Here is a 136435-nt window from a genome sequence, read left to right on the forward strand (position 1 = left end):
CCAATAATCTACTGCACCACAGAGACTCTCACTGGGTAATAAGGGAGAATCTTCCCGACAGCCCCAGATGCTCCCCAAGTGCTTGGGGAATTAAGAAATGATTCATTTTAAGAAAGTTTTGGAAGCTGAATTGAAAGGTGAAATGAGAGCAGGGCCTTTGAAATGGCCTACTAACAGTCAGCACCTAGAGATCAGACTGAGGAGGTAGACCGGTCACCTCATTGAAACATGATGCCCACAAAGGTGAGATGCACAATATATATCTGGTTCAGTTACTCTATTTATTTATTTATAAGTTTGCGTAAAGGTAAAGGGACCCCTGACCATTAGTGACAGACTCTGGGGTTGCGGCGCTCATCTCGCTTTATTGGCTGAGGGAGCCGGCGTACAGCTTCCGGGTCATGTGACCAGCATGACTAAGCCACTTCTGGTGAACCAGAGCAGTGCACGGAAACGCCGTTTACCTTCCCACCAGAGTGGTACCTATTTATCTACTTGCACTTGATGTGCTTTTGAACTGGTAGGTTGGCAGGAGCAGGGACCGAGCAACGGGAGCTCACCCCGTCGCAGGGATTCGAACCGCCGACTTTCTGATTGGCAAGTCCTGGGCTCTGTGGTTTAACCCACAGCTACCTACATCTCATATATAAGTTTGCATAGGCACCTATAAATTAACACATCTCTTTTGTCCTTTGCAGGGATGTAATATACTTCCTCTTTTTGTTGTTGGTTTTTTTTTTGGTGATGCAGAAGTGGCCAGCCTCCTCCAGTCCAATCTTGGCACAAGGCATTCAGCACTTGGCAAAGGATGCTCAAGGGCGAGAGAGAAGGCGGATAGGCAGGAGTCCTTCCACAGAACAGCATTTTCTAGCCACTGTTGTCAGTGCAGCCTGCTGCGAGACTGTGTTCTGTACCCTGCACTGTTCCACTCTCCCCAGTACTCACTGCCTAGGGCTAAATGATAGCCTAACTTTCAATAATGAACAACCTAGGTTAGGTAACTGGCTGAAAAAACAACAGCGCTGAACCTACTGGAAGCGTTAGTCCGTGCAGGCACCATTGGGGAATTTCCCCACCACGGCAGCATGCAGCACTGCACATCAAACATGAGAATTTCGCCAAAGGCTATTCTGGAATATTTATTATTAGGGAAATCAGATACAAGACTAGAGACAGAGATAGAAATGTCAGGCTTTTTTACACAAGCAAGGACAGAGAAACCTTGTCGGGAGGTGTTGTTTTTTAAGAAAAGATTTATAATTTGTGAGAGTTTGGCCATTAATAAAGAATTCTGAGAATTTCCCCATATACTCATGAGCATAAATTTAATCGTTTTAATTATGCTTATTAATGTTTAAGGCTACTTAAACTGTAAAAGAACTATAAACAGATAGTGGTGAAATGTCTGCTTCCAGACAGTATAATCCAGGACTTGTTTACTTTTAAATGTATGACTCATCTCCACTTAAAAAAACAGCCAATGGTTGCTGCATGAGAGCCACACAGTCTCATATGGGCCAATCTTCCTTTGAGGAATGTTGTGCAGATACAGTGGTACCTCGGGTTAAGAACTTAATTTATTCTGAAGGTCCGTTCTTAACCTGAAACTGTTCTTAACCTGAGGTACCACTTTAGCTAATGAGGCCTCCTGCTGCCGACGCATGATTTCTGTTCTCATCCTGAAATAAAGTTCTTAACCCGAGGTACTATTTCTGGGTTAACGGAGTCTGTAACCTGAAGCGTTGAAGCGTCTGTAACCTGAAGCCGAGGTACCACTGTATAAATTAACAAGTTGACAAAAGTTAAATGATATTTTTTAAAATTAATATTGTTAGTGAAAAAGTTACAAGCCTTTGGCAGTTGTATATCTAAACACTGTGCTTGAATCAGTAGTACTTATTCTGGCCCTCCAGATGTTGTTGGACTCTATTGGCCATGCTGTCAGGGCATGATGGGAACAAGAGTCCAATCACATCTGGAGAACTACAGGTTCCCCGCCCCAGACTTATGTACATGCCATAGGACTGCAGCTAAGGATTACAGTCCAGCAATTATGTCATATGGCGGTCTCGCTACAGTTCCATGAATTGACGCTGTATACAAAGATGAATAGCTTCCTCGTGGTGCCTAGCCAGTATTTCTTACCCTCCAGGATGACTGCGACAAACCAATGTTTGGAAATGTAGGTACCCTAGTTATGCTCACTGGCAAACTGAGATTGGTAGCATTGTGTGTAAGAGAGAGACCCAAGATGCATTATGTGTGTCAGCTGAGTGAGCCAAACCCAAAGCTTTTGTGCAAGACCAGCTGCAGTACTATGTAAGAGATGTGGGTGAGGATACCATTTTGTTGTTTGTGTTGTAGCAGTCACACACACACACACCATTCCACATTCAGAATTCTGTTCATGAACCACCAGTCAGAAGAGCACCTCTTACTGATGTGACACCTCAGGCTGTCACACTAACACCTTTGATGGATAGGCAGAACTTGGAAAGCCTGCAGGCCCATTAACAAACCTGTTTTCTTTAGCTACCTTCTGTAGTAAGGAATCTAATTCCCAAAATCTGATCAGCCTAATTTGCATGTTTGCTCATTAGGTGTCAGGACTGGTTCAACTGCAGGTCAGTACGGAGTCTCAGAGATGAGCATTAATAAAGTTAATTCTTTATTCAAGGAAACAGAATACAAACAGGGAAACCTACAGGCAAGATTGGCTCCCAGTAAAGCAGTTTCCAGAACTGACAATCTGTGCCTCCCACTTCCCTCTGTTCCTACTCTTCCTCAGCTGGATGTTTTCCAGGCAGCCTTAAACTCCATCTGGGAGGAGCTCCCTGTGCTCTTTGTTCTGCTACATGCAAGGCCCTTCGAGCCCCTGGAGACAAGGGAGGAGGGGAGTTTAATACATTAGGATCAGCAGGCTGCTGTGGAGTTGCTGCAGCCTCTGCCCCCTCTTCCTCCTCAGCTGCCTGTCCTGCGTCTGCCCTGCTTTCTGCCTCTGGTTCCTTTCTCTCTCTGAAGCCTGTTGCTTGTTCAACATCCAAGCATTCTGCTCCTACCCGCTTCATCCTCTGACCTTTCAGTGTCCCACCACCACTGCCTTGGCTCTGATCCTCTTCTGAGGCTTCCCTAGTGGGTTCTCCAGCTGGAGCCTACTACCACTCCTCAACATCTAGCCAGTCCCTGACATCATGCAAACCATGCAGTGGGTTGGGAAGGGGTTGCGTAATTTGTTGGGAAGGGGTTATTTCCCATGGTTTGCATAATATGTATGGCATCTTTGGGCAGCTGCTAGGGCCCCAATATTGTGACAGGGCCCATTGTTGATGCCTTACTTGGCCTCATCTTGACTTTTTTTCCCCTGGCCCAACATTCCACAAGCGCAAGGCAGCTGGATCTAGCCACCCTTTTAATTTTGCACGATGCTTCTGGCCTAACGGGGAATTAGCAGGGCTGTTGAAGCCAGCCACCCAAGACTGCTTGGAATGCTTCGCAGGAACATGCTAATTCCTAAGGAAGAGACTGCAGCATGTTTGCTCCTCCCCAGGGTTTGTAGGTTAGGGTGGCGTGGCAGCTAAACTAAAGTTTAGCTTAGTGTATTTATCCCAGTCCAGGAACATGAGTAATCTCCTTGATCGCAATCTGTAAACAAACCTTGGTTACAGATCATGGTTAATGAGAGACCTTCATCGTGATCCCAGGTCTGGACGACACACTAAGCCAAACTTGGTTTACCTGACACACTGCACTGAACTAAAAAGTCAGGGGAGGGATGAAGTAGCTGCAATCTTCACCTAGGGAGCCAGCATGCTTCTGCCAGGGCTAAACCATGGTTTGCAAACATAATGAATAACTGGTCTTTGTTTAGCATCAATAGCAGGTTTCCTCCTGGGACAAAGAGCAGCCACTAGCAGCTCAAGACTGTCAGGAGGGACAAAGGGTTAAAAACCCTTCTCGCCCTCCCCCAATAGGTATATCTCCCTCTTGTGGTTGCCTTCAGCTGATTAACATTCTGTGTCCTTTTAAATGGATTGAGGGGGGTTGTTATTTTGTCCTTGTACTTGTCTTCTATTATGTATCTTGTATTTTTATGCCGTGAACTCCCCTGAGCTCTTTGGTGGTATACAAATTTAATTAATAATAAGAAATCGTACAGAAAAAGCAAGCAGCCAACTGCTGATCAGGCAATTAAAACCATGTCTAGTCTGAGCCTGACATTGCTTTTCTTAATCTCACAACTGTCTAATAACAAAAACAAAAAACCTTACACCCTTCAGTACTATTAACAAATGCTAGTCTGATATTGACGTAGTCTACATAGAGGTGTTACTTTACAGTCTTTTATAGATCAGATCAGAGGCATACCTAGCTGCTTGGGTGCCCGGTGTGGCTCACGTGTCTGGCAGCTGGGGGTGGGGCGAGCTGCCCATGGGGGGGGTATGGCAAGCCAAGGCATGGAGCCTCTCCACAGCCGCCCCCTCAGCTGTAGGGCACCTGAGGCGGTAGGCAGACACAAGCCCCGTGCTGCTTGAAAAAGCAGCGTGGAGCTTGTAGGTAGTCCGCCCACCACCTCCCCCTCAGGAGAGAGACATGGCTCAGGTACGCTGTAGACCCTGTGGTGTGGCACCCAGTGTCCCCCACCTCACCTAGCTGCCAGTGGTGAAGGGAGGTCCGGTGGGTGCGAGAGTTATTTTTTTAAAAAAAAGTGTCGTAAGCCCAATTTTTATTTATTTATTTTAAAAACACATCTTTTTGCCATTTTGTCACCCCCCTCAGTGATAACACCCGGGGCAACCCACACCCACCACACCCCTCTTCCTACACCACTGGATCAGATATAGATCATTTCACTATACTGAGAATCATAATCTTACAGATCACACTCAGACAGGTTCTTAAGGTTTCCCACCTTCAGTTGTTACTTTTATCATCTTTTAATCCGAACGCTTATTCACCAATTCATTCCTTTCACATCAAAGTATGTACTGTTATAATCTTGTGGGTGTTGCCTAAGGTATGAAAGGAAAGCTAGTTGTGGTTGCTGTCATTTCACTGGGTGAACTCACACAGGGGTGTGGAGGGCCTAGGAACCCAGACAGAGCAAAAGCAACAGAGCAGGCTGGCCTCCGTGACCTCAACTGTAGCTCATGATTCCAGCAAAACTGAAGATTTCCATACATGCAAGAGTTTGTCACAGGTGATACCAACACAGAGACAGACCTTATCTGCACCTTATGTAACACACTCCGCTCTGCAATACAGCAGGTGCCAATAACTGTTTGTTTCTGGCATCTATTAGAAAGAGTTCTTTGCCCAGGTGTTTCCCAGTCATTGCTGCCAGGTGTGACTTCCTTTGGGGGTGTAGTGACATTTTGCTGCAGTGATACCTCTTTTACTGGTTTTATGTTTACTGTTGTTTTTTTCCGTAAATCACTTTAGTTTTGAGTTAAACAGAAGTCTCAAAGTAGGCAGATAAATAAAAGTCCAGCAAGCTGCATTTGCTGGCCCAAACCATACTGCATGTGGGAGACTGAATGTTCAACTGCTTCTTTCTCTTCTCTTCTCTTCTCTGCTCTACCATTAGATGGCTCCCTCTTAAGGAAGAGTCAGCTGAATTGAATTCTGTCATTATAATGAGAAAATAGGTTCACAGTGGAAATCAGTTTTATGGCTTATAGTTAGAAAATGGTTCAGTGGACTTATGTGATACACTGGTACCTCTGGTTACGAACGCTTCTTGTTATGAACACTTCAGGTTACAAGCTCCGTTAACCCAGAAGTAGCTGCTTCCGGTTGCGAACTTTGCCCCAAGATGTAAACGGAAATCCTGCACCAGAGGTGCATGCGCAGCGGGAGGCCCCATTAGCAAAAGCGTGCCTCAGGATAGGAACGGTTTCAGCTTAAGAACGGACCTCTGGAACGAATTAAGTTTGTAACCAGAAGTACTACTGTACTTTGCTGTATAGCTGAGGTAAGTATGAGGATCATTCATGCTGAATTTGGGGTAGAACAGGTAAGAAATGACTTATTCTGAACAAGTTGATGGAGTTGAGCTAGGGAGATGTCTAGCATGTGCTGTTAGCCACAACTTGTGTAACATGGCTGTAATTTTTATTTTAAAAGCATTTTTGTGGCCAGTGTTATTCAGGCAGAGCAGGTGTCAGCCTTGAAATTTCTACAATTTAGGTAAGCCAAGACAGTCCACTGAGTGAAAGGAGACAAGAAGAAACCACAGACAAATAATAGTTTAAGGGGTACACAGAGAATATCACCCTGTGAGGTGAACAGCAGCTGGATTTCTGTTTAAACAACATATGAAGGTGCATGAGAATATTCACGATGGGGTGAGGAGAGTCTTACAGCACACTCTTAGCCATATCTACTCAGAAGTTAGTCCTATTGAATTCAATGGGGCATCCTTCCAGTTAATTGCAGCCTTAGAGGGCACCTGTGTTTAATAATAATTTTATTATTTAAAACCCTGCCCATCTGGCTGAGTTTCCCCAGCTACTCTGGGTGGCTTACAATGTATCTAAAAAACATAAAAATCAATCCTTAAAAACTTCCCTAAACAGGGGTGCCTTCAGATGTCTTATTAAAGTCAGATAGTTGTTTAATAATAAGCTAGTTAGTTGCTGAATTTCCTTTTTCTGCTGCAACTTTTAAGGCTAGTCTCACCAATTGACCTGCTTGGCCTTCTCCTCCTGTGCCTTTAATGACCACACAATGTGCAGTGGCTGGGGTGATTATAGGGCATGGGAACCAACATGAGCAGCTGCTCATGTTACCCAATGAACTGGCTGTTATAGGCAGTAAAGCAGCAGCCCACAAAAGTTTGCCAGCCCATTAAGGGCACAGGGGTCTAGTTAGGAAAAAAGCTGGCAACCTTTGTTTCTAACCTTATTTCACTTAATTAGTCACCTAATGGGTGTAAGTTGTTTGTGGATTGCTAAGTGGTATGTAATTTCTTATTGAGGCTATTTCTTCCTGTATTTGCTTATAATAAATATGTAACAAGTTCTACAGCCAGGAGAGTGCCCAGTAGCAAGCTCTTTTTAGACTAAAGTGTTTAAAGAAATATCAGATATTCTTAAGGAACCTATTCAGTTTCCTCCACAAGTAGTACTCCTTTATTTCAGGATGCAAATGGTGGCATTAAATCTAAGGACTTGTTGACTTTTTATTTGGTAGATGCACAAAAATGGAAAACGCTGTCCAATCTTCATGTTTCTTCTTGGTTACATAACACTTGGAACATTGCATTTCTAGAAAAGAACTTGGCATATTAGAGCTATAAATGTAATAGCAAATCTGGACTCCTTCCAAGTACCTTGATGGAATTTTGTTTCCTATGTCAGTGCAGAACAATTACAGCAAATTACAAATGTGCAAATTACACCTGTCGCCTTGTATGCATGGACAAGGCGATACTGTGAAAATCCTGGCATCACCTTCTGTCCTTATTTGATATGTACTGGATCTCCTTTCTTGCTATTTTACATTATGTATTCTACTTCCTTTACTCTTATATTGAGATTTCTGTTATTTTTACTGGATTTTCCAAAAATGTTACTTAAAAAACAACTCCCAGTCACAGCAATTAAAAGACAGTCCTTGCCTATAGGCTTGTAAACTAAAAGATATAATGCATAAGGGGAGGGAAAGACAGTGAGGAAAGAGTGAAAAAAGCAAACAAAGAAACCAATTTTTAAAGTTAATTGTAGTTGGCATCAGCATCTGTCTGTCTCAAGATGCAATGAATTGCGTCTCTGGTGGTGAAGTCAAACCACTGTGCTAGTAGCACTGAAGTGATCTTCCTTTGAGTGCAAGCCTGGGCAGTGTGTGGAGGTCCTGGGCTGCCCAGATGACAAGTTATGGTTAACTTGTTATCTGTGGAATGTAATTTATTAAATTTGTATACTGTCCTTCATCTGTAGCTCTTGGGCAGTTCACAGCATAAAAATACAAGACCATTGACTTAGTGTTGTGTTAATCAGGCCACTGAACCAAAAGCATATATAATGGGGACTGGAATGCTCTCCGCAGACTGAAAATCATTTTTACCTATGCAGAATAGCAGTCATAGGGAGCCCACTGCTCCTGCTGCAGCCCAGTCACCCTCCGCCCACCCCCAGTGCTATTTTTAGGGGAGCGTTCCCATTTAGCACCAATATGGGTTTTCTTCCCACTGTAAACAGTAACTACAGGAGCAGAGGTTACACCCCCCCCCCCAGTTGCTATTTACTTAATTAATGGTGAGGTTGGGTTTTTATTTATGTAAACAATTATATCTAGTTTTAACTTAAGTCCTGATATTTCAGTTCTTGGATTTTGTTACAGCTCAAACACACTTTTAGTCGCTGTGCCTACTCAAAATAAACTGGCAAATAAAGAAATACTTTAAAATAAATAAACTGGCAAAGCAAATTGTTGCAAGAGCCACCAGCAGCGTAACATTTCATCCCATTGTAAGTAAAAAAAAAAAAAAATAGCCTCATCAACCAGGTGACAAATTCTGAAATCCAAGTGGCTGAATACAGGTGAGCACAACGTAGTTTTATTGAAACGTGTTTACAAGGAGTGGACAGAACAGGCCACGTATTTATAAGAATGCAAGGATAAAGAATTTAACCTGCCATGAAACAATATTTAACAGACATTTTAGCAGCTGTACACAAGGAAGCTTTAATGTGGCACAGAGAGGTACCTCCAACCAAAGAATAGATGAACTGTACATGTAAGTAAGGCATCTTTTACATGAAGAAATAAATGCAAGCAGTATTTCAACTGTTTATACACCTCAAAGTAAAAGAAGATCAAGCAAGAACTCTCACTTGTGCTTGGGGTGGGGGAGGGTGAAGCAAGGAGGGCTGTAGAAAAACTGGGTGGTCTTAGAAGGGTATTTCCTCCAAGTCAGAAGAGGTTCCAGCTTTGCCGAGGGATCACTGAGGAAGAACTGTGAAATGCGGCAGTCAGTTCTTGTCTTAGCTCTCTCAGCAGAGGCACAGTAGACTCGCCTTTTGCGTTTAGAATTCTTTCAAAGAATTTACTCCACAAGTCACTGCCAGCAGACCTAAAACCAGATAGGAAAGCAATTTTCATTCAGAATGTCGCACACATGGATGCTTGGGGATGCTTGCTAATATGTCAGTCTCTCAATTTTCACTGAAAAGGGTATTTTGAGTCCATAGTTAAGAGTAGATAAAATTATTAAATTTCTAGCCTACAACTTTTATCACAAATTTTAGAACATACAGTAATACTGTAAACTGTACACTGACTGGATGTGGCAGATTTAAAATTTACTGCAGATCACCTGGGACTAAAAACAAGCTAGTTGCCAGTAACTAATGCAGAGCTACAAACTGAAAAACTTGCAGACTCTTTACTGTTTGCTTCATTATGCCATATTGATTCATTCAGTTTGTTTACCCAAAGGGCAGGCCCAGTTGAAGACAAATAACTCCAAGGAGATATATATTCACTGCAGCTCTTGCCTCTTGCAATGCACCTTTTCCCTGTTAACCAACATTTTTTTTTAAAAAAAAAAGGGTACTGGTTGTACAAGAACCATACTGTAATCATTTTCACTGGCTAAAAAAGGCAACACCACATTTGCATTCACATGCTTCATTAATTCAAGATATGTACTCAGAGTAGTGCAACAGAATTCAGACTTGCTTATAAGATATGTGCATTGTGTCATGGAATTTGAACTTTAAGTCTGGTTACTAATATTCGGCCACGTTTCAAAAGCAATATATACACAGCTCTTTAGAAAGTTAGTTCCTGCTTTAATGCTACAGGTATGCAGAGATCTCCTTTCTAATTTCATAGATAGTATATGCAAATATTGACCATCCCCCTTTAAAATGGAAAATATAGTTGCGCTTAATCCAACAATCTAAACTATTTTGCACAGAGTGCAATTTAGCAAATATTAGATGATATTTGATCACTCAATTTTGTCAGCCTACAGCTTTCTGCTTAAACAGCAGCACTGGAAATCTTTGAGGACATGATAAAGGTAAAGGGACCCCTGACCATTAAGTCCAGTTGTGACCGACTCTGGGGTTGCGGCGCTCATCTCGGTTTATTGGGCGAGGGAGCCGGCGTTTGTCCGCAGACAGCTTCCGGGTCATGTGGCCAGAATGACTAAGCCGCTTCTGGTGAACCAGAGCAGCCCACGGAAACGCCATTTACCTTCCTGCCGGAGCGGTACCTATTTATCTACTTGCACTTTGTGCTTTCAAACTGCTAGGTTGGCAGGAGCAGGGACCAAACAACGGGAGCTCACCCCATCACGGGGATTCGAACCGCCAACCTTCTGATCGGCAAGTCCTAGGCTCTGTGGTTTAAGCCACAGCGCCACCCGCGGCCCTTTGAGGACATGGTAACATTCAGCATAAACCTTTGCACAAGGAATCAAACTCTGCATGTGAGAGTTCTGTGGCACTTCAAGTAGGAATGGGGAACCTATGAACGCTCCAGAAGTGCTGGGCTACAACCCTCATCATCCCTGATCATTGGCCATGCTGGCTGGGTTGATGTCCAACAGCATCTGGAAGGTTACAGCTTCCTCACCCCTGACCTAAAGCATTCCTCCTACCAGCTCTCAAGAAAAACCTCATCCAAGAACCAGGAATGAAACAAGTTGAAACAAAAAGCATAACAACACCAGCAGCTGCAAACCCTATGTAGTGCAAATGTGTTTAGTATCTGCATTTTAGAGAACCAGGCTTGCCTACACAGAGTGTTAAGTCTTAACTGAAACACCTTAGTCAGTTTTGCCTATCTGGAAATCTTCTATCTACGTAATTTAAGATTCAATTTAAGAACAGGAACAAGGAGTTCCTGCATGCATACACAAACACTTTTGGCAAAGGTATCTCTTTTTCTGCAATATTCTGAACCTTCCAATCAACGTAAGAATATACTGCTCCTTGCAAACCCATCACACCCACACCATGAGCCAGCTCCATGAAGAACTGCTGCTGATGTAAAACTCTCTATATTAAGCCCATCTATAAAAGCAGATGGCTATAAAAAGGCAGCTTTGTTCCAACTCTTTAGAACACATAAAGTGCAACAGATTTTTTTCTGCCTTGGAACAGGACTTAAACAGGAATTGCCAGGATGGTTGACAGCAAAAAGGAAAAGCGTCAATTTGCATCAAACAACCATCTATATATCCCCTTGATTCTACTTATGTAGGGGATTAAAAGCAAAATATAATAAAGAGACAGGAGAAGTTGATTGGTAAACATTGCACAGCAGACCACTCTCTTGGGCAGCCTTCACCATTCTGATGCCCTATGGATGTTCTGCACTGCAATGCCCATCAGAGTCAGCCAGCCCAGTCTACAAAAAGTTAACATTCCTCCTTCAGAGAAAAGATTGGTACACTACAGATCTAAAACACATATCATCCCATGTCTGAGATAAGCCAGCAGGTGCCAGGTCAGCCAAGTCAGTTTACTATGGCAATGGCCCAGTACCATCTTTATAAGTAAGGCGAGTCAGTGAGTGCTGTCTTTGAGTCGGAGTCTGTGTTATGTCTTGAATTGCTGGAGCAAGGAAATATTTCCTACTTGCATATAGATGTATCTGCAAAGCCTACGAACTGTATGTATACAACAACGTCCAAAACTGAAGCTTGATCTTCTGTACTGGTTAACAATTTTGGACCTTAAGCTATCTCTATGTGGTGACTAGAACTGGGAGCAACTTCCACCTCAGGGGTATCTCACCTAAGATCTCCAACACATCATCCCTGACCATTGGCCATATTGGCTGAGGCTAAAGGAGTCAGACTCTATCATCTGGAGGGCCACAGGTTCCTCATCCCTGAGTATGGGGCATTGGGAAACAGAGAAGCAATGGTATCACAGCTGATGATGTCTGGCCTCTGACACCTTGGCTTCCAAGCTAAAGATGTTGGCCATTCCTGAACCAGAAGGTAGCAGTGGTGTGGATATAAATTTGCTCCAGAAAATCAAACATTAAACTGGCTTGAAATTCAGTTGCACAGCTACATTGGTACCCCTTCTCCTCCCTCAAGACCTGTTAGCATCCCTCACCACTTTACAATATAAATAGTTGGGGAATAGGGATCTCCTAACAACTCTTAACACCCTTAACCACACTTCCCAGTGTTCTTTGGGGAAGCCATTCCTGCTTAAAGTGGTATATTACTTTAACTATACAATGCAGATGGAGCCTCCAATTTGCTCTGTTCATCAACTGATCAATACATGTAGCCCTAACTCAAACATGCACATACCATTAGCTGGCAGACGTTATCACTTCTACAACTATGAATCAGAACCAGTCAATAGAGGAGATAGAACTAATAGTCTAATACTTACTGAGATAAGTCTCTCATAGTTTTCCAGTGGCCTTTCTCCTGATAAACTTTCATGGGCTCCCCAAACAATATTAGATGTATTGTGTCTGCAATGCCAAGCAAGTCCACCTAAAATCACAACATCATTAATCAGAATTGGTACTGTCCTCACCTGCAGTTTTAACACCCATCATCATTTAAGTTGCACAGTAAAACAATTTGAAAACTACTCCAGAAATACCATTATTGGCTTCTATGATATGTCATCATGGGGTCTTCCAGTAAGTGATGCAAGAATTTTTTTTTAGAAAACAATTCTTTCAAATTACCGTATTTTTCGCTCTATAAGACGCACCAGACCACAAGACGCACCTAGTTTTTGGAGGAGGAAAACAAGAACAAAAATATTCTGAATCTCAGAAGCCAGAACAGCAAGAGGGATTGCTGCGCAGTGAAAGCAGCAATCCCTCTTGCTGTTCTGTCTTCTGGGATAGCTGCGCAGCCTGCATTCGCTCCATAAGACACACACACATTTCCCCTTACTTTTTAGGAGGGAAAAAGTGAGTCTTATAGAGCAAAAAATACGGTAAATATAAAAAAAGCAATAGTGGCAATTAGCTGCACATGGGAATAAAACAACAGGAGAAGTAGGCTGCCACCTTCTTTTAGCCAATAAAAGAAATGAAGACTAAGGTGAAAGGGGTGTTCCCATGTCAGAAAGTCTTGCATGGTTTGTGCAAACAGCTCCACAAATCCAGACTACATGCCACCTACATAAAAGGTCAGCACATCTGATTTTTCATAATGGCCAAGGGCTATCAGCAATATTTTTTCTACAGATACATGTATTCACCTGGTGAGGAAGTGATTTTTCATCAAGGATCTGTTTCCCGTTCTGGGTCTGAGCTATTGGAAAACTTTTTAGTGAATTCACTGCTGGCTGCAGCTGCAGGTCTAAGCTGTGGGAGAAATCCACTATTTTCAGAGCGCTGGTGGTCTCTGCAACAGCATTCGGATTGCAAATTCTGAGGAAAGATGTGTGGACACAAGTTTGTTGAATGTTCCATTGCACTTGCACTTCGCTATGCTGCTAACTCCCTCTAGTGTTTGTCTTAAGAACTGGTACTAAAAGGAGTTTACACTAACAGCAAATTATTCTATTATAGTTCTCAGTGTAGAATTACTGTGGATTAAAAACACGTTTCTGCTCCTTCTCCTTCTGTCGCCTTATTTGTCCCGCAAAATCTTCTCCAGAGGTTTGGGAGAAGGAGTTGAAGGAAGAAGTCCCATTGCATTAGTGCAAGTACACTTAACCAACATTAGCTTTTTCCCTATAAGAACACATCATTACAGACTGTAGAATAATCAGAATCTCTCCCTCTGTTGGCATCAACCAGTATAGGACCATTTCTGCTACAATTCCTACGTTTGAAAGCCAACATCCCCAGGGTACTTGTAGAAGTAAGCGCATAGTATAGCTACATATTTATGATCAAGACCATCAAAGGCTACTGAAAGATTCAGCCAGGTCAACAAGCTGCTTAGAAACCTCAAAGAAAGGTGGGACAAAAATAGAATCCACAAAGCTTTAATTTACTAGCAACAACTTTCTATATTATGATACTGTAATGATACAGTATATGAATAATAATATTAATAAATACTCTGCATATTCTATTTACTCACAGCACTAGTACAAAACAAACATCCGACATTTAAAATTCCAGCCATCTGAACACCTTCTCCTCCCACCCACCCCCATCCAAATGACTTGTATCAATTCAGGATTAACTTTAGAAAGCACAAAGTCCAAGGCGTGGGGTATGGGGTCACTGGAAAGGAGCAGCCAACCTGTCTCCCAAGAATAGTGTCCTTGGATGCAAATTTCCATGGACTATCTCCACTCTGTGTAATTTCTCCACCACTTCTAGAAGATTGTTGACAATCCACATGACTGCTTCTTGGGGCAGGGTATGAATCATATCCTGAGAAGGAAAGAGCAACAGAATCTATTACAGTACTATGCCATCATGGTCCAAGCAGGTACATTTGATCATAGGTGGGAACCTATTGGGCTTGAAGAGGGTGATTTTGTCAAAACGTAGAAAATAGCAAGCGTAAAGTGTATTATAAGGACTCAGAATTGGCTTCCCCTTACTCAACCAAGTGATCACACTGATAAAACAAGTCTCTTGTACTTTTCCGCATTTATATGACCAAGACTATGGATGGATCATTTAAACAGAAACATGTACTTTAAACCATTTAGCACAAGTTATACTGGAAGCGTTTGAGTTCATGCATAAGCATCAGCATTCTACTAGCTGGGGGCAGAGGGGTCTGCATTATTAACTATATGACTCGGGCACCACTCAACACTGTAGCAATGTGCTTTGGTACAATTGGGGTTACAGTCATACTCTAGATCAGGGATAGGCAACCTAAGGCCCTTGGGCAGGATGCGGCCCAATTGCCTTCTCAATCCAGCCCATGGACAGTCCAGGAATCAGCATGTTTTTACATGAGTAGAATGTGTCCTTTTATTTAAAATGCATCTCTGGGTTATTTGTGGGGCATAGGAATTTGTTCATTCCCCCCCTCCAAAAAAAAATATAGTCCGGCCCACCACATGGTCTGAGGGATGGTGGACGGGCCCACGGCTGAAAAAGGTTGCTGACCCCTGCTCTAGATAACAAGCATGGAAAATCTCAGAGTGCCAGAAAACAAGGCCAAGAAGATGCATATATCACCTGCACCTTAGGAATGATTCTCACATGCAAGTCCTGCTTGGCTTTTTCCTGCACTGTATTGCTTGAAGATGCAAACTGTAAACTCAGGGATTTATTTATGTGGCACCATCCAAGTTGCACATCATACTTGATGCAAATAATGAGGTGACTTTCTGCCCAACCACAGCAGACGTACACTTTAAACAAAGGCAAATGGGAGGTGACAGGAAACAGGGAAGGAATTGGAGGCAGGGATAAACAGAAGAGTTAGCTTAGTTATGGTAGGGATATGGGGGACTCCTATAATCACTTGGTGGGGAAAACTAGAGAAGATGGCTTCCAGCTCTGTCTATGCACTGCCTAGTTCATAGTAAACGTTTCTTCACATGGTTGTGTCTATGCTCACATGGCCACATGGAGAAGGATAAGTGGAACCAACATTTTCAGACTCATTTTCAATATGCACCTCAACTCTGCCCATCATACTAGGGTTATCCACACTGACCTGGACAGTGAAATCATTTATCCCCTTGTGCAGAGTCACACAGCCATTGTGGTATAAGAAACAAGAGCAGTTTGCATTAAAGCTCTGATCAAACTCAGTCCCTAGACGCTCTTGGAGTTGCAGCGTGATATAGAAGTCCCATGGCAGAGGTTCTGAATGCACCTAAACAGAAGGAAAATAAAAATACCTATAGTTGAAACTGCACAGTTGACCTAAGTGATTGTTCACACGGAATCCAGATGACTTCTGTGCTGGATGGCAGCCTCTATGCAGCATATTATAATCCACCAAAGCAGTTTGGAAGAGATGTGAATGCAAAGTGGCCCATCCCAACCTAAACATCTTACAGGGAAGTTATAAAGGACCTGAAGAAGTGTGCATGGACACAAAAGCTCATACCAATAACAAGCTTCGTTGGTCTCTAAGGTGCTACTGGAAGGAATTTTTTAATTTTGTTCTGAATTAGAATGTTCCCCTTCATGAAGATGAAAGAATACGGTAAACAAAAAGAGAAATCAAAACATGAGGACTCCTCATTAAAACTTGCAATCTTCATCAAGACTCTCACCCAGCTGAATGAAAAGTAAAGTTATGTTATACTGCTTATTTAAATTGAACTGCTAAAAGCTATTTTCCACACACCCCACTACCAATAATGTCTGGAACAAGCAAGCCTTCAACAGCATGATAGAGCCCATTCAGAATATTAAATATAAGATAATAACTAGTAAAAACAGCACATGGCAGAAATGGTATAGCATTTAAACATTATAAAACCCCAAGAAGTCAAGAAAAAAAGAAAAGGAACCAAACACATTAACCATAGGTGATCAAGGATAAGACCTTCTCCACTATAAAACCTGTGTGGTTGAAGTCCCTTCCCAAGAAAACTTCAACTGGTATGAAGTCTCAGTTATGGACACCAGGTTAATACAGTTTTATTCTCACATGCTATTAGCTGAACTGAACTTAGGATTTTTTTATAACTGCTGCTCTTTGGATAGGCTATGCCCTTACATTTCAAAGTTGGTTTTATGGTGCCTTTCTGCTTTTATGCTGTTGTAAATTTAAGATACTTTATAATATCAACACAGCAACATTTTATTGTGTATTTTTGTTCCTAATTTGGGAGCTACCTTGGAGATTTCAACAAATTGAAATATGGGGTATCTAGCTCTTCAGAACAGAAATAAGAGGGCAAGTCAAGCAAAAATATGAAGGGGTTTGATAAAGGAGTAGTGAAGATACTGTGGAGTTGGGTGAACTATATGGAGGACACTTATATACCTTTATTAAAACTGTATTTGAGTCTTCATCTGCACAGCTGGTTGCTACAGCAGAAAACAGCTTGTCACCTTCACTGATCAGATGCTCCTGAGTGATAGAGTATTTCACACCCCCTGTTGAAACAGCATTTTAAGACTGAAGTAATCATGACCACCACATGTTGAAAACAATCTCTGGAGAGAACATTCTACAATATAGATAATTAAAATTTAAGAAAGCTGACTTCTGTTGCCTTTAATGTTTTCAAACCTGAAGTGTGAATCATGGATAAGATCATACAGCCCTTTCTACAAATTTGCAAATAGCATGTTTTTCAATCACTGCATCACAATGGGCAGGAGTCAACTAATGAGTCCCACCAGCAGAAGCACTGTGCAAGGACAGTGGCTCTCCCCCCCCCCAAAAAAGGCTTTGGGGAGGGGAAAGAACCTACAGAACCGCATGTGGAGGAGATTGGGGGGGGGGGGAGTCATTACATCTGGCAAGTCAAAATACTTTCCCTGACATAAATTGTCTTACCATGACATCAAATTCCTGCCCAGAATTGACAGGTGATGTCATATATTCTTTAATTAATTCGGACAGCTACAGCTCGCTTTGCTTATCTACTATGTATTTTGGAAAATGGCCCAAGTGTTCTCTATGCCTTTGGATACCTCTTAAGATATTGTAACCAAACTTTGCATTTTGGTTCAAAGAGCAGGCTTTTGTCTGCTTGGATACAATTAGACAATTTTGCTTCAAGCTGCAGGCTTCACCTTTCAAAACTGTACTAGTTTTGGTATTTCTTAGAATTTCTGAGCAATGCCAAGTACAAGGCTGCTAGTGTTTCATAACAAAATACTAGTTCAAGCAAATAAGTAATCCATTCAAGATACCACAAGCTATGCTTAAGAAATACCGTATTTTTCGCTCCATAAGACACACTTTTTTCCTCCTAAAAAGTAAGGAAAAATGTCTGTGCGTCTTATGGAGCAAGTGTGTGGTCAATCACTGGCTCCCTTTCTGGCCCCGCCCACTTGCCCAGGCCTCCATTGTTGAATGTTCTGCAGATGGAGGCTGTTTGTTTCCCCAGCGACATGTGACTGGCTGATTAGATTATCTGTCTGGAAACTGTAGAAACGGCTCCCTTTTCTTTCCTAAAGAAGCTACAGAACTGTGAGTTGAACCCCATAAAAACAGGATTTTTTCCCTTTGCAAAGTAAGCTCAACAACTTTGAGCTGATCCTCAAAAATAGGGGATTTTCCCCTTTGCAAAAGAAGCTGCACAACCGTGAGCTGATCCCCCCAAAAATGGGGCTTTCCCCCTTTCCTCCTCTAAAAACTAAGTGTGTCTTATGGAGCGAAAAATAAAGTATTCATAATACTACAAAGTTTACTGACAACTATTCTTCCACACAGCAGCATTATGAGACCAAGCAAGGTGAACTAGGTAGGGAAATAAAGCATACTGGTTTGAGAGCTTGTGTGTGCGCATTTTTTATATTTCAGATAAAAAGAAATCAGAAACATCATATGCAAACTAGGCTACAGGTTTTAGGCTGCTCAAAAGAATTCTAGCATAACAAAAAATCTAATTATCTTTACCAATACAAATTTCTTTTCCTAGCTCCATCCAAGGCATAGGCTGAGCCTCCAATTTAAAGTCAGGAGACTTTGTCAACAAGTCTGGAAGGGGTTGCAACAGTTGTTTGCGCTGCTCGGCATTCCACAGCCTGTCAGGAGAGTAACCTAAAACAGGCAAACAAGCAAAACTATCAGTTACAAGTTACAACTGCATGGGCATCTCTCCCCATTGAAGATATTAATATTTCTTTTATTTCCTAATACATTCTCAAAATTCAATCATTCAAGCAATTTAAACATTTTTGTTCTAGAATCAGTTCTGCTTTTTCTGCCTTAACGCTTAAGATCACTTCTCTTTCAACCTCTGCTTACACTACTACCTTTGCTGATTTTTCACTGTCATTTGATAAAAATACTTATTGTGCCATCGGTCATTTATAAAGGTAAAGGTAAAAAGGTAAAGGACCCCTGACGGTTAAGTCCAGCCAAAGGTGACTATGGGTGCGCTGCTCATCTCACTTTTCAAGCCAAGGGAGCCGGCATTTGTCCACAGACAGCTTTCCAGGTCATGTGGCCAGCATGACTAAACCACTTCTGCCGCAACAGAACACCGTGATGGAAGCCAGATAGCACGGAAACACCATTTACCTTCCTACCACAATGGTACCTATTTATCTACTTGCACTGGTATGCTTTTGAACTGCTAGGATGGCAGAAAGCTGGGTCAGAGCAACGGGAGCTCACCCCACTGGGTGGATTTGAACTGCCAACCTTCTGATCGACAACCCCAAGAGGCTCAGTGGCTTAGACCACAGCACCGCCCACTCCCTATGGTCATTTATAAAGAACCTGGAGGAAGAAAGCAAGTCATTAGCAGCATACTCACTAGAGCCATTTTCAACATCACTGACAAGTTCATCAGTTGAGGTATGACCCAACTCCAGCTTCTCTGGGATTTGTTGAAATTTAATGGTGGATATATGTGTAGGGGAACATGTAGACACTGAAGATGCTGAAGAAATGGTATCTTCCTGACTTGCCTCCATAATTGGGCTATACATAATTGGGGAAAGATATTAAGATTTGCATCTGACAGATTTATTCATACTCCCTTGACAATTCATAATGCAACAGTTCAAGATCCTATCCCTTTAATGAAAAGAAGTTTCAAAAGCATCATATAAAGCAGAGATGTCCAACAGGTCGATCGGGATTGACTGGTTGATCCCCAGGAGGTTGCAATCAATCGCGGGCTCATTTTCCTTTGCTTTTGCCTAAGAGCACCTGGCCCCGGCCCCTCTCCCCTGCCTGGATTTTCTCCTGATATCTGTTAACGAAAGATGGAGTTTTTGCAAAGCTTTCAACAGTGCTGTTTTGGTAAGCAACTAATCCCGTTCCCCCTTAAAAGTCTCCCCCCCCCCAAACGGAACCCCAACTAAATGGGCATAAAAAAAAGGTCAACAACTTTTACTGGAACCCCCCAAAAACGGGGGTAGATTAGAAATGCACTAGTTCAATTTTTGAAGAAAATATTAACAGGTGCTTCAATATTCATACCAAATAGTCCTACTTGGACCCTGTTCGGAAGCTATTTCACCCCAGGATTCTACCCAGGATTATTTTGGGAGTGAGCCTCAAGATTGTGCACTCATCACCCATGCTCCTTACCACATTTTTGATACAAACCTGGAGGTGAAATAGCATCAAAGCAGAGTGAGTTTTCAGTATCATGAATCCATTAAAGCTTTCAAAATTCTCACAGGACCCACAGAAAATGAAGTTGTTTTTGGAAAAGAATCAGAGAAAAAGTCATTACAGGCAAAAAAAATTAGATGTGTAATGAGAGCGAAATAGTAACCAATATCTTAGCATATAGGAAGAATGTCTCCATGCTGCAGCTTGCATGGTTGCCAGTAGGCAAAGAAGGCCACTGAAAAATTTAAGCCACCATGGAACACTGAATCATGCAGTTCCTAGTATATGAAGGCAAGGCAGACATGTGTCCCACCCTAGATAAAACCACATGAAGCCCACTGAATCCTCTTCAGGTACCTCAGCTTCTTCGTAGAGAGGGCCTCAGCGTATTGATTTTCACTAAGAATTGTCTGCTGGCTCAGAGATATAGGCTTAGATTCAGGATGTTCTTCCTTTGGTTTGTCTTCAAGCTTGTCATCAAGCTGATTTCTCTGTTCTGTTGTCCCATGGAAAGGGGTTGATGCCAGGTGGGCAGCTCTAACAAAGTCACAGGTGTCTTCAGGATTAGGGCAAAGGGTTTTGTTCTTATATGAGCTTGTGAGAATTGCATCTTCATTCAACGGTTCAATTCCATTGAGTTCAGCCTAGAGAGAAACACATAATAGCCACCACCAAAAGGTATTTTTTGTTTTCAGAAATTTTGTCCAAAAAAAAAAATCTACCTGCTGAACAGCATGCAGATACATCTATGGTAAGAATTTACTTCTACACCACTTTGCTCATTACCCAGGTAAGAGACCACCTTCTAAATGAAACATGAAACCAGGGAAATTAATTCAAGTCCAGCATCCAGGAGGGACCCAAATTTATAGCAGCTATGCAATAGGGCACACCTCAACTTAACATGGTTATTCTAGCTGAATCACCAGTTACGAAAGTCTGCCACAAGGGGCATCAGTACAAGGGTTTTATAGGCAACACACAAACAGCTAAACATTTGAACATTCTTAAAACAAACATCCTTAGGATGGAGTCTGAATTAGGTCACCCGTATGTCTTAAGTCAGGGAGTATCAATTTTGGATTTCTCAGGAGACATGCTCTTCTCAGATACTAGTCCTGAAAGCCAGAAGGAATTATGCTAGACTGTGGGTAGGCAAACTAAGACCCGGGAGCCAGATTTGGCCCAATCGCCTTCTAAATCCAGCTCGCGGACGGTCCAGGAATCAGTGTGTTTTTACATGAGTAGAATGTGTGCTTTTATTTAATTTGTGGGGCATAGGAATTTGTTCATCCCCCCCCTCAAAAAAATATAGTCTGGCCCCCCATAAGGTTTGAGGAACAGTGGACCGGCCTCCTGCTGAAAAGGTTTGCTGACCCCTGCACTAGACAAACCAGCCCCTTCACAAAGTCAACAGCAGCAGCTTCAAGAAATAAGAGCTTTACCTTGGGAATGCCTAGGCTACTGAAATCAGAACATTATTATTAAAGTGTGGAAACAGAATTAGCTTTAAAACTGTTGAAATTTATCTCTCACACTTATACTCTCATAGGGTTGCTGGAGGTTTAGTGGTCTGACCCAGCTCAGAGTTGTCCCACCCCACCCCCCGCAAGTCTACACTGGTGTGAAACTGATTTAACACAACAGATCCTTCACACATGATGGGTGACATATATTTAAAGGTAACCAGTGCATACATTATGTACACTTTGGTCAATGTGTGAAGTGGTCCTTAGTGACAAGATGCCACAAGTGTTCATGTGTATGCCTTCATTTAAGAAGTAACAGGATATTCTACATAGATCTCAATGACTCTAAGCTATGAAAAACTTACAAATTTTTCAGGGGATATATTTTCCTTGGCAGTTATACTTTCTGAAGGTTTGCGAACAGCAAGAACTCGTCTCGAACGTACCACTGGAGGGCCAGTAGAAAGACTAAAGGAAAAAACAAATATATGAACAGGTTGACTTCGAATGCCAATTCATTCCATTCAAGAATTTCACCACTTGCATTCATTTTCTTCTGGGTTACAGGATTACAAACATACTGTATAAATACAGCTCTACACGTACATTTTAAAAAAATTATAGGTGGTATAACCCGTATTTTAATAAACTGGTTTTTGTTTATTTGTTTGTGTCCCCCCCCCCCCCAATTAGGTTTTATTGTAATTTCATTGGTGTTAGTCACCCTGAGCCTGGCTCTGCCCGGGGTATAAATAAAATATTATTATTATTAAAGCATAAAGAAAGATCAATGAATTTTCTTGATCATGAAATTGATCCCAACATAGAATGCTTTTAAAACAAATTGAGATCACTCTGTCTCCTGCTGAGAAATTAGTTACACACAGTTACCTGGTACTCGCATTTTCTGATGCAGATTCCTCAACAAATATAGAAAATGTCAAAGGATTCACTGCAGAAGGAATCTCAAAATCTGTGGAGAGGAGAGCCAATAGACTTTAAAAGCTGTTTGGAATTATTTGAGAATATACTTTTTACTGAACACATTGCAAAGGAGCAGTGCAATCAGCCAATTCCAGTAGCCCATCTTCACATCAGCTGACCATCTAGCTCACCAGCAAGTTCCACTATAACAGTGAGGATGAAAACCTATAGCAGGAAGCACATGGTATCCACTAAAGAAGTTCTCAAAGCAACACGTGTGTGAAAGAATGCAACTGTTTCAGCCATTTTACATTCTGTTTGTTGTAAAAGGTTTAGAGCTTTCTGTGCAGGAAGACAATAAGTTCTTCCTATGACACGACACACAAAAGGAAAATGGCAAGTCTAGCAATTAAAAGGGGGAGAATAAGCAAAGGTAATTAGGGGGAAATGAACACACATAGAATCTACTGTCCTGATTAGTGAAAAGGTTGCAAGACAGAGTAACATGATGAACTCAGACTAGATGTTCTCTTGGCCTAACTTAGGTCACATGCTTACAGTTTTGTGGCTCTCACAGTGGCTAGGAATAGATTTTTTAAACAATTTAGATAAACATGCTAGCTCCTACAGTTAATCTACAAAAAGTATTTGAGTTAAAGGAGACTTCCTCTTGTCAAAAGAGAAACCAACTTTATCATTTCATGTATTTACACTCATTTTCATCTGAGGAAAACAAGCTGTTCTACTGTGACCAGCAACTTTCAAGTTTTCATGTTTGCTTGCTGCTTTGGTTTTGTGAGGGTGAGGATGGATCAAAGTAAATAAAGCAGGAAGGAACAATACTGGAAAGAAGAGATGGGTTGCTGACTTCTGTGTGTCCAGGGCCAAACTGCCTTATAGCAAGCCTTCCAAAGCTTGCTATAAGGCCCAGAGTCAAAGAGCAAGCAAGGCTTCAGACAATTAAGTATCAATAATTAGTCAAATATCGGTAACCCAAAAGAGATTAAGCATAAGTAGACATAGGGGTCAAGTGATGGGGGGAACTGAGAAGTAGGGGGAAATGAGAAAGAAAGATTAGAGGCAGTCTAAGATTCTATTCCATCAGAGTAAAGAAAAACCTCAAAAACAAGTAGGCAGACACACACTGCCCATTGCCCCCTCCTGCTGCTCCTCAAATGATTAAAATTAGCCTCAGTCATTTAACAGAGTGTGCATATTGCTTAATTGTAACTAAAACCTCTAAGTGGTTTTATTGAACACATAGGAGGAAAGTCAAGAGACTTCCTTCAAGCAAGAGCCTATGAACAAAACTTACCGCTAGAACTTGATTTCTCGTGTGGAACATTTCCAACCAGATCAAGATTGCTATAAAGAAAGCATTGGATTTTTTAAAAAAATACAGGGCACCGTTCAGATCACAAGAGCAGACAATATAGTAAGCCACCCCACACCACTCTGAAACATATTTTGAACTGGAATATCATTTAAATATCTGACAATTAAAAAAAGAATTTTCTTTTCTCCAGAGCCAACTCCCACTTTACCTTTTCAATGAAAAAACATCTGAAAGGCATTCTTCAGCAAATGCTTCATCATCTGCCAGGGAGAGCTGTCTTTCCTTTAAAGGATGCTTCAGAATCTCAGCCTCTGCCTTGTCAGAAGGCACACCTGCAGGCTCCTGCTCCACTACTTCTTGCTGAAATAGTTGAAGAGAGCAATCTGCTCACAAACCATACTCCAAATTACGTTCCATATGCTCTAGAAAGGCCACTGCAAACATATAGCCTACCAGAAATTAAGGTGGGATATTACCTGTGCACATGTTCTCTGCTTATCATTTCCTTGCTGCTCTCTCCCCATCTTCTCCAACTCCTCAATTTTCCTTTGTAACTCAGCTTTTTTCTGTGCTAGGGCCTGTAGTTCCTCTGTATGAAAGAAGGTAATAAAGCACGGCATATTCTCCACAATAGAAGTATAGCTAGAACGACCATGTATAGTCCCAACCATTTCCCCAGGTTGCCCTGTTGTAGACTTGGGGTGGGAAAGGGACTGCACATCTGAAGCACAAGGCTCCCACCAAAAGAAAAGAAAATGGACGCCAGTCCCATGTCAAGTTTATTTCCTACCACCTGCAACATGCAGTGGAACTCTGTTGTTGACTAAGTTGAAATACATTTCTCAGAGGAGAGGGAAACTGAACTGAAGGCTGCAATGATCCTACACAAACAAGGTTGCTGAACAAATAAGTACCGTAAGGCATTACACATTGAGTATTCTAGAGTAAAGAGAAAGGGGGAACATACTTTGTTCTTCCTTGACTAATTCACCTTCCATCTCTGTTTTTTTGTTTAGAAAGAGGATTGCCCCAAGGCATAGACTTACACAGAAGGGCTTACTAGCAAACAAGGCAGGACACTACAATACACTCTGCCCAGCTTAGAAAAATAATCTACAGGACGAGAATTCTTTGAAGAAATAGAGTATTTGATGATGAAAGCATTTCCTGGACTTGTAACATGATCCAAAAGTGCTTTTCAACCAATTTCTTTCTAAGAAACTAGCGCAGGCTCTGGAAATCTATACATTTTCTGACTAACATTAAGCAACACTGGAAGATTTTCCTGAATTTGCCCATTTCTTATAGATACCGTCTCTTCTCTTTTTTGCTTTCTGTCGGTAGATTTCAGCTCTGATCTCCTCCAAGGAAAACTCCTCCACTCCAGCATATACTTTCTCTTTACAATACATTGGCTTTTCTTTCTTCTCCTGGCCATCCTGTTGATGGCTTTGCACACGATGTAGGGGATCCTCCTCCTTTCCAGGCTTCCAAGTGCTTAGTACACAGTTTATGCTGGACTCTATTTTACAAGGAGTCCTAAGGAGGGAAGTATGAAGCAAGAGTGAGGATCGGACCAGGTACTTAAGTGAAAACTATTAGGACGAGCCCTCTATCTAATGGGTATGGGATTATGCAATGGAACAAGTAAACAGGGTTGTAATTTTGGTATTTAAAACTGCCAACTATGTTAACACAAATATCCCTGGGAAGTTACTGTCATGTTCAACAAGCAAATGTTTGAAACCAAAAGGAGGAAATGGTAATATGGTATAGCAACATACTCAACTTCATACAAATCAAATTATAAACTAAAATTTTACTATGTGTTCAGGAGCAATTTAAGGTCAAAATCTGTCTTGGTCATCCTGATAAATGCCCTTCTTCGTGAGAGGGACAGGACAAGTCCAACACTTGCTCTTGCTTGATCTCTCAGCAGCTACTGATACTGTTGGTCACAGTATCCTCCTGAACTGTCCCTGTGAGCAGAGGGTTGGTGGCACTTTGTTTGCGTTTCAGTGTTCTAATTCAGTTAATGGGGATTATGCACCCATGCCATTGCAGTTATGTGGGATGCTACAGGGTGCTATTATGTCCCCAATGCAATTTAATACCTATTTGAAGCAGCTAGGAACACTCGTTAGGAGTATAAACTGATGACATCCAGCTCTTTCTCTGCAACATTTGAATCAGGAGAGGGTGTGACTATTTTGAACTGGTCCTGGATGCAGTGATGAGCAAGATGCAGACCAGCAAGTTGAAACAGAATTCTGTTAAGAGGAAGACTCTGTGGGCAAGTGGTTCCCAGTTCCAGGCACTCCCTCAGAAATAACAGGGGGTGTTTGCAGGGTGGTAGTGGTGTTCTAGAACTATCCTTGTCAATGAAAGCCAACGTAACTTCTAGGGAAAGGAACATCAATCAATATAAGTTGCTACACCAACCATGTCCTTTTCTGGACAGGGATAACGTGCCATTGTGATTCAAGCATTGATAACATCACAGTTGGGTAACTGATCCAGGAGCTGTAGCTGATGCAGAATGCTGTGGTCAATTTGAGATTATACTGGAAGTCAACTGCCTACTGGGCCATGTTCAAAGTCTTGTTACTATCACACGAGAGCCCTCAACAACTTGGGGTCAGATTACCTGTGATACTGCCTGTGCCTTTATAAACCTATAAACTCATTTATTTCCCCATAGGATCATTTAATCATAGCACCACACTCTACAGAATATCACTGAGTGGGTGTGTTACCCAGGTTCAAGAATTTTCCTGCTATTTATCTTGCATCCCTTTACCATGCATGAAGCATCATCAGTTGCTTTTGACATCTTGTAAAGACATACTTTTGTCCTGGCCTTTCCTAACCCATAAGATTGAGCATTAGTTAATACTGAGTTTGTTTTTATTATACAAAGGCATAAAACCTACATTGTTTGTTGTTGTGCAGACTCTTCAACATATGGAGTAAAGCTGGGGACTACAGCAGGGGAGACAGTAGCAGAATCCAAATTGTTCCGAGGACGCTAAAGGGAAAGAAAACCAGTATCAGTATGTTCACATATGACCACACCAGTCTGTCATAGTGGCCTTTTAGATACTTCCATCAGATAAAGGGAACCCTGACCGTTAAGTCCAGTCATGAAAGATTCAGGGGTTGTGGCACTCATCTCGCTTTACCGGCCAAGGCAACCGGCGTTTGTCCGCAGACAGTTTCCGGGTCATGTGGCCAGCATGACTAAGCTGCTTCTGGTGAACCAGAGCAGCGCACGGAAACGCCATTTACCTTCCCGCCGGAGCGGTATCTATTTATCTACTTGCACTTTGATGTGCTTTCAAACTGCTAGGTTGGCAGGAGCTTCCATCAGATAGCCCTTTACAAAAAAAAGTGCACCATATCAGCCCTGCAAGCATTCCTCAAGAGTACCTAAATATAAAACCTGGGAAGCAACATCACTAGAGACTGAAATTTCTTCTTCATTGGTTCATTATAGCAAGATAAATCAAAGCTAAATACAAGTCAAGAGCCTTTACTGTCCCTGTGTAAAACCCACTACTTTGAAGTTAAAGCCGTGACTTCAATCTTCTGATCCAAGCCGCAAAGTATACCTTGGGTTTTGCCTCCTACACAACAAATTTCTTTTCCCCACATTTCTTCTTATGCAAACCAATGCACAGAACACATTTATCGTCCAAGGATGAATGGCAAAGCATTTTGGAAAGTGTTTATATATCCCATCTAAGGCCTAGAGAGTGAATAACCAGGAGCTGCAGATTCTCCAGAAGCCCAGGAGGTATCCCACACCCAAGGTTAAAACATCAGATGCTACCTGGTTTATGCATGCTAACCAGTGCTGCATGAAAATGGACTGCAAGATAGAGTTAACTACCAGGACATTAAGACAGGAAATACTCAGACCAAAAACTTTGAATGGTCTGAAATAGTCAGAGAGAGAAGAGCTTTAGTTTTAGACTGAGCCCAAGATTAACATAAAGCGAAGGTGAATTCCCCACACTCAAAATAAGCATTTACTTTTGAAAGATATTCCTACATAGGCACCCATAATGTTCCAACTGTAGTGGGAAGAGTCACCCTTTTTCCTTACCCTGCCTGTGTTCCAAGGTCCTGCCTGCAGTTCATTCTCCTTAGCCTTGACTGCTGGCGGTACAACCCATGGCTGTGGCACAAGTGCAGGAACCTCAGCTCTAGGAGCTACAGCTCTGTTCTCATCAAATATGGCAAAGCCTGGGCGATGTGATGCTTGCTGAGATGAATTATGGAGTCTCTGTTCTTGGCTTGGAACTAGAAGATGACACTGAAGTTAAGGTAAGTGTTCATTGTTCACATGTGAGACTAATTGTTTCTAACATAGCCAAGCTCCACTTACGCTTCAAAGCATTTCCTACACGGCTGATTGGCGCTTTCACCATTTTCTTTCCTCTTCCCTTCAGTTCTGCCAGTGTAGCTCTTTGGGGTTCAGAAGCAAGAGCACCCAACTCCTCTTCCCCATCAGCATCTTCTAGATCTTGCAAGGCCTGTCGAGACACACGGGCCTGGAACTGCCTAGACACAGAAGTAGGAAGTTCTTTGCAGTGTATACGACATTGTTGTTGTTGTTTAGTCGTATACGACATTACTAGGAGTTTTTTTGTGGGGGTGATGGAATTGCTTTCCATATTCCCACAGGCCCAGTCTCTCTTGTGATAGGTTACCTGTGATGGGACTCTAGTTTATCTAAAGGCTCAGCTTTGAACTGCAACCCATCCTGGAATATCAAGTCAGCTTTCTGGTAATTCCCTCTTGCCTCAAGTTCCTCGGCCCAAGTGATGTAGAGTTGTGCCAGGGATTTGCCTATCCCTTGGCTGTACATATAGCTATATAGGTCCAGCGGTTCACTACAACAGCTACCCTGCAAAATGCAATAGAAAAGTAAGGTAAGGCTATGTTGTATCAAAAGAGGGAGGTACAAATGTTCTTTTTCAGAGCAATTCTAGACTTCATCAACTTGCAATGCTCTGCAGCAATATGGAACAAAACAAAGCACACTTCTAGTCCTTGGGGTCTCAGAGACATTGGACTATGGGAGAAGGAAGTGTTCTTTAAGCTGTTCACTTTCATTCTGTGATAAGCATGATCACCAGGATACTAAACAGTGCTCAGTCTGACCTGTACTCAACATTCAAACTAGCCCTCATCAAAACAAGAGAAGCAATTTTAAATTCAAATCATTAGCCCTTAGTCTTTTCTCTTTTTTTTGGCATATTTTTATTTTTTGTAAGCTGCTTAGAGGTTTTATTGTAATCAAGTAGAAATTAATACGGTTATATTTACATATGGTTAAAACAATGTTTCTAAAGCAAGAAACATGCTTAGTTTTTAGATAACTCACACATGACATAGCAAGCATCCCTTTCTGGATGGAGAGAGAGGAAGAATGCTTCTTAAGAATCTACTTGGCACCTACAGATTTTTAAGAGATCACCATATCCCTTATATAGTGTGAGAGTTTCTCCTAAAGGTCCCAAAGAGATCAGAAGCCTGCTTCACAGTAATTAGGAGCAGGGCTTTCAGTGTATCTGCCCCTGTTCTGTGGAGCAGCATTCCTATTGAGATATGGCAGGTGATCACTATCTACTACACTTTCAAGAAACAATTGAAGGCATTTTTATTCTGACAAGCTTCCCCAGTTGATTCAAGAAGTCCCTGCCATGGGCATCTCCTTATTTTCTAATTCATCTGCTGTTATTTTTTGTACTGTTCTTAAGCCATTTGTATTATATTGTGTGTATTGTCTTGAGACATATTTCAAAGGTGATTAACAATCAACAACAAATGTATAATATATATAAACCACCTGCTTAATCAGGGCTCCTTCTCAGTTTATTATTACATGTTATGTCGTTATAAATTATAAATATTACAAATATAATAATATATTTTCCTGCCTTCTTCCCAATCTGGGACTCAGGATAAAAGCGTTTGAATCCACACTAAGTGCTGTTCCAAGTATTTCTGTATTTATTGTTAAGGGTTACATTACCTCTTGAAGAATACTGCAGCATATGTAAAACAGTATTTTTGCACTTGCCATATTTTGTGAAAGTGATATGCAAATAGTTGCTTAGCATCTAGCCTGTCTCATGGCATTGTCATCAGTTTTGAGACGTACGGTTTTGATATTGTAATAGATGCAGTACAAGAGACATGTCCTATTAGTATTAAACTCTTTTGGAAAACTAAGTAAGTCCAAACATGATACGGTTGGATGATTCAGAGGAGAGGATCAACTAGGTTAAAGGTTAGATTCTCCTCCTCCCCCACCCATGAAATCTAACTTTTTTGCTGTGGCGCATGTGTGATTTCATCATGGGCAAGAATTAGACAGTGCAAATGAATGCACACATCCTCCCATAAATGGAGACAGTTCATGTGGAGTGAACTGCCTCAAGAAAACTCATGAAATACAATAACTTCTGTGATGGAATAAGAAAGTCAATGAAACTTACTGATGTTCAGAGCATAAAGTAACCTACTACAGTCTGACAAGGCTTAGAGCTCAGCAAGCTGGAACAGAATACACATGAGAAAATTCAAATAATATATCTATCACTCACAAATTTAAGCCAGAGACTGAGATAGCGGGGGTCTTGGTAATATCTCTGCTGCTCATTCAGTGCTTTAACAGCTCTCTCCAAAACAGCAGAAAGGTTGCTCTCTTTACCACCTTGAGGAAAGGTTTGTTCTGTCCATTTAATATACCTAGAGATATCAGAACAATTATGAGCACAAGGAAATGACACCTCTATTTGAGAATTGCCCATGTTCTCATTTTATTATTATTATTATTTTATCCATCGATCATCTGAAGACCTCAGGATATAAATACAAAATAAATAAAAACAAGAACAAATAACCCCCCCACAACAAACCAATAATGCCCCCCTTCACAAAAGCTTACCTGTCCCAGACATCCAGTGGATCATCTCCATTATAAAAGCGAATTTCAGATTCAAATTCCCTGGAATTAAAGTAATCAATACTTAAGTAGCTAGAAATACATATTTACCATTTCTTAGCATAATTTAAAAATTAGCATCAGAGGTTTTTCCTCAGTTAAGTCTACTTTTCCTCACTATATACAAAGTATTTGATTAGCAAGATACCACATTTTGGAAAATTATTTTTCATAGGTAGTAAAGATTCCAGGTTTATAATAGTGACTAGCTTGTTTGAAATACTATTTTGAGGAGAACAGACAATGTTTTACTTGACTAACTTATGCCATTTGGATCTCAGGTAGCAGGGCTAGGAAAATTCAGATCAAAAGTCACTGAATGTTGAAGGAGACAATACTGAACTAGATTGACCAATGGTCTGAATGAATACAAGATAGCTTCTTATAGCTGGCTTATAGTAGCCTATGTAAATATGAGGTTCCTGGATCCAGCGCAGATTCAATTGCTGGAATAGCCAGGTCAGCCTGGTAATGGCCCTATGGATCCTTAAGAGAACAAAGGGAGTGACTGTGCCAGAGGGCAAATGGGTGGGCCTCCTTTAACTGTTAGAAAGAAAAAATGCCAGAGTTAGGAATCATGTAAGCCCAAAGCTGGAAGAAAAGCTGCAGGCTGCAAAGGTAGAGAGGTGGCCATGTTTGATTTCTATTTGAATCTAAGGCCACTTAAAAACAAAGACCTTAAAGCAGTGGTTTCCAAAAGGTGTGGCACCCTGGGGTGCCTTGAATGATGGTCAGGGGTGCCGTGGGCAACACTGGCCTCCATTTCTCTTTCCTTCCCTTGCTCCTCTGATATACTTTCATGTCTCTGCCTCCCAAAGGTTGCATGGCTGTTTGTTGAAGTAGCCCTGGCTACAAGCTCCTCAGGTGAATGGTGCCTCTGGGGCTGGCCAGGGGGTGTTGGTTGCCAGGTGCTGAGGTAGCCTCTGAGTAAGCAAGCAAGTACGTGAGGAAGCCCAGCCAGCCAGTCTTTGCTTTTGGGAATGGACAAATAAATGGGAGGTCAGGCAGGCAGGCGCTGCACTGTTCTTGTGCTTAATTGTGCAATGCCTATCTAGGAGCTGAGTGTCCGGTACTGAAGGAGAGCCTTTCTGCCATGTAGGCCCAGTAGAACCCGCTGCTGCCAATCAATGTAAGGTGCTGGCCTCACGTTCTCCTTTGGCCAGTCTCTCCGTTGGGCCACTAAGGCTGAGAGCATCCTCTTCCCAGGCCCCTGTGGGGCGGCGTGAGGAGGCATCTCTTTTTGGGGCAGGGGGGGCAGCTCAGAGACCAGGGGCAGCAGCCCAGAAGACTCCCAAGCAGAAGGGAGAGGAGAGGGTGGGAGGCTGAAGGAACTGCTGACATAACTGGTCTCCTGAGCCCCACAGGGGTGTCACGGAAAGAATGTAGTTGGTCAAGGCGGCAGTGGACTCAAAAAGGTTGAAAATCTCTGCCTTAATGGATAGAGACAAACCATACTATGCTCACCGCTTTTGCTGCTGTATGGCTGTATGACTAGAAACATCCAGCTGAGCCAGAGCTTCCTGTAGGGTAGCCATCACTCGTCCTTGCCTAAGAGGTTGAACATTCTCCTTGCTCAGCTCCCACTCACTCCCATCCGAAGACATGGTAAACTGTATTTTATACACACAAGGCAACAGCGCCTAGGTGCACGACTCCAGGATTACAAGCCCTAGTGATAAGGAGAAATGAAAACAATTAGGATATTTGTGTGGAATGAAAGCAGGCATTCAGCTTGTTGGTATATTTCCTAGCAACCTGACAGTATACAGCTGCAGGCCACCCCAATCTGAGTGGTGCAAGATTCCAGGGGTTCCAGGGTAAATGTTTCCTCAGAATGGGGGACCGCAGAGACAGTCTTTAGGATATATGGCTTCTTTACACACATATATACAGTGGTACCTCTGGATGTGAACGGGATACGTTCTGGAGCCCCGTTCGCATCCTGAGTAAAACGTAAGATGCGACAGCGAGTGTCACGTTTCGACGCTTCCACGCATGATGTCATTTTGAGCGTCTGTGCATGCACGAGCGGTGAAACCCGGAAGTAACGTGCTCCGCTACTTCCGGGTCGCTGCGGAGCATAACTTGAAAACGCTCAACCTGAAGCACTTCTAACCCGAGGTATGACTGTACAACCTGAGCTTACGATGGAGGGGCTCACAGCATTAACAGCCCAGAGGATCTTGCTTCTCCCATTGCCACAGCCTTGGATTCCCCTTACAGGCTTCTGCCTGCCACCTGCTTCTAGCTCACTCTCCCACACAACTCTCCATTGTCTACTTGCGTGTCACAACTGCAAGCAAGCAAAAACGTGGGAGGAGAAAGAAGCGTGTAGGTTCTTATGCTCTTGCCATTCCCTTCGCGGCAGCAAACGGGTTAGCAAGAGCCTCGCCCTTCCCTGCCCCCAGTGTTCCTTGGACAGTTGCTGCTAGCCCCGTATTTGTCCACTGGCTGAAGCGCGCTTAAGAACTGGCTCTCCACGCCAGAAACAAACGAACAGAGAGACAGCAGAGATTCGCCACCCTTCGGCTTCCCTGCCCCGCAGAAGAACCGGCTCAGCTAAAGGAAAAGCAGAGCGACAGCCGCTCACCTCAGCCTCTCGCACGGCCTGGGCCCAGGAGGAAAAAAGGCGCCTTCCGAGGGAAGCTGCGTCTCCGGGCTCCAGCTCCGAACTCTCGAGACTCCTCAGCAAATCTCTCCTCCGTCCACGTTCAAATATTAACCGCCGCATACACGCACACCCTTCACGAGACCCCGCTCCGCCTTATTGGCTGCCTCCGAACACTGCCCGCCTGCCATTGGATGGTAGGGAATGCAAAGCATGACGGATCCGCCGGTGCATGATGGGAACGGTAGTTCCCTCTGGGTGTCGCGTGAGAGGGAGGAGAGCGGGCTAAACGGAGCTCGCTTTGCAGTGCAGGACTTTCGCTCTGCAGGACTTTCGCTCCCAGCAGCACCCCCTCTATCTGAGCCATAGAAGACATTTGGGAATATGTACAGTGTAAGCAGACGCAGGGTCGGGGGCGGTGACCGAGCAGTTCGTGGTGCTTACAAAAGAGCAGGTCCCTGCCCCGAGGACCTTACCATCTTAAAGTACAATACAGAGAAAAAGAAGGGGAAATAGTGTGATGCAGCGGGCAGTGGCAAACACGCAAGTCAAGAACATGCCTCGTCAGGGCCGGATTTGGGTTTGATGAGGCCCTAAGCTACTGAAGTTAATGGGGCCCTTTATATGTCCAGCTGTCCTTTGTCAACATCAAATTATCACCACTTTTGTGTTGAATATATGCTATATGGTAATTTATGGACATAATAGTTATCTAAAGCCATGTGCACATGCAGAATGTAGGCACCCTATATATAGAAATGAGCATATTTTAGGGAGCATGCTAGCAGGCGGGCCCATTACTTACATCATAGGAGCCTATACAACACAAAATACTGTTGCTGTACATAGGTTTTATTTTATTTGTTTTTTTTCTTACATTTTGGAAATGTACATCCAGGGTTTTTTTCCTTTTAAATTTTTTGGGGCCCCCAAGAGAGTGGGGCCCTAAGCTACAGCTTGTTTAGCTTATACAGAAATCTGGCACTGTGCCTCGTGTTCATGCATGGGGACACTGGAGCGCCAGATTTGCACATATGTATGCACACATGCGATCTTGCTTTTTGCTCCTAGTGTTGCCAGGGGTGAAATATGTCGGGTGGGGAGAGACCGTGGCTTTCCAGGTGTTGCTCAACTCACATCATCCCTGGCCTTTGCCATTGGCTATCTTTGCTGGGACTGATGGGAGTGGCCTTCAGCAACGCCTGAAGGATGATCAAAGGACCACTCCCCTCGCCCCACACACCTGCAATATGTGATTCTTTCAGTGAATTAAGCTAAGGCAGGAGCTAGGGAGCTGTGCCAAACAGAAGAGTAGTTCTTTGGGCAGACTTTCGAATGACAAAAGCATTTCTGGGTGCAGCAGAACGATTTCCTGGCTCCACACTTCATTTCCTACATCTCACGCATATGGTCTAATTCAATCCTGAAGAAAAGGAGTCACGTTTTAGCAGTATATATTGGGAGTAAATTGCAGTGAATACTGCAATTTGATGGGGTGGGGAAGAATGCAACCTTTGCTTGGCTCAGCTGTAACTTTAGTTCTTTGTTTTATTTTATTTTAAAAGGTTTTCGTTACTGTTTTTGAACAATACAATTTAAGCAACATGCAAAAAAATAAATAAAAAGGGAAATAATATAGGAAACAGAGGCATGGGTTAAGGCAGGAGTAGGCAACCTAAGGCCCGTGGGCCACAAACGGCCCACGGGGGTCGTTTAACCAACCCCTGAGCCACCCCCGAACCAAGCCACCTGCTCGGCGAGTCCCCGCGCGCTGCGCTTAAACCAGTGCAATGCAGCGTGGTGACTCGCTTCCGCGGCACCAGAAATTGCGTCTGCGCAGACACCAGAAATCGCCTTTGCGCAGATGCAGACGCTGGAAATCGCAGGTGCGCTCATTCACGTGCGCGCACAATCTGGCCCACGGAGGGATCTCTGCTGGAGCGAACCGGCCCAGGCGAGGTAAACCTTGCTAACCTCTGGGTTACGGTGTTTTGACCATATCAGTTGTTAAAATACAAATATACTGGACTGCCAGCTATGATTAGGGTTGCCACATTTCAAAAAGTGGGAGCAAAGTTGTTGAGCATTTCCCACTAACTTTTCCAGTCCTGTAACTAACTACCTGACCCTTTAAACCTTTTCTTAAGGAATGTCATTTGGGAAGATAATCGCATTGGGTGGTGCAGAGGAGGGGAGCATACAGAAGTAAGAGCTGATTACAGTGGTACCTTGGGCTACAGACGCTTCAGGTTATGTGATTTCGGGTTGTGCAGCGCGCTGAACCTGGAAGTACCGGAACAGGTTACTTCTGGGTTTCGGCGCACGTGCAGAAATGCTACATCACGCTTTGCGCATACACAGAAGCGCCGAATCACGACCCTCACATGCGCAGTCACAGCGCTGCAGGTTGCGAACACTGCAGGTTGCGAATGCTGCGGGTTGCGAACGTGCCTCTTGCACTGATCACATTTGCAACCCAAGGTTGCAGTGTATTGGAAGCAGGAAGTCAATCTCATTATATATCTCCCCTTGAATGATGATGCCTAGCCTTTCTATCTATATATATATCATTGGAAGCACATTTTCCTCTTAACGAATTCTGGGCAGTTTGAGCAGGGAATGTACTTCAAATGTGCTTTGAAAGTATAGTATGTGGAGCAAAACATTTTCACTGTAGTTTGTTTCTTTGCATTTCTGGCCGCTAGGTGCTGCTATTAGGATAGGATACACACACACACACACACACACACACACACACCCCGACTAAACATTTCTTGCCACAATCCAGCTGCAAACATTTCCTCTTTCCTAAGACAAGCGTTCAGAACTGTACAATGTTCACCCTATGGAATATCTCTTGTGAATATAAACAGGGCCAGTCCAGAATAAGGGGCCTGTCCATATGGCTATAATTATTAACCCAGGAGCACTTGGTGAGTTTCATAAAGCAACAGATACCTCTTCACCTGACACCATGTGAAATGGCGTTACACTAGTGCGGGTTGGTATCCCTTCTAGCAGAGGAAGATGAAATCAGATACAGGATTCATATTTTTGAAATTAAAACCTGCGCATTTATTCTACTAGGCTAGATGTCTTCAAAACTTACTTCAAATAGGAGAAAGACTTCCTCAATTAACTATCCACAACCATTGGTACTACGTATTGTGACTTGAAGCAAATTGTTTGACCTAATAAACGTGTCCTGCACTCTTGATCAAAAGTAAAAGCAGTGTGTAGAAACATATCAGAGGCACTATTTAGGCAGCGAACAATTGCCCCACATTCCACGTTACATTGCACATGTACTTATTTTTGTTTTTTTGTTTTAATTGTATAATTCATTTATATCCCACCCTGCCTCCAAGGAATTCAAACATGGTTCTTCCCCCCACACACACATTTTATCTTGCAAGGTGGGCTAGGTTAAGTGAGAATGACTGCTAAAGGACACGCAGTAAGCCAGGAACCGATGGTACGGCGCTGCAGAGCTGCCATCCCAAAACTGGCATTGCTGCAGCTTACCTGGATGCTGTGGAGGTGGGGTTATGACAGCAGTTAAGAACAGAGTTGTGCAGGCACACCAGCAATAGCACCTGATTGGCTGTCAATGTGGGCACATTGGCAGTAGTGCCAGATTGGCTCTGCCGGCGAGTTTACATAGCCCCCAGTCTCATCATCATTCTGCCCTGAAGCAGCTCTGCAGCTGGTTGTGCAATAGCCACACTGGGGTGGCTCATCCAGTGGGGTGTAGCAGCAGCAGCAGCAGCAGCAGTGTCCCAACAGCAGTATCACTGCTGTTTACTAGTAGGCTAGTACCTGCTCAGCCTCAACCACACTGCCTCCTCCTCCGCCTGATAAACAGCAGCAACACTGCTGCTGGGAGGCTAGTGCTGTGCCTCAGCCCCATCAGATGAACTGTCTTGCACATCCTCCTGAAAGCCTGGCATGGCTCCCTTGAACCTCATTATCATCTTGAACTAAGTGGTGTTGTGTTGTGTTTCTATACGAGGCATGTATTGTGGAATTGTCACACTTCATTCATTCACTGCAGTGGGTCAGTTTGTCTAGCTGTTAACAAGAAGATTGGTGGTTTGAGCCCACCCAGGGGTGGCTGTGGGCAGGATTCCTGCATCACAGAGATTTGCACTAGATGGACTACAGCGTGGTGTAGTGGTATAGTGGTTAAGAGCGGTGGACTTGTAATCTGGTGAACCGGGTTCGCTTCCCCGCTCCTCCACATGCAGCTGCTGGGTGACCTTGGGCCAGTCACACTTCTCTGAAGTCTCAGCCCCACTCACCTCACAGTGTGTTTGTTGTGGGGGAGGAAGGGAAAGGAGATTGTTAACCAGTTTGAGACTCCTTAAGGGGAGTGAAAGGCAGGATATCAAGTCCAAACTCTTCTTCTTCTCTTCCTCTTCATCCTCAGGATCCCCTCCAACTCTACAAATCTGTGTTTCTATGGTACAAGACATCTACACGACATCATCCAGTTGCTGCATTCCTGTGTTCCTCGCCCCCATCCCGCTGCTTCCATCTTTTACAGACTGTTGAAAATCTTATTTTCCTTTTAAAAGAATGGCAGTAGCACAACCTTCATAGGTGTGGATGACCCTTTTTATTGTTTTTTTTTTTTTTTTTTTGCTTTTTCAAGATGTGTGTAGTGACATACTGGGCAAGTGAGTCTATCACCTTCACTGTTACCTGTTACCTTTCCAGTCAGCACCATATCAGCTGCATATTTTAGTTAATCTTTTAATGTTATTACTGATACATTTCTTATTATTAAAATATTTGTACAATAGCGTTTAAATAAAATAGGATGGTTGCATAAATTTTAGAAACTGCATTGTTGTTTTAAAAGGGAAAATTGCCATTCTGATTTTTCTGCTCACTACTATTTTTATCACTGTGTTGTTGTTTTTCCAGGTTTTTAAAGTTTATTTTCTCTTCTACCCTTAAACGCTGAAGTAATTGTGGAATGTGGGACGCGGGTGGCGCTGTGAGTAAAACCTCAGCAACTAGGGCTTGCCGATCGCATGGTCGGCAGTTCGAATCCCCGCAGCGGGGTGAGCTCCCGTCTTTCAGTCCCAGCTCCTGCCCACCTAGCAGTTCGAAAGCACTCTTAAGTCCAAGTAGATAAATAGGTACCGCTTTATAGCGGGAAGGTAAACGGTGTTTCCGTGTGCTGCGCTGGTGCTGGCTCGCCCGAGCAGCTTCGTCACGCTGGCCACGTGACCCAGAAGTGTCTCCGGACAGCGCTGGCCCCCGGCCTCTTAAGTGGGATGGGCGCACAACCCTAGAGTCGGAGACAACTGGCCCGTACGGGCAGGGGTACCTTTACCTTTACTAATTGTGGAATACTGCTGAAATTCAAAAAGTACTTCAGCAGGTAGAGGCTAATAGGCATTGTAGTCCAAAACATCAGGAGGTCTCCAAGTTGGCAAAGTCTGGATTAAGGTGTTGTAAGTCTTTTCCTTAAACTGCTAACAAAAAATTGTCAGTGAAGGATGTATTACAAGGGAATGGTGTAGAGCTGATAGTTGTTCTTTAGGAAGCCATTCAAAATGTCCAGGGGTTTCATTATTTCATTGTTTTCACTTGTAACAAATATTCTGCAGTTTGGTAATGATAATTAGGAACAGCCTCACCTCAAACCTTTAATTAGAAAGTACTGTACAGGAACTGGAAATTTTAAAAGAGTACCAAGCATCATTGGGTTTGCAACATTCATATGCCTTATCTGAAATCATTGAGCCCAGTTTGGATTTCACATGGCTGCAACTCAAAGCAGTAACAATGACATAAAATTCACAGATTAGAGGGCTTGTTGTATTAACTGCCTGTTTCATTAAGTGCTTAACATCTCATCCAATTGACTATCCACATAATACAAGCCACAGAGCTTATCATAAGCAGTACATCATCACCAAAAGCCGCAATTAGGAGCTAATATTGTTACAGAATGGTGCTTGTGATATCATAAAATGGTAACAACCTGCACATTACATGTTGCAGAAATAATGAAGTATGATAACAACCTGTATGCATGCACACACACCTTACCCGGTACCACCCACAGAAACAAACATAAATAGAATCCAAATAAATAGAATTCACCTTGTTTATGATGGGCACACATTCACACTGGCTTTTCCTAAATTCCCTGGGAGTCGCTATTATCTATCCCTATTTTCTCTTTTGAACCGTGGCCCTAGTTAGGCGATACAGCTCTGGGAAGCTTTCCCACTCTTCAGATAGTTACTCTGTTACTGTGCATTTGTTTAATTAATTGCTCATTTTGTTCTCAGGCTGTTGTGTTGGCCTGGTGTGTTTAAGGTATGCATGAGTGCCTAAAAGGTGACAAGCCTCTGAAGGATGACTCTGTCCCTTTCATTTATTTATATGACTTAGGCACATGATCCCCTGTTAATTGCAGGCACTGTTAGCTTAGTGTGACTTGAGATAATGTAGTGTTGGCTCCAGGCCTCTTAGCTGGCCGTACGCTGGTATATTAACTCAAGCCTATATCATCAAGATCCAAAAGTGGCAGGCGTTCTCCCACAAAATGGGCATGCGAGTTCTAAAAATGTTTATTCTTCATTTGGCGTTGGAGGCAGACAGGTTGAAACTAACCTACAGGCGAGTTCAGAAATTGCAGGAATCAATATAAGGACAAGGTGTCAAAAGGCATAAGAACAGAGTGTCTGTTCATAGAGAAAGCTTCGCATACCCAAAGAACCCACATCCAAGCACAGGACGATGTTAATAATATTCCCTGATCATTTGAAGGCAATTCTTACTTGCAAGTACAAATCAGACGATCACGCAAGTGGTTGTTTACTAGTCTGGCATTGGGCATCAAGACTAAGACTTCCTCTCCATGCCAGGAAGGGTGATCTATCAATGGCAACAGGCTTCTGGATGTGGATCCCTGCATGGGGGCAGATGAAACAGGTGCTACAAGGGAGAAAAGCGCTTCAAGCAGCTAGGATCCAAATATCATGCTCTTATTCAGGAATGGGAATATTTTAACAAGCCTGCTTTTCTTTCAGAGGATTGCATGAGTTGTTAAGGTATTTTTAAGTATTTATTTCCTCATTGAAAGTTATAGCCACTGTATTATTATTATCATTCCCCACCCATCTGACTGGGTTGCCCTAGCCACTCTGGGTTGTTTCCTACAGAATATGAAAACGCAGTAAAACATCAAACATTAAAAACTTCCATATACAGGACTGCCTTCAGATGTCTTCTGAATGTCATATAGCTGTTTATCTCCTTGGCATTTTATGGGCAGGGCAGACACCACTACCAAGAAGGCCCTCAGCCTGGTTCCCTTTCTTTCTTTGCAGCACTGCAGTCTTCAACATACTTATCTGAATTTAAGGCCCCAACACTGCTTACCTTGGAGTAAGTCCAACTGAACTCAGTAGGACTTATTTCTGACTACTCATGAATAGGATTGCCCTGCCAGCTTCAATGAAATCTGCAAGGATAAACACTTAAGGATTGAACTCCCAAATAAACATAGGATTTGGTTGTACATACTTACCTGCTAGTAAGCCCTACTGAATGCATTGGGAGTTACATTTGAGTATACCTGTATAGCAGGGATAGCCAATGTGCTCCCCTCCAGATGTTGTTGGACTACAACTCCCATCATCCTTGATCGCTGGCCATGCTGGCTTGGGCTGATGGGAGTTAGAGTCCAACAGCATATGGATGACATCACTTTGGCTACACCTGAAGTATAGGATTACATTTGTAAACCAGCCTGTCCTAAACTTTAATCACCAAAAGCTAGTTTAAATTCAGGGAAATGACCTCAACATCTGGAAAATGCTCTGACTTGCTGTGTTTTCAAAGAAAGGACTAGGGAGCAGCCATATACAGTTATCTCTGCACCATATACTTTTTTTTTTTGGTCAAACTGTATTCCATGGAAGCCTGGAGTTCCTCAATGAAGGAAGTAATTTTTTTTGTCTGTTCATTGGATTTATATCCTGCTTTATCATAGCTTCAAGATGGCTTACAGAACCATCATTTCCACTACAATAATAAAACCCCAGTAGCATCAAAATTTTATTTTCCATGTTGAACATAGAGATGGTCCATTATGGACCACAGTTTGAGACACAGACACCCTAAGCAGTGGTGATAATGTTAACTCCTCCTTCACTAGAGATTTCCTTTCTACATGTTCTACGCACAGAATGAATACTCTGGAACAGCTACCCTGGAAATTAGGATGGTGCCAACAATTCATTTTTAGGCATCTACTAAATACTTTTTTTATTCAACCAGGCTTTTCCAGGGCAGCATAACTGGATATTGTTCCTGCTGGTTTTACAAATAGATTTAATGTGGAGTTCCCACCCCCCTTTATCTTTGTACTTTGTTTTTATTTATTTATTTATTTATTTTTGTATGCCATAGCAGTCTTTTTGAAGGTGGGTGGTTTATAATTTTTAAAAATAAAATAAACTAATATAAAAGGAGCATATTGGCTATTTTGGCTAGCATCCAGTATTCACTAGAGGCTGAGAGGAAACCACCCCCCCACACCTCAATTGATCTCTATTCAACATGAAGATGAGATGCATATCTGTGAGCAGCAGGGAGTTAATTACATTGATGATATGCCGGCAATGTAAATAACACCTGCTGCCTCAGCAACTGAATACTATCAGTTATAACCACACCAGTATGTTTTCACAGTTACATATTACTAGTGGTATGGGCACACTATAGATCCGATAAACACACCCTTGTTACATTGTGCACTAGATTCTGCGTGACTAGGGTTGCATATGGATGACCAAAAGATATCCACCTGGGTCTCAATTTCTTTCAATGCAGCAGACGCTATTCTAATTATAATTAGGGTGACATTATTTACTGGGGTAAATAATACTTTAACACACAATGCTTCTTCCAGGAAGGTTGCTGACTTTGTGTAATTTCTGTTAAGGTGGTCAGGTACCACTCAGCAGAGCATGTGATAGATAGATGAGATTAGAGTTTTAAAAATGCCAGGATCAAATGGCCGTTTTCTGTTACTGACTTCCAGACAGCTGAGATAGAGCTCAGATACGACTATGATACGCACCGTAGAAAGGTTTACAACTGACATTTGTCATTGAGAAGCCACTGAATAAACCATCTACTCCTTACACAACAGTGTAGTACAGATGCTGAAATATCAGCTATCATCTTTTGATTGACATTTCTAGCTACACTGATCCCTGTCTCGTAAGATCTGGTGACTGCCCACTATTCACGCTCATCGTCTTTAAATATCTTGGGAAAGTAAATGGATCTACATTGTCACAGAAGTACATTTATTTTTCCTTCCTTAGTTGTCCTCCAAGGAAACCAAACATTAACCATTTACGAGAACATAAACATGCATACTTTCCCTTGCATTCAGTCTCGGACATTGAAGCTTACACGCCACTGCACAAACACACACCTTCAGAATGTATCTGTGAGGATTGTTTTGTGAAAGCACTTCCACGTCATTCGTTCATTAAATTTATTGGTTGCTTTTTTGCCACAGCAATTCAAAGCGACTTAGAATATTGTAAACAAACACATAATACATTAAAACCAGAATTTAAAAAGAATATATCTTAGAGGCAATTCTGTTTTTTAAAAAGCTACGTAGATTAAAACTTCCCACTCAACTTTGTTGGACTGGTCATGATTATCGTCTTCCAAAGCAACTACTCTGTTCCCAACTTAAGAATGGAAAGTGAAATACCAGTGGACAACAAAAGGGGTTTAAAGTATAAGCACTGATAATTGGAAAATACTGGCCTCTACCAAAGGCATCATGGACTTTGAAGAAGCTCAAAGTCAGGACGAAAGGGAGAAATGAGGTAAGAGGAAGGCACGTCTGGCAGATCCTCACCATGATCAACTCCCGTCCAGAAACCTACAGTATGTCCCTACTGTGGAAGGATGTGTGGATCCAGAATTGGCCTCCACAGTCACGGACTCACTTTTAAAACCATGTTTATGGTAGACCATCTACGAGTAATTGCCAAATATTATTTTCTATGTTTTAGTATTGTAAACTGCCTTTTGATCCTTGGATAACGGGGTGTGTGTGTGTGTGTGTGTTATATATTTATTTAATAAATAAATACAAAAATCATTGGCAAGCATTTATCAGTCAGAGTTTACAACACTGAGCTAGGTGTGCCCATGAACTACCTCAGTATAACTTAAGGCAGCTTCAAGTGCCTTGCTCTTACTTTCTGAAGGGTTAGTGAGTAATCATCTGCATTTGTCCATAAGCACCATCTTTCATGTACTAAAAATAAAAGCTTTGGAAGTGTTTGGACCTCTATATCCTCCATATATATATTAAAAAATCCTTTAATGTGAACTGGGACCTGCCTGTGCACATAAATAAATAACTGCATGAATTGACTGCAATCAGGTGGGCTGTCCACTGCAAAATAAATAAGAAAGGCTGGATGAATTGTATGAACAGAGCTCACTTGCTGTCAGTTGTGTGTACAGGCCTCAGTTCATACTGCCAGTTCTGTTTGTTGTGAGCTCAAAGTTCACTCCCATACTTCAGCGCATGTGAAAACTGTGTGTTCGGCCCACATGTAAACTGGTCCTAAGAGATGTGTGACGGTTCTGTGGTCGAGAACGTATTGTGTAGGTTCAGTTATAAGAACATTATCTTTCAAAAAGCAGGCAGGAGGTGTGCAAACAGCCTCTCAGCAGCTTCTGCTGGAAGGGTGTTCAGTAGCAAAAGTGAGTGAGAAGTGATTACTTGAGTCTGTCATCTCCTTTGGCATCTCTGCCGTCGAAATCCTGGCACTCTTTCCTCAGAGGCCAGCTCTTGGCTGCCCCTGGCATCGCTGAACAATTGCTTTGTGAGGCTGTGTTTAGACTTTGGACTGGTGCCTGGTTTTCAAATCCGACGCACTTTGTGCAGTGAGTTAAGGTGCCCCCTGAAGGATTTCCTCCCTCCGCCTGCTGCTCAATCCCTGGTGTCACTGTTCCACAACAGGCTGAGACTACAAAGCTTGAGGCCAACAACTTCTCCATTACCTCTCAGGTAACAGTCAGCTCTTCCGATCAGATGCAGTCTCAAGAAGTCCCTGATAATGTGGTGTGCATTCCAGATTCCACTTCAATTATTCACACCGGGATTGTACTTCAGTATCTTTCGCTCAGATAGTCTCTATCTCACTTTTCTTTCTTGCTTCTCTTTTTAAATAAGACATGCCCCGCGCTCAAACATAGAGAAGAGTCATCAGTATTTATCCCTCAGCTTTAGTTTCTACCTCTTTTTTAAAAGAATAAATCAGTCTGAGATACATTCCATAAACTGTCTGAAAAACAATATTGTCTAGAGATACCGATCAAATATGTCTTTCCTAAGTTTTTATGTCCTTCCTCTCCTCCACTTGCTCAAAGATGACTACAGCTAAAAAATTGGGGCAGCAAAGATTGTGGGCTAGAGTTAGTTAACAAATTGAGGCTGCAATCCTTAACATATTTACACAAAGGCTGCATTTACACATCAGTTTATTCCATTTTCCCGACGTTTCCCTAGCTGTTAATTTCCACTTTATATTTGAGCTTTCACGTGAAGTAAAAGCCACTTCCAGAAATATAGTGGAATATATTGCAAATTTAGCACTCATTTCCATGTTATTTGCTTTAAACAAAATTCCATTTTCGAATAACATGGAAACGAGCAGTAAACCTGTGCTATATTACACTATATTTCTGGAAGTGCCTTTTATGTAATATGAAAGCTCAAATATACAATCACAGAATCATAGAAATGGAAGGGACCACAAGTGTCATCTAGTCCAACCCGCTACTCTGCAGAAATCTCAGCTTAAAGCATCCATGACAGATGGCCATCTGATTTAAAACCTTCAAGGAAGGAGAGTCCATAACCTCCCAAGGGAAACCATTCCACTGTCAAACAGCTCTTATTGTCAGAAAGATTTTCCTGAAGTTTAGTTGGAATCTTCTTTCTTGCAACTTAAAGCCATTGGTTCGAGTCCTACCCTCCAGCACAGGACAAAACAAGCTTATTCTCCCTTCCATGTGACAGCTCTTGAGATATTTGAAGATGGCTTTCATATCTCCTCTCCGTCTCCTCTTTCCCAGGCTAAACATACCCAGCTCCCTCAACCACTCCTCATAAGGCTTGGTTTCCAGACCCTTGATCATCTTGGTTGCCCTCTTCTGCACACATTCCAGATTGTCAACATCCTCCTTAAACTGTGGTGTCCAAACCGGATATAGTATTCCAGGTGTGGTCTGACCAAGGCAGAATAGAGCGGTTAATAATGTGGAAATTAAATTAAGGAAACGCTGGGAAAACTGATGTGAATGCTGCCTTACGCTATATTCCAGGTGTATCCAAAACAAGAACTCAGAATTACTTCCTTTAGATTCTCAGACAAAACTGAAGAGAATCATTGCAAGCCTATTATCTCTGAATACCAATTATGTCAGGAAGCTGGACAAACAAAACCCATTGCTTCATTATGTCAAAAACCATTGAGGGCTACTGAGCTTAAATTCCTCTACGTTCAATGGGACTTTGCTCCTTAATAAAGTGCCTAAGATTTCAGCCTTACCGGATCAAGAGGGATTTATTTGTTCTGTCACTATCCAGTGAGAGGCAAACATTTCTAACGTTAAAAATTCAATGAACTATTAGTGCATAAAAAGCAAGTTGAAAAATGTAAAAGGAAGAGGAGCCCTAATAATACTTTAATGATGCATTTTTTCAGTCGTATCACTGACTTTGCGTGCATATTGATGGTGTTTTAATTCATACTGTGCTTTAAGGTATCGCCTCAGGTTAGAATGAATCCCTGGTGCTGGCCCCTCTCGGCAGTAGCAGGTTACAGCCTGAAACTGGTCTTTGACTGACAGCTCCTTAGATACAGCAAGACTGGCGGAACCCAACTACAACCCATCACTCTGTCTAGCCTTGGAGTCACTTTGGTCAGCAGTGGCCTGAGCTGAACAAAAGAGTAAGGAGACATTTGACGAAAACACCATGCAAATTTAATGGTGTTCCAAGAAGGCCAAGCATAATAGACGAGAGCCAAGATCTCCCCATTCCCCACCCCCACCCCAGTACATTCATGAATACTTTTATTTACAATACTCCATCACCCCTAGCTAACAGGAGTAGTGGTGAGGGATGATGGGAGTTGTAGTCCCAAAACATCTGGAGGGCCGAGTTTGCCTATGCCTGGTGTAGAGATTATACTGACATGCATGCACAAATGCTGTAGGAAAATCCTAGCACATATACGGACAAGTGTATAACTGTCCAGAAAGTTAGGATGCATGATAGTCACCAGATTAGTATCTGAAACAGCTGCAACCTGATGATGAAATGTGCTGCTGATCATTTCCATAATACAAAACTGTAGACATAGGAACGACCCCCAGGATAGACATGAGAAGTTGTTATTCACATCACTGAAGCAGCCTACCCATTCCTTCCTTCCTCCAGAGCACAGATCATTGGCATCAGTGCAGTGGCCTGACATACAGTAATCTGTAGGGGCAGCTAAAGAACAAATCTGCACTGGGCATGGGTTCCAACCCTGAGCCGACGCAGACAGTGATCCATGCCTGGTCTGGCAGGCCTGCTGTTTGTTTTAGTTAGTGATGGACTGTGCATGCTGAGCACCATTAAAGTGCAGTCTAATAATTCATTTAGCTGGTGTGAAAGTGCACTACTGATAAAGCACAATATATATATTTATTTCAATAGGGTGCATGTGTAATTGTTTTAAATGGAAAGGCAAAAACATATGTGTGTGCTATGATGAGCACTGCCCATCAGAAGGTGCCACTACTCTTGCCAAAACTTTAGCATCTGCGGAAGAGGCATCAGAAAAGCAAATAGCTGTGAATTTTTGCTGTTTAACACTCATAGCCGTTTTTGGAGTACAGGTCTACTGGATCAAAAAAGAGGAGGGATCTGTATGCAAAAAGTACAAACTATTCAAGGGACCATTCTGCTATGCTTAACTGATGGATTGCTAGCAAGCTACCTCTCTTAGCACTATCAAGGCAAGCTAAGGGATGCAACAAAATGAGGGCAAAATATCTTGTTCTTCACAAGGGCATCTTCTAAGATCTTGGGGATGGGTGGAGGAGATGAAGGCCCTGTAAACATCTTATCTGATTTAGGGAGGTGTCTTTACAAGGGGTGGGATGGATAGGGGGTAGTAAGAGGATCTGTTCTGTCTCTTTAATAAATAAAGAATTTGGGTGACACAAGACCTTCTTGTATCCAATGGAGAACATTTCTTCCCTTGGGAACCTGAAGCTCAGTTGTTATTAAAAATGAAAATCTGTTTCTGCCTTGCAACCAATGTTGTAGAAACAACAAATGCTTAAAAGGAGCAGAGGAGGAAAAGGAGCGAAAGGACAGAGGAGTCTTCCTGACACGGGGATCTGTGACTAACAACCCTAAGAACAGGCAGGACAAAGAAAAAGGGTGAGCTGTTCTCGTTCGTTTCTTTTACACATGGTATATCTCCATTTTCACGCACAGTGCAAAGGATGTGTCCCAGCAGCTGTGCCAGCCAATTCTATGCATGCTTACTCAGAAGTAAGTCCCCCTGAGTATTACTGCCTACTCCATAGCACAAACTATAATTTCAGGAAACTACTTGGTGCCATTGTCTGGAAAATAAGCTTCCTCCTATTATTTCTAGAGTCACTTCCAGATGACTTGTTTAAAGAGGATTCAGCCTGATTTGTTTGTGGGGAGATGATAAAACCATGGGCCCAGCAAGTGTTAACCGACACTGTTCAATCCATTTCCCTGTCAATTTCTGCATTGGCGATAGATCTTTGGAGAAAGCAGGTTTGTTTCACAAGACCTCCAAATCTTCTTTAATTGCAGTGCTTAAATCTGCCAGATTGTGACTGAATCTCATCCCCAAAGTGACTGCTTGGAAGCGCCCTTCGGCCAAAGAAGCTTTTAGTATTTATGGGAGTGAAAGCTAAATCAAAGGCCATTAGTAGTGGCTTCAAAAAAACCACACGCTAGCTAACAAAGTCACCCCATGTATGTCTGATCAGAGGTAAGTACCTTAGAGTTCACTGAGACCTACTCCCAGTCCCCAGTAAAGTGTATATACTTTGTCAAGGACATTCTGAGATTTTCATATTTGTTTTCAGCTTCCTTTTGGTTTTTATATTTAGGATTAGGGTGGAGCACGTTGCAGAAAAGGGTGCTGTGGATCCCCAGTGAAAACGGAGGAACTTTTCCGTAGCCACACTTCACTGCTACAAAGATTAGGTCTTTAATTTATGTTAGCACCTTGAGTAAAGCATAATGAGATGAAATGATATTAATTTACAATAATTTTAGGAAAGGGGAAACATTAGTGCACAACAGACAGTCAAAAAAGCAGGCATTTGTATATGCTTAACACTTTTGAATGGGAAAATGGGGAGAGCATTTTACAAATTTATTGTTATCCTACATTAAAACTTAAGGGGGGTTAAAAAATAAATATGCAATACACTTAGGTCAAAACAGACCCTCTCCTTCACTCGTTTCCAGGCATTGCTAAATGTGTTGCTAACTATGTCTTTCAATTTAACCTGAAGGTTTTTAAAAATGCAAATTGCATCAACTTGGCGTGGGGCTGAGAATTAATTGTTTCAGAGCATGCATGGAGGGAGAATTTAGCTCTTTCCTTCCGTTCTATGTTCCTGAGTAAAATTCCTCTTCTGATGGTAATATCTGCTTTGGGAGGAATTCTCCCACTGGTGCCAAACCTACATACATTTATTAGGGTATAAATCACATTCAATGTAATGGAGTAAATATGCTTTACAATTGTGTTGTAATGGCCTTAAACCAAAATACTGTAGCCTAACTGATGGCCGGGTTATAATCTTAGATTGATTCCTTCTATTTCTGATATTTGAATGCTTATTTGTCATCCTTAGTCACTATGCAGTGGTACCTTGGTTCTCAAACTTAATCTGTTCTGGAAGTCTATTCCAAAACCAAGGCGTGCTTTCCCATAGAAAGTAATGCAAAATGGATCAATCCGTTCCAGACTTTTCAAAACAACCCCTAAAACAGCAATTTAACATGAATTTTACTATCTAATGAGACTAATGATCCATAAAATGAAAGCAATAAACAATGTACTGCAGTCACACAATCAATCAATCAGTAGCTGAACTGGGTTCCACACAGTCACAAAAACAAAACAAAAAAGCCGCAAAAACAAAAAACTCAAAATAAATAGCAAAAACAGACAGACCTCAGCGTAACACTCAAAACGGAGGTGTGGCACTCAAAACAGAGCACGTTCGGCTTCCGAAAAAAGTTCACAAACCGGAATACTTCCGGGTTTGCAGTCTTTGGGTTCCAAGTCGTTTGAGTACCAAAGTGTTTGAGAACCAAGGTACCACTGTACTGAGTAAGGGCTCGTCCACACTTCCCCTTGTCTTGTGAGTAGAAAGCATAGGTCCAATTGCTTCAATTCAGCATGAAAGAGCGGGAAAGCAGCAGGACAAGTGGGCGTGCGCAGGAGCCCTAAGACTTGGTTCATACAGAACACTGCAAAAGCATCTACCAATCCTGCTAACTTGGGAGAGAAAACAAAAAAGAAATTGCGTTCTCTAGCCAGTGTAGGTATCACATTTTAACTGCTGACACGAGAAACACAAGAAGCCAATTCTATACCATGTGAAAAAAGCCCAGATTTGATCCAGATTGCAAAATCTGTTTCCAAAAGCATAAAACATTACCAACGATCAAGAAATCTGGCCTGCAAAATCAGGAAAGCAAAGGACAGAAAATCAGGAGGCAGAAATCTAAAACTTGCTGGAGATCTTTAAGCAGAGACTGGGTAGCCATGTATCAGGGATGCTGTAGTCATCATAGAATCATAGAGTTGGAAGAGACCACAAGGGCCATCGAGTCCAACCCCCTGCCAAGCAGGAAACACCATCAGAGCACTCCTGACATATGGTTGTCAAGCCTCTGCTTAAAGACCTCCAAAGAAGGAGACTCCACCACACTCCTTGGCAGCAAAGGAGTCCCATCCCACAACATAGTTCCATTGTAGACCCTGCATGGAATGGAAGTCTGGACTCGATGACCTCGAAGATTACTACCAGTTCCGTAATTCTATGAGAACAGATGAGCTTGTAAGGAGCAGGGCCACAGAGGAAATGCTGTTTAAACAATATGCACACTTTTCTGGATCTTATCCAATGGTTACTTTGTGCTGGCAGAAGAACGGCTTGCACACAGTAGAACCGGGGCTGCCAACAGGATTTTCTGCGTCCAGAATTGGACCAAATATGGGCCCTCTGTGGCACTCAAAAAGAGGATAGAAATTTGCCTACTCTTGCAAATGTGTACCCTCTTTTGTAGGTGGGGGTGGCAGGCCCAAGGAAATAGTATGTATCTGACAGATATGATGTCAACAGTTGAAACTTCCTCTTGGTTGTATTTCCACACCTGAAAACGATTTCCCTGTTTAATTTCTACTTGCCACCCAGCTGTTAAAGGGACAAAGGCCCTGTTCCCCTACTCCATGTCAGCCTTAAACCATGCAAATAACTCAGGTTCCTTGAGTTGTGAACCAGTTATTACTGTAGGTCTTTCACCAATTGATCTTAGGCCAGCAATACAGGTGTTAAGTTGTGGGTGACCATATCAGACAACACAGCGATTCTTCAAACAGCTCTTGTTTATTCAGAGGCCAGAATAGAACTGAACTGAAGAGCTCAGTCAGCCTGCTTATATAGAGCTCCAGGACAATGTAACTGTAGCAACTTTCTAAAACTATCCAATCACTGAACGTCACTTTCGATCCTTCATTTGCATACAAACTATCCAATCACTGAACGTCACTTTTGATCCTTCATTTGCATAACTATCTACAGTATCCCCCTGCTGGCCCAGGGTGAGAACTTCAGTACATAACACCAGGCAACAGCCATTTTGCATGGGGGTTCTGTTCACAGCCCCCACCCTCATTTTGTTGTCTTCTGGTTCCAAAACGACTCACATGGTGCCAGCGATTGCGCATCAACTGGACGCGCCTACCTACAATGGTCGCCACTTGTACTACATCCAATGTAAGATCAAACGTGGTATTTCAGATGGAGGGGCTGAAAAATAATAAGAAGATTCACAGCAATCCACATGCTCCTGCTTGGATAAATTCAAGTTTGAAAATGGTAAAAAGGCAAGCTGTGTATTGTAAGATGATTTGTGATTATTTATTAATAGATCATGATAAGAACAGCAATGTTGTCAAACAGATGAAACAGTCACTATGCCCATTTAAGGGTTTATACTGCCTTATTTTCCCCTTGCGGATGATAAAGCAATTAATCACCCCTCCCTCCATCCTACTGCTACAATCAACTTCAGCAACCCACAAACAAACACACACAGCTCTCCGCCCCCCCCCCCCCCCGCAGCCAGTTCTGAACTAATGTGTTTGCCTGGTTTTGATATTATTACCATTGGAAGTGGATCAGACTTGGATATTCTTTCTCCAATACAGTATTCTGAGTGTGAGTGTGTGTGTGGACAATTCTGGCTTCTAGGATCAGTTACTGCTAGCAAGGTGCCAACAAACAGGGCTGCATTTGTTCATTGTGGAAGCTCCAGCGCAATGAAAAGCAACCGCGCAAGAGCGCTACGCTTGTGCTGTTTCCATTCATCCTGAATGGGTCTTGCGCGTGCAGGAAAACTTCTCAGCTGATTGTTTCCTTTTGTCTCCCCTCTGCTATTGTGGCAGCTTCGTTATCGACCTTGAGCAAAACCACCGCTGCACAACTTGCTTCAGTTCCCTGTTTTCTCTTTCAGACACACTGTCTCGGTCTTGGTTTGGGTCTATTTACTCAGAGCCAATGCTTAACAATGACTAATTTCCTCAAGGAATTCCTCCGAGTCCATCCTTTCATGAAATCCTGCCATATCTCTCTGTAAATCATTGCAAGGCAAAATATCCTTCCAGATCTCTATTACTGCATTAGGCTGTCAGACATGCAACTTTTACTTCTCATCTTAAGGTGCAGGCTTCGAATCTTTTCCTTTGAGCAGTCTCACCAAAATCAGCGACCACAACCTCTTCTTTACATTCTGCTTACTTATTATACCTGGGGTCGCCAACTTGGTGCCTGTGGGTGTAACAATACCCTTCAGGTATTCCCCGTATGCCCACAAAAACTGAGTCCCCTTAATCATGAGGAGGTAAAGGTGGTGACTCCCCCCCCCCATTACATAGAGCTGAAGAAGGTAGTTGGAGAATTGCACTCTTTTCCATTTCCTCTTTTAGCGCCCTGCGATTTTCTACCCTCAGATTAATTCTACTGGATCAAACTACCAGATTGCTTGAAAAAGTGGCACATGTGCCCATGCGTGCACTTTCAGCAGGGGAAGGGATGTTCTGGTGAGTGGCCCGATTCAGGGAGGTGGGAGTGAAGTGCCAGAGGGTGGTGTCCACAGCACCTGCTCAAAAAAAGCCCAATCAGGCTTAAAAAGGTTAGTGATCCCTGTACGTGGGGGCAGGGAGGCAACTACCCCCCCCCCTAAATCAGGTAAATCAATAAAAACACAGTGGTACCTCAGGTTACCGACCCTTCAGGTTACAGACTCCGCTAACCCAGAAATAGTACCTCAGGTTAAGAACTTTTCTTCAGGATGAGAACAGAAATCATGCTCCGGTGGTGTGGCAGCAGCAAGAGGCCCCATTAGCGAAAGTGGTGCTGCAGGTTAAGCACAGCTTCAGGTTAAGAACAGACCTCTGGAACAAATTAAGTTCTTAACCCGAGGTACCACTGTACTTAACTAACTGAGGTTCTCCCCCCCCCCATAAATCCTGGCTATGCCCATGTCCCTGTATTATATAAGTTAGATGCCACCTTTCTTCCTTGATGGATTTAAGGTAGTACAGGTTGAATTCCCACCTGGACTTTCCTCCTGGCACCAAGAAGATCTAGCTCTACCTTTAGCTTCAGCAAAGTGGGTGCAACATGTGTCTTCACCCCATGCCAGTGGAGTCCAAGGCTTGATGAAGCAGCTTCATCACCTTGGCTCTGTAAATGAGAGGGAGTCTGAGGAAAGTCTTAATCACCCTGTCTTTGCGGCATACACTGCTGGGCTAAATGTCCACCGGCTATGAGAAGATGTACAGGTGACTAAGCAGAAGTCTCAAGGCTGAGTTATTTCTTTCGCTTCGCTTCCTGCACTTCTTCATCTCTTAAGTTTTGGACCAGCTGTTCATCCCCCCTTCAGACCCAGATGAGTGTGCTGTACTGTTCCACTCAGAGAAATGTAGGACATGCTTGCTAGCCCAGGTAAAAGTATTTCATGAGCAACGTTGCTTATGTCTGGCAGTGTCCTTCTCTTAGAATTCGCACTTAGTTCTTCATTACTTGAACTTATTATGAAGTGCTGATGTTTACAGAATTGCTATCTAAGTTTTGTCTAACTGCATGCTTAGCAGCAGACATTACAGTGGTACCTCTGTTACGTACTTAATTTGTTCCGGAGGTCCGTTCTTAACCTGAAACTGTTATTAACCTGAAGCACCACTTTAGCTAATGGGGCCTCCTGCTGCCGCTGCGCCGCCAGAGCACGATTTCTGTTCTCATCCTGAAGCAAAGTTCTTAACCTGAGGTACTATTTCTGGGTTAGTGGCGTCTGTAACCTGAAGCGTATGTAACCTGAAGCATATGTAACCCGAGGTTCCATTGTATTGCGTTATGAGCTGCCAAGATATATCCCTTGCCCTCTCCCTGTTTGTGCAGTTCTAGGCAAGCATCTGAAACAGCAGATTTAATTAGCACCTGCGAGGCCACTCTATATGGCTGGACACATGCGTTGCAAAAAAAAAAAAGGAATACATCACAAAAACAAGACATAAATTTGCACAAAATATGCATACACTAATGTGTGTGTGTGTGTAAACCTAGAAACAATACATCTCATCACTGTGGAGAAGACTGTGACCTGTGTCCCTGCTCAGTCTTCTATCCAGGTACTAACTGTTGATGGGCAACTTCAAGACCCCTGCTCTCCCTTCTTATGTGCATATATCAGGTGGCTGATGCTGAGGCGCAGGAATGGGCAGAGCTGTGGGTGCCACAAAACCCCTGAGCCAGCCTGCTGCCCTCAGGGGCATATAGCTGTCCTTTCAGCAGTGTTCAAGTAAGATTTAGTTGCCACTCTGATCAGCTTCTGTGTCCGAAATGGGGAGAGATGCCATCTTTGCCTCAGGCAGTAAAATGTCTTGAGCCAACCCTATTTAAGAATGACTTTTGTGTGCAGCATCTGTTCTCTTTTGTTTCTTCATTTTTTGGTCTTGCTTGATAGGGCTTTTCACAAAGGAGTCTCCCGAGAAATCTTTGCCCCGTTACTAACCTCTTTTGTTCCTACGGATCATTAATTTCCCCCCTCATATTAGGCACATCGGCATAAAAGCACATAAACACACATTTTAATGTGCTCCATTGTTTCCTTTAGTCTAGTAATGCACTGCTCAGACTTCAAAAGCCTCTGGGAGCCTCAAAAGCCCAAACAAACAATAGTTTGATTTGAAAATGACTGGCTGTTGTAGCAGAAGTCTGAAATCAGTTGCAGGCCCAGCCAAGAGCTTCCAGAGCATCTGTTATGATGGCACTGCTTTCAGAACTGGAACCAAGGCTGTCAAAAGTGGAGAATAATCCAAGGCTTTAAGCCCAGTGATATCTGACTAGCAAGATCAAATGCAATTTTGTTTTGCTGCATATCCATTATGTTGTAATTTGCATTCAATTCTTGTTAGTCATGCATTCTTTTCAATTCATTAGGATCACAACCATTCGGAATGGAAAAGGACAAATCTAAACAAGCTAGTGTCAGACCAGCAATTTTTCATAAAATTCAAGGTCAGTGGGAGACTGGGTGGGTGAAAACACTCTCAAAAGATTCCATTCATTGGCATATTATCATTTATATCAGGAGTGGGAACCTGTGGCTGCCTAGGTGCTGTTGGGTTGCATCTTCCATCTTTCCTGGCCATTGGTCACGCTGGCTGGAGCTGACGTGAGTTGGAGTCCAACATCTGCTGCAGGGCCACAGATTCCCCAGCCTTGGATTATAAATTAATTAATTAAATTTGTTTAGGCAATTAAAAGATTGTATGATGTCTATTAGAAAATCCCCCACCTTTCTTTCTCTTTAAAAAAGGCAAAACTTAAGGGAAATAGTGCGGGTGGGATAAATATGTCAGAGCCACCTGCTAGACAACACAGCAAGCTTCTGCTTCTAGCTCACCCAGAGAGATCTCACTGAAATAAGTTCTAGAAAAGAGGAAGATAATTTGACATCAGGGTGATGAGTATGCTTCTAGAAGAGCAGGACAACTTCCATTTTTAGGTGTTGTCCTAAAACCCACAGTTTTAAACTGGTTTCACATTGCCATAACTCTGGGAAGTGATTCTCTGTTCTTAGTCTCTAGCCACTTAATAAATACGGTAACCCCAGGGTTCCTTGTTTAGAATACATGCTTGGAATCATTTGAAATTCCTGGTGTAGATCTGCAGCTGGATTTTGTGTAGAGCCTGACTACTGGGGAAAAAGACCACCTTAAAAAGGTGATACAACTTTGATTATTGTGCCTGAAAGCTTGCCTTTAAGAAAAATACAATTGTCAGATGTGAGTCTTCACTTTCATACCTTCGCTGAGATTTACGGCACGGCCTGGTGTTTTTCTTTTGCCCCTTACAAAACAATATTCAGCATTCATTTATTTCCAGTTCACAAGTGCACAACTGTCAGAAACAGCTCCAGTTGTTAAAAACATTTTTAATGGGCTCGGTATTGGAGCCAGAATACACAACAACAGGGAAGAAACGTGTTTCCTACTCTAATGTTGATGATACTGGTTTTCAGTTCAGTACTTGTGACATGGAATAGTTGATTCAGCTGCAAAGGTTACACATGCCTTTTCCAGTGAATAGACAAATCTGGGACTATGCCCACAATTCCACTTGTCCTGTCCCTGATCTGCTTTGCCTTTGCCCTGCCACTGTCCCCTGGAAAACCTGCTCTTTACTGCTAAATAAGAGCAAACATCAATCCGGATAAAACTTGATTGACGTTTGCTCTGATTCGGCAGTAAACTGGGTTTCGTAGAGATATGGATTAGCCCTTAGACTTAGACCCACCACCCTGCCACTGACAGCCTCCCAGCTCTAAGAAAGTGCTAGAACTGGGACCAGTTACATCATTCCATATCAGTATGGCCTAAATAATGTGTCTCTTAAGGGTCCCTTAACAGCTGCAATTTCCTGCTATTTTGGAGCTTGAGTGAACATTCAAAGTCCTTAATACACCATGTTCAACTGAAAGGTTTTTTATTGATTCTATTTCTTTACTAACATTGCAGGAAAACCACCACTGCAACCTTTATTATGCAGAGGTAGAATTCATCATGAAAACATAAATAATTATTTCACCTTTTGGGCCCTTGCCCAAGCATTATGATTTGGGCTCCCCAAGCTGTAATTCTGAACAAAAATTACTGAAAGTAGCAAAACTGTATAGTGAGCTTGGTTTGGTGCATGTTACAGAGCTGCACAGATCACTATTATGCATGTTGAATCAAAAGTAAGTCCAACTGTGCTAGGACTCACCATGAACACCTCTCTTGTTCTCTTGGAATGGCAGTGGCTTCCACTTCAGAGGTGCTGGAACTGAGTTCTGGTGAGTCCCAGCTGAAAAAAGCCCTGCTCACTAGCAAAGGGATTCTAGGTTTGCAGCCTTGAGAGCACATAGCATTTAAGGCTTCCAGTGTAGTTCAGAGCATCAGAGGGCGCATGGCAAGTCTGGACATGCCTCTATCCCAGAAGTATTTCATAGTGCATAAGAGCAGCAAACTGAAGAGTGGAACTTCCTGACTACGGGATGTCGCTGTGACCTGGTTTTCTTCAGCAGATGGTCTTTCATATATGGTAAGTAAAGCAGACCTGCAACTAATATCCATATTAAGCATGTAGCTGCACTAAAATGTTTCCTCTCCTACTGAGTTCAGGACTTGCTTTTGTCTTAAGAGCAACGGTGTACCTAGTTATTTCCGTACCAAAGACAGTTTCTCAATTCTGTGCGTTTTCCATTCTTGGAATCTGACAACACGCAAACTCCTTTCAAATCACCTCGGCAATTATGATCCCCTCCAAACTGTCAGCGTTTTGTGTGAGGGATTCAAGGGTCTCCCAGGAAATTTAGATTTGTGTGATTAAGCATCAACTAACAAAGATAGTCATGTTGGCCCATAAGAAAACATTTTGTTGGCCCAGTAACGGTATAGCCCTACCATGGATTTTGGAATTCTTTTCATTATACTGACATTTCAGCAACAATTTATGGGAAAATGTAACTTAAGAAAAATCAGGGCAATGTTCTTCATAGATATTGAAATAAGAGCATGCAAAAGCACCGTCTACAATAGTCAGCCCAGTAATGATAGCTTCCCAAAACCCAACAAAATGATTTGGCAAACCACCTTACACCTAGATTGCCTCCCCCCATCTCTCATCTGTGGCCATTGCATATCCCATGCTCCCCACAGTTAGTCTAAGGGCAGGAGAACAGCCCCTAGTCACCCAGTGAGCTCCACAGCTGAGTGAGGGTTTGAACCTGTGTCCCTGCAGCCCTAGACATTGTGGTAGCAGTAGCCTTTTTGCACAGGGGTGGGCTAGACTACACTTGGGCAGTTTGTGTCTCACAGGCCACATGCATCACAAGCCCAGTGGAGACTTATTGGCAGGATTGGAAAGTGTTGAGCTGGATGCCAGGGAGCAGCTGAGTAATCTGGCAGATGATGTCCCTGCCCCAGCAGTTCCAGACATCCCAGCAGAGGCAGGAGAGACATCTTAAGCAGTGCCCACCCTGCCTCCTGCTAGTGTAATCTCCCCAGCAACTGGGTAGGCACCTGGGTCAGATAATGAACTAGTTGGGTAGACCCCACGCTCTGCCTCCAAAGATGCCCTGCTTGCCCAGTCATGTTGTTCGGGATGCAGAGCACACAGATGATTTTGCTTGCTCTGCTCTTCCAAAGGAGGGCAAAGGGGGCATCTCAGGTGTTGGGACAACATCTCACATCGTGCCTATCCATGCATCTTGGAGCTCTGTTTTGAACCACTGAGCCGCGCCACCTGTAACCTGATCTAAGTTTAGGCCCTGTAGTGATTTTTGGTTGGGTAGTAATCGAGCCGAGAGTCCAAGGAATGTGCCTGCAAGTGGGAGCCAGGAGAACATGCAGCTCCCAAGGCAGTCTTCCAATCCCCTGCCCCCTTGATCATCCATCAGCCGTGTGGCAGGAAAAAGACTGCTGTGCTCCTTTGCAGCTAAGCAGCAGAGGATCAGTAATACTGGCTGTATCAGTGCCCGGGAAAGTAGATTTTAACCTGCCCTGCTCCCCACCCAAGCACTCCTGACGCAGCCACAATCTCTGGCCCCAGACTGCCGATAGCTAGCTGCATAGGAACAACAATTTTAGCTGCATTGGGATTGCTGGGAACTATAATAGGTTGGAACCTGCAGTCCTGATGCCTCTGGAGAAGGGAGGCATTTGTGAGAGAGTGGGGAGGTTGTATGCCTGTGTGTATGTCTGGGTGCATATGCATGAGTGGGGCAGGGAAGGGTCTATGTCCATGTGGATGCTGTCCCTGGTTCTACCTGCTGCCTGGTTTTGCCTTGGTGTGTGGCCTCTACCTGCCCACGCACTGCTGCCCATTGCTCTTTTTTGCCAAGAGGCTTTCTACCATCCTTGGCCTAGACCTTGAACGCAAAAACTTTTATTATATGTACAAGGCTAGTGGAGATCCACGTACTCTGATTTAAGGATGACTGTTTCTCTCATTAAGAAGAAATGAGGGTGTCAGCCATGCCCATCCACTTAATGCACCTTGGGATTCTTCAGAAAATGGAATTGCTTTAATGGCAAAGCTACCTGAAATCACCTGCAAAATAATATCATTACAGGACTGAAGAACTGCCTGTTTCTTTAGAAAAGAGAACAAAGTTTTTTAGGCAGCAATCCAAACTGAAAATATGCTTATGAAGCAGAAATTCTGTTTTTGTGGCCAATGCCATTAAAACACATTATAAAAAGGGGAACTAGAATGGATTTTAAATGCTGGCTCAATTAGCTGGAAATGCGGTGGTGATCCTGGAAGCACAAACAACATCCTTTGCACATCAGCCCTGATTTCGAGAGGCGGGATCTCTAATCTGCCTCATAAGCTAATATAAATGTACTGTAAATGAACTTTGTGTGTCTAAAACTATCTTATTTGAATGCGCATATAGTGCATTTTCCCAGCCATTGTATATTTGTTTTGTGTTGGTGATGTTGCCCTCTACTGGTAGTTTCAGAGAAAAATGGTGTATTTCAGAGGGCATTTCCCAACTATAGTATTAGTTTTTCTGTAGTAAATGTGCAGCCACTACTGCTCTGTTGCACGCAGTCTAGACATCCGCTCTCTAGACTGTAGGGATATCAGCCACATGGCTATCACATTTTCCCTCACTATGGCTGCATTACATTTTGCCTTTGGGGAAAATGCAATTCTTCTCCCAGGGAGACGGGATTCTTGCTTTGTGGAAAATAATTGCATGAGTATCACAGCAACTGTTTTACACACTGCAACATAAATGGCCACACGCAACTGCAATATTCTCAGAGTGCCCACGAAGCAGTTATTAACCTGAGAGTTGTACCCGGAATTGCTTGCAATGCCACACAGGGATAAGTGATACAACAGCAACTGTCCCCCCTCCCCGCCACTCCCACTCATACAGTGACTTTTGTTTAAAATTTGCTTTTGTGACTTTATACCTTAGAAGAGGGGCACTCCACTGTAATATTACACTCTGCTGCAGGAGTGCTCATCTAGCTCTTTTTTAAAGCATGTCAAACGTCAGTACAGTGGTACCTTGGTTCTCAAACTTAATCCGTTCCGAAAGTCCGTTCCAAAGCCAAAGCGTTCCAAAACCAAGGCATGCTTTCCCATAGAAAGTATTGCAAAATGGATCAATCCGTTCCAGACTTTTAAAAACCCCTAAAACAGCAGTTTAACATGAATTTTACTAAGAAGACCATTGATCCACGAAATGAAAGCAATAATCAATGTACTGCAGTCACACAATCAATCAATCAGTAGCTGAACTGGGTTCCACACAGTCACAAAAACAAACCAAAAAAGCCTCAAAAACAAAAAACTCAAAATAAATAGCAAAAACAGACAGACCTCAGTGTAACACTCAAAACGGAAGTGCAGCACTCAAATCAGAGGTGTGGCACTCAAATTGGGAGCGTAACACTCAAAATGAAGCATGTTCAGCTTCTGAAAAAAGTTCACAAACTGGAACCCTTACTTCCAGGATTGCAGTGTTTGGGTTCCAAGTTGTTTGAGTACCAAGGCGTATGAGAACAAAGGTACCACTGTAACAATATCTTAGCCGACTGGCAAACATGAGTGAGGATGCCTTCCCACACTGTTATCAAATTGTAAATGCCAGCAAGGTTATCTCTTTGACTTAACAATGCTACACTAGCCTACCATTATTTTTATTCCATTCTCTGAAGGCTCTGTACACCTCCTTTCCCTTCCCAGTTTTGGAGTTGGTTCTAAAATTACCAAAAACAGGGCCTTCTCAGTGGCTGCACCCACTTTGTGGAGTGCCTTTTCAAGTGAGATCTGTTAGGCCCTGGTGTATTATAGTCCTTTAGATATTTTGCCAAGCTATGACTGTTTTAAAGTGGTGTTTTGCTGAGTAGTACTTTTTAGCATGTTATGCTACATTAATGCTGTCCCTTTTATGATTATTGTTCTGTGATTATTGTTATTTAAGTCACGACTCAATCCTGTTCCCTTTTGTAATTGCTGCTCCATGCTTCTTATTTTCTAAGCTGCATTTTAAAAAGATGGGCTGTATGTTTATAAATAAAATAGAGACATAAAATTGCTCCCGATTGTTCCTTTAAAAGCGTGGCTTGCACGCACCACTGTTTAAATGGGATGCTGAATGCCAGCCACTGTACCAGGCCGGACTGGGAGCTCCCATGTGAATCTGACACAGTCTGAAAGCAGCATGGTTTGCAAAGCTTGCAAACTGTGGCTTGCATTTGGTTCAGTTTAAATCAGCACCAAGCCACACTGCCAAGTTGGATCTACTCTGAGTGAAGCTTCCTTGTGGATCCAGCCTAGGCCAAAAGCAGCATAGCTTGCATCCAGTGCCAGATTTAAACATCACAGAATGCAACCCAGGTTTGCAAAGAAAAATTGGGAGCAAAGGCTTGCCTTTGGCGCTGTTTAAATTTGGCACTGAAAACAAGCCATGTTGCATCCAGCAGACACTGGATCTACTGGGGGGCTAATATCAGGAGCCGCAGAGTGGATCTGACCCTAGCTGTGCAGCTTGCCTTTGGTACCGAATTTAAATGGCAACAAATGCAAACCACATTTGGAAAGGAACAATTGAGAGACACTCTTAAGGCTCCTGATGGTTCATTTGCAGCTGTGGCATTACCCGCCCCACACCTGGTATCAGGTGATGTCAGGTGAGTGACAGGAGGGCATGACTGGGAGAAGATGGCCTTGCCTGTTAAATCAGGAACCCTAAAAATGCTGTATGTTTGTACCTGGTACCATGTTTCATAAAAAGGAAGCATTATACTGGGATAGGAGTTGAATTTCTCCTCTGGGTATCGATGACTCGGATTCTCAAGGCTAGAATTGTTGAAGTTTTTAACCACAGAACAGCATCTGCAAACAAAGTCCTTCGTCCTTTTAAAAGTCTGTGTGGCAGTACAATTCTAGGCCTATTAACTTATTTCCATTGGTGGAAATCACTTCTAGGTGCATTTGAGGTTGTAGCTTGAAAGTCTCAACAAACCATGCAGGCTGCTGGAGACAGACGACAATATTCAAAGGGGCAAGTTACAGGGGACCTTAGGAAACATACTGTTGGGTTTCCCCTCTATTTATCTCAACCTGACCTACCCAGGGCCGACCTGCCCATGAGGCAAGGTGAGGTGACTCCCTCAGGTGACAGGATCCACAGGGGCAGAAGATCTGGCCCATGCTGCCTCCACAGTGCCCTCTCAGTGAATAAGAGGCACTACATATACCTCATGTTACGTACGCTTCATGTTACGTTCTTTCAGATTACGTCCCACGGCGACCCAGAAGTACCGGAAAGGGTTACTTCTGGATTTCGCCGCTCGCGCAGAAGCGCAAAATGATGTCACGTGCATGCGCAGAAGCAGCGAGTCGCAACCCGCATGTGAGCAGACGCGCCGCTGTGGGTTGCACTCTTTTCATGTTTTCATGTTGCGAACGGGCCCGTTCCTGATGTAGATCACTCCCCTTGCCATTTTGTGACTTGCCTCAGGTGCCAAAATGTCTTGGGCTGGCCCCACCCAACCTTTAAGAGAAGGCAAGCAATGGGGTAGAGGTGGCAGAGCAAGAACACACTCTTGGGGCAGAATGGGAGGGACAGTTGGACTCTGTGGTGCTGCCTTCGCAAAACAGAAACACTTAAGCTGCTCCTTCTGCTCACTTAATTTCTGCCCTTGCAGCATGGAGGACTGGCACCCTAGCCAAATATCCTCACTACTTTACTATGCAGAGGGAAAGAAAGGGTGAGCAAGCAGAAGCTTGCCGTTGCATTTGTTCTGGGGTACTTCCTTCTGAGCCCACTCCTGACTGCGCACAGAGGCAGGGTGAGCAAGCAGGTAGAGAATCCCAAAGGGAGAAGAAGGCGAATGATCAGGAGCAGTGGCAGGTGCTCTTTGTATCCCTTGCTTCCCCAATCCTCTCGAGTTAAAGGGTTAATAGTAGGAAGGGGAGGAAGTGTTGGTGTGCACAGTGCAGAGCAGCCCCCCCCCCCAGTGGGCCCAAACTTTCCAGGGACTGATGCATCTCAGCAGCTGCTCATCAGCAGGCAAGACAGATACAGGAAACCTGAACAGCTTGTTTTACAGAAGCAAACATGATAAGGAGTGTGCATATCTCAAGCAGTAATCCTGTCTCTCTCTCAAACCACCTCCAGCTCTATGGAAAAGCTGTAATCTGTTTCCAGCCTTAGAAAAGTGTAGTCTTGCAGACGATTATATGCTTTGGCTGAAATCCCATCACATTTACAAGGGTGTAAGTCCCATTGAAGTGGACAGAGACCTTGACCAAAGCCTCTTAAGGATGCTTACTTAAGACTAGCTCTTTGCTGAGCCCCATCAGATTTACTCTTGAATAAACATTGCTATCATGGTGTTGCATCAATGGGCATTGTGATTCACAGAGTTTCATGAGCAAAGTCGGATATCCTATGGAGCTCACCAGCTAATGTTGACAATGGGGGGAAGAAACATGGAGAAGGGAGACTTAGGAAAAGGGTAGCAATAATGCAAGGAATGAGTGCAGTTACATATACAGTACTTAATGTACACTTCCGGTCAGGTCATGGACTGTACCTTTGTTACAAGCAACCAAGGTGTCACAAAGTTAGTGAGCAAACTTTTGAGTTCTCCAGAATTCTTCATCAGACTGAATATTAAGCAGATGGGGGGGGGCGGGGAGCTGACTGTATGTTGAAACCACAACGTCTGCATTTAGTCCAAGACGTCATGTATGAGATATAATAGAGCCTAATCTAATGATGTCTGCTGGGTGCTGTGCAGGTTTCAAGTTGCACCTAAGGACTGCCGGGACAAAGAAGCAAATGATGGCTGATCCCCATTTATGAAAGTATAAAACCCAGCAGTTATCTGGAGCTTTCTCCAACCCTTAAGCGACACACACAGATGGAAAGGGAAACGAGCTAATTGGCTTGTTATTCATAATTAGCAGCATTACTATGCTGCTCCGTAACTGAAGTTCTGAAGGCGGCATATACAAAAATTGTTAAAACAATGAACATCTTTTAAGAAAACAATATACAGTATAAAACGCAGCGCATCAGAGATGACCAACAAAATTAAATCAAAACAGGCCGTAAAAACTTTTAAAACCCCAAACATCAAAATCTATGGGAAATATAGAGAATAATAAAGAAATTATCACTTGGCACTGAAAATAGAAAGCAAGATTCTGTCTCCTGTCCCACATTATGGACCAGGATGACTTCCCTTGCTTTTTATTTGTCTTGGGGAATACATGTATAGTTACAGGAGTGAAGTGCCAAGAGTCATAGGACATGCCAAGTCCACTCGTGGAGCTACAAGCAGTTTCAAAACAGGAAGCAAAGGCAAGAACGGACAGAGGTTTTACAATGGAGGGAAGTAAGCAATGGAGTCTCCAAAGGATCTCCGCTGGGAATTGTGCCATCTTGGTGGCTTTTGAAAAAATATGAGCCCAATCTAGGGAGGACTGATCTACGTAGCCACGCGCTGTGTAACAACTAAATGGAGCATCCCTGCTTAGTAGGAACAAACTTTGCCTTCTAAGTGAGATGATGGGGCCTCGTGAATGAGAGTCCAAGCAACTTCTATGCACACGGGTGGGCGGGAGCGCAGGTTTCCCACAACATCGATTCTCCCATCTGCAGGGGGGGGGAGTCCGGTCGTGTGAAGGGGCCTGGCGGGAGCGAAGAGGGGAGAGCACCGGGGTAGTTGGCGTTTCCTTGGAAGCCGCTCCGCTCTCCCTTCCCGCCTCGCTGTGAGTGGAGATCTCGAGCGCCACTGGGCGAAGCAGCCACGTTGTGTTGCCCCCAGCGCCGCTCGCGGGAGCCCGGGACGCCTCCGGGGATCCCCATTGGCCGGCTCCGTCGGGCGCGTCACGACGGGGGCGGGGCTCCCATCAGCTGTTTGGGTAATGCCAGGAAGCAAGTGTATTTTGGAAACAATGCCGTGTGCGGCTGGCGGCGGCGGCGGCGGCGCCTGAGGTTGCAGCCCGGGGACTTTCCGGCTCCCGCTCTTTCCGCTGGCCGCGCTCGCTGGCGCTGCTGTTGCAGCAGCAGATCAGATCAGATCAGGCGAGGGTTCCGCTTCTCAGGGTTCGCTGATCCCGCCTTGCAGCGGCTCCCGAGCCTCTTGCCTAAAGGAGACGCTCGCTGGCCGCGAAGCCCCGACCACAGTCCCGCCCAGGCGGAGTCGCAAGTAGGGCACCAGGTCAGTAGTGTGTGTGTGTTAGTGTTAGTCGTGCGTGTGTATATAGATATTGATAGATAGATGTTTGTGGGTGTGTAATATTATTTGATCCGTGACAGGCGTTGCCTACAGACGGGGAGAGCGAGTTAACTCCTGAGTCCTGACTAAGCATCGCTCTCATGGGTCGCCTTTGATCAGATCTTCATTTCAACTTTTAACGGAATTGTTGCATTTCCTAAGTACCTACTGTTACTCGGCTTCAGCCTTCACGATTAGGTGGGCTGTAAGTTTAAATGAATGAATGAATTCTCCGAAGGGCTTCGTTAGAGGTATACGAATCTTAATGTTCTGCGATCTCAGTGCTCTGTGAGCCGATAAGTAGAGCAGGGGAGCACACCCTCCCCCCACAATCTCTGTATTAGTTTGGGGGTAGTGCTTTGGGGGGTTTTATCTTACTTTTACAATTTCAGCGTCTACAGTTAAGAAAAACGTTTGTTGGCAAATGTATATGTGCTTCACCTTTTATTTACATGCACCAGAAAACTGGGATCTCATGAGGTCATGCAGCCTTACCCCTTCCACTTTTTCACCTAACTTTCCAGGGGATAACATCATTCCTCTGAAGAGATGAGCAGAATGAAAAGTATCAGTGATCACTGAGTTTCTGATAAAGGCTGCCACTTTTTTTCTGGCAAGGCTTCTGTGCCTCTAAAACAACTACTCTGCAGGCAGAAGCTCAAAGGGAAAACTTAAATGTGTTGGATTTGTACCTGTCAGCTAGCTGTTAGGACTGCCACTTTTGTTCTGGGACAACTCCTATCTCAGACAGATTAAGTGAACTAGTGGATACCAACAGTTCAACCATCTCAGTGGTTCCTAATCGCTTCCTTCACTGTGGCTTCTTGGCATGCTGTAAATAATATAGTTCAATTCATCTTTCACTATCTCGAAATAGAAATACTTGAGCCCCTTCCCTTGAGAGACATCCGTAGTAAACAGATCTTGAACTCTTTACATAAAACAATAGATCAGGCAGGTGCCAAAAGGAGTGATTTTTTTAAAAAACTGCTTATTTGCTTTGTGTTACTAATAAAAAAGGAGTCATTTCCTTTAGGTGGTTTGGCCACTAATGTGCTGCGAGACAAATACTTAACTAAAGGATCAAATGACTTTATATACCAGATGTGCTCTGCAAAGTACTGCGTTTGTCAAATGGTCTTAATAACTTTGGAGTTTCTTTTGTCTGTGTGTGTGTGTGTGTGTGTGTGTGTGGTAAGGATGTCTTTTGGCCTCATCCTGAATTGAATTGATGCATTTCAGTCTTAAATCTCTGAGGAACAGAAGGTGCAAGGAAGAGTTAAAAAGGGAATTGTGAAGTCCGGCTTGCTTTGTTTTGGTTAGCTGGCAGTGCATGTGTGTCCTATAGCCTTCCTCTTTGCTTCGCTCTTGAGAGCAGGCAAGTGGCTGCAATGTTTTGTTCGAGGCTTCTTTTTTTCTGAGGGAATGCTGGAGGGAGATGGAAGAATGTATGCATTGTATAGTTCCCAACAGGTGTTTCCAAGTTGGGAGAACTGCAGCACTATTCTAATTTTACATGATTATTTTTTTTTAGAAGTTGCTTGCTGAACTGACTTCCTTCTTTCAAAGGGATGTGATTATTATTTATTATGCTTTGACAGCTCTTTCAGGAAATGTAGAGCAGCTTATGTGGGGCTCCCAGCTGCTGACCAGGCTGGAATTTTCTATAATGTTATAAATATAACAGCATCAAGTGCCCTCAACTTGCCCTCCTAAGTGATTTCTAAGGTAGGCCATGCCTGTGCTCTGTATTCCTTATCCTTAAATAACCACTGTAAAGATTTTCCTCCCTTTAAAAACCTGTTCCTTCTCCAAGCTTATTTCTTTGCATCCTGTCCTACTTCCAAGGATCGGCGACTCTCTTGTCCGCCTCCCAGTCTGCTGAGGTGGATAGCCTGAAGGAGAGTGCAGAGTTTCTCCCAAGCTTCATGCTCAGCGAAGCCTAGTGTCCCGGTCACTGCACACAAAACCCCACTCAGGCAGCCCTATGGTCTCTTCTCTTGGACTGAGCCCCACGGAACACAGCTGAACTTGCTTCTTGGTAACCGTGCATCCACTGTAAGGGAACACTTTGGCTTTGAGATCTGCTGTGCATAGAATCTTATTGAATGTTTCGACAAGTGGTAGGGAACCTGTGTCTCTCCAGACGTTTTCATAGGATCATAGAATTGTAGAGTTGGAAGGGCCCCCAACGGTCATCTAGTCCAAGCCCCTGCAATGCAGTAGTCCTGCCCACAGCTGTCCATGGGTGGGTGGTGTTGGGCTGCAATTCCCATCAGCCCCCGCCAGCATGGCCAGTCATCAGGGATGAAGGGAGCTCTGGGGTGCATCAGGTTCTCCACCACTTTTATAGATCTCTGCAAGCACGTTTTTTATAGTGAAATACATAGTATAAGGCCCTGACTACAGTGGCAGCTGGTGTCTCGAGACATTTATGGGGATTTGGGGCCTACCCTACTAGATAACCATGCTTCAGTCGTGAGCTCGGGTGCAGGGCTGGTCTGAAGTACCACGAGTGATAGCAAGGGCCAGCAATATCCTTCCTGCCCCCAGGACCCATTGTTCAAAACACGGCCAGCTCTGTTCTCCTCTTTTTTTACTTTTACAGCCACTTGTCCTTCCATTTGCAGTTTCAAGACTTGTCCTTTTCCATTTGCCCCTTTCTGACTTTTCACTTGGAAGGTTGTCTGAATTCGTGTAACCGAAGGCACCTCCCAAGAAGCGGAAGGAAAAGCTGAGAAGATTCTCTTCTGCAATGTGTATTGCAAGCTTCCAATGCAACTACAGTAGAAGGAAAAGCAGAGCATGTGCTACTCTCCCCCCGCCCCTCAGCCTGGACCAACAAGATATTACTCTTACTGTTTCAGGAAATGTTTACTCCTATTCCACTTACTTGTAATCTGTAATCTTCATCTTTCCTCTTGTACTTTAGATATGGTGTGTGCATGTTCTGGAACTTTGAGCTTAACAGCCCAGTGTTATGAATTCCTATATAGAAGTCACATTAACCTCAGTGCCAATGGACTTATTTCCAGGTAAGGGTGTTTATGGCTGGAACCATCTAGTATCAACTTGCACATCTTGACTCTGAAGTAAGCTCCGCTGAGTTCAATCGGAAGCTTCTCCCAATTGCAATTTCAAAGCAGAAGTTCGGGGTGTCTCTCCCTTTTTCTTTCCCCAGAGACCTTGGAACAGGGATTGTCAAATGATCTCCAGTAGTGACAACCTATGCTTAGGCTCTGGATTTACATTACTTCTCTTTCAATGAATTCAGAAACAATGTTGTTTATGTTGCTGCCTATGGATCTGTCTTAAAGTTCTTCTTACTGCTAGTTAAACTACAAATCTATGCCTGTTGCATGGATCTGAATAGCGGGCCGTAGCTGACATGAAAACCAAATCATATGAACATCAGAAGACCAGGCCAGCATCCTAACCGGTCCAGCTTCCTGTTTTCACAAGCAGGAGCTGAGCTCAACAGCAGTCTCCCTTCCTGTGGTTTCCAGGAACTGGTATTCAGAAGCAGTATTCTGTTTAGTGAGGATACATCACATAGGTCGAGTCATTTAGACATAAGACAGCTTCACAGCAGAGTGAAACTTATCTGGAATTGGACTGTATTTGCAGCTGAATCCTATGCAGGTTCAGTTGGAAGTCTTCTGATTTCTGTAAGACTTATTCCCAAGGAGAAGCATGCCACACTCCTCTGTGCCAAGGCTCTTGATAAAAGTCTTGTAGGTTATATTGCACAAACCACCGCAAAACAAATGACCCAAAGATTGAATTTCACTTCCTTGTTCAGGGTCTGGAGGCATTTATTTGTGTGTGTGTGCGCGCGCGTTTAGATTATGCTAGTTTTAAAAGGAATAACAAGGGACTTAATTGCTGGTTGTAAGGAGCTTTAAAAACACTACATTGCTTGCTCTTGTAATCTCTGACCCAAGGACATGTCCCTGAACATCTCTGGTTTTATATGTTCAAGCATTTTATGGAACTGCTAAAAGGAACTGAAGCTTATTCTTTTTCGCCACAGCTTTTCTTCAGAGGTGGTCACCAAAAACTTCTTCTTTTGAGCAGTTCGGTTTTAACAGAGAAGGGAGAGATAATTGGATTTGGGAATTCATCAGAATTTCCAATTTCTTGGAAGATAAGGCTATCTTCTACTCTGTTGCAGTATGCATCTGAATAACAGTTTTTGGAAATCAAAAGTGGAAATAGGGCTGTTGCACTCATGTTTTGCTGCTGGGCTTGCCACTGGCATCCATTTGGTCACTATCAGAACATGATGGTGGCCTTTGACACAATCCCAGCAGAGCTTTCCTTATGTTTTTCTGTCTTAGACTTATGGCAATGCTCTGTCTGTCCATCTCAGTGCCTTTTAATCTTTCTGTGCAGAAGAATGAGAATTACAAGTTGTTGAACTTCCGTCCACTGCACAGAGGTGGTGGGTGGTCTTCTCTGGCAGCTGGGACACTCAATACTTCTAATATACCACTCAGGGCCGTCATCATGTTGGCTCTTCTGTATTTCTCTATTCAGTCTGCTGGCATGTTGGTGGATGCAGAAGTTTTGAGAGGGGGGCTTGGTCTTACTTCTTCCCTGATTATTGAAAGGCCAATTCTGTTGGGCAACATCCCAACAAGCCTCTTCCTCCCCAAGGCCCTCATTCATCCTATCTTTTCCCCTGTTGACTACATCATTCAGACTGGCAACAGCACCCAACATCCTTCACTTCGTTGCGTTCCACAAGTTAGTTGGCTCAAGAATTTTCATGGGGCATTGTGCTCTCTGGGGTGGCTTGTACTCTGGATGTTGTGAGGTTTGTAGGATGGAGAAAACAATTCATCATGTTCTACAGGATTGCTTGCTGTATATGGAAGACTGAGGACCTCTGTTATGTAGTTTTGTGATGTCTGTATGTTACAAGTTTTCTGTGGGGGTTCAGTGGGGTTTTTCTCTGGGGTTCAGTGTTCGATAGTTTATAGCAATTCATGAAGGATACAACACTGTGGTTGAAATGTGGCCTTTTCTTGGACTTGCTATGCCATTAAACCTGGAGGAGAGGCTGCAGTTATGAGCAGTCACCAGCAATTCCCAACTTGTTACTCAAGAAGGAAGTAATGCTGTCTCCCACCAAGAAGCAGTTATAAGCCTCTTATTGAGAACTTCTATTGATCTGATCCCCTTACACTGGCAATAAAAAGTTCATCTTCTGTCTTGTCTTTTTGGCTAAGGTGGTTTGAGTTGCCAGTGACCAATCTGCTCCAGGAGTTTATAGGATTATAAGGGTTATCTAGATCCATTTTGGTTTGGAATATTTTATCAACGTGGGGCACGCTTTGGATTTCTTGACTTGGTTACCAAACAGTCACCATCCAGTCCTACTTGATCCTCAAGAGTTTCAGCAGTGTATTGCAACGAAATCCCAGCATTTTGTAGATCCTGCTAGTTGTGATTAGGTTCCAGCACCTGGTGTCCCAATTCTATTCTTCAGGTACATCCATCAGTCCCAACTAATACCTTGAAACATTTTTGTGTGATTGTAGAATTCTCTGGATTTATTGAGGACTTTGAAATCTAAGCACTGGGTATGGAAGGTCTTTATACATGTATATGTGGTTGTGATGAGCTAGCATGGTATTTGGATTCTAAAACATTAATCATGGAAGGCTTTTCTTGGACTTCCTCCTTGTGGCTACCTAGTTCATAAAAAGTCGGAACCTTTGGGTGCAAAGGAGGGAAGATTGTCCAGTTGGCCTCCATCATTTATCTCTTATCCCAAGCCTAATTCATAGGCTGTTTTGTGAAGAAGGCGCAAAGAAAACCATGCATCCTCTCTAGGATATTCAGTAGCGTTTTATCTATTTTCTTTTTTTTTAAAAAAAATTGCAGGTGAAATGGATTCCCCTGACTACCTGGAGGAGGATTTCTCCAATCTAGATGGGCTGGAGGATGATGTCTTCCACTCTGAAGACTGTGGACTTGCCAGTCAACCCAATGAGATGACATTTCCTGGCATTTTCACACAGAGTAAATCTTACAACTGCCTTCTGGGGAGATTCCAGCTTTTCCCACTTACACACTGTTGCGGCCCAGGCACCAGGCATGCCAAGCAGCAAGATAAGGCAACTCAAACCCTCAACCCATCCTCTTCTAGCCAGGATGTCATGTTACCTTGTGGAGTCACTGAAGAGCCCCAGAGACTCTTCTATGGTAAGAATGGTGGATGTTTCTATACTTTTGCACTCAATGAATTGTCATGTGTTAGTATTCATGGCATTCTTAGGTTACTTCTTATTCTTCTAAAGAAATATAGTTCTCTCTTTGTGTGGGACAAAGGACTGAAGTTGGAGGATCTTAAAATCTATATGGTCAGTACTGCACCATGATGCATGAAATTGGATTTGGGAAAAACACAGTTCATTACCACAATTCATCTGAGTTCTGAAAACCTCAAAATATATATGCTATTTTAAAGAAGCAAGTTCCGTTCCTCATGGAACTTAGACTATTGTCAAAATAGCTCATTTACATTTCTTCTAAAGGCAACAAACTGCTTAGAGCAGGGTTTCCTAAATTTGGGTCTCCATCTGTTGTTGGACTACAATTCCCATCATCTCTAGCTAGCAGGAGTAGTGGTCAGGGATAATGGGAATTATATTCCAAAAACAGCCTGAGACCCAAGTTCAGGAAACCCTGGCTTACAGTGTCTAATTGCAGTGTGGACATTTCAAGGTGGGAGAGGCCTGTCCCATATAATCCACTACATCTCACCAACTCCACAACAAGGAACAAAACCTTGCAGCATACCTGAATGCCTTCTTCTCAACATAAAAAAATGTGTTGGTTCAGTGGTACTGTCCATCATTTATATGGCACTTATACCTGTATGTCTACCAATGGGATGCACTTAAGTTCATGCATCAAATATCCACCCATCAGCACTTTATATTAGGCACACAGACCTATAATGTCAGATATAAAGAGCAAGAACAGTAAGATATCAGTGGCTTACCATGTTAGTTTTCCTGGACACAGTGTTGTAGATCTCAGAGTTACTGTTCTTAGGAACATCAAATCATGGGTATAAATGGTGCATGAGATAGTAAAACCAGGATTCATTCAGAAATGTGAGAGAATTAGCCTGGACCTTCATAGAGATTGTGGTTTCTTTGCACAATATTAGCACTAAGCCTGCACCTTATGCACATTTAACTTGTGCTCATTCAGCTTCATGCACTTGGCAAGTTAAAAAAAATAATAATTAAAAAGGGGATGGGCATCTGGGAAAAAAGACTTTGGCAATCCCACCCACCATTGAACCCAATGTGTTTTGACTATACACAATTTTAAGCAAGATCCATGAAATGTACTCCCTGCCCCGTCCCAAAGTTGTGGTCTTACTGAGTTGCTATCCCTTTAAGAACTGCATACAGTGTTTTCTTTTGATCAGCTTTTAACAGACTAAATTACCTGGCTTGCCCTGGTTTCAATTTAGCATCTGAAGAGCTTTTCGCCTATGCAAGCTCATGCAATTTTGCGATTTAAAAGCTTCTTCATAGTGAAACAAATTTCTGCCCCATTCCTTATTTGCGATCCCCTCTCCTCTCATATGGAGCTCAGAAGGAAGTCCCATTAAATTACTCCCAAGTAAGTATTTACAGGACTGCAGTCTAATTGATTGAAAATCTTTTGTTGGAAAGGGGAACCTGTTGAACTGGGCAGGAGATCTTTTGAAAAGGTGTTAATTATTTTTAAAGCAGCAGTGCTTAGGAAGTGTGGGGATTTGGAGTAAATACTCTTCTGCCTCATGAAGGAGGGAATGCCTCTGCAAAGAGATTGCCTGCTGGGACACATTCAGGTACCAACTAAAAACAGAGAATACATTTTTCATGAGCACCATTGTTCTATCCATATGCAGATGCCATCATTTAACATGGCAATCCTAATGGGAAGGACAACTCAGAGGTGGATCTGGCACCAAATACAAAACCCTATTGGTGGGTGAGGGGACAGTGGGATACAGTTTTTCCTCTCTCACTTGGTAGAGAATTAACCTTGCCAGCTCCAGGGCTGACATACTTTAGAACTATGGAAAGGAGTCTAAGAAACAAGATCCACAGCATCCTCAGACATGCAGACCTTCCAAATCTGATGGCAGAGAGCAGGCGTAGGCAAAACTCGGCCCTCCAGATGATGGGACTACAACTCCCATCATCCCTAGCTAACAGAACCAGTTGCCAGGGATGATGGGAGTTGTAGTCCTAAAAACATCTGTAGGGCTGAGTTTGCCTGTGCCTGGCAGAGAGGGAGGCCCACAGCATCCAACAACCCCCAGATGTTGGGCCTACTTGAAATCAAATCAGTCACATAACTGGGGCAATTCATGATTCTGTTTGGGGTTGTTGTTGTTTGTTGTTTTTACAGAAAAATAATGTAGCATTTACAGTGTTTGCATGTTCCTCTGTGAGTTTAAAGCAGAGGTGGTGAACCTTTAGCCCTCCTGATGTTGTTGGATTACAACACTGATAATCCTTGACCAATGGAGCTGGGGCTGATGGGAATCGGAGTCCAAGGACACTTGGAGAGCCATACGTTCCCCATCCCCAGTTTAAGGGGACAGTTGAATCTTTTTATCTGCTCCAAAAAGGTGCCCAGCTGGCCCCGTGATACTTCTCATGAAATTCTATGAACTGCTGTTGCGTAAAGCAGGGAATCCATGGTCCTCCAGATGTTTCTTGGCTTCCAACACCCATCAACCTCTGCCAGCGAGACCAGTGGTTGGGTGTGATGAGAGCTGGAAAATCAAGCAAAATCTGGAGGTCCACTGATTTCCTATCGTTGGCTTAGAGACTAAAAGGGACCTATAATGTGGCACATCCAAGTCTGTAAAACACACAAAGGTTTGTGAACAAATTCATTGGAAAAATACCAAACGTTCATCCAACAATACTATAAGAAGGATAAATCCCACCCCACCCTATGATAAGATGAACACCACAAACAGGCCAGAAATTATGCTGAAGTATGACACCAATTAATAACCAAAAGCTTGGACAACCAGGGAAGTCTTCTGGTGTTGAAAAGCTGACAGTGATAGTGCCTCGTGTGTTTCCCTAGGGGGAGCATTCCACAAACAGAGTGGCCCATTTTTGCACTGCCAACCTCTGCACTTCCCTCAGAGGAGCACTGGGGAAACTGCCCCATGGAGGGCTTCCTCTTTTACCTGCGAGCATCCTTAGGTTTACCCAGCAGAGGCAGCAGTACTCTAGGGTAGCTGTGAGTGTCATTGTAGAGTGTCTACAAAATTTGTAGAGTGTCTACAAAAACCCAGAGGTCCCAGTGTAGTGTCATTCTAGAGCATTGTGGGAAATTGAAATGGAGTCTTATAGACCCAGTTGCCCAATGTGGAGAGTCCTGAGCAGGTATTGCCAGTCATGGATCCCTTAGCTTTCTAAAAGGTGGTTGAAGTTTTTCTATAAGTGCTTTGCTTAATTCAAATGAGACATTTTATTTTCTTGATTTTGCTGTATTCTCTTCTGGTGTGCTGTTCATGGCAGAAGGATTGTTCACATACGCGAGAGGCTATAAGCGCCTGACTCTTCTCTGATGTTTGGCAGGGAACGCCGGGTTCCGTTTACATGTCAACCCCATTGGTTTCTCATTGAGTCCACACCTCCGGGAGGAACCTCGGGAAAGCCCACAGGAACTGCGAACTGAAGTTCAGATTGCACGGAAGTTACAGTGCATTGCGGACCAGTTTCACAGGCTGCACCTACAGAGGGTAGGTTGTCTTTTGGGCAAGGAAAGTGGAGTGTTGGTGGTGGAGTGAGGGGGGGGGACTATATTCACTGTCGAGGATGCTTTATTTGGTTTGGCCAAATGTGTTCTCTCTTCTTTTTCCGTTAGATAGCCTACACACACACACACACACACACACACACACACATTACTGTTTTAATAATATACATTTGGGAAATTGTTTTTTGAACCACATTTCCTCTTTGTTCAATAGTCTTTTTAAAAATAATCATTCTGCTTTATTTCTCGGGGATTTTTCCACCCTCCTTCACACAAAGCATCAGACTGCAGAACAATATTATTTCTTTACATAAAGCCAATTTCTCTTGCAGCACGACCAATGAATAGGCCTCATGAGGAGTTATGAAGTTAGGAGCAGGCTTCATTCTTAATGGCCCTCACCAAATCCTGTAGGACCGAGTGAGAAGTCAGCAAAATGGTTGAGGAAAGGGCCTATCTGCTCTTCTCAATAAACTGTGGGTTGGCTCATGCCACAGAGCAAGTTTAGCCCCCACCCCAGATATATGCCTCCGTACTGTGCATACCTTTGGTTTCTCACATGCATTCTCCCCTGCCTCCTGCTCTTCTAGCTTTTTCACTTTAACTATCCCAAAGTCTCCTGCTCACTCAAATTCCCCTTGTAGAATCATAGAGCTGGAAGTGATTTAGTCCAATCCCCTGCTCACTGCAGGATCTACAAGCCAAGATGCGAATGGGTACCCCTAACAACTCTCAGCACCCTTAACAAACTACAGCCCCCAGAATTCTTTGGGAGGAAGCCATGCCTGTTTAAAGTGGTATTGTAGTGCTTTAAATGCTTGGTGTAAATGTGCCCTTGGGCTGGACTGCAGTGTACAGTATTGATAGCCACATTAAAGGATCCTGGCTCCATCCCACTATTTAGGAGTATTGCTTTGTGTTTTAATTTCTTTGCAAGGAAAGGCACCTGTATAACCACAAGGTGTCAGAAGTTTCACCTTGGGCTTTTCTGATTTTTTTAATATGTCAAACCAAAGGAAGAAAGTTAAGGTTTTGAACTTCAGACCTCTCTTCTTTGCAGTCTGAGAGGAGCTAAGGTCACCTCTGAGCATAGGGTGGCCCCTCTGCTCTACATCTCCCCCAGACCCCCAATTACTTCTGTGTAAACTACTCTCACTGTTGCTGCGGCTGTTCTCTCCTCAGCCCATGCGGAACATTCTTAAACAGAAATCTCAGTGCTGAAACAAAAATAAAAATTCCCAGAATTCTTTGGGGGAGAGCCAGGACCATTAAAACCAGTTTGTTTTAACATACCCAGAATGATGCTATCTGGGCCTGGGCAGATTTCCACTTCAGCTGTGAAGACTTGCATGCCAGAGCTTATCATTGCTGTGGGTTCTGCTTCTCTTCCAAGGATGAGTGCAAGTTGTGTCACAGGGCCAAAGCCTTGGTCCGGGGCCAGAGAGTTCTGTAACCGAACATACCAAGCTTTCGAAAAAGGAAACCTGCACTTTTTAATAATGTGGATGTCTCTTTGTAAGATAAGATGTTCATCTGAGCTGTTTTAAGGGACATAAATTCAGGCGCATTGTCTCGCTGTGGCTGTTTCCAACTGGACAGAAGTGGGAGCAAGATTCAGGAAGTTCTTGTGGGTTTGGGTCATGTGTGGAATGGATCTGGGCAGTGGCTGTGGAAGGCGAGAGTCTGACATTCTGCATCCATAGATGTTTCCTTTAGGCATTCTGGGACAGCTGTCTATGCAGATTCGGGATCAACCCAGGGAGAAGGATGTGCATGCCCTTTTTTTTGGCTCATGTCCCACATGGGGCCAGACATTCACATTCCAGCTGCCCATTGTTTATCTCAGAGTCTTGTGCTACCATCTTATTTATTCCTTTCCTTCCCAAGACTTCTTTCTACATTGTTGGTTGGGGTATGGTTGCACTTGAGCTAGGGTTTTTCTTTGGCGGGTGTGTGTGTGTGTGTGTGTTCAAGGCAAAAGAGTGCAGTCTCCAAAGTTATTTGATCTATGAAAGCAGATGTGAAAAAAGGTTAACTGGAACATTTAAAACCAACTGTTCATACTGTCTGGTGGCATCCTATTTTGTTGCTTTGTGTGCATGTGGAATGTTCACATGGGGAGGGATTTTTTTAAAATAAAAAAATCTCCCCTACCACCACTATGGACATCATTATCTCACTCCTGCCCTTAGATAGTATTTCTTCAATATCCGTCCTGGAACTCATCTGTGGCGTAGCTAACTTTGCCCAGAGTAGTAAAGGTTAATTGGGTGCCTTTTCCCCCTCCTTCTTCTGTCAAAAGAGTCCTGAAGGGAAGCCACAGAACTGGTTGTAACTCGACCCTTTCCATCTGGGGAGTGTAGCTATCCGATGTCTTTGTCTGGGAAATGTGTCCAAGAATGCCCCAGGAGGAGGGGGGGGGGGAATAAAACCTGTAACCCAAAAAAAAGAAAATTGGCCGGTCCCCTCCCTTTTCTTCATCTTCGGGCAAGGAGTGTGTGTGTTGCCGTGGCACCCGAGTCCCTGAGGAACTGACTGCAGAGCAAAAGGAGGGTGAGAGAGAGACTTTCTGTGGAGGCCGGAGAATCGCGTGTCAGCCAAGCATGTGGAAGAGTTAGTAAACAAAAGCATCCCTCTTTACTACGACCTCATGCAGCCAAGAGAGGAGGGGCTCTTTCCCTTTCAGCTGAAATAATAGAGTGTTGTAAAGGAGAGGGAGAGTCCTAGCTGAACATTTGTTTTGTTTTTAAAGAGAGAGAGAAGCCCTGGACACAGGTGGGGAAGAACTTAAGCGCTGGGTCTTCACCACTCAGTCTTTGGACTGATAACTGGCACTCTGCTGGCAGCGAGGCTTTTTGTGTTTGTACGGAGCGATGTTGGAGACCATTGAAGGTTTTATTTATCGCTACGCTTATGCTAATACCGTCTTTTCCTTCCCGCCTCGCTCTTTGCCAACTTTCTCCTCTCGTTTTTGGCAAAGATAACGGAGCGCTGTCCAGTCGCTTTTCTTTCGGTTGGGAAGGACGTCGGAGGCCAGGGAGACTTTGTCTTGCCCGTGCAGTTGCCTCCGTCTGGTTCAATGGCTCCAAATGGCACTTTTGGAGCAACCCAACAGTTGGCCAAAGGCTGTGGCAAGCAGCTTCTGTTCTGCTTCGCTGACAGGACAGCACGTAAACCGCTGGGGGAGCCTCCAGGGTGCCAACCGAAAGCTGAACTAGAGTAGATGTACTTCTGGTGGCATCCCACCAGTGGCAGCATCTGAAAGTAGAGCAATCTAGGAGTGAGACAGGGCAGCCTTCTATCCACAGCGTGCGAATCTCCCCCATTCCCCTACATGCTCATAGATCTGGCCTGATGTTATGGCAGCCGCCATAGATAGGTCTCAAGGAGATTTGCAAATATACCACAAAACAGCTAAAACAGTTTTTAAAAACAACTGAAGATAGGCCTAAAAACAGTACAAAATGAACACCTAAAGCAGAGACTGTTTCCTTGTCAATATTGGAGACCAAGATTCTCTGTAAATTTATCAAAGAAGACAAGCTATGGAGCTGCTCTTTGAGGTAGAAGACTATCCAAAACCAGGCTTCCAGCATTTAAAATGTACATAATTCCATGTGCATTTTCTCCATGGGAGTAGTTACATTGGGGTTGGAGCTGACTCATATTCAAAAAGATGCACCCAGCTCTCTTCAACTGCTCTATTAATTTATTAGACAAATTATACTCTCTTTAATATTCAGTTTATGTTCTTTCAGTGTAGTGGGCCCAAGCCTGTGGAACTCCATGCTAACTGAGATTAGACAGGCCCCCTCCTTGCACATACTGTAACTAATACTTCCTTGCTCCATTTTAAGGTAGTGTTTGGCTTTATGATATGTTCTCATTGTCCCATTTCCTGTGGATTTATTTTTACGTATACTGCAGAAAAATACAGTCAAGCAGTATTGAAACAGGGTAAGTAGGCAAAGTAATGTTAAAGTCAGATTCTGATTGGCAGGATACCAAAGTACATTGATCCATCTTTTTTAAACATTAAAAAAAAAAATGAACCGTTTTGAGGTTCTTTATCTGCAGGGCCTCAGACCTGATTGCGGGATGCCAACCCATCTAAGGAACAGGTGTTGGATCCTCTCTGTGCAGAACATGGACCTATAGTGTTTGCTCACAAGTAAGACCTGCTGAGTTCACTGAGGCTCATGGTGCAATCCTAAGTATAGGAAGCTGGTGCAATTTATGACGGATTAAATTAAGCTTTTGTTAAGTTACCATTGGGACAGGGGTGGCGCTGTGGGTTAAACCACAGAGCCTAGGACTTGCAGATCAGAAGGTCGCCGTTTCGAATCCCCGCGACGGGTTGAGCTCCCGTTGCTCGGTCCCTGCTCCTGCCAACCTAGCAGTTCGAAAGCACGTCAAGTGCAAGTAGATAAATAGGTACCGCTCTGGCGGGAAGGTAAATGGCGTTTCCGTGCGCTGCTCTGGTTCGCCAGAAGCTGCTTAGTCATGCTGGCCACATGACCCGAAAGCTGTACGCCGGCTCCCTCGGCCAATAAAGCGAGATGAGCGCCGCAACCACAGAGTCGGCCACGACTGGACCTAATGGTCAGGGGTCCCTTTACCTTTAAGTTACCATTATTCCAAACTCCATTCAACAGCAAGGCTACTACTGGCTGATCTGGCCTTTAAAATAGAGTTTGACTTACACAACAACCCTTTTTGCTTGCGTATGTTCCACTGGGTTGCCAGGTCACATGACTAGGCTGGAAGAGATTTCAAATAGGTGCAGGTCTATCTTTGTCCTGCCCCACTTCTGCAACCCTCCCTATTTCGGACTTAAGTTGGTTCAAGATACACAGGCTAAGCCAGAATAGCCATGTTAAGGGACGCATCCCGGCATGTTGCTGGCCGAGCTGGGATGAGGGAAATATGCTCGCGAAGCTCTGGTGCAGCAAAGACAGCCCAAGATCTCCCTATTCTAAATTTACACACCTTGATATTAGATTGCTCTATCAGTCCCAAATAAGGATGCATGGGATTATAGCAACGGGTAAAACCTCTTGCAAATGTTAACTCAACAGTGTGCAGCCTTGAGAGCAGCAACAAAGGCAATCAGTTTTCACTTGACTGTATTTTGGCTAGAGTCTCCTGTAATAGACAGGGAGTCTATAAGAAATGGGAGGCAATTTATTCTCGCCGCACTGAGGGCTGCATAACTGTCAATAAAATCCAGGAGACCTGACTCCAGTCCCCCTGCTCTGGCCTCCAGATCTTGCTGAGATAATGCTTTGGGGCTTCGGGGACATTTATGTTGAAAATGAGTTGTAATTGAGAGCTGTATATATTGACCAATAAAAGTTTATGGCAGTGAGGCAAGAAGGGGAAAAACACAAACTGTTAAATTCCTCCCTGCTTCTGCAGAAGACACACCAAGGGAGGCAAACCTGTCACAGCCTTTCAAAGGTGCTCTTGTCAGTGGCTCTAATTGGGATCATTGATTACCAAGGGCTCCCCCCAAAAGGGGATCATTTCCTTTACCCTTTGCTGCAGTTTCATGCAGAACGAAACTCTGCATTGCACACAATCTCCCCCTTTCCCCCCCAATGTTGCTTTTATTAACCCTGATTAGTATGAGGCAATGGAGCCCCAGGCGATGACAACGAAAAGACACCAGAGCCAAGAAATGTACCTCTTTAGGCTGCTTGTGGGGCTTTGGGGGGGGGGGGGCGGTGTTTGTTTTTTGAAGTTAGACATAGGAGGAAGAAGAAAAAACGTCCAGGGCGTATGCATGTGTATGGCTGTGCGTGAGAGATGGAGAAGCTGGGTAGTATTTGCTCTGCGGCCAGCACTGTTTAAATCGCTCTCTATATTTAGCCTCTGAGTCATCACAACTGCTGACAAGAGGCTGAATTAGCTGAGACTTTGGTGCTGCACCTGACTGCTGGCCTTTGTGTGTCTCCAACAGAGAAGGAGTGTAGCTCTGTCTCAAGGTTTTCTGAGTCGCTTCCTCCGGCAGATCTGAAAGTTCCACTTCTACCTCCAGTTCTGTGTAGTGTCAACACTGGCCACTCCCTCTTCCTCATTCTCCTTGGGGCATCAGCTATTGGCTTCTTAGGAGAAGAAGGATTTTGTGTGTGTGTGTTGCAAAATAAAGCCGTGTGCTAATAATAATAATAATAATAATAATAATAATTTTATTATTTATACCCCGCCCATCTGGCTGGGCCTCCCCAGCCACTCTGGGCGGCTTCCAAGAAATATTAAAATACTGTCATATATCAAACATTAAAAGCCTCCCTAAATAGGGCTGCCTTCAGATGTCTTCTAAAAGTCTGGTAGTTGTTGTTCTCTTTGACATCTGGTGAGAGGGCGTTCCACAGGGAAGGCGCCACTACCGAGAATTTTTCTGGCAACCTGCTTCCATTGACTTGCTTATACTAAATCTTAAGAGCAAGTTAGGAATCGATTCTCAGAACTGGATTGTTGCAGGAAGCATCACTGCAAGTTAGTAGAACTGATGGAAGTTTGCACTCCTAGGACTATCTGGTCTCCAGCCAGGGGTCTTGCTGCCTTCAGATAGCTACCTTGGCAAACTGCCATTTTTCACTCTTTATGCAGCAGTATGGTAAAGGTAAAGGGACCCCTGATCATTAGGTCCAGTCGCAGACAACTCGGGGGTTGCGGCGCTCATCTCACTTTCCTGGTCGATGGAACCGGCGTACAGCTTCCAGGTCATGTGGCCAGCATGACTAAGCTACTTCTGGTGAACCAGAGCAGTGCACAGAAACGCCATTTACCTTCCCGCCAGAGCGGTACCTATTTATCTACTTGCACTATGACATGCTTTCGAACTGCTAGTTTGGCAGGAGCTGGGACCGAGCAACGGGAGCTCACCCCATCATGGGGATTCGAACTGCCGACCTTCTGATCGGCAAGCCCTAGGCTATGTGGTTTAGACCCCAGTGCCACCCACGCCCCTTTATGCAGCAGTAAAGGTAAAGGGACCCCTGACCGTTAGGTCCAGTTGCGGACAACTCTGGGGTTGCGGTGCTCATCTCACTTTACTGGCTGAGGGAGCCAGTGTACAGCTTCTGGGTCATGTGGCCGGCATGACTAAGCCACTTCTGGCGAACCAGAGCAGTGCACAGAAACGCCGTGGTAGTAGTTGACCAGTATTAGCTGCTGTGAATATGTGTAAAGAGGACATCCCCAAATCCCAAGTGCAGGTGCTTCTTCCTGGTGTGAGCATTCTGAATGCACAGTTATCCTTTATACTTGGCCTTCATCACTGAGGCAGATTGTTCACACCTGTACCGTAGTGGAGTATAAAGTGTGGATCTTCTTTTAGTGAAGACATTCGAACTGCCAAGGGCCAGCATCTGACATCCATTCTTGAAGCACAGATGAGGGAGAGGATGAGCTGAAGAAGGAAATAACTTTTTTTTTTAAGGCAGTTGGAAAATGAATTGTAGTCTGGAGCACGTATCCTGTGACCATACATGCACAGGACCATACTTGTGCAATTGTGCTGTAGGTTGAGAGGAGAGATGACTTGAGGAAGGCAGAGGAAGTTGCCAGAGAATGTTGCGCCTCACTTTAATTCCTTCCTAGAATATGTTTCAGTTGGGCAAACTCAGTGCCAATCCTGCTGTTGATTCTTAATGCGTAGGATCAAGGGGGAAGCCATCTGGTGGCCTATACACATAAAAATTCACAACCATTTTCTTAAAGCTTTTTGCTTTGTCATCTGAAAGCATACCTTGGGCCAATGAAATGAAGCCACATTTCCCTCTTTTTTGCGCTGATTGCTTTTTTATTTTATTTTTTTAGGATAGGCATGGGTATACTTGCCTTTATGTTATTTAATATTAAGGCTGTGTTTTAATTGTTATAACTGGCCCTGGGACCTTCAGGTGAAGGGCAGGCAATAAATTGTTACAACAACAACAACAGTTTGTGAGGCTTGTATGCTTGTATTGCTTGACTTGGAACCCTTTTTTCAAAACCCTTGAACAGAGTCTCGGGGATTGCCAATTCCAAAACCAACAGAGTTGAGAGCCTGTGTTGGGTATAGAGCACCCTTCCTTCCTTTTTGTTGCATACAGAGCAAGAAACTAAACAAACCATCAGAGTTAAGCAAGACAATAAGGGCCACGTCTTGTGGGCCTAGGAAAATGGTGGCCTGCGGTTATCTTCTCTGGCTTGGAAGTCAACTGGCTCTTGCTACCACTTCCTGCAGCCTCCGTCCTGAAAGACAGAGATGGAAGAGAATGGTTATTTTTAATTGTAAGCATACTGAGGAATAGCCCACTTATACAATCTTCCAGCAAATAGATTGGGTCACACATCAGAGGTGTATTTAGGGGAGCACGACCGGTTCGGTCCTCGGGAGGAGAAGGGCTGCAGCTATGATGTAGAATGAAAGGCAAGAGGTGGGGATGCCAAATTTTGGGATTGGACAAGGTGCCTCTGACATTTGAGAGGTCTGCCACTGCACACACACACACTGCTAAACCTTAGGGAAGTGTCTTTCACCGTACAGACTCTGTGTTGACCCTTATTATTGCTTATGTGGCCAGGATATAACGTTTACCCCTCCCCCTGCCCCTGCTTACCAAGTCACTTTTTCCTAAAATATACTGCACTGTTCTGAAACGCTCAGTGGCGTCCTCCTTAAAATAGTTAGGTGGGTTTTTTTTATTTCAAGTCTAATGGGAAGACTATTGTGTGTCTGATGCATTTCCACACACACCCTTTTCATAAGCTTGCATTTTATGTGACAGGCGCATGGTACCTGAAGGATCTCTCTCATCTTCCCTTCTGAATTTGGGTTGAAAATTAATATTGGAGAACCATTAGCACAGCTGGACAGTTTTCTTCCTAGTTCACTACCTTCTTTTTGATAGTAAGAAGAGAGGTGCCTACGCTTATGCTTGTTGTTCTGTGACTACTTCTGCTTCCCCTCACTCTGGCTGCTGCCCGCCAACTTCCTTCTCCAACATGTTCCTGACCTCTGTTGCCTTGGGGAACTTGAGTGATTTCCTTGTTTTACCTAATGTGTAATCTGTCCTGTGGCAGCACAGTTTGCCTCCAGGCCCCTGGCAGGCAAAACAACTTTTCAAGTGACTCAGCTTCTGGCTTCTGTGCGCTGCATACTTTGTTTTGCATATCATACTCATCGGTTTGTGTTTTGGTTGTTGGAGTCCCCTTGATTTTCTGCTCCAGTCTTCAGAGTTCCATTTTATGTTGCTGGAATGGCAACTTCAGAGTTAATGCTGACTCCGTCTAGTCCGATAAAAGCTTGGCTGAAGGTTTGGAAGTGGCCACACCTTGGTCTTTTTTAAAGATTGGGCCAAAATGATTTTTTTTTTACATCCACGCCATTAATAAAAGTTTGCTCTCTTGTGTAAAGTGCTCAGCTGCTTGAAAAAATCTATTTCATTGCACCAGATGTCCCAATTAGCAACACTGTGATGGAAATATGATCTCAGATATTTTGAAAAATTACTTGTAGATTACACTCTGTGAGTATTTCATCCAACATTGTTCCTTTCTTCCGAATTCTTTCTCCTTATCCTCAAAACACACACTTGCACACCTGTAAATGTCTTAGGAAGTTTTTTGAATTCGACACTGGCTGGAATAACATATAACGGATTCCTTGGTATTTACAACAGCTGCTGTATCCCACCGTATCCCATAAAGGAACATAATTTATATCATGCAGGACAAGGTTGAATGGCACTTTTTTTTGAGAGAGAGGTGGGGTGAGGTGTCTGCAGTGGTCCTGGGAGAAGCTGGACCTGTGACACTTAAGCACTTTTAAGTTCTGGAAGCCAGTTCTTTTTATTTTATGCATACTGTTCTATGCTGCCCATTTCCTCAGCAGTGAGAAGTTTCCATAGGACAGGAGTGGGAACCTTCAGCCCCAGGCCCACATTTTCTGTGGGCAACCTTTCAGGGGCGCAATTTGGGAGTGGGGTGGGCAGAAGCAAAAATGCACCAGACTTTTAGCTATATGCAGGAGGGCTCATTCCAGTCAACAAAACTCTGAGGTTTCTACAAATGCATTTCTCCATCTAGGCAAGCAACAGGCATGATCACAGCACCAGGAGACATTTCCACCAAGGAGGGCATGGAGCAAGGCTGGAGAGCGGTGTGGTCTGGGGAGAATCTTGAGGGCCAGGAAGAGAGGCATGGAGGGCCACATTGGGTCCCTGGGCCTCAGTTTCCCAATTCTTTCTGTAACTGCAGCAATGCTCCCAAAATACACAAGGAGAACATAAATGGAGAAACAAGCAGCATTGCACTCCTGTTGTGCATCCAATATACTACCTCACAGCTCATCCCCAGACAGAGGGCTATCCTACACCTCAAGGTGTTTCTTGCCTTCTTTTAAACTCTCTGCCTTTCCCCAGAACTGCTGTTCTGCACACATAATCCCACTCTTCTTAACTGGGCAAAAAGGTTGTTACTTCCTGGTTCTTGCAGAGCAGGGGTCAGCCAGGTTTATCTTGCCTGGGACGGATCGGTTCCACAGAGATCCCTCTGTGGGCTGGATTGTGCGTGCCCCCTTGATTTTTGGTGTCTTCTCGTGTGCAGATGCAATTTTCGGCACCACGGAAGCAAGTCCCCATGCCGCACTGCACCAGTTTAGTGCAGCGCGCGAGCTGGAGCGTTGGTTCAGGGGCGGCTCGTGGGCCTGTCAGACAACCTCTGCAGGCCACTTGCAATACATGGGCCTTAGGTTGCTGACCCCTGTTGTAGAGTGTGTGTGTGTGTGTGTGTGTTCTCCAAAAAGGTAATTATTGGGAGTTCAGAGTTATATCCATCATTAGAGCAGACCTGACTCCTGAATTTACCCAAGCAGTCAATTGGGGGAGTTGGTGATGCTGCAAGGGAACCAACTGGTATGTTTTCAGAACCCTTTCAATGTCACAGAAGATACTGGAGTGCTTCTCTCAGCCTGCACAGCTGAGATGTGAGCTTTTTCGGTCATGTGGCACAGCTGCTTGAGCTTTCTTAATGTCTTGGGTCAACCTTGGTCAGCTTAAACCAGGCTTCCATTCTCTGCCGCTTTGGAAGGAAATAAAAGGCCATTGTTAACAAATGAGGCATTATGAATGAGAATAAGCAGACTTCATGCTGATAACTGAAGGGAACCAGAAAGAGAAACAGTCCTGGAGTTGCCAGGGGTCCTTTGTTTTAAGGGGGCTTCCCCTTTAATCTACATCACAGCGTTATGGGATAGAAGGGAGGCAGCACACGTCATAAACGTGCAGCTGTGTAGAACAATGACAATGGCTTGAATCCAGAGCCGGTCTTCCACAAATGGAAGAGCTCCTTCCACCCGCAGAAGGAGGTACAATCCAGCAGTTGCCCCTGCTGTTTCCTGCACTGCTTCCCATTCTGTTCTGGATGGCCTTCTGACACTCCGGAGCAGATTTTGGGGGGCTGCAAAGGAAGGGGGAACTCCGATAAATCTCCTCCCCCTTCCTTCAGCAGCAGCATGCTCTGAGCACAACTCTACTCACTGGATCGCTCCATCCAACCCTGTGTCTGCACACGTCTCTCATTTTTGAAACTGGGACCTGGCATCCAATGGTGCCTAATTTACAAAGCCCGATTACGCCATTTGACAGGGGATGAGTGGCCGGGTGCTCTTGTCCAAAGGTAGCAGCATAGGGTTTCAGGTTCTCCCTCCCCACCACCACCCCAAACCAATTTTCTACATTTGCTGCTTGATAATGGGACCTGAAATAACCCCTAGGTTCCCCCCCCCCTGTTTTTGTTTTCAAGTGTGTTCTTGCTTAAGGTTTAATTGGCTCCAGTCAGTAGGAAAGGGCTCCAAGACTGATTATTTATGGCTTACTGTCAAAAGGAGCTATAAAAAGGGGCAGTATTATCTTGGAGATGCTGGGAAGCAAAGCATGGGGGTGGGGTGGGGAGAGAGCGCGCATAGGAGTGTGTTTTCTTGTACTGGATAAAATCAGTTTTGCTGTCTCAGCAGTGTGGTTTAAATTGAAGATTAACCCTTTGACCTTCACGGTGTCAAATCACTTACAGATGGATCACCAGCTACACTTCTCCCTCTCTCCCTACCCTCTCCCCCCCCCTTTCTCTTTCTCCTATGTTTTGGGGGTGGGGAGGGGGCACCCTCCTTTTTTTAAAAAAAAAAAAGGAGGGGAAAGAAGTTGTTTGTTCTTGCAGCTGGGGCTTTGAGTGGCTCAGAAGCCAATCTGATTAAAAACAGCACTTGGCTAAACTCTGCAGAATCCTGCAGAAAGGAGGAGAAGAAGAAAAAACCTTAATCCTTTTGTGCACAATACATAAAGGGTCTGCTCTTTTCTTTTTTACAATGTTGGAGCTACAGTGATTCCTGGAGGGATCTACACCTCTCTCTCTCTCTCTCTCTCTCCTTCTTCTTCTTCTTCTTCTTCTTCTTCTTCTTCTTCTTCTTCTCCCTCTTTCACATTTTGGGCCTGCCCTTGAAAGCATAACTGGAGTTTTCACTGGAAACTTGGGCAATGAGTTTAATATGAGTAATCGTTGTTTAGACCCTTTCCCCTTTTTACAGCACCAGCAGAACCGAAACCAGGTCTGGTGGCAGATCCTCCTTTTCCTCCATAACGTGGCGTTGAACATGGAGGCCAACAGACACCACGCGGGTCGGAGGTGAGAGCTACCCTGCTTCTTCCGGGTCCCATCCAGTCTTCTGGGAGCACTGAACAAATCCAGGGCAGACATGTGTATGCCACTAGACAGATGTGAGGCTCCTGTGAAACTGAGGACACTTGTACAAAGGACTTGCTTTCTCTCTCCGTGGCTTCCTGTCCTCTGAGGTGGGAAGCTTTGGTCCAACACTGTTGAAGAACAATCCTCCAATCAAATGTGTGTGGCTTTCACTCAAGAAGCAAGTGAGCAAGGAATGGGCTGGTATAGGAAAGCTTTGGTTTTAGCCAGTGATGGGCACATGCAGCATTTTGCAACATTGCTTGCCGGTTAGAATTTAGGGACGATGAGTCACAACGAATTGGGGTATTTTACAAATGAGGCACACTTGTTTCGGGAAAGCTTTTTTTAAAAAACAAAAATCTGTTCAGGAATAACTATGAAATGGCATACGTGTACAGCTGGGGAATATTGAATCCTTACCTTTTATTGCTGGAAGACACTGGTTTAAAAAAAGGAGCAAAGCTTGACTGGAAATATACCTTCTCTGGAATTCACGAAGCGATGAAGCTGGGTCCCCCTCCCATCTTTTATGGGGGGGGGGAATCGAAAAATAAGCAACACCTTCTCATTTAAAGTACTAACTGCACTACTTTGAGAACACAAAAGTGTATTGTGTTTAACCCAGCAGATAAAATTGTGCTGTATCATATATTTATGAAAATTTTAAGCATCATTGCCTTAATCTTATTCAAATATATCCAGTGTTAGAGGTGGAGCTGCAAGCTACTGCCCCTAAGATACCTATCTTTATTTTTGTGAGTTGGGAAAAATAGGAGTAGAAATGATGGGAGAAGTTCACCGTCACAATCTTCCAGTCGTTCCATCAGCACAAGCAATTTCAGCTTGCCCAATGGAATGATATTCCTTCTCGTCGCTGTGCAAACTAGTCTGGAATTCTCCTGGCGTCCACCCCAGAGGCAGTTTAAGAGGGTCCTGGGGGTGCAGTGGGACTTTCCCCTCCCTCCACTAGCTCCCACTAGCGCACCTACTTAGTTGAATCCTACCCATTTTAACAAAAATATTATTGATGGACTACAGAAACCAGAAACATCACAGTGAACTTGGGCGGTGGGAACATTACCAGAACTTAGATAGAGAGACCTTGATACACAGCTATGAAACTAGTCTGGTACTCCAGGGCAAGTTTGGGACTTGTGACATTTTTTCAATCTTATGCAAGTAAAAAGTCAGAGGGTCTCTTTTCCCAAAAAACCCCCACCTTTCCACAATACAGCAAAAACAATATATCATATTTGGCAGAACTCCTGCACCAAATCGCCGAAGATGTTCTGCATTCTGCAACATTTAGAGGTCTCTTTGCTAACATCTAAGAGTGTTCCTCATTTGGTGATCCAGCCCAGATTAATAGCAATTATATCCTTGCTAACTCTACTTACTTCTAATATATCGGATCTAAGAAAATAAAAACTGAATTAATTGACTGTGTCAGTATGATTTTTAAAGGCTGCTTTTAAAAGCAGTTCACTTGTTGTGAAAGAAAATTTATTTCACAAGGGTTTTTAATTCGCTGTCATCCCAAATTTCTAATTTTTCAACTTTTCCTTTTGGGAAGAAAGCTGGGCATGGGGGGAGAGAGTTTCCTCCCCCCCCCGCCTCTTGCAGGCCTTAATTCTACTTCATATTCCCCTCTGCCTTTGCTGCCTCATGCTCTCGTGAAGCTGACCTTGCAACATTTGCACGAATCAGTGCAACTATTTCTTGTTAGATTATTTCTCAACGTTTTCCAGGATGACGTGGTAGCTTACTGCTCAAAGGACTCTTTTCAGCCTTTTGGAAAGTGGTCTCCCTGGACCCATTCCAGACCCTGGAGAGTTCCTAATAGTTCATCACAATGTGAAAATGGATCATTTAGGAGGTGTGGTTGTGACGATGAGACTTTGTTGGCAGACTCCTTTGGGAGGTCAAGTTTGGGCTTTCGGCCATATAAATATATGCATACTCAGGGAGTTATGCTTCTCAGAGTAACTCCCTGGCAAAATCAGTTGCTGAATGAGATTGCACAACCTATAATGGCCTATGGAGTTAGTGATGGTGTCAGTGGATTATATCTTCTTTTTTAAGGACTCGTCTAGTTTCATTTTTGGCAACGCCTTTCACAGCTTTTCCTGATCAATAAAACTAATTCCTTTCCCATGTGTTACAAAGCTAATGCCTAAAGTCCATTTGATATATCCCCATTTGCCAGCAGTATTGGAGGTTGCCATGAGTGAATATTGGCTAGCAAAAAATAAATGTCATGAGAGTTCTTATTGGCTTTGAAACTGAATAATGCACAGTATTTGAGCAATATGGAACAACGGATTATGTAGAACAAAGGATGGGCGTCTTTAGTTAATATTGATACAGAATTATTATCGTTGAGTAATAAATAATATTTGATTGCATCCAACAAATTGTCTTGATAGTGCGAGGGCTTCCACTTGCTCAACAGCTCCTCTTCTCCTCATGCTCTCTCTCCCAAATTTGTTCTGGGGTTCCTCCAACTACCTGGAACCCCCAACTATAGGAGGTGGAGAGGGAGAGGAACTCCTATTCAAAGGATGACTTCATTGGATAGAACCCTTCATGTGTTAGTTACTATTATTATTGTCAGTATTGGCTGTTGGTTAATACTGAACAATTATAATAATCAATACATACATATTTAAAAGTGTGACCGAGAAACAAGACTTGCAGCTTGGGCTGCATTGTAGGATGAAAGCAGACAGTGGCTCCATCCTATCTTGAATATCTAAGGACGCGAACATCATTCCTGAGCAACGATCTGGGGAGCCTACAAGGAATTTCAGCTTCTCATTTCCTGGAGAACAGTAAAAGCTGCTACTTAAGATATGGTAATAGAAAATGAGGAGTTCCCCATTTGCTGCCTCCACTGTCCTTAGGCTCTTTTAAAATATTAAACTCAACTGCACAGGCTAGAAAGACTTGGCTTATTATGGGTATTCCCTATGAGTTCTGCAGCTCCATCATGTTTCGTTTGTATACTGTAGCTGGTCTGTTTTTTCTGGTCTCTGTTTCTGGATAGTGTACATATTTTAACTGCCTTGTGATGCTGCATTAACATTTTGTTATTGTGACATGCTAGGGCTGCCCACTCCGGGAGTCAGCTGTCTTCTCCAAGTGTCTAGAAGTGTAATCTTTGGGAGGAGTGAGTGCTCAAGTGTGTAAATGTATAACCATTCATTGCACACACTGCCCCTGTATTTGTACAGCACTGGAGAAGGATTTTCCCAGTGGTCTTCAGAGGAGTACTTGTCCCTATTGCCATCTGTGAAATGCAGGAGGGCATACGTTTGTACTCTGTTGTGCATTTGAGGACCTCTCTGATTTCTCTCAAGTCAATATTTCAGGCTGTAAGGCTGCATTTCCAACCTCCATTGCCCTGGGCTGGGAGGAAGAGGCAGACTGGGCATGTGGCCTCCACTTGCAGAGTGTTGCCAGCTTCACTCTCTAGCACAGAGCTTCTCTTCTGCAGGTGATGTGCCTGCTGGTGGCAGCCCCCAGGAAACCCCCAAACAGGAGAGGGAACAGGGCTAAGATGGCTTAGGGTCCACTGGTTCCCAAGCCAGCCCTGCCCCACTGCCATAACATGTGACAGAACAGAACTGGCCCAGTTGTTTGCAATGAATGTGGTGGTAGCATTGGGGTGTTAGACATTATAGTTAGACATTTGCAAATGTCAGAGTTTTGGAGTGGTAGCTATCACCATTGGACTGTTTGGAAGATAGTGAAATTTGTACCTTTTAAAGTATCTTTATGCATGTTTCCATAAAGCCATTGATTTATTTCATACATGTGCCCCATTTTTCAAGCACAAGTTTTAAGGTGAATCTGGCATTATTATTACTATTTTAAGTTGCATTCTGCACACCCTTCATCAGCATATTTGTCCTTGACTAAAAGTGCTTCCAGGCAGGGGTTTATTGTGGATTTGGTACTGTCATGCATCCAACTTTGTTTGGAGGCAGCATCCACACAATGTCATTGGCAATGAAACACCAGCTCATATTCCCTCACTGCCCCCTGCCCCCAGCTGCCAAAATATAATCCGGATTTACCCTTTCGGGTGGGGGGCGCAAATCCAGTAAGGAGAAAGAGCCCTATTGTTGACTACCCATTTGTGGTATCTCCAGGGCCTTCTTGCAAATTAAGTCCCCATCTGGAAGCATCCTCAGAAAAGAGGATTTAAATAATAATAATTCTGGGCATCTTTTCCTTTTCTATCTCTTTCTCATTTTCTGTTCTTTCTTTGTCAGTCCTTTTTAAACTTCCCTTGGATTTTTTAAAGCCAGTAATAGTGCTTTTGCTGCAATTCTTGGAAACTGAGACAGAAATCATAACAAACTGCACTGCCTAAGGTAGTTTCCAGCTGCCAAGAATTAGGGCAAGGTGGGGAGAGAGGAGGGAAAATGGTCTTCAGATAAAAAGAGCAGCCCTTGGGAAGATCGGCTTTTCACAAAGTGCTGATGGTCTCGGTGCTAGCAGTGCTCTGCTGCACAACTTCTGTGGCTACAGATGCACCGCTACCGTTTTTATGTTGGTTTCTGAGGTTTCTCTATGTTCCGTGGCCTTTTTATTTTTCCCATTGTACCAGGCCTGCCTGTCTTCCCCTGCCAACCTAAGCAGCCTGTTGGCAGCAAGTTCTTGTCTGTGTTCCTGAAGGATGGAGCTCTCTCGTTTTGCATGCTGGCCCTGAAGCAAGGCTTTCCTTCTCTTCCAGCCTCTCCGCCGCTCGCAAGCTTTGTCCATATCAGCTGCTAGAATAAGGGAGCAGGAAGGGTAATCCAGTGCCTGCATAGGAGGCCATGCCTGTAGCTTTGCTTTTTCCTCCGATTGGCTACTGGTCTTGTTTTGCTCCATGTGGAGTATGAATAAGGGCTGTTTTGGCATGGCGATAAAGCCTGAGTTAGATAAAGCACCAAGATGCTGTTAAAAAGGAACTGCGAGCCGGTATTGATTCACATTAATAAGTACTTTGCACAAATAAGCACATACATAGCCCCCGATTCACAGCAATAGCTGGCTTCAAGCCCACTTTGACAATGCTGCCCTGTGGAAGTGGGCCGGGGATGGCATTAATCGCACATTCTGAACCTGGCACAACAGGTCGAATGTGCTTCATGGAATTTGACATACACAATGGTTGGGAGAATCTTGAGCAGAAAGTTGGAAATATCAATGCCTCTGAACAAAGACTTATGGCAAGGCTTAATAGAAATTGCCCACTAGCCATAAGCAGAGTAAGTGTATACTCAATGGAGAAAATATATAAGCACCACAAATGAAACCAGTATATATATTTGCTACTCCACATTGTAGTCACAGACTGCCAAATTGCATTCTGGAACATGGGAAGGTGTCTTCTGCTGACACAGCCCATTGGTCCTTTCTCCTTAGCTTTGTCTACACTGATTGACTCTCTGGGGTTTCCCAGCCCTACCTAGAAATACGAGGGATTGTTCCTGTGACTACGTCCCTCCCTATGCCCTTTAAAAAAAACACCCCGAATGCATCTGTAGAGACTTTGCCCACCTGAATGTGCCTGTGTGTGCTGCCAGCTACTCTTCCACCACGCACCTGTATCGCACACCCACCGTCCTGGGAGCAGGGATTGGGGTGGAAGGAAGAAATCACTGCAGGGCCAGCCCATTCGGGGAAATGGGGCAGCCAGCTTGACCAGCAGGTGCTGGTAAGCAAGGTACAGCTGTGCAGGCCTGGAGTTAAAAAATGCCTTGGGATTGGGCTGCTGCCTTATCACCGGGTGCATCAGGTGATTTAAAGGTATTGGGTAGGTTTCTGGATGGTAACCTGGCGATCCAAACACACCGCTTTTTCTGGCATGGATTTTAATACCCTTTGCAGAGCAAGCATGCTAATGATGACATGTGGGGATAGCCATCTTGGATGTTGTTTTATTATCTCCTAACCCGCCCAGTTTTGTGTTCTGAAAGCAGGCATTGTTGCTCATTCTCCTATTACGTCCTATTTTTAAATGATTGAGTTCTGCATATTAGCAGTGGGCAGAGCTTACCTGACCTCCCGTTAAGAATATCGCTGCAGTTTACCAGAACGGAGCAGGGGGCGATATGCAGCAACAAGGTCAGCACTGTGCAAACGCCAATCCGACACTCACGCCAGTGCACTGGCAAGGTGCCCACTCCACCACTGGGAATGGGAGGTCAGCTATGTGCTTCCACCCTGCTGACAGTGGCTGCTTCCACTGTGGATGATAAACTCAGTAGTGGAGCTAGAAATACGCAAAGCAGGCCTGAGGATTGTTCTGGTAGAAGATACCAATTGCTGGCAGATTCCGCCAGCAATTTATTCGAATGGGATGGAGGGCTTTCCTTTATTGGCAAGCTTGTTGCATCTGAATTGCTTTGTGTTAGTTGCAGATGAAAGTGTGTTCTCAAAGTAGCTGCTAAAGTCCTAAGTGAGCTGGAGGCGCAGTCCCGTTGCACTGACTGAGTAAATCCTACTGAGCTTTGTAGGACTTACTTAGTAAGTCGGTAGGGGGTTGTGCCCATGTCATGTCAGTATCTCTGCCGCTCTTCAGAGCACTTCAGCAAATCCTCAGAAATTTACCTTTGAAAACCCAGATATGTTCTCAAGGTGTGACGTTTTGAGACATCCTTCTCAGTTGAGGGCTCACATGCCTTAGTTACAGTTCATCCATTTCATAGCTTGGAGGGGAAAAAGGTTGATAGGGATGGCAGCTTCTCAGCTTGTTGGTGTGCCACTAAAAGCTGCTTGATTTGCAGGAATTAGCTGCCGACAGCCCATGTTATGGAAAGGTATATTTGCTGGTTTCTGCACATCTAGCTGCTCTGAAATGTTAAGTCTGAATGCTCCCCCCCCCCCAATCAGTTGGCAACCCCGGTTGTCGTTCCAGTGATTATAATCCAAAACTGCTTAATATGGCCATTAAAAATAATAAAAGGTTGCTTTTGATTGTTTAGCCAGCAGGGGGGAAATGCATCAAAAAGAATTTCTTAGTGAGCTGTCCAAGAACTCTTTCAGCATGTAAAGCACAGACTGGGAACCTGTGGCCCTCTGGATATTGCTAGACTGCAGTGTCCATCAGACAGCATGTCCAGTGGGCAGGGATTGTGGGAGTTGTAATCCTGCAACATCTAGTAGGTCACAGTTTCCCCACCCCTGATGGAAAGAGTGCTTGGGATCATTCAGTTTCATTTGTACATGGGCTCAGAACTGGTACAAAGTTCTAATTCTTAGCTGTAAGTATATGGAGAAAACAAGCCAAGGGTGTCTTCAGATGAGTGTTTATTGTGGATTTGGTGCTCCTCGTGCATGCAAGTTTTATGCAGCAGCCACACTATGTTGTCAGCATGTAAATGCTAGCCTGTCTCCCCTGCCCTCTCTCTGGAGAAAAATCCAATAAATGAAAAGAAAACCCCGTTGCCAACAAACCACTTGCAATATCTCAACAACCCATCTGCAAATTAAGCCCCTTTTGGGAAATATCCCAAACACGAAATGTTCTGGAATATAATTGTTTATGTGTATAAATAAAATGTAGTCTCTTTTATCCCTCTGCTTGAGATACGGTTGCTACTGTTTCAAATGCCTTGCTGCCCTGGACCTCTATCAGCAGCTTGACTTGCTGGGCTTAGAAGGGGGGTTGATGTTCATTTCCATGTTGTAAAAAGCTGTACCCGGTTATTTCATTCCAACCAAGCCGCTGTTGAAAGGCGCAGCGACAGAGACTAGTTCAAATATTGGCAACCCTCCCCTCTGCCTGCACAGACACAAACACACACTTGTTTAAGAAACACTTTTGCTTTGAAATTAATTTTCGAATTTGGCATCTTCCAAATTAAAATCTGAGTGAAGGTTGGTTGTGCTTAAATGAAGCTCTGCTGAAAGCAAGTGAACATCAGTAACTCAGGCCTAACTTTTCCCATTGATTTCTATGGGTCTTAAGTGATTGATTTCGATGGGTCTTAACTAACTGTCTCTGGTGGGGCCTGTGTCTCAGGAGGGGGCACTGGAGATTATGGAAGCCATTTCCTGTGTTTATGAGGAGGGCTTTTATCTATTTGAAGCCTTTGAGTAAAGCGGGGTATGGGATGGGGGAGGCAACTTAAGGGTGCTAAGGGGATTGAATTGTTTAGACGGTTTAAAATGGTGTTATGAAAATTATTGCGTGTACAATGCTTTTTCTATAAAAAAAAACCCTAATGATTTCTTCTGTATGGTTTTTTCTTCTGAAGAGCTTCAAGGAGTCAGATATAGGCATACACAACCCGGAAGGCAACTGTTACATAACATCCTTTAGATCACTTTTCAAAGTGCAAGGTGCTTTTTATTCTTACTCTTACGATCTTGTTCACCTTCACAAGAGCCACTTAAAGCCAAGCTGTCCAGAACGTCTTGGCCAAAGAAAAAATAGGCAGGTCTAGTTTGTCATACAGGGATGAAGAACAAATAAAGAATGAAGGACTGTCCCTTGTAAAGAAGGCTACATGGCCACTGTGTCTCCCCTTTCCAACTCCTTGACACCATATTCATCACATTGATGTAATATCCATTAAAGAAGGCTATACTATTTCTCTACCCTCTTCAGACAGATAGTCTGGTCAAGCGATGTGAAGCAGACCAAATATAAGTCAAATGTTTTGAAAAGTTGGGTTCCTAACTGAAGCATCAGCCTTCTTTCGGGGTTTTAGAAAATCCTGTTGCTATAATGGTGTAACCTCCAGGTGAAGTTTAAATTTGGTTATTGTGCCTTTTTCTTTTGCAATCCTCTCCCTTCCCAATTGCAGATTTTTTAAAAAAGGGATTTAGATATGCACCACGATTCTTTCAGGAGTGGTATAGAAAGAGAAGTGTGTGTTTCTCCCGCACTGGACTCTTGTACTTTTTATAGAAAGAAGTTAACTTGACAATAGCCAATTGCACTGGGAAAGCAGGTAACCTTTCTAAAATTAAAATTAGGTTTAGCATATAATTCACTCATGCTGTCTCCCCTCCGATCCTCCCAGCTTGCAAGATGGCTCTCCAGCCAGATCCTTGGCAAACCTGGTCCTGAAGCACACAAACCTCCTTTTCCATAGTCAGAGACCCAGCGAGAATGTAGCATTTTGTCGATCCTGGTTGTGTGCCTTCAGGACTCTTCTGCCTTGACCTGTGGCAACTTTAGAGGAGATCCTTCCCCCCCACCCCCCTTTTAGTTTTTGGTACCTTTGCAATATATTTAGCTCTGGCTTTTCTCTGTTTTGGTGCTTTTAAATATATTTGAAATTCGTCTTGGATTTTTCCCCCATAACTGGTACAATTTTTAATAAAATGCTTAAATCAAATCCTCTCGTTCTGTGTGTTAATAATAGCTGCTCTTGAGTTCTTCTGGTTTTCACCTCGGTAAAAGATGGGAGATGCAAGCAGCACCTTTCCTATGGATTGGAGGGGACATGGAGGGATGCATATGGGAGGAAGTGCCCCTTAGGTTACATAGTTCCGCCTGCAAGTCTTTGAAGGGCGTTGAAGGTCATCACTGGCACTTTCAATTGGGCACTCGGCACTACAGGCTTCTGAATGTTTTGGAAATGCAGCTCAATAGAGAGCGTCCTGCAGTAATCAACTTGAGAGATTAGCCAAAATGAACTCTGAGGTCAAATATTTGTGTTAAGACATGGGTGGGGCACCTTTTTGGGCTCCATGGACCAGATCCTTATCTGTATTAGCCTCACGGACCAAATCTGTGACAGGTAGATGGCCGGTCAATCATATGAGATCATTATGCCAGTCAAAATCCCTTGCATGGGGTTCCCAAGTACCTGACATCCAGCTCAAGCCCCTTGCCCAGGAAAGGGAATGTTAGCGACTGGCCTACAGTTGTTTACATCTTCTAAGTCCAGTTTAGGTTACCACCAGGACCAAGAAGATGCCAGTGTGTTTGACGTGCAGAATCAAAGAAGCTCTTAGAGGTAAGTCTTGTCCAAATGAGGAGGGAGTAAAAGGAACGTGAACTCTGGCCAAAATAAATAAATACGCAAGCTGACAATAAGGGATGCTAAAAGAGAATTTGAGGAGCACATTGTTAAAAACATAAAGACCACCATCAACAAAATATTTTAAGTACATTAGTAGCAGGAGACCATTTTGGGAGGCTTTGGGCCCTTGGATAACAAGGTGTGCTGAAGGAGGACAAGGAGAAGAGAAGCTGACTGAATTCTTTGTATCTCTCTTTATAATAATAGTAATAATAAATAGGGTGGGTCCTTGTTCCTGAACATTTGCAAGAAGGCCTAATAGACGAAATAAATGTGAAAAAAGTGTTGGGACTAGATGGCATCCACTCAAGAATTGTCAAGGAACTCAAATGCGAAATTGTTAATATGCTAACAAAAATAGGTAACTTGTCCCTAAGATTTGGAAAAGATAGCTAACGTAACACCAATTAAGTGATCTGGGTTGGTAGGTTGGTGGTCTGGAAATTACAAGCCGGTTAGTGTAAAGTCTGTTTGGGAAGGCTGGTGGATAGTATTGTTAAACCAAATAACCAAGCCTATAGAAGAACAAGGCTTGCTGAAGCAACAGTAGCAGCAGCATGGCTTCTGCAAGGGTAAGTTCTGTCTCCCTAACTTACTAGAAGTAACACACATATACAGTAAAGTAGAGGCAATCCAGGTGACATAGTGTTCTTGGACTTTTAAAACGTTTTTAACAAGGTATGCCTCCAAAGATTCCTGAGCAAGCTTACAGTCAAGGAGTAAGAGGAGAGGTCCTTTTGTGGATTAGGAACTGGTTAAGTGGCAGGAAGCAGAGAGAAGGAATGAATGGACAGGTCTCCCAATGGAAGAGTTTAGAAGGTGGAGTCCCCCCTCCCAAGGACTGCTTTTGGGGACCTGTGCTTTTTAACTTGTTCATAGACTTATCTAGAGTTAGTGAGGTGGCCACGTTTATTTCACATATATTTTCCATGGGGTCTGAACTGCCAGTGAGTGACCAGATCAGGACAGTAGCAACTGTGGAAAAGACAAATTCCATGCTAGGGACAATTAGGAAAGAAATTGAAAATAAAACTGCAGATATCATAATGCCATTATATAAATCTATGGTGTGACCGCATTTGGAATACACCGAATAGTTCTGGTGACCTCAACTCAGAAAAGGTATTGTAAAGCTGGTGAAGTTTCAGAAAAGGGCAACCAAAACGATCAAGGGAATGCAGAATATCCCCATGAGGTAAAGTTATAGCATCTTGGGGGAGAGGGTTTACTTTAGAGAAAAGGTGAGTGAGAGGCAGCATGATGCAAGTGTGTAAAATTATGCATACGGCATGGAGAAAGAGGACAGAGAAGAGTGTTGTCCTCTCCTGCACTAGAACTTGTGGACTTCCAATGAAGCTGAATGTTGGAAGATTCGGGAGAGAGAACACTGTGCATAAACTTTGGAGTTTGCTCCCACAAGAGGCTATGATGCCTTCAAAAGAGGACTGGACAAATTCATGGAGGACAAGACAATCAGAAGCCAGTTTGCGGGTTTCTCATGGACCGCTGGTTGGCCACTGTGAGAACAGGATGGTGGACCAAATGGACCTGATCCAGCAGGGCTGTTCTTATGTTAGGTTTCTTCAGGAGCAGTCTAATCACTGTCCCTGTTAAAGAGGCTAGAACTACTCCCTCACGGAAGTGACTACTACTTCCTGGACCCAACCAGCCCATAACTGTATCCAGTTACAGTGGTGCCTCGCAAGACGAAAAGAATCTGTTCCGCGAGTCTCTTCGTCTAGCGGTTTTTTCGTCTTGCGAAGCAACCCTATTAGCGGATTAGCACTATTAGCGGTTTAGCGGCTATTAGCGGCTATTAAAGGCTTAAGGGATTAGCGGATTAGCTGCTAAAAGGCTATTAGCAGCTTAGTGCCTTAGAAAAAGGGGGTGGGGAGTGAAAAAAAATCGCAAGAATCGCAAGACATTTTCGCCTTGCGAAGCAAGCCCATAGAGAAATTCGTCCTGCGAAGCGAATTGAAAAACGGAAAACCCTTTCGTCTAGCGGGTTTTCCATCTTGCGAGGCATTCGTCTTGCGGGGCACCACTGTATTTGTTCAACAACAGAAGTACTGCTTCTGGCTCTGATGGAAATTGCAAATACAAGTAGGTTTCAGCAGCATCCCGTACTTCAAATACACGAACAATCTCTCCTGGTTCAACTATACAACTAGAATAGATAAAAGTGTCATTACTTTTAAAGGAGTTGATGGGTTATTTCATTTGGCCTTTCAGAAACTACAGTGGTACCTCGGAAGTCAAACGGAATCCGTTCCAGAAGTACGTTCGACTTCCAAAACGCTCAGGAACCAAGGTGAGGCTTCCAATTGGCTGCAGGAAGTTCCTGCAGCCAATTGGAAGCTGTGTTGGATGTTCACGTTCCAAAGAATGTTCACAAACGGGAACACTCACTTCCAGGTTTGTGGTGTTTGGGAGCCAAAACGTTTGATTCGCAAGGTGTTCAGGATCCAAGGCACAACTGTACTGCAGTCCTGATGCTGGAAGGAAGCGCATGATCCACTCATCTCATGTGACTTTTGTAAGTGTCGTTATCAGTGCACCAGGGACAAATCCACATGGATCCCGTGCCACAATGGCAACATGAATCGACCCCGTAACAGCTTGATTTCTTATGCACAAATTGCAGCCAACACTCTAAAAGAGAGCAGGGCATAATCCAGGTAAACGGAAGCACCATTTGAAGTGCCATCTGTTTCCATGAGAGGGTTAGGCATGTGCTTAAATTTCTCACATTCAAATCAGTGTGATTGAATGGGGCTTAATTTTAGCTGGCTTCTGACTCATTAAAAATAAATAAATTATGGAAGGAGGGGAAATCTCTCCTTGAATTTTCTGAGAGGGGTTGCTTCAGCTCAGAACCCCCTGCCTTGTCTCAGCTCTTAATGAAAGCTCTGACTGTAATCCTGCTTGCAGGAGGAGAAAGAGGTGGAATTGATTCAGACAGCAAGAAATTCAATATGAGTTGTTTTCAAACTCTCCTGTAAACTTTTTTAAAAAAAATCTTAGCATGGGTTGTAGTTGATGAAGCTTTTTTTTGTTTTTAAAGAGCTGAGTGTGCAGGTGTTGGTATAGAAAAATACAATGAAAATTGATGACAAGTCCTTCCCCTGGAGACAGAACAGGACTCTGGCACATTGAGCAAGCATTGTAATAATAAACAATTCTGCCATGAAAGGGCCAAGCCCATCTTTACTCAATTGTAAGAATAAAGATGCTATCGCAGGTTGTGCTCGTATGAATACTGAAAAGTGGTTTGAAAAGAAAAGTATTACTCTGTAGAACCTGAGATGATCAGATAAGCAAAACCTGGACTCTCCTAATGCTCTCCAATGCTATCGCTGGGCAAAATGTCAATGATGCAGTCTTTTATTTTGAAAGGATCTCTTTAAATCAACAGAGGATAAATTCAAGCAGAGGTTGCTCCAGTCCCCCTCTCCACATCCTAACGAAATATAAACCTGAACGCATGTCAAAATTCAGTGCAGTCAAACTGTCGGTTGCTGTTCTCCCTTCTGCTATAATTTAGGTTGGAAAAACGGCCACTTGCTTCCTGTGATGGCAGAACTGCTCCTGCTTTATAGGGCTGCTTCAATCTTGTGCTTTTATTTTATCTAGGACATGAAGCTAGTAGGACTTTGTGTTATGTAAAAATAGTACTCACCACCCTGTGTAAAAAATAAATAAATAATGTTTACCCTAAGTTTTAGTAATACAGTGGTGCCTCGCAAGACGAAAAGAATCCGTTCCGTGAGTCTCTTCGTCTAGCGGTTTTTTTGTCTTCCGAAGCAAGCCCATTAGCGGATTAGCGCTATTAGCGGTTTAGCGGCTATTAGCGGCTATTAAAGGCTTAAGGGATTAGCGGATTAGCTGCTAAAAGGCTATTAGCAGCTTAGTGCCTTAGAAAAAGGGGGTGAGGAGCGGGGGGGGGGAAACCCCAGGAATCGCAAGACATTTTCGTCTTGTGAAGCAAGCCCATAGCAAATTTGTTTTGCGAAGCACCTCCAAAACGGAAAACCCTTTCGTCTAGCTGGTTTTCCGTCTTGCGAGGCATTCGTCTTGCGGGGCACCACTGTACAGCGGTACCTTGGTTCTCGAACAGCTTACGTAGTTGTCAAACAAATCAGCTCCTGGACGCCACAAACCCAGAATTAAGTGTTCCAGTTTGCGAATGTTTTTCGGAACCCGAACATCTTACGTGGCTTCCACTTGAGTGCAGGAAACTCCTGTGGCCAATCAGAAGCCACACCTTGGTTTTTGAACGGTTTCAGGAGTTGAGCGGACTCCTGGAACGGATTATGTTCACGAAGCAAGGTACCACTGTATATGTGATGCACACCAGTTTCCAGAGCAGACTGTATCTGACATAAATTCAAGCCACACTAAGAACCCACTAGATGCCTAGGGAGGAAAGCCACAACATGCTTTTCCAGAACGTGTGACACAACTGTCGCCTCTCCCCATGCCCTCTGCTGGGGATTCCCTGCCCCCCTGAGCTGAGTGGTGGGCCCGTAGGAAGAGGGAGGAAGTCCCATTGCTCCTGCTAGTGCACCTACTTAGTTGAATCCATCTGTTGGTGTTTGTTACAAAAGAGTACGGTAACTTGATGCAGTTCAATGCATGTATAGGAAAGGTGAGGAAACTGTGGTCCTTCAAATGCTGTTGGACTCCCTGACCGCTGGCTATGCTGGCTGGGATGGGTGAGCATTGGGAGCCCAACATAGGATTGTTCTTGAAGTACCAAATGATGGAGGGCATGAATCACACTGGAGGCAATCCTACTGTTACTGTTTGGGCACCCACAAGGCTCAAATGATTTGCAGGTGGTCGTTGTAGCCAGGGCTATTCAGAAACCAATATGTCCTTTGAAAGCTGCCAGGCATTCTTCCCTGAATTTTTTCTCCACTTGGAATGAAAGCAGCGAGGGAAACATGCAACATGATTTTTCAGCTTTCCCTCCAGTGACCTCTCTCCTTGACAAATTATTGCCTACAAAATGGGCGGGAGAATGGGCCTTCTGTGTTTTAATTTAAATATCTTCTTCATTAAAACATAGCCAAGGCTAATGTAGGTTTCCCTTGTGAAGGGACTGTAAAATTCTGATTTTATCTTCAATTTTTCAGTCTTATCGCCCCCTTGTCTACCAACAGAGATCTGTCTGTATTTTCTGCCTCGCCCAATTTTGCCTCGGGATTCTTGAGGTATACAAAAGCTTCTGTGTCTGCTGCCCCTCGCTGTCACATGCTTTCACTCTAACCTTAAGAGAATCCAAAAGAACCCCATCCTTCTGTTGCTGGAGAGACCTCATTTGCAGCTGACACTCAAACCCTGTGTGTTTATGTGTGTGTGTGAGAGAGAGAGAGAGAGAGAGAGAGGGAGAGAGAGAGAGAGAGAGAGAGAGTACACAACAAACCCACGTTGAGCAGATATAATTGGCTTTCAGTAAATAGGTCAAGTAGAAACTGAAGACCGCACCCACCAAGAAACACAAAAAAGAGGGGGGTTTCCTTTCCCCTCTTTTCTTGAGTGTTTCAGTACACAGGCAACCAATTTTATTTCTGCACAGCTTAATGGCTTTTAAAGGTGGGGGGGGGGGAATTGTGTGAGAAACAAGAAGGAACCATTGACTCAAGAGTCACACACTCCAATTGTATCTATTTTTATTTCTTTTGCGTCTGCCCCTGTTAAATTGCTCTTCCTATTTTTGCATTTTTTATTTTTTGATAGTGAAAGGGCCCCTCCAGGCTGGTGGGGGTGTCTGCAGGTGTATTCTGCAACATGTCATTGAGGTAATAATAGTGTGCTAGTTAAATCTCTACCTTTACCCCTAGCCACACTGCCGCCACCACCCAAACACATAAGCAGCGAATTTCTCACCGGACAGAATTCATACCTATGCTATTTGTAATAATATGACATTCAGTGATATGAATTATGACAGCATGAAATAAATAATTTCTTGGCAGCAAATGATCTCACAAATGAACAGGAGCAGAGATCTGGAATGAAACCAAACAATGCTTCATCTTGTGCCCCCAAACAAGCATGCAGGATCAAATCTGTCCATACGTTCCTACAGAAGTAGAGTGGAACCTTGGTTTTCGAGCATCTCGGAAGCTGAACGTTTCAGTTTTTTGGGGGGAAATGAATGAATTCCTATGCCCCACAAATAACCCAGAGATGCATTTTAAATAAAAGAACACGTTATACTCATGTAAAAACACACTGATTCCTGGACCATCTGTGGGCCGGATTTAGAAGGCGATCGGGCCAGATCCAGCCCCCAGGCCTTAGTTTCCCTACCCATGGCCTACAGTGTGGTTGTTTGTTTGTGATCGGCTGTGGTGAACTTTGTTTTCATGTGTGAGTGGAGTGGGTGGGTGTTTTGGATCAGGTTAGCCGCATTGATTCGTATGCTGTTGGTGGATTCTTGTCGTCGTTTTGTTGGGCTGTATATGTGATAAAGGGGAGCCATACTGGGGTGAAGGCGTCTTCTTCTATTTGTCCCCGTGTCAGTTTCAGTTTATTGGTTAATTTTTCTAGTAAGGCCAAAGCACATTTCTCAATTTTTTCAACTGAATTCTCCAACTGCCCATTGCGCCTCCATTGTCGAATGTTTCGGAAGTCAAATGGTCTTCCGGAACGAATTACGTTCGACAACTGACGCTCCACTGTGCACTTTAGGTCTCCTATGTTTTACTGTGCTTACTTGGGAGAAGCTGGCTTGAGATACACACAGGGCTTTTTTCAGCCAGAACTCACCAGAACTCAGTTCTGGCATCTGTCAGGTGGGCAACACTGCCATTCTTTTTCTAGAAAAATATCACTGGATACTGGATACTAGTTCTCTGAGTTCAGAGAATGAGGCCTCTGAAACATGAATGGCTGGATGGAATTCTCCGATATGGTGGGGACTAGTGGTGTCACTGAGGAAACTGGACTGCGAGGTGCAGGTCCATGTGAGCATGCATGCACAGAGTGGCAGCAACCATCAGCTCGGTTGTCAACCTTTCTCCCAGCACATCTAGCTGTGCCTTTTGCTGCAGTGTGCTCTGTGTGCATTAGCAGGCAATCATACTCACCTCTGGGTGATAAAAAGCTTCCCCAGCTTATTCTGGTACACTGCTCACAGGCAGGCTTAAGGTTTCTCTTTGCCTGGTGAGCCGACAAAGGAAAAGTGTCTAACAGAAGTAGCCCCATGAGCATTATTGACATGAATATTATTATTATATTTTGCCAAGTGAGAGGATATATTTAGTGAGTTTCATGCAAAAGAATCCAAAATTGATAGCAGAACATGCAAAGCGGGGAAGAACCTGAACCATGTAACATGTATTAAGCAGGCTCTCGCCCAAACATCTGTACGTGAATCCCGTGTTTTGGTAGTGCCTGTGACGCTGCATGTGTAATACATGAAGCGTCCTTTGCTAATCATAACACAACTTCTGAGATGTGGGCTTGATTTCAAGGGCCTTGTTTCCTGTGCTGGCAGCCGTTTAATTCCCTGGCACCGCGCAGCCCTTCTTCACCTTGCCAGGTACTGATTAAGCAGCTATATTGCAGGTTCAGCATTTTCCTGTACGCTTACCAGAGATCATGGAGGGGCACATGCATTTATGTAGCTTGATTATTAATTTAAACTGTGTATTTTATGCATCAGTTTCCCCTTCCTTTGCAGAAATCTAGTTTCTCTTCGCTGTTTCACAATCCCAGAGACAACGCTGGATGAACCACCTGTCCTCTCAGAATTGATTAAACTCAGAATGTTCAAGAAAATGTGTTGCTTATGACCGTTGGATCCCACAAGCTCTTTCCCTGTGCCCTTTTGACACAAAAATGTTCAAAGAGCCTACTGAGTCAGAACAGTGGCCCATTTTCTCCAACACTTTGTTTTCATAGTGGTCAACCAGATGCCTATAGGAAGCCTGCGAGCAGGACCTGGGTGCCACAGCACACTCTCCTCTCTTGCAGTTTCCAGCAACTGGTATTCAGAAGCACAGTCTCAAACAGTGGAAGTTGGACATAGACATCTGGGCTAGTAGCCATTGACAGCCTTGTCCTCCTTGAATTTTTCTAATCCTCTTTCAAAGGCATCCAAATTGGTGGCCATCACTGCCTTTTATAGTAGGGTTGCCATATTTCAAAAAGTGAAAATCCGGACACAAAAGTTGTTGATAAAGTTTTGTGTTTTCTTGCAAAATCTATTTTTTTTTTTGGAAGTTTTTTGGCTTTTTAAAAGGAAATTTGCCAAAATCTACACTTCCGACATACGTCTGGATTTTCCCAGACATTACGGTGATTGCTGCCTGGTCACTGTTTCCGATAGCCGAATCCTGGCTGCGTCTGGGAAATTTTGGACGTATTGCAACCCTATCCTGTAGGAACAAATTCCATAGTTTATTCCCTGTGTGAAGAAGTACTTTCTTTTATCTCTCCAGAATCTAACAGCATTCAGCTTCATTGGATGCCCCCAAGTGTTAATGTTAAGAGAGTAGGAGAAAATCAAGTCTGCTGACATTCTGCTTGGTGCCCACTGACGTCGTGCTGAGCTTGCCTGGTACATTACAGCCCGCTTTGAAACCCCTCCCCTTTAAAAAGACAGAAGATCAGTGCTAAAGGAATATGCAATCTGTGAAGACTGTTAGTCTCTTTTTCTTCTGAGAAATGTCAGATTTTCTGTGGTTTGGTTGGGGCGGGGACAGAAGGATCACAGGGGAAATACAAGACAGGAATGACTGAATAATGGTGGTGTACTGATGCCCTGTAAAAAATTAATATGTAGACTATGTGTGGCAATTCCATTCTAAACACCTAGGTTTGTATCCAATTAAGTTTAACGCACAATAAGCCATTGAAATTGATGGGCCCAAGTTAGTAACTCTTAGTAACTCTTGAACGGACATGATTAATTTGGGCTACAACCCCTAGTGTGGAAAATTGCTCTATTCAGCTACATACCTTATACATCCAAATCCCAGGTGTTTCCAGATGGGGGTTTATTTTAAATGGATTGCTCAGATATTGCAGATAGGGTGTTGGCAACATTTTGTTGTTGTTGTTGTTGTTGCTGTTGTTGTTGTTGTTGTTATTTCGCAACACTTTTTTTAACTTAACCGTTTTTGCCCAGAAAGGGTAAATTCAGATTATATAAAGGGGGGGAAATGGTCTGACATTTTGATAACAATGATGCACAGACACTGCAAAAATATTGAACTAGTCTGACAATAAACAGACCATCTGGAATCACCCTCCACCGTGTTGTGGGGTTTTTTTGTTTTGTTTTTGTTTTTACAAAAGTTAAGAATGTTTACAATACAGAACTATTGATGGCAAGCAGTTCAGTCGCAAAATAACCTCATTATACTTTTTTACTCTTCAAAGACAACAGAAGACCCATTTCCAGTCCCTTACTGCAGACACCGATAACTGCAAATTATAACGCTGATCCCAGAAGAGTTCTCCATCAGTTGTTGATGCAGGAAGCCTTGGAAGATAGCAATAGCAGAGGCATTTTGACATTTCCATTCCACCTTAAGGAGCAGACGTGTGGAACTGTTGCGTGTCACATGTCTGTTTACATTCCAGCACAGCTTGCTGGGAACTTCTGTTGTGTGTATAGCTTTTGCTTTTCCCTGTGTCTCTGAGAAGACAAAGAGAGAGAGACGACATGTTTCTTTGCCCTGATTTATGATTAATAAATCTGTAGTTGTAGTATACTTCCACAAGCCTCACGCCTATTCTGTGTGCGCAGTTCGCTCTGCTGATAGTGTGCCCTGGCTTTGAAGCCCGGGTCGATGATTTACGTCAGGCAGAGGTCAATGGTCTTCGCTGCAGGAAGATTGGAAGGAGATGGCCCAACTAGGGCTAGCCAGTGGGCCTTGAGGCCCTCTGCATGTCGACAGCTTATCCAGTAGATACTTATGATCAAATGGCTAGTGAAATCAGAATTGTATTTTCTTGTGGAAAATAACTTTATTCCTTATACTATAAAAAAATAATATGAGCCCACCCACCTCAAAAGTGCATTTCAGTTTGGAAAAATTAATAGTGGAGAAGCTTTCCTTGACTCAGAAGTTTACATTATTTCAGCACAGGGTATATATAATCCTGAATATGCATTTGGAGTGAGAACAAGAAAAAGAATGTTGCAGCTACAATAGAAGAGAGGTTTTGGTACAACCACAGCCAAATGGTACCACAGTAAATGTGAATATTCGTCAGGCCTGGAGACCTTTGTGCTTATAGCCCCTTTATTTCTGCTGGAGTCTTCTTGCCTAGTGTACAAGCCGATGCCCTTACACCTCACTTATCGGTTCATCAGGGTATGTATTTCACAGTTGTAAAGGATCAGCTTTTGGCACCAGTTCACATATAAACTTTGAGATGTACAGCCATAATTATTCCAGATCATATATGTTTATTTTGGATGCGTTTCAGATTTGCATGAAGGATCTGCATTTTCCACTGCTGTCTGTGAAGATTAAGGTCCGTTTTCCTCCCCATATCCTCAGCACTTGTTCAGCTGTTGGTAAGAAAAAAGGGATGGTGAGGTTTGGAAGAGCTCTGGATCCTCAGAGAGAAGGTACATACACTCAGGTAAGGGTGGGATGCAACTTTATTAGAGGAAAAAATGACTCACAAATCAGAAGCCCATGTGTTTAATAGGGAACTGACAGGAAGTGTGTTTAGGCTTGCAGCCTTACGTCACCCAATATATATATCCATGGGGTTGCCAAGCAGGCATGGAATGGTGGCGAGTAACATGCTGAAATTGTGGGCCCATAACAGGAAGAAGCCAACATTGCAAAATTTATTACTATTGCTTTATTTTAATGTACTCGCTGCACCGCAATCCATTTTCCTATGTTCTGCTTTCGCTGAGCCTTCCGTGTGTTTTCCATTCCCTGAAAATCTGCCAAGACTCTGTCCGGAGAGTATGAGGAAACCTTACTGAGGCCAAGCTCCCATGAACTGCATAAGAAGCCTCTTCTTCTCCCCCTCAAAAACCTTGAGCCTCATGGAAACTGTCTATCTCTATTAAGAGCGAGGAGATTAAGAGGGCTCCTCTTCAGCGTTGTTACCAAGAAGCCTTTCACTCCTGTCAACAGCCTATGAAGACTCCCCTTCTCAATGGACTCTCATAGGTTCTCTTGGGATCAGCTTTTTCAAGCGCACTATGAAGCTGGGATAGAACTGCATGTGGGAGGGAAAGAACATCAACTCTCTATACAGGATGATTTGGGAGTGGGGTTTGATTCTTTTTCAGAATGAGCACAATACAGCCAAATACTGCGTGCATCTGTTCTGCTTGCTAGACTTGAGGTCCTGCAGAATCTTGAAACTGATAGCAAGAATTAGGGCAATGGCAATAATGGGAGTTTGAGGCTTCAGAGAGTTGAGGGAAACAATACCAGCAAGACAGTGGACACTGGTGGTCTGGCAAAAGGACTGGCAGGAATCTTAATGAAGATTTTTAACCACTCTCTGGCCCAAGCCACCGTTCCACCCTGTCTGAAATCTGCTACCATTATACCCCTGCCAGAAAAATCAAAGATAGACAGTCTGAATGATTTTTGCCCTGTGGCTTTGACACCCATTATAATGAAATGTTTCAAAAAACTGGTGAGAAACCGCATCATGTCTTGTCTGCCAGTGGGACTTGACCCTTACCAGTTTGCGTACAAGGCAAAGAGATCCACGGAGGATGCTGTGGCAATGGCTTTACATGCTGTCCTGCCTCATTTGGAGAAGCAAGGGAACTACGCGAGACTGTTATTTGTAGACTTTAGTTCTGCATTTAATAGTATTCTTCCGGATAGATTAGTGCCCAAACTATTAGACCTGGGACTTCCACCGTGTTTGTGCAGGATATTAGATTTTCTGTCAAGCCGTTCCCAAAGGGTCAGGTTGGGTTCCCACGTCTCTGCGGATCTCATCATGAATACAGGGACGTCGCAGGGGTTCGTGTTGAGCCTGCTTTTATATACGCTCTATACAGCTGACTGTGCCCCCAAATACCCCAGTAATAAGATCATTAAGTTTGCAGGTGATACAACGGTGGTTGGTTTAATCACGGCTGGAAATGGGGAGGAGGCCTATAGGAAGGAAGTTGAGCAGTTGGGGGAGTGGTGCAGGAAAAACAACTTACTCCTTAACTTAAAGAAAACAAAAGAGATTATTGTGGACTTTAGGAAATGTAAATTGAATATTCAGCCACGTATTGATGAGGGGAAGTGCGTGGAACAGGTCTCGGTGTTTCGTTTTCTGGGAATGGAGTTGAGAGACGACCTAACCTGGGGAGAAAACAGCAAAGACCTGGTGAAGAGAGCACAGCAGAGGTTATATTTTCTGAGAATCCTCCGGAAAAACAATCTCTCAAAGGACCTGTTGATGGCATTTTACCATTGTACTGTGGAGAGTGTATTAACTTATGGTCTGTGTGTGTGGTTTGGGAGCTGCACAGTCAGGGAAAAAACAATGCTGTCCAGGGTTGTAAAGACTGTGGAGAGAATAACTGGGTGCACTCTTCCCACCTTGGATCAAATCTATGCTTCCAGGTGCCATAAGAAAGCTGCAGAGATAGCGCAAGATAGTGCACACCCCAGAAATGATCTCTTTCAGCTTCTGCCTTCTGGAAGAAGGTACAGGGTTATAAAGACTAGGACTAGCCGCCTGAGAAACAGTTTCTACCCAAATGCGATTTTGGTTTTAAACACAGTGTAAGGAGTCTCAATGGGAGTATATTATATTTAAAAATGGGGAACCATTTGCCCTGCAGAAGACCTTAAGGTCCATAGCTTAGAGGTCCCGGCCCCTAAGGAAGTTAGATTATCCTCCACCAAGACCAGGGCCTTCTCAGTGATGGCTCCGACCTGGTGGAATGCTCTGTCCCATGAGACCAGGGCCTTGAAGGATTTAACTACCTTCCACAGGGCCTGTAAGACAGAACTATTCTGCCTGGCTTTCAATTTGAACCTGGCCTGATCTTTTGTTCCCCTTATTCCCTCCCCCTCCCCTTTTTGTGAAGATTGCCCACTCTGGGATCCCACAGCTAATTCTCCCCTGGTCTCCTCGCTGGCCCAAGTGGGACCAATTTAGCCAGCTAGCCCTGGTGATCATCTAATGTTTATTGGATGGATTTCCCCCCTAAATTGATTTTTTATTTTATTTTATTTTATTTATGCTTTATACCGTATTTTATGCTGTATTTTTGTAGTATCAATTAAGTGTTTTAAATTTGTTGTTAGCCGCCCTGAGCCTGGTTTCCTGAACCGGGAAGGGCGGGGTATAAATAAAAATTTATTATTAGAAGAAGAAAACTAGTGTTTGTTGTAACTGCTACTCAATTGGACACATTTCTCAGGAAGTTGATCTCGCTGATGTCTATGGGAACTAAGCACAACTAACAGTCTGGATTCATCCCATTCTTGACAACAGGCAAACCCCACTAAGGGAAGTAAAGGAACTCTGTGGAGAAAGAGAATGTTGCAAACAACAGATGGAGGAGTTTCGGAGCAGGAGGTGCACCCTAGGAAGCCCACGGAACACGTAATACCAAAATAAACAGCAAAAACCAACAAAGAGAAATGTAAGCCTCTGCACAGCGAGGGAAATTTTCAGAAGACGAGACCAATACGGATCAGGCTTTGAAGTGAATTGACATTTTCAAGCCCAAGCAGGTACATGTGCAGCTCGCAGAAACATGAGAATAAAACAATATTAAAAATGAAGATTACAGAGTGGAAATTTCAATCTGGAAATCTTCTCCCTCCGTCCCCCCTCCCCCTCCACCGGTTAGTGTAACTATAAGCAAGAAGCAAGTGCCCAGAGGAAATGAGAATTTAAGAAAACTTAGACAATCTGGCAGGGTCCTGAAATGCCGTGCTTTAAATTTGGGAACCACTGCTTGAATGAAAGGAAAAAGAGAAAGCAGGACCAGATATTAGCTGGAGGAAAAAACAAGAGCATAAGACCTTCTTTCTGGTGAAATTTTAAGATACACCATATTGTGTTAAAAATCAAACAATATGCTGCATTAATATGGAAATGCTCGTCATATGGATATATATTTTTAAAAATCAATTTTCTAATGGGCAATATTATCTAACTTTCTGTAGAATTTTTTTTACCTGCAGGTCAGGCTTTTCCTTCATTAAAATTGGAATTGTGTTGATGGATACACACTCGCTATTCTCTCTAGCAGCGAGTTCTTGGCGCTAACAGGTTGAGTTGGATGGGAGAAGACTAGATAGAATGCTTAAGCCATTTAGGCAACATTTGCTTTCTAAAAAAATATACAAGCAGAGCATAAACCACATGCTTTCCTACATGCTGTGCAGGAACTGTACCCCTTCATCCACCTGCTCTCCCTCTCTTTCTGCTTCTTGCAAACTGCACTACACACAAACACACACAAACGCAATACCTTACCTCAAGCTCTGATGGGTTTCTCATTCATATGCAGAAAGTTTCACAAGTAGCCATTAGCTCCCATCAACCAGTCATTCTCGGTTCTTAAGAATAACCTGCCTAACAAGAGGAATGAGCATCCTTCTTGATCAGATGAATGTATGACTCAGAAGAATGGCTGGATAATATCTCCTCCTGCCATTGTACCCCCCTTTCCCCAGTCAGCTGGAGCTCAAGAACAGGACTGCCTTTGGAGCAAGGTGGTTATGCTTCTTGGATTCACCTGCACTTGTTAGCAGTGGTAGCTCAGGCTGTTTCAGGGTATTCTGGTACAGCCCAATTTCCTTCTTTAGGATAAGATCACTGTCAATATCCTAACAGACTGCCTGCTCAGAGACCACAGCAGAAAAGGGAGAAAATGATCACGGAGCTAGCTGGGACAATTCCAGTGCCCCTGAGCATGCCTATCACCACATTCCTTGGTCTGAGCTTCAGGTCTTGAGCACAAAAGGCCTGCGGGAGGCACTTACATGAAACGTCTAGGTTATTGGGGAGCATATTTGATCAGCCTGCCCCCCCCCCCCGATCAAGCTGAGGGATCTACTCACAATCAAGCAAACAGGAGAAAAAGCCCTTAGCAGACCTTCCACCCTCAGCACTGGAAGGTCATGGGCTGACCAGGAGGAGGCAATGCACACGGTGGAGGCAGGGCTTGTGTGCATCCTCCTGCCCATATTTTTAAACTCTGTGTGCTCAAGCAAATGCCTGACCAATTATTTACACTGTTTAAAAGGGGGCTTGCTTTAAGGCTGTCAGTACTATGGCTCATGATGGCCATATACCAGAGCCATAGCTACAGTGGGGTGGGAGGTGGGGCTAGCCAGGTTTTTTACTGACTCCAGAGGGGTGCCATTGAGGCTCCTGGCCTGTGTGTGTGTGTACAAATGCACATGGGAAGGAGTGCCAAACTGGGTCTTTGATCCGAGTGAAATAAATTCTAGTTTTGCCCCTGCCCTATACCACCCCCAGCATCTGAAACACAAATGCCAGTCACTGGGGGGAAATAGGGGGAGAGGGCTGTTGTGCTCATGTCCCGCAGGGGGGCTTCCTATCAAGGCATGGAGATAGCCACTGGGTGGGTTAAGGATGCTGCACTAGATTTTGTCTGGCCAAACAGGCTTTTAAAAATATATATTGTCTGGAAACAGACATCAAAATATTCCAGTGGAGGGAAGCAAGTCCTCTATGGACCTAGCTGCATGTTAATGATGTGATTAGTAATCACATCATGGGTTGAAAAAAATTAAATATGAGGCATGGGCAATAGCAGTTGTCCTCCTCATCCATATTATTGATAAGAGTCACTCCCCTGTGTTATAATTAACACCAGAGAAAGAAGTTATTTTTACCAATACTAGGGACGTTCGGCAAGCCCTACCAATACTGCTGAATGTTGTGCTCTTGAAGACAACTCCCAAAACACTTTCCTCTCTCTGTCTGTCTGTCTCTCTCTGTCTCTCTCTGTCTCTCTCTCTCTCTCTCTCTCACACACACACACACACACATTGCATTAATTTTTAAAAGTCCAAAACATGATTAATATATTGTGTCATTAGGCTGTATTTCTTCCAGTTTCTTTGGTAAATCTACAGCTGCTGACTATTTTTCATTTCTGAAGGTTTGATCTGTCAACCACAGGAAGACAGAAGAGCTTCCCTGAAATCAACCCCAGATATAATATTTTATTCTGTCTGAGCCAGCATTTACCTATGTTAAATAGCAAGAGAGTATGTGCCAGTTTAAAAGATCGAGGAGGGAATCCTGCTACAATTCCCAGTCACATCAGTGAAGTTTGCAATCCTTCAAGGACTAGAAAGTTGGATTTGGAGAATGGAAAGATGGTTATTGAATCTTTCCATTCTCCCAATCCAACATTCTCGTTCTCCCTTACGAAAGGCAGCGAAGATAAGAGGCACTCCAAAATGTTAAGTATGAGCAAAATAGCCACCATTATTATGACTGGCGTTTGAGTGGAAAGAAGGCTTGTGCCGTGCAAAGGGATTCCTGTCAGTATGGACTGAGTCACCCACTGTCAGGGTAGGTGACTACCTTCCTTGCAGTAATATTTCCAAAAAGATCTCTATCTTTACTTTTCTCCACAGGCCTGAATAACAGCCATACTCTCAGAGACACTACTTCATGCAGTGCCTAGTTGAATTATGGTGCTTGTTCCCACAGGAGGCAATGATCACCACCAACTTGGATGTCTTTAAAAGAGGATCCTATAAATTCATGGAGGATAAGGCTCCTAGTGATGATGGATATGTTCTGCCTCCAGTGAGAGGCAGTAATGGTTCTGAATCCCAGTTGCTGGAAATCACAGAAGAGGAGAGTGCTCTTGTGCTTGGGTCCTGCTTAAGGCATCTGGGTGGCCACTGTGAGAACAGAATAGATCACTGGTCTGACCCAGAAGGTTCTTGTGTTCTGATGTCCCTAGGTTTTAACTATGGGTGAAGGATAAGCCTCTCCCTACTCTTGTTCTTTCCAACCACTGAGAATCTAGTGTGGTGCAGTGGTTAAGAGCAGTGGACTCGTAATCTGGTGAACCGGGTTCGATTCCCTGCTCCTCCACATGCAGCTGCTGGGTGACCTTGGGCTAGTCCCACTTCTCTGAAATCTCTCAGTCTCACTCACCTCACAGAGTGTTTGTTGTGGGGGAGGAAGGGAAAGGAGACTGTTAGCCGCTTTGAGACTCCTTAGGGTAGTGATAAAGCGGGATATCAAATCCAAACTCTTCCTCTTCTTCTTCTTCATCCGTCTACATCCTAGTTACTGTTTTTGGTGCTGCTAAAATGGGACAGAATACCCTCCCTCCCCCTAAAAAAAGAAGACGACTCTTTGCAATAAGGAAAGTGATGACAAAATGTACTGGAAAATGTGAGATAACATTTCCTCAATGCAATGCCATCTAACTTCCCTGCAAGCAAATCAGGATTAATGTTAGATAAATAGCTGGTGTTGTCTAATCTCCCTGCAAACAGGATGAATGCTCAATAAACAGGTCATCTGGAAGTGATCAACGTCTCTGAGCATGTCAAGAGGGGTTTGCGACTGTCCGTATCCCCCTTTCAGAATGGAATCTTTATCCTCAGAGCACCATCTTTTATACCACATAGTCATATGACTCTAAGATACTTCAATTCTTTTTACACTGAAGGAACACAAGGGCAAGGCATGTTTCCAATCTTTGCACCAGAAGGACACCAACAAAATCTAGGTTTCACTTCCAGTAACTACTGGCTTCTGCACACCAAACAAGAAAGCAGAAGACATTTCACACCTCTTCTGGTTGTTTAAAGGAACCCAGTGAGATGCTTGGCCTGCGCTTAGTCTAAGAAGTCCCATATCAACTGTTCATTCCACCACCTGTTATTCAGCCTTCTCTAGTGCACTCAATTCTTTCACTGCATTTGGAGAGAATGTTTGCAATGCCCCATAATCTTTATAGGAAGGAACGTGCACTTTTTGTTTTGTTTTGACATAGTTTGTCAAAGGCTCAGAAAAGGGTGTGAGCAGAGAAATGTCAAAAAGTGCTGCTGAAACGAAATGCTAAGACACCAAATAAAAGTTTCAGAACAATATGGTATCTCTGGGAAAGTAGAAAGTGCCAGGTGACATTAAATAGCCATATTTCAGAAATATTTTTTTTCCGGTCAGCAATCACACTAACAGCACAATTCTGTACATGTCTAATTAAAAGAAAGTCCTAGTGAGTTCAGTGGGGTTCACTCATTTTCTGGACTAGATAGATCTTTGATCTGTTCCAGCAGAACTCTTCTTATGTTCTTAAGACAGGATGCTTTTCAATGTCGTAGAAGATGCAACTGGACTTTGACCGGCCATCCCTGCAAATAGAGGACTGTCCTCTGTAACGTAGGAGACACAGCCACCCTATCTACTGGTGAGCTCTTCACCCGCTTGCCATGTCCCCACTGAATAGTGTGTCTTCCCAACTCCTGTTCTGTTAGTGCAACTTCAGTTACGCTTTATAGAAGAGCCTCCTGCATTTACAATGGAGTTGTGTGAGCTCCAGTTTCTGCAATTTCATTTTTCCCAGTCTATCTGCTGCCGCATGCAGTCTGATGGCACCCTTCATACCCATTGGCCCAGCCATGCTCTCAGGAAGGGACAAAGATAAGGAAAGATACTCTGAGCAACCTGGACCTTCTGCTGCCATCACAACCCACTTCCTGCTCCTTATTGTGCAAGGTGCATATCCTGCGGCTCTTCCTCGCAGTCTCTTTGTGAGCAGGAAGAGCCTAGTGATAAGAGCTATTTTTAAATCCTCGTAGCTTCGAGCCACAGAAAGCTCATTTCCAAAAAAACAAAAAACAAAAAACCAACCAGCTCACACGCAATACTAGAAGTCTGTGTCTGGAATTACGAACACAGGAAATTAAACACAAAACTAGGTTACAATAGCAAGAAAAGAATCAGACTCAAACTGACCCAAACAACGGCAAACAGAGTTGACACAGGTTCTGCAAACCGCATCCCACCCCCCACCCCATGACAATTTGTTTACATGAATAATGTAAGTCAATTAAGGGTGAATTTATTTATTTTATTTTTTAAAAAAAAATCTGCTTAAATTACCAGAACACTAGAATGCACTCTGTTGAACAGGTGTGGCATTTGAAGTTGTTACAGTAAGTGCCACACTTTTCACATTCGGTTGGGGGGAGTGTCAGTACTGTACTGTGTACCCTTGGGTACCCCCAGAAAAAAGCATTGGGTACAGCGTGGAGCTACAGTTTTCAGAGTGCTTTAACAATTAATCCCTCTTCATAGGCAACACTGAAAACTGTAGCTTTACGAGAGGAATAGGGGGTCTCTTAACAACTCCCAGAACCCCTAACAAACTACAGGTCCCAGAATTCTTTGGGGAAAGCCATGCCTCTTTAAAGTGGTATCATGGCGCTTGATGCTAATGTGACCTTATATTTCTGGAGCCAGTTAAAGATTTCCCAAACAACCCTGGTCTTCAGCTTTTCCTTCTTTTATTCTCAAACAGACACTCTAGCACCTCTGCTTTCTACTGATGCTGATCATTATTATTTATTTGTCTCTCTCTCTGTGTGTGTGTGTGTGTGTGTGTGTGTGTTGCTCTTGAAAGAAAACAAAGGCACTTTGGGATGAGGATATGATGGAAGATTATTACTCTTTCCCCCTATGGTTCACTAAAAACAGGCTCTTGCAAAGCGGACCTCTTTTCTGAATGTTTTCTATAGCTCTGCAGAAGGTCCCACGTCTCTTCCAGAAAAAGGGTCCACCGTCTTCAACAGAGTGTCCCCTCGCTTGCTGTTTCTGCATAAATGCGGCCCATATTGGAGTAAATAAACAGCCAGGCAGTGTCCCAGACAATGGGCCTTGGCGGTGAATTAATAAACTCTGCCTCTTGCATTAGCAGAGTGTGACTGGAACTGGCAGGAGTCCCTGGCCGGACTCCAGAAACTATTATTACTAGACAGAGCCAAAGGAGACTTGGCACGAAACAGGGCCCACAGCTGGAGATTAGGTAACAGAGTCGGAGCGCTCAGTGAGCTGCCAGGGTGTTGGCCATTGTGCCTGAAGAGAGGGTCAAAATTCTGTTTCTGAAGCTCACAGCCGCACGCACACATTACCTTCGTAACGTGCAACAGTACAGCCTGTAACAAGCAGTGATTTTCTTTTTTCAAAAGGAAAGGGATCTGTTCTTCCAAACACCACAGGGTGCTTACACCAGCAATTTATCTCTGGTTTACTAAGTAACCTTGGAAAGGCTTGCCAAGGTACGCTTTGCAGTTCTCAGGTGATGCAGTTTGGTTTCAAGTGCAGGTATGTTAACTCTGGCACTCCCGAGTTTCCCAGGGAGAATCGATATTAAACGAAGAATGTGGACATTACCTTTATTTATTTTTTAAGTGTAATTTTCAGGGCACCCTGCAGGGCTGGCCAAGGACAAGACAGCATTCCCCATTTCATGTACAGATGCTGGCTGGGAAAGTGGTTGAAACTCACTTCAACGCTGGCAAAGGGGCAGCATCTTTCCATGCACCTGAGGGCAGTGGGCTAGTTTAGGTAGGGTTGCCATACATCCAGATTTTCCCATTTGTTTCCCTCAAAATAAGCTCAACAACTTCCCAAAAAAAGCTCAATAACCCTAATTGAGGGAGTGCATGGCACACACAAGCAGGGTGTGGAATTTAGTGTAGCACTAAGTGAGGTGTGCAGGAAGGAAACAAGGTCCACTTGTGCAACAGACTTTTCCTTCCCCACTGTCCCCACAGACTTGTTCTGGGTTCCCCTGCAAAAAAACACACACCAAAACACCCTCTCTGGCAGAGGGCAGGGGAGTCTTGTTGCACAACCAACAATTTAGCTGAATCTTGCCCACACTGGGAAAGAAGAAGAAGAAGAAGAGTTTGGATTTGATATCCCGCCTTTCACTCCCTTTAAGGAGTCTCAAAGCGGCTAACAATCTCCTTTCCCTTCCTCCCCCACAACAAACACTCTGTGAGGTGAGTGGGGCTGAGAGAGAGAAGTGTGACTAGCCCAAGGTCACCCAGCCGCTGCATGTGGAGGAGCGGGGAAGCGAACCCGGTTCCCCAGATTACGAGACTACCGCTCTTAACCACTACACCACACTGGGTTAAGCATACAACTTGCCATTTCTCCATGGCAAAAAGCCTTCTTTCAAGGATTATTTGCAGCAGACAAGCAGCCCTCGGGACATGCAACTGCCTTCGTGAGGGAGTTTGAGCAGCATCTTTCCAAACCTACACAGTCACCGGTGTTTTTAAACCACACTGAAGATTGTGGTTTAACCAACGGCCCATCCAGTCCACCTCCACAGTGTCTAACCAGATGCCTATGTTATATTCAATACAGAACAACAGTCTCCCTGTAATGAGCGTCACCTGGGAATGGTTACTTATGCTTCAGGTTTCATGCAACTGGTAGCAGTGGTTACATATCCTCATGACCACTGCTCCTTGTGCATTTTTCTAATCTATGGGGTATGTACCTTTGTCCTTCTTATTGTAGTTGTAGTATAGGGTTGTAATATGTGAAGTTTATATAGCTTCCATGTACACAGGTCATTGTTTCATATTTGAATTCTTTTGTAGTTGTGCTGAAGAAGATTCCAGCGAAACAGTCAGATTATCCGGGATCACTGTCCTACGTTGTTATTCACTTACTACTTCGGCACCATGAACTCCTAAAAAGTTTTACCGCTTAGCCCACAGGATAGCATCTATTACTTTGTTTCAACCATAGACTTCTTATACTTCTACAGACTTTCAAAGATTGACAGAGGTGTGTTCATTTGTTTTCAAATATATTAGAGCATTTACAAGTGTACACATTTTGGTTTTGTTGCACTAGATCATGTATATTGTGCAATGATAATTACAGTGCTATCTAGTATACTGGTCTTCGTGTTGCTTGTGTTGTTTGTTATGTTATATTCAACGGCAGGACCAGAGCGCAACAACACTCTCCTCTCTTGTGTGCTTCCCAGCGAGTGGCATTCGGAGGCATGCTGCTTGTCTGACCCTGGACGTAGTCCTTCTTCCTTATGGTGGGAATGAGAATCTTGCATGAGAACGTTTAAACTACTTACACCAAGATAAGGCACAATAATAACAAAGCAGTTAATAAAACAGATCTTGAAGGAATTCAAGCAAAATAGAGCAGGCCAGCCGTCAGAACCCTGGCCTCCTTTGTCTCTTGCCATGCTAAGCCCTGCATTTCTTTAAACTCTGGAGGGAGCAGCATGCAAAGAAGGAATTTGGGAACATTGCTGGAGATACTTGTCACTTGGAGAAAGGGAAATCAGGTGTGCAGGGCCCTCTAGGCTGCAAAAGTGCAACACAGCTTTTGCCAACCTGACCAAATTTGTAGTTTGAAACATCTGGAGGAGACCAGGTGGGCAAGGCAATGGAAATGAACAGATCCACAATATTTAGAGGAGCAAACAGTGGCAGAACAGCATGGAGAAATGCTACAATACTTTGCTACAATACATGCCAACTCATCAAATGTATATAAAAGCAGGGGCTTATGTTCCTTCCATTTCAAAACTTCCAGTGCGCTGCCCTCTGCACTACTGTCCCTAGCCTAATGGTTATGGTCCTTAAGAGCTTAATATAAATAGAGCCAGTGTGGTATAATGGTTGGAGTATTGAACTAGGGCCTTTGGTGACCAAGTTTCAAATCCCTATTGAGCCATGAAGCTCACCAGGAGACCTTGGGGCAGCCACCACCCTTAAGCCTCATTACCTACCTCGCAGGGTTGTTGTGAGGGGAAAGAGAGCCATGTATGCTGCACTGAACCCCTTGGAGGATAAATAAGTGTATAAGTAAAAATAAACAGTCCACCCTCCTATTCCCTAACACTGCCCACCAATTTTTCAGTCTCAGCAGCATAGCCACCACATGTAAGGAAACACTGTGGTATTCTGTACATGTTATTTAGTTTGTACATTCATATTTGCTGTTTCGTGAGGCGATTTTCCTTGAAAAGCGGGATAAAAATATATTAAATAAATGAAAATAAATGTGCTGTTTAAAAACAAGAGCAGTTAGAGAGCTGGAAAGGCCTCCTAGCAAAAAGACAGGTGGTGAGTCTAGAAGATTAAAATACAAAGTGTGAGGATAAAGATATTGTCATAAAAATTGATAGTCTTCTAGCCCAAGTGGGAAAGTTGGCAGGTGTGAGGCCATCATCTGCATCTAATTGAGATCCATGGCAAAAGATCCGTTGGTTTTCATGGCTGTGGATTGTATTCCATGAGCTTGTAAAATATTCTATTTTTATCTGTTGAATATTGGGAGAGAAAGAATCTATAACCCCTCAGCTGTGCTGGAGGAACATTAGATTCTATTTTTTTTTTGCGGTGAAACAAAAGTGATGAAGTTCCGTATTTATAATGAAAGGTTACATGGGGAACAGCCTTTCCCTCTGTTGGGCCCTGGCTGGGACATGAATTGTTGGAATCTCGGCACCTGGCCTAAACTCTTGGGAAAGGAAAGATACTCTGTTGATTTGCAGTGGTCCACTGACTCCTTAAAAAGGAGCACTTCCTGCCTGCCACCGCTGAAAAATGATCACCAGAAGGCATGGCCCTTTCAAAAAGGAGTCGTAAATATGGAGAAAGTGAGGCTAGATTAGGAGCCGTAACAGAACACATGCATAGCACAGAGAGAGAGAGAGGAGAAAGAAAACTGGCACACGTATTTGAAAATGCAACTGAATTTAGGAACCTGTTTGTGGCCAAATTATTTCCCCAGTATATTCCCCATAAAATGCCGGTAGCAGTACAAAATAGATGCTTGTTTCTAAACAAAACTGCATGAAAAATCAATACCCAAAGGAAGTAGGAGTACCGTATTTTTCACTCTATAAGACGCACCAGACCATAAGACACACCTAGTTTTGGGAGGAGGAAAACAAGGAAAAAAATATTCTAAATCTCAGAAGCAAGAACAACAAGAGGGATCGCTGTGCAGCGAAAGCAGCAATCCCTCTCGCTGTTCTGGCTTCTGGCATAACTGTGCAGCCTGCACTCACTCCATAAGACGCACACACATTTCCCCTTACTTTTTAGGAGGGAAAAAGTGAGTCTTATAGAGCAAAAAATACAGTACCTTCTTCTGAGTGAATTCAACATAAAAACACGAGAAGAGCTTTCTGGATCAGATCAACGGCCCATCTAGGCGAGTAATCTGTTCCCACAGTGACCAATCAGATACCTGTGGGCAGAGGCATACATAGGATCTCTAGCTCCTTTGGCAAGGAGTTGTATCTGTGCACACACACCCCAAAGAAACCACTTTACCGCAATAGCCGCATTAGAAATTACTACATTTTACGTGAGGGAAAGGCGAGGAGGAAGGGCAAAAAGATTCATACACCCTTGTGCCACAGCATAAGGAGGACAGGAAGTTCCTCCTGTGTTTGATCTTGCTGTGATAGCGGAGGCATGGCACCACACACATAAACATCACACAGTCATACCTCGGGTTGCGAACGCTGCAGGTTGCGTGTTTTCGGGTTACGAGCGTGCCAAACCCGGAAGTACCAGAACGGGTTACTTCCAGGTTTTGGCACTTGCAGATGCGCAGAAGCACTAAATCGCTCTTTGCGCATGCTCAGAGGCGCCAAATCGCATCACGCATGTGCACAGACGTGACACTGTGGGCTGCAAAAGCTGCGGGTTGCGAACGTGCCTCCCGCACGGATCACGTTCACAACCCGAGGTTCCACTGTACACTCCCGAGTCTGATAGGTGATTTTTGCGCCATCCCTTGGCCTTCACCCCTAGCAGCAGACAGTTTTGCGGAGGAAGAGGAGTGCGGGGGCAGCACACCACCCCTGGCAGCGTGATCCCAGTGGGGTGCCATCGTGGCTGTCCCCCTGCCCGCGCTGGTTGCCACACACCCCCAGGAGGTGTGCCACGCCCCCAGGATGTGCGCCAGCCCTGCCCCCACCTGCTCTCTGCCCCCCAGAGCATGAAGCTCCGCCACTGCTCTAGGTAGGCCTCTGCCTGTGGAAAGCCTGAAAGCTGAGCATGAGCGTAACAGCACTCTGCCTACCCGCAATTCTAAGAAGCCTCTCTGAACTCTTGTTTTTATTTTTTAAAGTATGCATTGGCCCAAATTAGTAGCATAATAAAGAGATAAGCCATACATTACCTGAGCAAGACAGAAACTATTGCCATGCGGCTCTTTTCCACATCCTTCCAGCTGCATCTTTATCCTGAAGTCATTTGTATTGCATTTGTCTTTGTTACAGTTGTATCTCCTGCCCTTCCACCAAAAATGTCCAGCGCCTAATTAGAGTAAAACCCACAACCGAAGACAACATTACACATTCAGCTACATGACAATGGCTGCTATCCTATACACACATAACCAATGAATAAGACCTGTTGAGCTCAGTGAAACTTCCTTCTAAGCATAGATGCGTAAAGGTAAAGGGACCCCTGACCATTAGTCCAGTCGTGACCGACTCTGGGGTTGCGGCGCTCATCTCGCTTTATTGGCCGAGGGAGCCGGCGTACAGCTTCTGGGTCATGTGGCCAGCATGACTAAGCCGCTTCTGGCAAACCAGAGCAGCGCACAGAAACGCCGTTTACCTTCCCGCTGGAGCGGTACCTATTTATCTACTTGCACTTTGACATGCTTTTGAACTGCTAGGTTGTCAGGAGCAGGGACCGAGCAACGGGAGCCCACCCCGTCGCGGGGATTTGAACCGCCAACCTTCTGATCGGCAAGCCCTAGGCTCTGTGGTATAACCCACAGCGCCACCCGCACCCCGCATAGATGCATAGGGATGTGCTAATCCTAAACATTTTTTTGTAGTTATGTTTTTGTACCCTTTAATAGCAATATCAATATTATCAGTTCTGGTCAAACAATCAAGATAAGGTTTGCATGATAAGTTCTACTCAGAGCAGAACCACTGTAAGTCATGAATCTCAGTCATGTTCATTCATTTCAAGGCGTCTACTCTGAGTATGACTATGAACCCTCCAGATGTTGCTGGGCCACAGTTCCCACCATTGCTGACCACTGGCCATGCTGGCTGGAGGAAGTTGTAGTATCATAATATATGGAGGACTGCAGCCCAAGTCTTATATGTTGTCTGTAACACCCAATATATTATTTGTCCAAAGTAGATATTTTAAAAGGAGAAACAGGTTATTTTCCAGCTTTGGTTCTACTATCAGATCAGTGAAGGGAAATATTATAAACCCCTCTGATTTCATGAGATTTCACCACTTCCAAGATATTCATGGCATTGAACCAATCCTTAAATGCAGGACATCTGTGAACCCAAACAGCAACCATTTCTGAATCTAGCCATCATTTGCTCAGCTTTTCTCTAATTAAACAATCCACACTCCTCATCGGTTTCCCATTTCCTGCCCCCAGACTGTTACTTTTATTTCCCCCCACTTTAACCCTCCTCGTGATTTCCCTTAATCTTCTCTCTTTTCTTCTCCTCCATCAACCTTTTCTGTCATATGGGTGAAGATCTCCACAGGGGTCTCTCTCCTGCAGAGTGTGTGGTGCAATATGGCCTTGCTACACCAGCAGATCGCTTGATGGCATGAAGGCGCTTACCTGACCTCCCAGCAGGTGAGCCACTGCTGCTCATGGGCAGGGGGGATGAGGTGAGCAATGAAATGCAAGCGTGTCAATGTGGCTTGGCTGGAGCGCTTGCACTGCACTGACCTTGCCCCTTCCAGTAAGCAGCAGAGACACACCTGCTGGGAGGTCAGGCAAACTGCTCTGCCTCACCATGCCAGACACTTCTGCCTAGCTGCCACTGTACCATATACTGCAATGTGCCTGCTACCAGATTTAATTCTTCCCTGGAATCTCACCATCTGAAGAAGAATGGGCTGTTTTATGTTACAGGATGCCTACAACATACCCTCTATGCACCCACACTTTTCTTTGATGTTTCAGGATATAATTCCAAGTACAGTGGTACCTCGGGTTACATACGCTTCAGGTTACAGACTCCGCTAACCCAGAAATAGTGCTTCAGGTTAAGAACTTTGCTTCAGGGTGAGAACAGAAATCGTGCTCCGGCAGCGCAGCGGCAGCAGGAGGCCCCATTAGCTAAAGTGGTGCTTCAGGTTAAGAACAGTTTCAGGTTAAGTACGGACCTCTGGAACGAATTAAGTACTTAACCTGAGGTACCACTGTATCAACACTTAGGTTTGTAGCATTGAATTCTCCACTCATTTGTGAGCAGGCATACAAATGCTTTTATTATTTTCAACATAGATGCCTTCGGCTTTTTCCCTTATGTCTTCTTTTGATACTCTGCTGGGCTATGTGCAGCTCAACACGGCAGAGAAAATCTAAAGTGGGATATATGGAAATGTGCCGGTGCCTGAACCATTTCTGAAGCGTTTGGATCTGGCATTCCAAAACAAACAAAGGGGTCAAATGACCTTTCAGCCTGACTTCTCACACTTTCCCCCCTCCCTCCCGAGACATTAAGAAAAACATTTCAGAAAACAATGAATGTAACCTCCCTCATGGCCTAGTTCCTGCCAAGAGCAACATTTCAATGGCTACAAGGTGCGGGTTGGAGAAGGGAAGGAGAAAGACTAAGGGCATTTTCACACGTAAGGCTTCGTGTTAAACTCTTATTGCAAATGTGAAACTATACTGTGTTCAGTTACTCTTCTGAATTCTTCTTCCTCTCCCCACATTAACAGTGCATATACATGCTCCCCCACCAAAAAAGAACCCAAACCTATGTGTTCCAAACACACAATTTAGGGTCACTTGTGAAAATGCCTGAAGCAAATACTGGCTTTCATTCATCACTGGCCACCTTTGGCTGCAACAGGTCAAAGGTCAAGGAGTCAAGAGAACAGATTATTACTAAATGACTTATTCATGTGAGTACCAGAAAGAGCATAATAACTAAAGAAGGGTGATGAAAATGTCCACTGAGGACCATTCAAGCTTGCCAGACAAAAGGATAAGGAGTATTGGGTGTGTGGTCTTAAAGGGGGAAAACGTATTTTCAGACTATGCCAGACAGTTTTGCATCACAAATCACACTACATATCTATTGATAAGAACACTGGAAATGCCCACTGATCTGGCACACAAAGTCAGAGCTGTGCATATTCCAAAGAGGACTGGCCTTTTAAGGGCACTAAGCCAGGTGGAGGTTCCACAGGCGCAGCTTCTCCCATCACAGTGTGGCAGTGGCAGGAAATCCCCACCTTGGCTGATGTTGCTCTGCTTCAAAGCTCTTAAAGGGACAGAATTTCTTTCCTTTTTGGAAGAAAGCCACCTGAATTAAATCTGATTCCAGTGCCAGGTAGCAAATGCTACATGTGATGATATAGCAGAAAATCTATTTATGAAAATGTAACCACATGTTGGAAGGAGCCATGCTTTAGCGCGAAGGGCGGGGGGGGGATGCTTTTTGGACCATTTAGCAGCATCAGTTCCCACAGTGCGGACTGCAGCAGCTCTGGTGTAACATTCCCAGCTGCTAAAGAAATCAAGAGCTTTGAGGCTTGAGTTTGTTCTGGAGTCTGTAACGTTTTCTGGAACAAATCTTTGGACTCTATTTCTGCTGGAAAGGGTGGGAAACTGCCTCTTATCTGTACCCAAGAGGGTTCCTGGTGGCTTTTGGTGCTTCCAGGCTGGTGGCTGTTAATGCTATCCCATTGCTCTTCCTCTGTAAGCTACATGGAACTGCAATTGAATACCCAAGCAATCCCCATTTTAAGCGTTACCAACATGTGCATAATCGTGCACACGGCGCCAAACCCGGAAATGACCTGGAAACATAATAAAAGATGGCACTAAAAGGCCGATTGGGGGTGGAATGGGGTGCTTAATTGCACACGATTTCACGCCAGCACACCATGACCCTGATAAAATGATGCCACTGGGAAGCGTAATATAATGAAAATGCACCGAATAAATTGTGTGGTGACTTTTTATGATTGGGAAAGTACTGGGATGGGGAAATGCAGTGAAAAGTATGGGTTGAATGAATAGGAAGGTGTGCAAAGACCCTGCAAGCCAACCAGGGTGAACGGTCATTGTCATATAACCACCCTGTAAACAGATCAGAACAAATGCTCAATGAAGACAGGACCTAACTCCAGTGCAGGTTTTGTGCAAGCAAATCAGGATGCTGAATTAACAGGTCATCTGGAACATAAGAAAAGACAGGAGAACCACAGAGGGGGGCAGGGAATGATTGAATGACCCCATCATATAGTTGCCTCATAAAAAGCAAGTGAACAAAAGCACAACTATTCTGGAGTAAATGCCAAGTGCAGAAGTCAATTTTATTTATTCGGCCACTTTGGTATCCTTGAAGAAAAGGTGCAGAATGCAATAGTAACATTGGAAGAGCGGTGATCTTTTCATGGGAACATAGCAAGTTGCCCTATACCAAGTCATACTGTTTTAAAAAATTTTTATTAAAGATTTCTTAATTTACAAAAATACGTGCATTGTCTCTTTTTTCAAGTTGTGTGTTCTACAGATCAGTTGTGAGACATTAGTGTTGCATGCAGTATTAGGTTAGGATGGAAATGGTGAGCGGGGTGGGGTGGTTATGCTTCTATTCTTGTACTTAGTGTATATGTGGGGTTTTGTGTCAGCATCACTTGTGTGGGTTCTCTTACTATTCACTTGTGGTATTTCCTTGGTAGTGAGAGAGGTTGGGGTGGCCTAGGGTGTAGCTAGTTGTCTTTGGTTGGCTGTAGTGAGAACCAAGTCGGACTGTTGATCAGTATTGTTGCCCCTGACTGCTCCAGGATTTCAGACAGGAAATGAACTGTGGACCTTTTGGAGACAGGGCATTTCAGGAATGCAATGATATGGTTTCTGTCATCTGTTCTTCAAGACCAGTAATACAAATACAAAGAAAGGACTGGCTAAATCGGGCATGTAAAACCAGCAACGCTGGGAATCTGTCCCATAATTGGTAATCGACATATTAGCAGGCCTTAGGTGCTGGTGTGGGAGTAGAAGGGAAGGTTAGGAGGGTTACATAAACAACTCATCTAGAGTCTTTTGTTAATGTTCATTTTTATGGCTCCTCTGTGGCAAAGAGTTTCTCAGGAGAAACACGATTCTGTGGCTCTTCCTCTAGTCTCAGTATAAACGTATTAGGCATTATTTTTATTATCTGAGCCCCAGTGAGTAATGTTCAGTTTATTAAACAGTGACTCAACCCCACGTTCTCCCTCTCCCTCTCTTTCTTCTTAATGGAACACTGTTTTTCCTCAGCGGTGGGATTAAGCTGACCTGTTTCATCAGAATTTACCTAACAGTTGCCCTCATGTTGCAACAACTAGCTTCAATTTCATCCCACAAAACAAAACAAAACAAAAATCTCTCTTCTATCGTATTGTAAATTATTTACAAAAGGGAAAAAAAATGATGAATCATGATAACTCTGTGGCTGGAGACGAGGTATTTATAGCTTTAAATTGGTCTTTCCCACATAATAACAAGATCCCCGCCCCATACTACTGACATCTAGATTTGCCAGATTAGAAGTTCACAAAAGGGTCACTTGGGGTATCTGAAATAAGGGACGCCCAGTCTGTTCTGTGGTGCTCATTAAGACTTGCCAGTAGCCCAAGCTTTGGCAAAAAAAAAAAAAAAAAAAAAAAAGCACAACAACTTTTGTGTCCAGATTTTCACTTTTTGAAATATGGTAACCCTAAATAAGCTGAAGCTGTTAGTTGATGCCGCTGGGAAGCCTTTATAGGCCAAACTGCAGGCTGCAAATACTGGGGAGGGGGGCAAATCCACACCATAGTTTATTTAATACCTATTTAAAGTGCATGGCTTCTCTCAAAGAATCTTGGGAACTGTAGTTTCTGCCTCATAGAGCTACACTGTCATTATCAGCACTCCTACCAAAATACAGATCCCAGGATATTTTGGTGGAAGTCATGTGCACCGAATAAGCTTTGAATTTACCCACATGGATGTGGGTGGTTGGGAGACATGCTTGCCTGTATACATCAGTTACCATGCGTGAAAACCACACAGATGTTTACTCTGGCACTTATGTGTGCTGATGCTTCCCAACAAATGACAGTACGCAGAATTTTGGGTATAGTTATATAAGGCAAAATGTAACATATTAAGCCATCCTGGAGAGGGGCAGATCTACTATGAAACTAATGAATCTTATGTTTCAGGGCCTCTAATCCCGGAGGGGCTCCAGAAGGAACTTTAGTCCACATTGCTTAATTTTTTTGGGGGGTCTAGTAGACCCAATTTGAGTTACACAACTCAAGTTGATTGCCATTCGATTCAGGAAATATAAAATAATGTTTTTTCTTTTCATGCAGCACACAAGTGACTCTTAAATTTGACTTGTGATCACTGGCTTAGCTTCTAAAGAGGGGATTTAACAACTTCAGGGCAAGTGGTTGGGGCAGATACATCTATCAACAGCTATTAGCCATGATTGATTGATTGATTTAAAAGCATTTCTAAGCTGCTTGGTATTTTAAAATCTCCATGCAGCATACAAAACACAACATAAAATCAGGAATTGAGTAAGAACAGGGTCTGATTTTGGGGGACCAGGGAAAGCCTGAGCAAAAAGCTAATGTCTTTACTGGACACCTGAAACTGACAGATTTTGCTTCAAGTATGGCAGAGGGTGGGTTTGTTCCCCGTACGAGCCACTAAAAAAAAAAAGTATTGCAGAGAGAATGGCATTCCAAGGGTCAGGGGCAATGGCAAAGAACTCCCCTTTTGGGGTCACCAATCTGTGATATTTTTTTGGTTGCAGTGCCATGAGTAAATTTCCCCCAGATGATCTAAGTGTTCTTACAGGTCTTCACAGGGTCAGGTGGTCTTTCAGGCTAAGTGAATGCTAAACTGGACCATGCACTATTAGTTACGTCCCTAAACGCCTCTGAATACTGGAGTGGATGGAGATGTGGGGGATTGGGTTGGGAGGGAGGTGGCTAATGATTCCTTGCCCTGGTTGTGAACTTCCCAGAAACATCTTTCTGACCACCGTTGGAAGTGGGATGGCACTTTGGACCGATCTACTAGGGCTCTTCATCAGTGGTGCTATCAGTCTAGGACAGGAGTCCTGGGGCCCCCACACCCAGCAGAATGAACAGCCTAACTCAGCCACTGCTCTTCATGTATTGTTAAGAATAATTGGCAGTGGCACCCTGCAGCAGAGCAGAATTTGGGAGCAAATTCTGTTAAAAATCAAGGGGACAGATTTCTTTGTGAATTCAAAAAGAGCAAGCTGTAGAAACAGAGTCCTTTCTTCTAGCATAATCTTTAAGAAATAACTACTCTGGGAGTAGGGATTTCTCATATAACTCTCTCTCTCTCTCTCTCTCTCACACACACACACACACACACACACACAGAGAGAGAGAGAGAGAGAGAGAGAGAGAATAAATACTGTATGAGTGTTTTTCTCTGCCAAGGAAAAACTAGAAATGAAGAGGCAATAGTGAATATGAAACATTAAATCTTATGAAACTAGCAACAAACTTCTTACTGGATTTTTCTTTTCAGGATTGCCACACTTAGGGGCTGTATGGAGAATGTTCTTTTGTTTCAGGAATCTTGTGATCTGATTCATGAAACCAGTTAACATACTGCTGAGGTGCTCAAGAACATGCTTCCATCACTGCCATCCTCAAAGGAACACTGTTATCATATAGCTGGGCTGCTGATCCCTAATTGGCTGGGAAATTAATATGAATGATAGATGCAACTATAACCATTTCCCCACATTTTTGAAGTAATTAATTCCAAGCCGAGATGAAACCACAGCCACCGCTCAATTTACATACAGATTTATTTATGCAAAGTTTCCATAATGAAATCCTTTTACTTATCCAGCCTACTTTACAACTCATGCCACTATGTATCCGGCATGCTTTATGCACACAATCAACACACATACTCAAACACACAACATACACCATGTCCCAGGTGTCCCATGGCCATAGGCAATTTCATGTACCTCGGCATGTCCAGATATTGGTGGCTATACTGTGAAAACTGTAAACAGCTGTCACAGTGATATTTCATTAGATCAGGGCCAGATTTGCTGTAATCAGACCTGATGATCTATTGAGGAAGGTCTGTTTCCTATTATCAGAACAATCTACTTTTCCTTTTCTGGATTTCTCTCTTATATTTGAACTGTGGCAGGCTGCAAATCTTATATCTATAGCAGCTGCCTTTCTCTATCCAAAACTAAACAATCCTTTTTAAGGCTTGCCTAACACACACACACACACACACACACATTCTAGTCTCATCTATTCTGATCTAAACCTAGCAAGTAGCAACATCTGAAAATCAGGGCAGGGCAAATATGGCAAACAATATTGGGCCGGCCTTGAGAACAACATCTCTATTGCAAATTATCACACTAGCAGCATAGCACCAACCACAGAATGACCAAAGAATCATCGAATTGTAGAGTTGGAAGGGACCCCAAGGGCCATCTAGTCCCAATTCCCTACACTGCAGGAATCTCACCTAAAGCATCCATGACATGATGGGATAGTGTTTTCCTCTAGTCAAAAGCAATATGGGCCACCACCTAGGATAGGGCAGCAGAGAGCTGTCTTCTCCTACCCTAGCTAGAGGGTGTGTGTGACATTTCAATGTGAAAGCATCATGTGGAGTCTTGCTCTGCCTTAGTTTGTGTGGACTGAAGAAGGGGAATGCCCCAAGTGGTCATAAACACTTTTAAAAAAAATGTATGCCTGGATAGCTCAGTTGGATCAGATCGTGGTGCTGATAATACCAAGGTTGCAAGTTCAAGCCCCGTATGGGACAGCTGCATATTCCTGCATTGCAGGGGGTTGGACTAGATGATCCTCAGAGTCCCTTCCAGCTCTATGATTCTATGTGTGATTTCAGTATCTGACAAGCTACAACCTGTAGACAATCTATGATGCAAATGTAGGCTAAAAGTTGGCTCTGATCCAGTGGAAGAGGCATAGCCTCCCCCCGCAACCAATTGACTAGAATAAGCACTTAATGGATGTGTTTGGACATTTATCTAGGAAGCCTTCCAAACAATGTTTTGATTGAACAAAACTACATATGGAAAATGAATACACAATATGGAGGGGGGCCCCTTTCATTGGCACGGAGCTCTGAGAACATTCAACAAGCCCAATTACCCTTCGAAGAGGCCGTGAAAAGCAACTGCACTCATGAATGTGCCAATGGAAACTCAAGGTGTGTGACACTTTATCTGCAAAACCAACATTTTGTACAAAGTAAACTGAGCCAGCAAACGGCATTGCAGCTTGCAAATCTTGGACAAAAGCATTCGGCATAACCTATGGGTGGCCTTCGACCTTCCCACTGCTGCTGCTAAGGCTGAGCCCTTTCCTTTGAGTTAGTTCATGGCCCTGAGCTTTTTAATAAGGGAGTTTCTGTTTTAGTGTATATCTGCTTCATTAAACAACCTATAGTGCACTAGACAAGGCAGAGGGTGGGCAGCTTGTTAAAGGTTTAATGAGTAAACACTCTTTCTCCCTTTCCCCCTTCAGCTTTATCCATGGCCACTCAGCCTGAAACGGGACTCTGCTGGGCGGCCGAAAAGGCTCCTGTGCTTGTCTCCAGCTCAGAGGAGACTGTGGTGCATCTCTGAATGAGAATGTCGTCGCAAGGAGTTCTTATGCAATGTGAACATGAGAATATAAGAACAGCCTGCTGGATCACAAAATCTCCATTAGCTTATAAGATACATAAAATACTGTAAGCCTGCTGTATCTAGTCCACCATCCTGTTCTCACAGTGGCCAACCAGATTCCTGCAAAAAAAGCTTGAAATTGGGTCTGGACAATTTATATTCCAAATGGATTCCGTTTTTATGCATCCAATTGCTTCATGCTGCCCAATATTAATATCTGCAATAAAGGATACCAGTTAGATCATTACTGCTGCCTCAGCCTATACATTGTGACTGTTTATGTGCCTCAGCCACAGCCATACAACCTGTTGGGAAGGGCCATGGCTCTTCACACAGAAGGTTGCAGGTTCAATCCCTGGTGTCTCCAGGTAGGACTCACCCTGGAAAGCCACTGATGGTCAACGGAGACAGTATTACGCTAGATGGACCAATTCCTGCATTGCAGGGAGTTGTACTGGATGAAGCTTGGTGTCCCTTCCAACTCTACAATTCTATGATTCAATGGTCTGACTTTACCCTGTGAAGAAGGGGGGGGGGAGGGTTATGTGAATCAAGTGCAGCTGGAGTTCACCCTCCCTCCCCAAACACACGTTACATTTATATGCCGAACATATTTACCCATCAAACAGAAAGTACCCAATCAAACGGTGGACAGTTACTCCAGATTTCTGCAGGCCTGCTTGCTGATTCACTGCCATTTTATTGTTTGGTTAGTGAGTGCTAATGCTAATCATTTGCAGAATGAGACCCTGAGGGGCAACATATTGGCTGTGCAAAGGTACAGCAGGTCTCGGAACAAAACCAGAGGAACAAACACTCCGTCTGCCACCGCAGAGAGCTTTTCCATGGTCAAACTGCAGAGATGAAGGTGAGTTTACAGTGCAGCGAGTGCTAAGGCAGTTAATGTTTAACATGATTATTACCTCATCTTCCAGGGGCTGCTTCTAAGCATAACAAACCGATGACAGGCCCCTGATAGTTCAGAGGAGAGCAGGGAAGGCTGAAGGCGATGATGAGCGTAACTTCCCTTCCCCCCCTGTTTTGATTTTCTGCTCCGTTACTCCCAAGCTTTGGCTGGGCATGACCCCTGGCTGCTTTTTCCATAATTACCAGCTCCTGCCAGATTTACTGTGGAAGTTAACGTCTGTTCCAGCCAAGTCAGCCCTCACTGACTATTACACTGCATCGAGACAGTAACCCCTTCATTACAAGGGCGGCCGATGCAAAACAAGAAAGGATGGCAGGCAGGGTGAGGGATGATCTGCAGGAATAAGACTCTGGAGGAAGCTGTTCTACCATCTGATGAAGGCCTTGAAGTTTTGCTAACATTTCTATGCAGAGATTTCCAAGCAGATGCATGCTGGGGAAAATATTTCCCATAGAGTTTTCTAATCCTGAAAACAGTGGGTAGAATGCTGATAATCAAGGCCAAAATCTTCTCTCTAATTCCCGCCCCCCAAAGAAACCCTTTGGTTTTTTCCCTCCCCATTGTCAAGTTATTGTTATGTTTCTGCAGCTGCAAGTCGTCCAAGGGAATTTCCTCCTAACCAGTGAAAATCCCACTGATTTGCCCTCCAAGAGCATTGATTAATAGGATTTCTAAAATAATTCAACACACAGGGTTCTTGAACTTTCTTCGCCCCCTTGAAACTATTTATTTATTTTAAACATTTATATACTGCCCGTTGTCAAAAGATCACAAGGCCGTTTACGACATAGAACATAATAAACAATATATGTCATTACACAACATACTAACCATACAATGCAAAAAAAATAACAATTAAACAGTTGTAGAAATACAGTACATAATAATACAAAATAGTTCATAATACATACTTGTACATTATACATAATAAACGTAATGAAAATATAATAAACAGCAATGTCTAATTATATCCAATATCATTCCAGCAATAACCCCTGTAAAATAGTGTCTCATAACTTAAGTGATTACCTGCTTATCTCAGGTAAAAGATAAAACATGATATACATCTAGGGCCAGATTCAACTAAACAGTTGTGCTAGCAGGAGCCAGTGCTAGAATTTCTGCTAGTGCAATGGGACTTTCCCCTCTCTCCTCCCCTCCCCCCCCCCCGCATCCCCTCTCCTCTCCCCAGCCGGCCCGCTCCACCTCAGTTTGGTTCAGGGAGTCAGGAGAACCTCTAGAACAGCACACAGGAGGAAGAGAAGGGAGACGCTTCCATCTGAGGAGCTGAAATGGCTACGCTGACAGAAGCAGGCTTCTGCAAGGATGAATTCCACCCTTTTTAACATTAGCATGCAAAAAAAAAGGAGGGGGGAATCAGCTGCAGGATATCTGAAGTTTAGAAACAGTGGACAAATGCCTCTACTTCTCTCTGTACAAAACTAGTTCTTAATTCCCACCTCTGCAGAAAATAGCAAACTCTTTCAGCTCCCAGCTGGGAGCTTTCCTGTCTTCTCCAAGTCTCTCACCCTGAGAGACCTCCACTTCCCTGCCTCTCTCGCTCATGGTCTATCTACAGTGATGCAGTGACTAACCCCATCTCTTCCACCAACTATCTTGGACTTGTTGTTTAGTCGTGTCTGACTCTTCCTGACCCCATGGACCAGAGCACGCCAGGCACCCCTGTCTTCCACTGCCTCCCGCAGCTTGGTCAAACTCATGTTTGTAGCTTTGAGAACACTGTCCAACCATCTCGTCCTCTGTCGTCCCCTTCTCCTTGTGCCCTTAATCTTTCCCAACATCAGGGTCTTTTCCAGGGAGTCTTCTCTTTTCATGAGGTGGCCAAAGTATTGGAGCCTCAGCTTCACGATCTGTCCTTCCAGTGAGCACTCAGGGCTGGTTTCCTTAAGAATGGATAGGTTTGATCTTCTTGCAGTCCATGGGACTCTCAAGAGTCTCCTCCAGCACCATAATTCAAAAGCATCAATTCTTCGGCAATCAGCCTTCTTTATGGTCCAGCTCTCACTTCCATACATCACTACTGGGAAAACCATAGCTTTAACTATATGGGCCTTTGTTGGCAAGGTGATGTCTCTGCTTTTTATGATGCTATCTAGGTTTGTCATTGCTTTTCTCCCAAGAAGCAGGTGTCTTTTATTTTTGTGACTGCTGTCACCATCTGCAGTGATCATGGAGCCCAAGAAAGTAAAATCTCTCACTGCCTCCATTTTGTCCCCTTCTATTTGCCAAGAAGTGATAGGACCAGTGGCCATGATCTTAGTTTTTTTGATGTCATAGAATTGGTCAATTTCAGTTTCTTCAGCACCAGTAGTTGGTGCAAAAACTTGGATTACTGTGATGTTAAAAGGTCTGATCTTAGACCACGTATCCTAAAATCCCCTTGTTTCACTAGGTCAAAACAGAAGAGAATGCTGGAGAAGAGTTTGAAATACCTTATACAGTCGTACCTTGGAAGTCAAACGTTCAACTTCCAAAATGTTCGAAACCCAAATCGCGGCTTCTGATTGGCTGCAGG

The 136435-nt window shown here is 43.7% G+C and overlaps 2 protein-coding genes across 6 annotated transcripts; one reads left to right on the plus strand and one right to left on the minus strand.

The window, feature by feature from the left end:
* Positions 1-8535: 8535 nt before the first annotated feature.
* BUB1B (BUB1 mitotic checkpoint serine/threonine kinase B) lies at positions 8536-33838 on the minus strand. Its single transcript, XM_083449813.1, has 23 exons — positions 33466-33838; positions 32340-32544; positions 30819-30878; positions 30475-30619; positions 28573-28769; positions 28248-28423; positions 27966-28162; positions 26791-26885; positions 25170-25396; positions 24334-24446; positions 24066-24217; positions 23837-23886; positions 22489-22570; positions 21963-22065; positions 20486-20772; positions 19320-19486; positions 18455-18598; positions 16868-16980; positions 15581-15742; positions 14198-14331; positions 13200-13371; positions 12369-12475; positions 8536-9073 (listed from the first exon to the last, which is right to left on the minus strand). Exons 2-23 carry the CDS (start codon positions 32477-32479, stop codon positions 8914-8916), a joined length of 3183 nt encoding a protein of 1060 aa, XP_083305939.1. The 5' UTR covers positions 32480-32544; positions 33466-33838; the 3' UTR covers positions 8536-8913.
* On the plus strand, positions 33718-112052 carry BMF (Bcl2 modifying factor). Of its 5 annotated transcripts, XM_083451090.1 has the most exons (6): positions 33718-34089; positions 37913-38162; positions 47885-48001; positions 71604-71924; positions 75332-75495; positions 88087-97588. In XM_083451090.1, exons 4-6 carry the CDS (start codon positions 71609-71611, stop codon positions 88186-88188), a joined length of 582 nt encoding a protein of 193 aa, XP_083307216.1. In that variant the 5' UTR covers positions 33718-34089; positions 37913-38162; positions 47885-48001; positions 71604-71608; the 3' UTR covers positions 88189-97588. The 5 variants fall into 5 exon arrangements, with proteins under 5 accessions (XP_083307216.1, XP_083307215.1, XP_083307213.1 ...); XM_083451087.1 differs by lacking the exons at positions 33718-34089; positions 37913-38162; positions 47885-48001; positions 88087-97588 and adding exons at positions 65393-65654; positions 108731-108889; positions 111731-112052; XM_083451086.1 differs by lacking the exons at positions 33718-34089; positions 37913-38162; positions 47885-48001; positions 88087-97588 and adding exons at positions 68644-68746; positions 108731-108889; positions 111731-112052.
* The last annotated feature ends 24383 nt before the right edge of the window (positions 112053-136435 follow it).

The sequence above is a fragment of the Podarcis tiliguerta genome (assembly GCF_965153285.1).
Source record: "Podarcis tiliguerta genome assembly, chromosome: 1".
Classification (NCBI taxonomy): domain Eukaryota; kingdom Metazoa; phylum Chordata; class Lepidosauria; order Squamata; family Lacertidae; genus Podarcis; species Podarcis tiliguerta.

What these genes read in the sequence shown, in the direction of transcription:
- BMF (XM_083451086.1), top strand. Translation starts at nt 68,692, where the DNA reads ATGAATTCCTATATAGAAGTCACATTAACCTCAGTGCCAATGGACTTA. An exon ending in GCCAATGGACTTATTTCCAG is followed by an intron (nt 68,747 to 71,603) that starts GTAAGGGTGTTT and finishes AAAAAATTGCAG; the next exon opens with GTGAAATGGATTCCCCTGAC. An exon ending in GAGAAGGTACATACACTCAG is followed by an intron (nt 108,890 to 111,730) that starts GTAAGGGTGGGA and finishes TCTTGACAACAG; the next exon opens with GCAAACCCCACTAAGGGAAG.
- BUB1B (XM_083449813.1), bottom strand. Translation starts at nt 32,479, where the DNA reads ATGTCTTCGGATGGGAGTGAGTGGGAGCTGAGCAAGGAGAATGTTCAA. An exon ending in AAACTAGAGTCCCATCACAG is followed by an intron (nt 28,424 to 28,572) that starts GTAACCTATCAC and finishes TTCTGTGTCTAG; the next exon opens with GCAGTTCCAGGCCCGTGTGT. An exon ending in AGCAAAAAAGAGAAGAGACG is followed by an intron (nt 24,447 to 25,169) that starts GTATCTATAAGA and finishes TCTTTCATACAG; the next exon opens with AGGAACTACAGGCCCTAGCA.